The sequence below is a fragment of the Corythoichthys intestinalis genome, chromosome 16, assembly GCF_030265065.1.
Source record: "Corythoichthys intestinalis isolate RoL2023-P3 chromosome 16, ASM3026506v1, whole genome shotgun sequence".
In the NCBI taxonomy this organism is placed as follows: domain Eukaryota; kingdom Metazoa; phylum Chordata; class Actinopteri; order Syngnathiformes; family Syngnathidae; genus Corythoichthys; species Corythoichthys intestinalis.
Genome location: NC_080410.1, coordinates 27,687,550 through 27,827,157, shown reverse-complemented (window position 1 = coordinate 27,827,157; position 139,608 = coordinate 27,687,550). Strand labels below are relative to the sequence as shown.

The 139,608-nt window shown below is 40.0% G+C and overlaps 9 protein-coding genes and 1 non-coding gene across 17 annotated transcripts; 6 read left to right on the top strand and 4 right to left on the bottom strand.

Annotated features, from left to right (window-relative positions):
* Positions 1-20,557: 20,557 nt before the first annotated feature.
* Positions 20,558-26,546, bottom strand: si:ch211-76l23.4 (uncharacterized). Its single transcript, XM_057860878.1, has 4 exons — positions 26,500-26,546; positions 24,822-24,970; positions 23,484-23,613; positions 20,558-20,922 (listed from the first exon to the last, which is right to left on the bottom strand). Exons 2-4 carry the CDS (start codon positions 24,952-24,954, stop codon positions 20,685-20,687), a joined length of 501 nt encoding a protein of 166 aa, XP_057716861.1. The 5' UTR covers positions 24,955-24,970; positions 26,500-26,546; the 3' UTR covers positions 20,558-20,684.
* Positions 26,547-33,920: 7,374 nt separating this feature from the next.
* Positions 33,921-54,232, top strand: ift70 (intraflagellar transport 70). The gene is made up of 19 exons (XM_057860500.1): positions 33,921-34,094; positions 34,343-34,408; positions 34,673-34,882; positions 34,965-35,021; positions 35,142-35,277; positions 35,363-35,467; positions 38,320-38,448; positions 38,520-38,569; positions 38,653-38,805; positions 38,880-38,945; positions 39,041-39,094; positions 39,173-39,238; positions 43,748-43,824; positions 43,903-44,110; positions 47,164-47,235; positions 47,305-47,408; positions 47,484-47,562; positions 53,423-53,552; positions 53,627-54,232. The coding sequence occupies exons 1-19, from the start codon at positions 34,047-34,049 to the stop codon at positions 53,761-53,763; spliced, it is 1,947 nt and encodes a 648-aa protein (XP_057716483.1). The 5' UTR covers positions 33,921-34,046; the 3' UTR covers positions 53,764-54,232.
* Positions 54,233-54,486: 254 nt separating this feature from the next.
* Positions 54,487-66,727, bottom strand: c16h16orf89 (chromosome 16 C16orf89 homolog). The gene is made up of 8 exons (XM_057817328.1): positions 65,980-66,727; positions 64,081-64,233; positions 61,245-61,395; positions 59,631-59,748; positions 59,406-59,568; positions 56,710-56,814; positions 56,546-56,638; positions 54,487-54,942 (listed from the first exon to the last, which is right to left on the bottom strand). The coding sequence occupies exons 1-8, from the start codon at positions 66,158-66,160 to the stop codon at positions 54,839-54,841; spliced, it is 1,068 nt and encodes a 355-aa protein (XP_057673311.1). The 5' UTR covers positions 66,161-66,727; the 3' UTR covers positions 54,487-54,838.
* Positions 66,112-78,864, top strand: alg1 (ALG1 chitobiosyldiphosphodolichol beta-mannosyltransferase). The gene is made up of 13 exons (XM_057817327.1): positions 66,112-66,623; positions 66,696-66,773; positions 68,125-68,228; positions 68,307-68,455; positions 68,538-68,627; positions 70,285-70,398; positions 76,232-76,359; positions 76,482-76,520; positions 76,594-76,653; positions 76,721-76,831; positions 76,896-77,010; positions 78,409-78,484; positions 78,553-78,864. The coding sequence occupies exons 1-13, from the start codon at positions 66,329-66,331 to the stop codon at positions 78,682-78,684; spliced, it is 1,491 nt and encodes a 496-aa protein (XP_057673310.1). The 5' UTR covers positions 66,112-66,328; the 3' UTR covers positions 78,685-78,864.
* Positions 70,961-80,309, bottom strand: eef2kmt (eukaryotic elongation factor 2 lysine methyltransferase). Of its 2 annotated transcripts, none has more exons than XM_057817330.1 (7): positions 80,143-80,309; positions 79,914-79,976; positions 79,774-79,854; positions 79,606-79,707; positions 79,117-79,501; positions 78,906-79,049; positions 70,961-71,108 (listed from the first exon to the last, which is right to left on the bottom strand). In XM_057817330.1, the coding sequence occupies exons 1-7, from the start codon at positions 80,260-80,262 to the stop codon at positions 71,047-71,049; spliced, it is 957 nt and encodes a 318-aa protein (XP_057673313.1). In that variant the 5' UTR covers positions 80,263-80,309; the 3' UTR covers positions 70,961-71,046. The 2 variants fall into 2 exon arrangements, with proteins under 2 accessions (XP_057673313.1, XP_057673312.1); XM_057817329.1 differs by lacking the exon at positions 70,961-71,108 and adding an exon at positions 77,766-78,835.
* Positions 80,310-80,373: 64 nt separating this feature from the next.
* On the top strand, positions 80,374-92,426 carry pigq (phosphatidylinositol glycan anchor biosynthesis, class Q). Of its 6 annotated transcripts, none has more exons than XM_057817322.1 (15): positions 81,839-81,911; positions 82,000-82,098; positions 82,181-82,269; positions 82,428-82,595; positions 86,026-86,376; positions 86,447-86,643; positions 86,720-86,839; positions 86,922-87,042; positions 89,418-89,544; positions 89,620-89,773; positions 90,256-90,367; positions 90,436-90,516; positions 90,840-90,954; positions 91,059-91,120; positions 91,196-92,425. In XM_057817322.1, the coding sequence occupies exons 4-15, from the start codon at positions 82,443-82,445 to the stop codon at positions 91,361-91,363; spliced, it is 1,761 nt and encodes a 586-aa protein (XP_057673305.1). In that variant the 5' UTR covers positions 81,839-81,911; positions 82,000-82,098; positions 82,181-82,269; positions 82,428-82,442; the 3' UTR covers positions 91,364-92,425. The 6 variants fall into 6 exon arrangements, with proteins under 6 accessions (XP_057673308.1, XP_057673307.1, XP_057673303.1 ...); XM_057817321.1 differs by having other exon boundaries at positions 82,181-82,348; XM_057817325.1 differs by lacking the exons at positions 81,839-81,911; positions 82,000-82,098; positions 82,181-82,269 and adding an exon at positions 80,374-80,518.
* Positions 92,427-92,846: 420 nt separating this feature from the next.
* On the top strand, positions 92,847-110,067 carry rab40c (RAB40c, member RAS oncogene family). 2 transcript variants are annotated; one of them, XM_057817513.1, is made up of 7 exons: positions 92,847-93,109; positions 93,952-94,110; positions 103,088-103,148; positions 103,276-103,336; positions 103,411-103,488; positions 105,166-105,388; positions 105,462-110,067. In XM_057817513.1, exon 7 carries the CDS (start codon positions 107,244-107,246, stop codon positions 108,357-108,359), a length of 1,116 nt encoding a protein of 371 aa, XP_057673496.1. In that variant the 5' UTR covers positions 92,847-93,109; positions 93,952-94,110; positions 103,088-103,148; positions 103,276-103,336; positions 103,411-103,488; positions 105,166-105,388; positions 105,462-107,243; the 3' UTR covers positions 108,360-110,067. The 2 variants fall into 2 exon arrangements, with proteins under 2 accessions (XP_057673496.1, XP_057673497.1); XM_057817514.1 differs by lacking the exon at positions 92,847-93,109 and having other exon boundaries at positions 93,957-94,110.
* Positions 110,068-111,785: 1,718 nt separating this feature from the next.
* Positions 111,786-127,626, top strand: eif3d (eukaryotic translation initiation factor 3, subunit D). Its single transcript, XM_057817738.1, has 16 exons — positions 111,786-111,947; positions 112,822-112,950; positions 113,033-113,078; positions 113,147-113,283; positions 113,347-113,432; positions 113,525-113,597; positions 116,020-116,141; positions 116,207-116,339; positions 118,324-118,471; positions 118,546-118,676; positions 118,752-118,837; positions 120,147-120,276; positions 120,348-120,490; positions 127,095-127,287; positions 127,350-127,443; positions 127,531-127,626. Exons 2-16 carry the CDS (start codon positions 112,828-112,830, stop codon positions 127,542-127,544), a joined length of 1,659 nt encoding a protein of 552 aa, XP_057673721.1. The 5' UTR covers positions 111,786-111,947; positions 112,822-112,827; the 3' UTR covers positions 127,545-127,626.
* Positions 112,653-112,748, top strand: LOC130904991 (small Cajal body-specific RNA 18). The gene has a single exon (XR_009060994.1). It is a non-coding gene; the product is annotated as a small Cajal body-specific RNA 18 (non-coding RNA).
* apol (apolipoprotein L) lies at positions 127,172-135,270 on the bottom strand. Its single transcript, XM_057817740.1, has 4 exons — positions 134,994-135,270; positions 130,936-131,481; positions 130,748-130,870; positions 127,172-129,227 (listed from the first exon to the last, which is right to left on the bottom strand). The coding sequence occupies exons 1-4, from the start codon at positions 135,005-135,007 to the stop codon at positions 128,282-128,284; spliced, it is 1,629 nt and encodes a 542-aa protein (XP_057673723.1). The 5' UTR covers positions 135,008-135,270; the 3' UTR covers positions 127,172-128,281.
* Positions 135,271-139,608: the final 4,338 nt, after the last annotated feature.

The window sequence follows — 139,608 nt, the reverse complement described above, 5'->3', positions numbered from 1 at the left end:
CGATTTGCAATTGCAACTAATGTTTAAATCCACACTGAAATCTGTTTCAAGAGAGCTGATCTGATCAAAGTCAGATCTATTTTAGAATCAGTTTTAGAATTATACTTTGAATTATCATCTAAATATTAGATTCGGTATCTAAATTAGTTTTGTAAATACAATTAATGCGAATCATCCTTATTTTTATCTATTTTCGAATACATTATCAGTTTTAGGAACAATTTTGGTGTCTAATTTGCAGAATCAGAATCCAAATTAGTACGCCATTTGGTTTCAGAATCCATTTTAGAATCAGTTCTAGAATCCAAATCAAGTTTCAAATGTTTCTCAAAAATTGATTCCATTTTAGAATTCTGTTTACACTCAGATTGAATTTTACTGCCAGAATTTTTTGTTTTGTTTTGTTTTTTTGGGGGTGGGGGGGTCCATTTACCAATCAGATTTACAATCTAAGTTCAGTTTTCACAATAAAGTATTCCGTTGTATTCTAAAATCAAATTTTCAATTCGCTTCAAAACATCAAAATTTTTAAAAATCAAAATCCTTTTTCTAAACAAATTCCCTTTTAGAATCAGATCCATTTTAGATAGGATTTGACACAGATTCCGAATGAAAGCAGAATTCCAAAGCAGGCCAAATCACACATTTTCCTTGTTTTTCACTGCGCGTCTTTTGTCCTAACGGGAATTCCCGCGGTGTCAGTTTGCCTAAATGCTGACGTGTCTTGGCGTTGCGGTTCATCAACTTTGACGGATGGGTTGCCGGTGTGCCGGCCCGCTAATGAGCCAAAGTCGGCGGGGTCCTCGGAGAGACAAAAATCACTCTGCTGCCGCTTTTCGTTTCACAGCTGCTTCCTCCTGGCTGAAAATGAGCCACCTCTCTGCTGGAGAATGTCGAGCGCACCTGCCTGCTGCGCCTCTTTAGTCATGCCTCAGGGCAGCACCCCCAAAGGACCCCTCAAATGTTGACCTCTCTTTAGATAAAACTGCTTCAATCTCAGTCAGCTCATTTTATCTTAATTTGAAGTCACATTTAGACCTGCAAAGGACTGGTTGCCCAATTCATTGTCATGGTACATATAGACAAATCATGGCTCAATTTGTCCCGGAAAAAAAAAAAAAGAAGCATTATCATTTTACACAGAACTCCAAAAATGGGCCGGACAAAAGTATATGCACCCTTTGAAAAATCATGTGATGCTTCTCTAATTTGTGTAATTAACAGCACCTGTTACTTACCTGTGGCAATAACTAAATCCCACTTGCAGCCAGTTAAAATGGATTAAAGTTGACTCAACCTCTGTCCTGTGTCCTTGTGTGTACTACATTGAGCATGGAGAAAAGAAAGAAGACCAAAGAACTGTCTGAGGATTTAAGAAGAAAAAATTTTGAGGAAGCATGGGCAATCTCAAGGCTACAAGTCCATCTCCAAAGACCTTAATGTTCCTGTGTCTACCGTTTGCAGTGTCATCAATAAGTGTAAAGCCCATGTCACTGTGGCTAACCTCCCTAGATGTGGCCGGAAAAGAAAAGTTGACGAGAGATTTCAACGAAAGATTGTGCGGATGGTGGATAAAAAACCTCGACTAACATCCAGACAAGTTCAAGCTGTCCTGCAGTCCGAGGGTACAACAGTGTCAACCCATCCGTCGGCGTCTGAATGAAAAGGGACTCTATGGTATCATACCCAGGAAGACCCCACTTCTGACCCAGAGACATAAAAAAGCCAGGCTGGAGTTTGCCAAAACTTCCCTGAGAAAGCCAAAAACATTTTGGAAGAATGTTCTCTGGTCAGATGAGACAAAAGTAGAGCTTTTTGGGAAAAGGCACCAACAAAGAGTTTACAGGAAAAAAACGAGGCCTTCAAAGAAAAGAACATGGTCCACACAGTCACACATGGCTGAGGTTCTCTGATGTTTTGGGGTTGCTTTGCTGCCTCTGGCACTGGACTGCTTGACAGTGTGCATGGCATTATGAAGTCTGAAGACTACCAACAAATTTTCCAGCATAATGTAGTTTGAGAAAGCTGGGTCTCCCTCAGAGGTCATGGGTCTTCCAGCAGGACAATGACCCAAAACACACTTCAAAAAGCACTTGAAAATGGTTTGAGAGAAAGCACTGGAGACTTCTAAAGTGGCCAGCAATGAGTCCAGACCTGAATCCTATTGAACACCTGTGGAGAGATCTGAAAACAGCAGTTTGGAGAAAGCACCCTTTAAATCTCAGAGATCTGGGGCAGTTGGCCAAAGAAGAAGGGTCTAAAATTCCAGCAGAGCATTGTAAGAAACTCACTGATGGATGCCGAAAGAGGTTGTTCGCAGTTATTTTGTCTAAAGGTTGTGCTACCAAGTATTAAGCTAAGTGGCCAATACTTTTGTCCGTCCAATTTTTGGAGTTTTGTGTAAAATGATAAGAATTTTTTTTGTCATTCTCTTTTGTGTTTTTTCAGTGCAAGCAAAATAAATGAAGGTATTACTATCAAAGCATTTGTAATTGCAATCATTTTCTGGGAGAAATTGAGCATTATCTGACAGAATTACAGGCGCGCCAATACTTTTGGCCAGCACTGTATACCAACACAAGTGAGTGCAGTGCACGCTTGGATCCGATCCGGTAAATCTGCGCTCTTTTCCATAATGAGTTTGTCTGAGCTGTCCAAACACCTGACAGCCAATTGGTCAATTCCAATTACCGCTTTCTTTCCCTATCAGTCATCTGGGAAGTCCAATCCCTGACCATTGATAGGACAGGAAGTGTTTTCATCTGGAGATAGGAAATGTTTTTTGCCTGAATAATTTTGTGTCCTGTCAGGATTTATGAAGAAAATTGTAGGTGGTGTATAGATTTCTAAATTTTTAATGACAAGCTTGGAAAACAGTACTGACAACTGCTGTCATTTTTTTTTTTTTCCCGCTAAGTGTCCCAATACGTATGTCCGAAATTTATATTTTTCTCAACACTTCACGTCTTGAAGGTGTTTTAATACTTATTTCACTTAACATTATTGATACAGTCCCAATACTTTTGCCCAAAAAGTGAAGACTGAATTTCACTTCCTTTATATTCTAGTACTTTACTCGATCTTCAAAGTTTTCTACTTTCCACTTCATGTAACTCATTGGCCAGCATACTTTTCCCTGCACAAAATCTCCTTTTTTTAATTTTAATTTTTACAAAATAATGCCATTGCAATTTGAGCACCCTTGAGTAGGTCAAGTGTGCCCTTCTCTACTTCTTTCTCTTTCTCCTTCTCTTCCTTCGCTCACCTTGTTTCCAATTATTCCGCCCAAGGCCAGCGGGGGCAAAATTCATCAAATTAGGACAGATCAATGACACACAGACACACACATAGGAATAGCTTGGCGAAGTGTTGACAGAATACAAAAGGCAACATTGACGAACACCTAAAATTGACTGTATTTACTCTTTCAAGTGAGTCACCTTTAGATTTTATTTATGGTGATAGATGCCAATTGTAGCCAAGTACTTTGGGAGTGTCACGAAAATATATGTTTTTTTTGTGCGAATAAGCAATTCCGCATTTGCCAATATGTGGGGGTCCACTATAGAGGATAATTTGGTAAACTGATTTTGATTCCAAAGATGATCGTCAAATAGATTTTTTTTTAAAAAAAGGAAAAAAAAAAAAAAAAAAAAGATTCTGATTCAAAATGTGATCGCAAAACATATAAGATACATTGTAAATCTGTTTTAAAACAATTCTACATCAGATTGAAATGATTCCGTATTCAAATATGATCCTCAGATTCAAAATGTGCTTATAAAACCCACAAAATACATTGTAAATCTTGATTCTTATTTTCAGACTTATCCTGATTGTAACGATTGTGATTTTAAATATCAAAGGAATTCGCCCCCCCGGCCAAGCCGCACGGAAACAGCGACAGCCGAACGGAAATGGTGCTCCACTGCTTACCGCTTCCGTCCGTCAACCGGGAGGGCCGATATTCCGCGCGTTCACCTCTTATGTTAACCCTTTGTACTGACTCCATGTTCCAAAAGTTTGAAGAAGACTCACCGAAAGCAGGTTGACAATTTGTTCGTCGACAATGGTCAAAAAATAAGGCAAAAACAGACGACGGAGGGACAATTCTGGATCCAAAACAAGGCTACATAGAAAGGTTTCCCAGCACCGAATCTGTTTGTTATCTCAGTGTCCAGTGTTTTTGAAGGCTGCTGTGGAGTGGGCCGGGCCGAAGGGTGTTGTTTCGGGATCATCCCTCTGTGGCCGGTTTTGGGCGGTTAGGTTCGTGCATGGATGGGACGTGGTTGCCACAGCGATCGATGCTGGTCTTGATGTCCCAAGCGCCCGCTATCAACTTTGTTATCCTGGCTGGGCAAGACGCGACTTGTTTTAGGACAGACCGCCCTGATCTTTGTCCTTGGAGTGGCCATGAGAACTGATTGTGATAGTTGGTGTGTCAATCTTGCTCGTGACGCACACGTTGGGCTTCTGTGATAAGATGGCGTTGTGTATCTATTCCGCTTCTTTTCATTAAACTATGGTGTGCTATTTATTTAGGTGTTCAAGAGTAGTACAAACTAGAGATGGATCGGACGCCGATATGGGCAAAAAATGCGCATCGGGATTGGATCGGCCAACACGGAAAAATTCCGATCCAGACTTCCGATCCAGTTTTTTTTTAGTCCGGTCCGGGTTTTCCAGCGCACCAATTTACATAATCCATTCCAGTTTTTGCTTCGGTTTCCCTAAAATCCGGTCCGCATTTTACGGCACACCTTCAACACACTACATTTACATTACCGTCTCCCAATTTACCGAGAGACTTCATCGGTAAAAATGTCAGCTGTGTGGGATCATTTCACCTTAAAGGACGACAAAGACGAAGAGGCAGAGTGCAACATATGCCACAATAAAGTCAAGCGTGGTGGTAAAGCTGTAAGAAGTTTTAATACAACCAACTTAATCAAGCATTTAGCGAAATACCACCACAAACAATATAAGGAGTATGTTAAGAAAACCGAAGAAAAAAAGAAAGGTCCCACGCAACTAACACTGGCAGAAACTTTTGCTATGCGTGACAAACTGGCACTCGACAGTCCCAAAGCCCAGGGAATAACAAGAGTCATTGCCGAAGAATTCATTCTGGATGACGAGCCATTATCTCTCCTGAGTAAAGACGCACCATCCAACACTTAGAACCACGGTACAACATGCCTAGCCGTCATTACATCCTTGAGCGATTCGGCCGTGGAAGATTCGAGAACGATTCACAAACATCCAAATTCCGATTGTAAAGCGGAACTAAATAGCGCGGTCTTCGGGACGCAATGAGAAACGGACCGCATTGCGTCCCGAGAGTAAACATCATGCTTGTCATAGACCCGGGTAATGCCAATGCTCGACTCACGGCTTTAGCTCAACTCATGCCGCTGGATAAAAAAACACAAGAATACCTGACTGCTGCTGACAGCCGCTACAAACTACGTCAACATCGTTTTACTGTAGATAATAGATATCATATGTATATAGAACTAGATGCAAAATGACAGACTCGACGGCGTTAGCAACATTGAAGTATGGAAAACTTGATGCGTTAGTAAACAGCCGCCATCTTAAAGCAGGAGACTTCCCTAGTAGGCTGTTGTGAACCTTCCAAGCGAACCTAATTAACTTTTTTATCTAAAATACTCCTAAATTGGCAAAATCTTGACTTGAATCTGTCTTCAAAACAGTTTTAAAACTTTCACATGTCGAAAGTAGACAGAAGGGAAATTATGGAATAACGGGAGCAATTTTAATAACTTTAACAGTTGATTCGCAAAATTAAATGAATTGAATGTAGTTTAAAGCTGCTGATACAGAATGGGGACTTGAGTATATCATTTACTGTTTTAAAATGTTAACTTGATGCTGAAATAGTCGTTTATTTAAACCTGAGAGGCTTTTTATATAATTATTGTAACTAATACACGAAACATTAAAAGCATCTTATAGCTTGAGGGGTTAGTGGGATTTTCCACTGAGGTTGTTTGTGTGTTTTGCTTTTTTAAGACAGTTTACAATATTATTTGCACGTTTTACTGTTTGACTATGCCATTTCTGTTATTTATAATGTTTTGTGTTTGTCACTGAATAAACAGGTCAGTTTCTTGTTACCAACTGTTGTGTGTTATTCAAACTCACCTAATTCAGCTGGCTAGTTGTTATCAAGAGTACTAAAACCCTTTTCAACATGAGTCTGACAACTAAGTAAGGAGGCGAAGTAACTTTAAACTTTAACACATGCCCAGATAGGCCGGTATCGGTATCGGCCAGTATCGGTATCGGATTGGAAGTGCAAAACAATATCGGTATAGGATCGGAAGTGCAAAAACCTGGATCGGGACATCCCTAGTACAAACAATCCTACAGTACATATGACAAATGATATTATTCCCTGATTGATTGTATTACGTGTGTTAGAGTAATGCAAACAGTTAGACGGTGCCTACGATAAACAGTACTATTTTTCCATTTTCCCCTCATGAGCCCCGATAAGGTGATTCACTTTACTGTGTCCACGGGCATGGAGTGAAGTCTGCTTAAACTATAGTTAGATGAATGTGTTAGACTAATGCAAACAATTATAAGGTGTGTGCGAGAACGGTACCTATTCCCTTCAATATGATTCTCAAATAATTTCAAAACAGATTCTGGTTTAACCCCTTCAGACCCTCACTTTTTCTTTCAAAATCTTGGCTGATTTTTACTCAAATACCAGAAGAAAGTGCAAATTTTGTTGGGGATATTTGATGCTTTTATTGGTTATTTTTAATTTTAAAGTTACATTTTTAATGACAAATGAGCACTTACGTTTGCATTTTTGAAGTTGCGTCTTGTGTCAGCCATTTTCAAAGAGCCAAAAATAGCAAAGAGGGCGTGCTCAACCTCATGATTTGATTTCGATAGGTAAAGTTCCGTTCAATCATCTCCCAGAAGTGGCAATAGCAAATCAATAGCGTACCGCACGAATAATATTTTTAGACTGACGTCACCATCTAAACCAGAAAGTGGGTCAACATAGACAGGCCCTCGCATACAACTAATGCTATTACTGCTTGTTTTCTTCCGGTAATCTGTCAAAAAAGAACATGCCGAGTAAACCCTGCTGTATGGAACTAATAGAAACGACTGTAGACATTACGAGATATGAAGGATATTTTCTTCATACGTCATAAGTCAAAAAAGAGGGAAATTGTGAAAAATGGCAACTTTTGCAGACGTCCAAAAGACCAGTTTAACGCCAGAAAGGTGAAGCCATTCATGCAGTAAACATTTTGTTGGGGACCATGTCCTACAGAGGACGAAGAGGTAAGCCATTTTGATACTTTTACTTATATTTTAGCGTGGAATTTTGCCGTGCTGCTTCTGTCTGACAATGAATGACCTGGGAAAGAAATTAAAATGGTGTCTGACTGCCACTGTTGTTACCTTTTCTGTTGTAAAAAAACAACTTTATTAAGGGGGAAGTGTAAATAAATTATAGAATTAAGATTTGCTATTAATGAAAAAATTTAAAGTGTTCGTTGGCTGTCACTGAATAGCATTTGCGATCGCTACACAAAAAATAGCAATGTAAATAACCCCCAAGAACCATCAGAGACGTAAGACAACCAAAGGATATAATATACAGTATAAGAAAGACCAGACATATGGTGGTTGTGAGAGAATTTTATTCATGCTTAAAACACAACCATTATACATCATATTTTGTATGCTTTTGTTATGCTTGCATGAGAAAATTGTAGCATAGAGCATCATTGTTATATTAACCTGTTTGAGTGTGCCTTTCCATAGCCTGTATCACAATATGTCCAAATATGGACTGTTATGTTCCTGTGTTTTCCAATCTGCCCTGAATGAATACAATGGGCGACTGTGGCTTATCAGATTGAGCTCATCATTGTTCTAGCCAGAGCCGGTGTTCAAGGTCATAACTTGAGGTGTTTCCCCCCTACTAGAGATGTTTTTCTGTAACTTGAGATGTTTTTACCAGGATATGCTATAGTAAGTTTCGGTTTTGTTTCTATGATGTCAACCCATAAATAGAGGCATGCCCTGCATTTCTCTTTTGTCCACATGCGGAGAGGACGCTTTGTGCGTGGCTCCGCGTCTGTACCCGAGTGCTCTTGTTCATAAAGCCTTCGAAGCAAAGCAATTCATAGTTGGGGTCTGATTCATTTCTCATCGAGCTATCGAGTTGACACTTGTCTTGGAATTCAAAGTTGAATTTCCCTGACAGTGGTAAAGGAAGTTTGTTGAAACAGGAGAATGTCATTGTCAGTGGCGTAAGGCAATGCACACAGGAAAAAGATGTTGATAAAAAAGCTACCTCTGGATCAGGCTGGCTCTTCTTCAGCCCTCGACACTCAAGCCATCTCTTGAACATTTGTATGTTCTTCCACATCTTTACCAATGAATTTGGCACCAGGGAGTAGGGACATCATTTTCGAACAGAATTGATAGGTTTAGCTCAGTAAACATCTCGTTCGTACACTACTTCCATGCATTTACTATTAGGAACCAACAGGAAGTTGACCCACCTAGCAAGAATTGCTAACGTAATGAATATTAATGAGCAAAAGTGACATGTTGCTTGCGGTACGCCATTCAGTGTATTTAGTGATTTAGAGATGCAAACGTGTCAGGGGTTAAAATGTGAATTAAAATCCTGCCAAATTCGTGTTAAATCAAATTCTATAAATGATTCTAAATCTGACTGTAAGGAGCCTGTTTCCAAATAAGATTCTAAAATGGATTCTAAAACTGATTCTCTTCCTTAATGTATTTCCAAATCAGATTATAAATTTCATCTTGAATCAGACTGTGAATCAGAAAGTGACTCGTAGTCTATCGGTGCGTGTGCCGCATGTAAATTCTGCCCGACTCCGTGCCTGTCCGCCTTGCCAAGAGAGACGTATAGCTTGCTCTTAAAACAAACAAGCCGCCTGCTTGTAAAACTTTTTACGGCTTATTTGCTCCCAGTCCTAATTGCATTTCAACACCGGGCTGCAAAAAGGCCTCCGTCCCGCCAGCGCCCTCGACAACCCGAGCTGTCATCGTCTCGTCTTTCAGGACAGCAGGCATATATTTGAGGAGCTTCTCGCTGACACCGTGATTTACGCTCTTTCCCCCGCGTCAACGTTTTCCTTTAAAGCAAGGACCGACCGCGCCCGTGATGGAAGCGTGCTGACTCGTTCGGGGCAAAAAATAAAGCAAGAGAAATGATGCAATCACCTCAAGCAGGCCAAAATACATCCCCAGTCACCTTGTGTGCAAACGAAAATTCACTTTTTTAGTCAAACCTGCAAGATATACAAATATGATTTATGGGTTTTTCTGTTGGCACAAAAAAAAAAACTAACCGAGTACATGCACCTGTTTAATTCCAAAATGTTACTAGCAAAATGAATGTGAAGCCAAGTCAAGTTAATATGAGTTTCAAATAAGGTTTTAAAAGAGGTTCAGGATTTAAAGTCCAGGGCAGGGTTTAAGATTGGGTCTGTGCATTCAAGAGCTAAAGTCAGACAGGTGGTTCGTGTCACTGGTAGCAGATGATGTCATGTGATCAAAGCTTCTCTTCAAGTTCCCGCTGCCTTCGCAACACGCATCACACCTAACCGAGAGTGTCACATGACCCCATGGAGACCCATTTTATTGAAGCATCTGCTGCCTTCTTCATTCCAGCCACACTAACCAGTCAGCATATCTGCACCAAATATTTTAAAAAATACAAAAACAATCACCATAATTCTCGGACTATGACGCGCACCTGATTATAAGACGCCACCCACCAAATTTGACACGAAAACGACATTTGTTAAGCCACAGCTGTCTTCACTGTTAATGGGATATTTACACCATGAGATATTCACCACTATTATTTGACAGCGGCATCATAATACTGTCATAAGATTGTCATAAGACCAGATGAACCACCATGAAGTTTTCAACCACTTGGCTACAAAGCTTCAATGCTTCAAGATGCTTCGTTTGGCCATCACTGCTCTATTGGAGGAGACAGTCAACCTCTGCTGCCACCTCCACTTGTCGTCCAACATGCCTCCTAGCATGCATTGCATCACCATACCTGTCAAGTTGTACGGTTTCAGTGTAGTTTTTAAAGGTCAAATGTGAAGTAAGGTTGGCCAACCATGTTTTTGAATAATATCAATGGCTAAACAATTATAAGCATATTTTCGTTATTTTTTTTAACGCAACCCTTCCAGATTCTTTGTTTAACCCATAGCAACGCCCTTGACTACGAAAAATCTTTTCTTCGATGTTGAGTTAATTATCGAGGGTTGATTGAATATTTGCTTGATTGATTGAATATTTGCTTGTGCTCATACATACCTAATACATACATAATACATATTGCCATATTTTTTTTTTTTTTTTTTTAAACCTGTCCTGTTCAGCTGTTTGACACAGAGAATGGAAGTCTAAGTGCCCGGATTCTGAACGGTTTTAATGTTTCACATGGAGAGTCTGACATACTCCCATTGTGATCATTCAAAATACCTTTTTATTATGACAAAGCAGCGAACAGGAAGGGATTATGGGGGGACAGAAGAAAAGAAATACAAGAGAAGAAAGAAAAGAAACACATACACAAACAACAACAAGAAATACATTGAACATCTAAACTAGTTACTAATATGCTGGTGCTATCGTCAGCGAGATGTATTTCCGGTTTACACCATGTGGGGGCCAATTGGCCAGTGAACGAGGAGAATGGGGGTGGGGGTGTATATAAGACTATAAGCTAAGTGATTGAAAGGGGTAGAGTGTACACAAATCAGTTCTGTGATCTAGAACCCAGTAATCGTGTGAATCTCTTATGAGTGTAAGCCCGTTGGCGACCAACCCTACGCTGCCGCATCGCCAATCCCGGCACCGGAACCCCCAACCCGAGCATGCCCTACCACATCCAGCAGCACGCAAGCCCCACCGGGCGCGCGACAGCCACGCAGACGGGCGGAGAGACCGCGCGGGCGCCAACCCAGGGCCACGGCCCCCACCCAGCCAGCCCGGGGAGGGAGGGCGGGCGGGGGGGTGGGGGGGCCATGCGCAGCCCATCCCTCCTCCCGCCGCCCAGCAAAGGAGCCACCGTCCCCCCCCCGGGACCCAGGGTGGTCCCCCGGGCCATATTTTTTTCTTATTCGATATAACCAGTAAATGATTTTTGCTTGCTATACTAGGCTGTTTAAGTTAATGTTTAAGTGTTACAAAGTGTTAAAGAGGGTCGGGGTGACAACTGCCTTGCTCCATGGCCGCAACATTGCGTAACTAGACCTTCTAGGACATCTTCAACATCATACGTCTGGACTTTCGTCTAGACTTTCGAGGACAATCTTCCATTCGAGGACATCTTCCATGGCCGCAGCGTTGCATAACTGAAGTGTCTCAGTCATTCTGACCACTTTACCTAGGTGCCCTGGCTTACACACGCCTACATGCTCACACATAGCCAACCAAAATCACATGGGTGTCTCCAGCTTGCTTTCCCCTTCCCTTTAGGGCGGCACCCTTCTGTGTTAGGACAAACCCCTAATAAAATAAAGAGCAAGGAGGTTTTAGATCAATTTTGGTGACTATACAGTGTAATCTAGCATTTCTCTGTCTAGTCCCTCCTTGCTCTCCTTGGCCAAGAAAACTGAGTGTCTTTTCTCCTTATTTTTGGGTAATTTTACAAATGTCTACCTAAGGGTCTATTTTTGAAGTTGACATTCGACAATCTTTGGAAATCTTTGGAATTGACGTCACACCGAGAACTGCGAGGGAAGTCCGCCATACACACAGTATTGTTGCATTGCTTCTCGGTAAAATGCCACGGTGGTGTGTGGCGATGTATTGTTCTCAATCTAAAGAAAAGTATGAATGGCTGAAGGATAGCAGGGCACGTACACCTTTTGTTCGCACTAAGCGAATGAATTTCACGCCAGCATCGAGTAGTGTTCTCTGCTGCAAACACTTCGAAGATGCCTGCTTCCTCAACCTGTCTGCTTATGATCAAGGATTTGCCAAAAAGTAAGTATGATTTTTGGATAGATGACTGATGACTTTGTCAAAGCAGAGCTGCCAACTGTTGTGGAATGAACAGTAGAAGCTAGCGACGTTAGCTGAAAGCTAACTCGTGGCAATCCCCGATCATAGTTGTTGTTGCGTTCGCTAGGTTAAGCGTGTTTAAATTGTGTGTCATCCACGATCTTGTCCGAAAGGGTTAATCCACTGTCAATCGGGAAAGGGGTGTGAATGTGCATATTAGTCACGTTGCCGTAAGAGACACACACCGCCGGTGAGTTTGTTCACATTTATTTGCATTTGTATTATGTATTTCCACCTTCATGCTTCAAGCATTGCATTGCTTTTGGACGGTTCGGCGTTTCTTTCACGGTGATCGTATGAAAGCCTTCTAGTTTGTGTTTTATGAGAGCCGCTGACAGGTGACAGCTGACAACTAGCGTGTTGGTTTAGCGTAGCCATTGAGTCAATCTCGCAGCGAATAAGCGAGCGGCGCAGGTCACGCAGTGAATCATGGGAAATGTTGTCTCGGGACAACACTGAAGTGGTGCTTTGTAATTTGTTCGCTTGTGTGAAAAAACTACTTTTCCCCACCCCATTAGACGCCACTTCTACAGGCTCTAGCTATCGCGCCTCACAGCCTGCCGAGAGCCCCAAGCTGTGTACTGTTAGCTCCATGTGTTGATAAAGAAACAAGGTTGTCAGCACGTCATGTGTTCGATACCTTTGTCAACCAAAAGCTCATAACAAGACACTATGCACGATCCGTTTAAGAGATGCTGGGACTTACCAATCTTGTAATCTCGATGGGTCTTGTCTCCATTCCATGTCGGGTAGTCTAGGTGCATTGTTTGCATCCTGATTAGCGTCTGGCTAATACATGTTAGGTCCAACATAAAATTCCAACCTCCTCTTTTTCCTCCAACTCTTCAAAAATTTGGACCGTCTCCCTTCCGCTCGATCTATCCCTTATATCGCTGTTTGAATCATTGTTTGAAGGGCTTTGTATGGCGGCCGTATGGAGCGTTGCCATCGCTGTTCTCGGTGTGACGTATCACTTCCGGGTTCGTCCCCTTTCAGGCTGGAACTTCGGAAACGCGATTATTTTGTCAAATATACAACATATAAATTATTTTTTTCATGCTTTATTTGTGGACAATGTTTAATTACTTTAATTGTGACCCTATTTGGCATGTTATGAAATTACTTCACATTTGTTCTTTAAAAGTGAGCACTGATTTTTAAATGTGTAAATAAAAGCAAATGTGACACACAGAATGGCTTGCTAAAATTTGCTTAAATATATTGTTTTACGTAAAGGACGTCAGCCAAGGTCGGCCCCCCTAATTTTTACCACACCAAATCTGGCCCCCTTTGCAAAAAGTTTGGACACCCATGCAGAGGTTTGGATGTATAGTTACGGTACTAAGCATTCCAAGAGGAGCAAATGAGATTTCCATTCATCCTCAAGGAGGTTTTGCAGATCTCAGAGGACGTTTGTGTCCTTGAAGCCAGTCGGTCTTTCCTGTTGACATACGGCTCGCGACCGTCGCTAGCGCCGAGGTGTCTGTCAAGGCGTGCGTTAAATGTCACCTGGACAGCCAGCATGACCAGCGCCACACTAATGAGCCCCCTTTTTTGGCACGAGTGCAATGCAAAGACCAAAAAAAAAGTCACATTTACATGAAAAGTTCCAAGATTTTCTGGTTCTTGGTACTTTCACCTGAAGAAACTGGAAGCTTCAAATCATATATGTTCACCAACGAAGCTTGTTGGACCTTTATAAATTTTCACAGTGTTTTAATTTTATATCTAATATGATTTCAAATCTTTTAATGTTATTATTGTTTAACTGTTTTTAAGCTTTTTAGGTGTGAAACTCTAATATAAACTCTTAATTCATAAATTGGACAAGTTTACACAAGCATCTGCTCTTGTTATGAAGCCCCGACTGTGAGCACAGCACTTGAGTGACATGTAGCGCCTGCCTCATAAATAATGTAGGAGTATTACACCAGCCGCGGAGGTGTTTCATTTTCATGACGCGGGTCGGAGACCCCTGACGGTTCCTGTCTGATCTCCAATGTGGCAAAAAGGACGTATGACGGTGTAACATAAAATTTCATCTCACTTCCAAGGAAGAAGGAAGTCCTTTGCACTGACAGATGAGGCGTGAACTCCCAAATCAATAGAAATCGTGACGGCCTCGGACATACGAGGGAGAGCGAGAAGACATATTTGGTGAACAGCGGCGCAGCGTGTCGCTGACACCACAAGGCATGAAATTCATTATTGATCCTACGACACGGCTTACGCTGAAATGTGTGAAATGTGAGCGGTCACTGCTGCCGTAGGCTCGGTTACGGCAGGACCGTGAATCACGGCCGTGGAAGAAAAAGCCGTTTGCCGTGACTCATCCACCTGACATACTTTTCATATGAAGGATCCTCTGTTTGGATCAGCCCGAGTTAAATTTTTTTTATCCCCTTTCACATTCACCTGAACACTGTTTAAAATTATATGTAAAACCAATTTCCTGGGTCGACTGACACGGAGATGACGTGGATATTTACCGAGTCAGATCTTAGTATAATGTCCGGGACTTTCCCAAGAAGCGGTGTGTGTGAAAGCAGGCGTTAAATTCACGGGTCACAGCATGATGGCTGATGACGCAAATATCATGGCGGGCCGATCGTCACTTCCTCTTTCTTAGCAGTAAGACGAAATGCGGAAAACAAACATCAACATTATCAACATAGCAAGCTGAAAATACTATATTAAACTGAAAACATAACGACATTAAATCGCTACTGGATCATAAGGCCGAGGAAGAGAGTCCATCATTCATCTTTGGAAATGTGTGGTTTATTTTGTTGCCGATGTCAGGGTTCTGCAACTGCGGAAACAAGGTTGTAGCTCAAAGAAGAAAACAAGGGATAGAAGTGTTCAAGGGTTTATTAAATGTAAACAAAAATACATACGATCGCGGAAAAGGAGGAATAAAACAATAGGTCCGTGAAAGTAGGTCAACGGTGAAGGGAATAGTTACCTTTCTCGCACACACCATATAACTGTTTGCATTACTCTAACACACGTGATATAATCAATCAGGGAATAGTATCATTTCTCATATTTACTGTAGGACTGTTTATATTACTCTAACACACCTAATATAAAATAAATAGCACTGACACCATAGTTTAATGAAAAGAAGCAGAATAGAGGATACACAACGCCATCTTATCACAGAAGCCCAACGCGTCATGAGCAAGATTGACGCATCAACTCTTGCAATCGGTTCTCCGGGGCACTCCAGGACAAAGAGCAGCGCACTCTGTCCTAAAACAATTAGTATCGCCCAACCAGGATAACAAGTTGATAGCGCGGGCGCCTTGGACGTCAGGACCTGCGTCGGTCGACGTGGCAACCACGTCCCAGCCACAAAGAATGACGCACGAACCTGACCTGACACAGAGGGATGATCCCAAGACAACACCCAGCCACGCCTTCGGCCCAGCCCACTCCACAGCAGCTTTCAAAAAGAACTGAACATTTAGATAACACGGTCGCTGCCCGGGAACATTCCAATGTGTCCGTTGTTTTGCGGACCGTGAATCCGACTCTGCCTCTCCGTCGTCTGTTTTTTACCTAGTTTTTGACCATTGTCGACGAATAATTTGTCAACCTGTTTTCGGTGAGCCTTCTTCAAACTTTTGGAACATGGAGTCAGTACAAAGGATTAACATGGGACTGAACGTGCGGTTGGCTTGTGGGAGCAGTGCCAGCGGAAAAGCATTTCGTTTGGCTGGCGCTATTTCCGCGGCTTGGTGAGGGGAGGGGGGCAAATTCCTTCAACGGGGATATATAATACATACCTAAGCAGTAGGGAGAGAGCCGATAAGACAAAAAAACAAATACACTCAAATACCAGTACAATGTAGGGGATTTCAATACAAGGGCGGCAGACGAACAAGCTAGCAAATGCACGAAATTCAAGAGTGCAAGGTGTCGCATGGCGCCTAGCAAGTTAATATCTCGGCACCATTCTCTTGGATTGCCTTGGCTTAAATACAGTCTTGATGAACTTGAATTGGCTGCAATTACGACGTCGGGAACACTCTCACAACCAGGTCTGTAATATAACATGATCTGACTAATATAATGTGACAGCCGATGCCGACCAAAAATGACGTAATGCCCGGGTTATAAAATCGCGCCAGCAGCCCTCCCCGCACAGTGGGCAACACGGGACAAGTCTGTGAAAGTATCCATTCCACGTCATTCCCAGGATATCTGTCCATGCGTGAAAGCAATGACGTGAGTAAATCCCGCGTCACCTTACGTGGGAATTTACCGGGGTATGTGTGTGAAAGGAGCTTTTGCCAGATTGCCTCTCTAGAGGCAACTCAGTTTATTGTACAAATGCTTGATCATGGGTTGGTCTTAAATTCTCAAAATGTTAGTATCGCCTAAATCTTAAGTCCTTAAAGTATGGATGTTGATGTGGTCTCAAGCTTCAAGTCAAAACCAAGACTTTAAGGATTTGAGACCAATTGAAGAACAAGCCTAAAACCAAGTCCTCAAAGTCTTGGTATCCTCTTAATCTGACATCCTCAAACTGATTTGGTGAGAGGTCCTTGAAGGCTTCAGTCTTGATTTGCAAAGTCTTGATACTATCAAGTCTTATTAGCATGTCCTCGAATTCCTCATCTTTACCTAGATGGAGATCAAGAGAAAGATTTTAAGGACAATTAACCAAATTAAGACCAAGATTCTGAGAAATTGACACGTCCAAGACTTTGAGGACTTAAGAGCAAGTACAGAACAAGACCAAGTCCTCAGACTCTTGGTATTCACTCGATCTGGCATCTTCAAAGTGATTTGATTAGAGGTCCTTTGAGATTTCATCTTGATCCTATCAAGTGCTTGTTTAGTCTCAAGTGCTCAGAGTCTCGGTACTAGGAATTTCTCAAATTCTTCATCGTGATTTGGTCTGAATCTCTAAGATCTACACTTGGACTAATGATTGAGATGAAGACCAAGAGTTTGATGAGAGCTCAAGTCAAGTATGTCATAGTATATTAACTATGAAAATATGGCAAGACTGAGACTGAGGATTTTAGACCAATCCAAACCCAACCACTTGAGGACCTGATATAATCAATCATTTGAGGACTTGAGACCAAAACTCCTTAAACTGTGAAGATTTTTTTATATCTTTTCAAAGTTTGAGAACAAGTAAAGTCCAAGGGTCTTCTCAGAAGAGAGCAACAAGTTTTCACTTTTCACATCCTTCAAGCATCCAAAGCCGAGCAAAAGTGCTCGAAGCTATTTTTAGGTTTTGTTAGCTGTGACCCACTTGGTGTGACATCAGAGTCATGGGGGGGAAACATGAGTAATCCTATTGACACTCGGAACTCTCTGTATCTATGTGTAATCTGCACTTGCTCTCAATCTTACTTTGCGCAGGAGGTGAGCAACAAAAGTCTATGAAGGACAGATACAGTAGATGCAGTTTGTGTGATCATTAGACGTACACCCGTGATTATATTGTGTATTGATCACCTTTCAGCGATCAGTCGATGTGCCTTTCACATTCCACCCCCTCTCCACACAGGGTTTGAATCCTCATTGTCACTGTGGCAGTTGTGCGTGCTGACTACTGCCCCAACAGTGAAGTCTAGTTTGAGCTGCCAGGACGGTCTTTTAAATTCACAGGAGAAGTTTTTCTTCATTACCATACACACAGCACTTCCTCAAATCAGTTTTCAGTAGCTTGTTAGTCGGCAAATTTCACTGCTAAGATGGGGAGATCTGGAAATGTTGGGTTTTTTTCGGTTACAACCAGGGGTGAAAGTGGCTAGAATTTCTTGCCGGAACTCCCCGACGTGAAGGTCGCCACGGAGCCAGAAATGTTTTTTTTTTTTTTTTTTTTTTCGTTTTTTTTTGGGGGGGGGGGGGGGCAAACCTCTTAAACTACTAAAATGCTAAGAAAACTTTTTTAGCACAGTTATTTCTATAACACATACAAAAACTGATTTTCATTCATAATTGTATTTTTCAATTATTTTCAAAATAAAAGTCAACAAAAACAGCCTCTATCTCCTAATTGTTATTTTCCCTCATTTCCTCACACACTAACAGTGTTGTTAATCTTACTGAAAAAAAGTAATTAATTATAGTTACAAATTACTTCTCCCAAAAAGTAATTGCGTTAGTAACTCAATTACCTGAATGTAAGAGTAATTAGTTACTTGGCAAAGTAATTGGTGATAATTACTTTTTTTTATTTTTCCCCCTAAAAAAAAAAAAAAAAAACATTGGCCACACTATGTGAAGTTTTTTGTGAAGGTTTTTGGTACAATTGGCCCGAGCCCAATTCTTTGCCCTAATTTACCCTTTACCCTGAATCAACTGTTAAAAATTGTTAAAATTGCTCCCATTATTGCATTAGTTCCCTTCTCTCTACTTTCGACATATGAAAGTTTTAAAATTGTATCATCATTTAAAGATAGATTGAAGTCAAGATTTTGCCGATTTAGAAGTATTTTAGATAAAAAGTTACTTAGGTTCGCTAGGAAAGTTCTCTGCAACAGAGCCGTCCTAAAAAGTCTACTGCTTTAACATAGCGGCTGTCTACTAACGCATTTAGTGCCATGTCTGTCATTTTGCATCTAGTTATATCTATATACAGTACATGTGATAGCTACCATGTCTACCATATCTACCATAACATGCGGGCGTAGTTTGTAGGCTATCGGCTACAACATGTATTAATGGAGCTACCTAGCATAGCGTTTGCTCCTCGTCACAATTTTCTTGCCTCCTCCCCACTCCTGCTCTGCTCTGTCGTCTCGGTGAGTCGGTCTCCCTCAGACTTTTCGACCAATATAGTAACGCATAGTAACGCATGCCTTTCCGTCCTCAGTAACGGTAACGGCGTTGCCAAGATGAGAAAAGTAATTAATTAGATTACCCACTACTGAAAAAAATAACGCCGTTAGTAACGCCGTTATATTGTAACGCCGTTATTAACAACACTGCACACTAAATGCCAAATCTCAATTTTAACTACTTAAGAACATAGGATGTATATTAAAATTGAAGTTTTTCATCTATTTATTTATTTATTTTTAAAATAATAAACATACAAGTAACATATGTTCAGAAAAATTAGTACAAATGACTTATATTATGCAGAGTGAAATGGAATATATTTTGAAGATCGCGCAAACACTGACTTTTTTTTAAATCATAAGGAAATGAATAAGTAGCCTAACATAAATGAACAAATATAAGTCCAAAGTGCACATTGACAGCTAAGATGTTCTGAACCTCCCCATCAGAGCAAATAAAACTAAATATGACGAATAAGCCTCCTCAATTCTTTCGTTGCTCTTAAAGATTTGATCCATTTAATGTTGCATAGCCCTTTTTTGTCACATCAATTCAACCTTTTTTTTTTGTTGCTGTTCCAGGAAACATGCACATTTGAACCAATATGAGCTAACTATCTCTGCTGATCACATGTCAGTATGTCAGTCAATTGAACCGATAAATTAGTCTAGGCGTTTTGCTTTGATGCGTGCATTCGCACATTGACGTGACTCATCAGATAACTGCCGCAGCTGGGGAAACCTCCATGCCGTCCGTGGACTAAAATAAATAATAAATATCGGTGGAAATGGATTACGCTATATAAGCACTTTATTATGCTTGCTGTTAATATTTGTGTATGTAAATCTGATGTTGGTAGATTGTTTTCTTCTTGGAGATGAAATGCATGTGTGGCAGCTTAGCATTTTTTATTTATTTATTTTTTACATAGCATTTTGACAGCTGCCGTCATATTTTCGGAATCAAAGCACCGTGTACTGAAACAGCATTCCAGCCCTAAATCTTATACCGGAACAGCATTCCGGCCCTGAATCTTATACCGTAACTGCGTTCTGGCCCTGAATCTTATACCGGAACTGCGTTCCTGACCGTTCTGGCCCACTTTCACCCCTGGTTACAACCCACAGCTCATGACCGAGAGAACAACATCTCAGGATCCCTTCGGACAATATCATAGACCACTCTACGGTGGTCACTCGACAAGTCAGTTGTTACATTATGAACCAAAGATTGGCATTGTTCAGTTTACGTCAGTCGTTTAAATGCAGAAAAGTCTGATTACACTATTTCAACTTTTGATAAATGATGTGCTTGGGGATGTTAAAAGTTTGATCATTTCCATTATGACGCAAGAGCCAGGTGTTGATGCAAAAAAAGGACTTTATTTGTTAAGTGGAATGCATGTGTGCGTGTGTTTATGTGTGCGTGCTGAGTAGGAAACAAAACGCAAAGCAGAAGCAAGCACGTCCAAACAATCCCACTTGGATATGATTCAGCGTGTTGGGCCGAGCTCCAGCAGCAAAAGCAAAACCCTCAAAGTGTGACGACTCAAATGTTTCCAGAAGGGGAGAAAATCCTCCTCGGTCACTCGATAGCTTTTGCTTCTCGGTCAGCATCTTTTTTGTACTAGTAACAAACTTTTAACGCACCCAAATAATTTTTGGTGTATTTTTTTCCTATGATTTAGTGGCACAAGCAAAAAGCAGAGCAAGTGTGAAAAAACAATTGCGGTCATTTTAAGAGGTGCTGGCTGGAGGAGGAGCGGTCTTCTTCTTCATCACCCGCCTGCCAGTTTGCCTGGGGCTGGCGGCCAAGGGGGTCTGGTTTTGGGCCTGTCCGCTTCCTCTCCCGGCCTTCACCTCATCCATGAAGGTCTCCATGGCGGTGAACTTCTCCGTCAGCTCACCTAGGTGAGTTTTCAGGGCGTTGAATTCCTTGTAGAGATCATCCAAGGCCTCGGCCAGAGGTTGGATCCTGGATGGAGGAAAGCCACCATCTTTGTTATATTGATGTTGGCGTACCTACTTCCAATTCTTGTTCAAATGCTCCTGGCTTCATTAGACTCTTAAACAGTAGCTTTTTGTGAACTAAAGACTTTAAGGTTCTAAATAATGATTAATTTTGCGATTAGTCGTCTAATTGCTCATATAAAAATGACACTATTCTTTTGTTTTCCAAAGTAAAAACATTGTTTCCAATTGGAAGTTTGCAACTATCTAAATTTATTCAATCACATTGATTTCATCGAAGACTACAGAAATCTGAAAATATTGGATTTTATAAGTAAATTTAAAAAAGAATATTTACTCTTATCTTTTCTTACTCATTTTTTTACATTTTAAAACAATGAAAAAATGTAATATTACAGTTATTTTCCCCATTTAAAAAAAATAATAAATTAGAAATTTGGACATTTCAAAAAAATGAAGATACAGTGAGGAGCAGTATTTGTTCCCCTTGTGATTTTGCAGGTTCACCCACTGAAATATAGGTAGAGGTCTGAAATTTCAATCATAGATGCATTGCCACTCATAGAGACATAATCTAAATAAAAATCCAGAAATCACATTTAATGATTTTTAAATCATTTATCTGTAATTTACCAGGGTTCATATGTATTTCTACTGCTGAGAATCACTCAAAGAGCTGTCAGTCTACCCTAAAAAAAAGTCCACCTCTACCCCATGAGTAACCACCCACACACCAACCGTTTGAGCTCATTATTGTCACCCGTGCTCCCCACAGTCAGTCATAATCCAACTGTTACCATGGGCAAGACCAGAGAAGTTTCGAAAGACACCAGAGAAAAAAATGTTGAGCTCCACAAAGCTGGAAAATGGATATGGGACAATTGGAAAGCAGCTTGGTGAGAATAAATCAACAGTTGCAATTGTTAGAAAATGGAAAAAGCCTAAACATGACTGATAATCTCGAACTGGGGCTCCATGTAAAATCACTTCTCATGGCGAATCACTCATGATGAGAAAAGTGAGGGCTCAGCCTAGAACTACAGGGCAGGAGCTGGTCCGTGACCTGAAAAGAGCTGGACGGACAGTTTCAAAGGCTACTGTCAGTAGAACACTAGGAATGGTTTAAAATCATGCACTGCTCAGAACGTTCCCCTGGCCCGTCTGAAGTTCGTCAGGTAACATCTGAATGATGCTGAGGGGTCATCGGAGAAAGTCATGTGGTCAGATGAGACCAAAGTCTAACTTTTTGGTGTAAATTTGTCGTCTGTGTGGAGTAAAAAGAAGGATGAGTACAATCCCAAGAACACCATCCCCACTGTGAAGTATGGGGTGGAAACCTCATGTTTTGGGGCTGCTTTTCAGCACAGGGGACAGGACGACTGTACTGTATAAAGCAGAGGATGAATGGTAAATGTATCGTCAGATTATGAGCCACAACCTCCTTCCCTCAGTCAGAGACTTGAAGATTAGTCGTGGCTGGATCTTCCAACATAATAATGATCCGAAGCACACAGCCAAGCTGACCAGGCGTGGCTGCGTAAAAAGTATATCAAGATTCTGGAGTGGCCTAGCCACTAAGCCAGTCTCCAGACCTCAAACCAATAGAAAATCTTTGGATGGAGCTGAAACCTCGTGTTTCTCAATGACAGCCCCGAAACCTGACAGATCTGGAGAAGATTTGTGTGGCGGAATCGGCCAAAATCCCTGTTTCGATATGTGAAAACCTGGTGAAGAACTACAGAAAGTGTCTGACCTTTTTAATTGCAAACAAAAAACCCAATTACAAATAAATTATTGAAAAATCTCAAACGTGACTTCCGGATTTTTTAAATATTTTTTTTATTTGAATTATGTCTCCATAAGTGGCATCTATGATTGAAATTTCAATCACAAGAGGGGGCAAATACTTTTGCTCCTACCTGTATATTGGGAAATATTGGAGGATTTTCAGGTCAACAATGTCTCTGAAAAATGAATCGGCCATTAAAATGGTTGTCAGTTCATATGATAATTGAGTAATTCTTGACTAGTCCATCGTGGCAGCCCCACTTTAATGTGTATCTTTTCTGAGTAGCCACCACACAGATTACTACCAGCCTAACCCTAACCCTATGTGCTCCTTTGGTTGGTGTATGAGTTTTGCTTTTGGCATTGGTTTTGGAATTAAAGCATTGACCTTTTATGAATCAATGACTTCGAATAGAATGTTTGAAATTGAGTGGCGTGGCTGCTACATTGCGGAATATTTTGTTTCCATGTTATAGCTACGCAGTATCTGAGGGAAAGAAACTGAAGCAGTAATTTGGGTGAAAAAAGCAGGAAAGGAAGCAACAATGTGTCATTTCAAGTACTGGACCATCATCATGTCTTGCCCTCCAAACCAAACCACGACAGGAAGCAGGAAACACCAGACTTCCTTATGTTTATTCCTTAAACTTCTATTTCCAAACTCCAAATTGCAAACGTTGCTTGCTCTATGTTTATTTCCAGGACCGAGCGAGGAAGGCATTCCTGTGGAGAATCTAGTTTGTACTGGGGTGCGGTTGGGTCAGGTTGCCACGTTACCTGGCGTAGTCTGGCAACAGGGACTGGTGGTCGTTCTCCAAGAGTCCCTTCATCTGGTTGAGGATGTCGAATCGCCAGTTGTCCAGGATCTGAGTCAGGTTAGCCACACCCCTCATGTTCACCCTATCAGCTAGGACCAATCAGAACAGATATTGAAATGAACTTTTTGGTTAGCATTGTCGGATGTCCATTGCTGTTGATTAGGGTTGTTCTGATCATGTTTTTTTGCTCCCGATCCGATCCTGATCGTTTTAGTTTTGAGTATCTGCCGATCCCGATATTTCCCGATCCCATTGCTTTTTTTTGCTCCCGATTCAATTCCAATCATTCCCGATAATTTTTCCCCATCATATACATTTTGGCAATGCATTAAGAAAAAAATGAATAAAACTCGTACGAATATATACATTCAACATACAGTACATTCAATATACAGTACTGTATTTGTTTATTATGACAATAAATCCTCAAGATGGCATTTACATTATTAACATTCTTTCTGTGAGAGGGATCCACGGATAGAAAGACTTGTGACTTTGTATATTGTCACTAAATATTGCCATCTAGTGTATTTGTTGAGCTTTCAGTAAATGATACTGTAGCCATGCCCAAATGCATGATGGGAAGTGGAACCATGACTGTGCGTAGTGCTACCAATGGATTTATCTTCTCTCCGTTGGGAAATAACATAAGGTGTTAAGAAAAAGATCAATTGTTACCTTGCTTCCCCACATTGCTTCTCGTGATATTTCTAATCGTAGGGAGCGAGATTGTAATGCTCTAGCCAATTAAAAAAAGGCTCCAAAGGCTGCCAAAATTCACTCTACTCATTTTACGCTGCCTTTTATCTCTCTATATAGGTAAAACGGCGCCATTACAGATTGAGCGCGACAATGCGTGAGTGGGTTGTGCAGCGCATGCGTTAATTGCATTATTAAGTGATACATTTTTTAAAAAATTAATTACCGTCGTTATCTGGATAAATTTAATAACCCTACCTTAAGCCTAAACTAAAGACTCTGGATTAGTGTAACATATTATGTCTGTAACGTTAAATACAATTAGAAAACGATTTAATTTAAAAAAGTAAAAAAAAGGCATATTTTTTTGCCGATTCCGATACTTTAAAAATGACGTGATCGGACCCGATCGATCGGCACATCTCTACTGTCGATGCCTGCTGACTAGTATTCTAGACGCCGCTGTTCACCCTGACTTTTGAATTCATACAGTTTGCTTTCAGGTTTTGCTGTCCCAAATGGTGCCAGTGTTTATCATCACCCCGGCCTTTGACATCCATACAGATTGAACAGAAGTTAACGAAATGTGTTTGCTCACAGCCGTCCCGGTAGTTCCATTCGTCCGTGTCAGCGGTCTGCGTCTGCTTCTGCGCGCGTCGCCGCTGCGCCGTCACACCTGCAACAGCAACGGCCAGCAAAACCAGCACCGCCAAGCTCACCCTTTGGGCCATCGTCAGCACCGCAAACCTGGACAAACACTCGGTGAGGACACCATCTGCTGGATACATTATCATGTGCACAATAGGAAACTTGTAAAAACTACCCCCACCTCCTTTAAACATTCATGCGTGTAACCCTTATTCAGAAACCTTATCCCATTTTCCTATGATTTTGCGCTTTTTTTTTTTTGTCTGAATCAAAATTGCTTACATTAATAAAATATGTTGAATATATTAGATTAAAAACATGTTAAAATAAAAAAAAATGTCTAAGTATATACTAGTATATACAGCAGGGGTGAAAGTGGTTAGAATCTCTTGCCGGAACTCCCTGACGTGAAGGTCGCCACGGAGCCAGGCATTTTATTTATTTATTTATTTATTTTATTTTTCTTTCTTTTTCTTTTTTTTTTTTTTCAATATTACTGAAATGCAAAGAAAACTGTTTTGGTCAGACTCAGTTATTTATATAGCACATACAAAAACTGATTTTCATTCCAAATTGTTTGTTGTTTTTCAATGATTGCATAAATAAAAGTTAACAAAAACACAATAACCCTAACCTCTATCTCCTAATTTTTATTTTCCCTCATTTCCTCACATACTAAATGCCAAATTTTAACTACTTAAGAACATACGATGTATATTAAAATTGAAATTAATCTAAACATTTACTTTTTGTTATGTTTTTTAATAATAAAGATATAAGTAACATAAATTCAGAAAAATAAGTACAAATGACTTATATTATGCAGAGTAATATGGAATATATTTTGAAGATCGTGCAAACATTGACTTTTTTAAATCATAAGGAAATGAATAAGTAGCCTAACATAAATGAACAAATATAAGTCCAAAGTGCACATTGACAGCTAAGATGTTCTCAACCTCCCCATCAGAGCAAATAAAACGAAATATGATAAATAAGCCTCCTTAAATCTTGCATTGCTCTTACTGCCCTTTTTGTTGTTGCATCAATTCAACACTTTTTTTTTTCCTGCTGTTTCAGAAAACATGCACATTTGAACCAGTCAGAGCTAACTATTTCTGGTGATCACATTTCAGTATGTCAGCCAATTGAACGTATAAATGAGTCCAGGCGTTTTGCTTTGCTGCATCCATTCGCACATTGATGTGACTCGTCATCGTCAGACTCAGATAACTGCAGCAGCTGGGGAAATCTCCATGCTGTCCGTGCGTGGAATAAAATAAATAATAAATATCGGAAGAAACGGATTACGCCCTTTATTATGCTTGTTGTTAACACTTGTGTATGTCAATCGGATGTTGGTAGATTGTTTTCTTCTTGGAGATAAAATGCATGTGTGGCAGCTTTGTATTTATTTATTTATTTATTTTACATAGCGTTTTGACAGTTGCCGTCATATTTTCGGAATCAAAGCACCGTATACCGGAACAGCGTTCCGGCACTGAATTTATACCGGAACTGCGTTCCTGACCGTTCAGGCCCACTTTCACCCCTGATATACAGTATATATATACATATATATGGAAGCTTGCTCCTTGCCCCATTTGAGCACCTAAAAGTGGGGCTACCAGGTTGTCTTTCCAGCTTTGCTTTTGCTCTTGCTCCCACGTGCGGGCAAGCTGTTTTCTCACAGTGACTTGACTGCAGGGTTGCATTGCATTCATGGGCCATTGCGAGAAGTTTAAAAATGATCCCTTCAATTGCCATCCGGAAACACAAAGTGACAGAACAACAAAAAATGATACAGACAGTAAAAAAAAATAATGTCTGTGAACCAATAGCAAATAATATGAACACAATAGCATTTTGAACATGTTTATTACTTTATAGTGGGTCAAGTTAAGCATTTAATTTTGTGTTTAATCTTATTTTATGTTGTATATTGTTGAAATGTCAGTACCAAATAAATATTATCAAACAAATACGGTGTAACTTTAGGCGTTAAGAATCCATATGTCAAAACAATTAATAAATTTAAAAATAAATAAATAAATAAAATCTGAATAATAATTAAAAATATTTTGATTAATAATACGCTTCAGTTTTCAACCTCAGTTTTCTTATATTTGGTTTTCGGTTTCGACTTAGACTTTTCAGTTCAGTGCATCCCTAATAGGGCTGCAGCTATCGAATATTTTAGTAGTCGATTAATCGATGGACTAGTTAGTTCGAATAATCGAGTAATCGGATAAGGAACATGAAAAATTAAAATACCTGAGATGAGCCTCAAACGGTATATATATATATATATTTTTTTGTAATGATCTATGTGCAACAAAAGAACAATTGGCTAACTTACATAGAAAAAGTCCGCTAGCTAAAATGGTATAAAATTTTAAAGTTTTTTTGTTTTTTTTTAACAATGCTCTTAACAAATGGTTCGATACATATTCCCACAAAAAAAAACGGCTAAATATACCAATAAATTAAATTATGAATGCATTAAAAAACATGAGCTCAAACAAAAACTTAGCTGACGTTGGTCTTAACAGGGAGCAGTTGGATTCATCCATGTGAACAGAGGCAGACCAGTCAATAAAACTAAATGCAAACACTTTCAAAATAAACCATTACAACGCCACTTTAATTAAACGAATACTCGAAGCAACAAAATTTAATTCGAATACTTTTTTCTAATCGAATACTCGAGTTAATCGATTAATCGTTGCAGCACTAATCCCTAATATATATATATTATATACTGTATACGCTGTATTTACAAAATTAAAAATAATCTTGTTTTAATGAAAAAAAGAATAATGATAACTCAAGATTGCTCCAATACACTATCCATCTGGCTTGGTTTACCTTTCCTGTAATCCCACATTTGAGTTAAATAAGGGATTTATCCTTTTTTTTCCCACAACATTTGAGACCAATGACACTATTTAAAGACCAGCATGCAAGCGCTGTGCAATGTTCCCATCAAAAGAGGAAGCATTAAAACTCAGCTGTTCTTTGAAGGATTGTTCTTTATAAACAAATGTGTGTGGGGGGGGGGGGGGGTGCACATACCTGCCACCTGAGCGTGTCACCTGAGGTCCTTTCGTCTGTCGTCTGACTCTGATACGTCTGGCACTTTCAGCAATGCTCACCGAAAGAAAGCGAGAACACACCCTTCTGCAGGCTTAATGTCAAAAACACACACATCCACTGCGGTCAAGTTCTGGCCATCGTTTGGGAGGCCCACACTGTGGTTTGGATGTAGACGCCAGGCTCCACATCCTTTGGCTTGCTTATTGGGATTATTTTTCCTATTTATTAAAATGACTCACTTGACTTAAAAAGGAAAATAAAATGAAAAATAAAAAAGCTTGTTACTGTTTTTTTCCCCTCCCGTTATGCTTTTGGACGGAGGATGTAGAATAATTGTCAAAAGGTACATTAGGTCTGTTTTATTCATTTGAACTGCCTAGAAAATAACTTGAGAACAAAAATTACTTTTTCAGGCAAACCTGAGGAGAAAATGTAGTTGACGTAAAGTGGTAAATTTTGGGGGGGGGGGGGGGGGGTTAAAGGTGAGGAAAGAAACAAAATATTTCCTGTTATCATACGTTTTTAGAGGTGTTATTTTGACTGTTAATTAGCAAGGTTAGTTAGCTTATATTACATATATACAGTTGTGGTCAAAAGTTTACATACACTTGTGAAGAACATAATGTCATGGCTCTCTTGAGTTTCCAGTTATTTCTGCAACTCTGATTTTTCTCTGATAGAGTGATTGGAACAGATACTTCTTTGTCACAAAAAACATTCATGAAGTTTGGTTCTTTTATGACTTTATTATGGGTAAACAGAAAAAAGTGATCAAATCTGCTGGGTCAAAAATATACATACATGGATCTGAAAAAGCGAATCATTGACTTGAACAAGTCAGGAAAGTCACTTGGAGCCATTTCAAAGCAGCTGCAGGTCCCAAGAGCAACAGTGCAAACAATTGTTTGTAAGTATAAAGTGCATTGCACTGTTTTGTCACTGCCATGATCAGGGAGAAAACGCAAGCTATCACCTGCTGCTGAGAGAAAATTGGTCAGGAGGGTGAAGATTCAACCGAGAATCACCAAAAAGCGGATCTGCCAAGAATTAGAAGCTGCTGGAACACAGGTGTCAGTGTCCACAGTCAAGCGTGTTTTGCATCTCCATGGACTGAGAGCCTGCCGTGCAAGAAGGAAGCCCTTGCTCCAAAAGCGGCACCTTAAGGCTCAACTGAAGTTTGCTGCTGATCACATGGACAAAGATAAGACCTTCTGGAGGAAAGTTCTGTGGTCAGACGAAACAAAAATCGAGCTTTTTGGCCACAATGCCCAGCAATATGTTTGGAGGAGAAAAGGTGAGGCCTTTAACCCCAAGTACACCATGCCTACCGTCAAGCACGGTGGTGGTAGTATTATGCTGTGGGGCTGTTTTGCTGCCAATGGAACTGGTGCTTTACAGAGAGTAAATGGGATAATGAAGAAGGAGAATTACCTTCAAATTCTTCAAGATAACCTAACGTCATCAGCCCGAAGATTGGGTCTTGGGCGCAGTTGGGTGTTCCAGCAGGACAATGACCCCAAACACACATCAAAAGTGGTAATGGAATGGCTAAATCAGGCTAGAATTAAGGTTTTCGAATGGCCTTCCCAAAGTCCTGACTTAAACCCCATTGAGAACTTGTGGACAATGCTGAAGAAACAAGTCCAAGTCAGAAAGCCATCAAATTTAACTGAAATGCACCAATTCTGTCAAGAGGAGTGGTCAAAGATTCAACCAGAAGCTTGCCAGAAGCTTGTGGATGGCTACCAAAAGCGCCTAATTGAAGTGAAAATGGCCAAGGGACATGTTACCAAATATTAGCGCTGCTGTATGTATATTTTTGACCCAGCAGATTTGATCACTTTTTTCTGTTTACCCATAATAAAGTCATAAAAGAACCAAACTTCATGAATGTTTTTTGTGACAAAGAAGTATCTGTTCCAATCACTCTATCAGAGAAAAATCAGAGTTGCAGAAATAACTGGAAACTCAAGAGAGCCATGACATTATGTTCTTCACAAGTGTATGTAAACTTTTGACCACAACTGTATAGAGTTAGCTTATATTTATTGTCAGTAACGACGTGTGTTTGTAGTACATTATTCATGATAAAACGTACCGATTTAAACCGGAGTTTACGAAGCTAGCAAACGTTAAAAAAATAGATTTTCTGGCACTGGCCAGTTGTTACTAGACATGTGCCGATTATAGGAGTGGGAACCTCTTGGTACCTCACGATACGATGCGATTTGTGATACAAAGCTCACGATAACGATGATCTGACGATATGGTGATACAGTGGTCAGGAAATCATTCTAGGAATTTTTACAAACAACAAATAAACAGAAAAACACAATTTTCATCCTTTGGCTGTGTGTTTATCACTAGTAGACGTCCAATCCATTTGAACTGGGAGGGTGTTCATTCGCTGCCATCCCTTCCATTTCAAACGGATTGAACGTCTATGGCCGTCAGTGGCAACCAATGCTAGGCAATGATGTAATTTTGGGCCTTTTAAGGTCATTTACCTGTTGATTTTCAGTTACTTCCTGTTGATTTGGGGGTATTTTATGGGTCACTTCCTGTTTATTTTGAGTTACCGAACAGGAAGTGACCTGGGAATCACCCAAATAAATAGGCAGTTACTCAAACTCAATAGGAAATGACCTGTAAATGCCCTAAAATGAACAGCAAGTGACCTGTAAATGCCCCGAAAATCGGACCGAATGACTGTGAATGGTTTGGCTTTGAATGAACGAACGTTCCCAGTCTAAATGGATCGAGCGTCGAGCACCGTCAATGGCAGCCTTAAGGCCGAGTTATACTTCCGCGTCACACCTGCGCCTTCAAGGAAGACCCGATTTACGACCCTGCGCCGTAGCCTGACGCGCTCCTCTCGAATTTTCTAACCTTCGCGTCGCGTAGACGCGTATGATGTGGCGAAAACGGACTGTGATTGGTCCGCCCAGACTGTTGTTTCTGGTTCAGCGCGAAATGACCGCCATTGCAGAATAGAATCAAACATTATTTTTCTACACGCAAAAATGGACCAAGCCGACGGGAGTATCATCGAAGAGCAAGTCTCGTCAAGACATTATTATGATTGCCAAATGGCAAGGTCGGCGATTGAAAAAAAAAAAAAAAAATGGAAGAACCACCGAGACGTGTGTGTTCGGAATCGAGTGGCCACACGAAGCGGTGACCCAGTCGGCCAAAAACTGCCAACTTTTTATCACTTTATGTCGTATTTTTGGTTGGTGCACTTCATCATTTATTGTGTACATATGTTTGTTATGAGTCTGTGACTTATTTACGTGTCACACTTCAAGTATATGAAGAATAAAGCACAGATTTGGTGTCAAAAGAGTTGTTTTGATCTTTAATTTTCAATAACAGACAGTTCACACATGATGCATCATCACTGATTGAGAGTGCCTCGGTGCTTTTTATGATAACGTTAACATCAAGGCTCCCAACGCAGCTTGGGAAGTTCCATAGACACCAGAAATCTGGTATGCCTTCCCACTGGCTGGTTGTAGGACACGGCAAACAAATCGGGCTGGAGGGCTTTGCAGACCTTGGACGCAGTGCTCGACGCCAGTTTGAAGCTAGCCGCCACAGCTAGCTCTCTCCACCCGAGTCGAGAACTCTGTGCGGCATCAGAAGTCGTCCAGACCACCTCGAAACTGTCTTCTGCGTCGCCTGCCCCTCAACATTTGTATGTTCAACATTTATTCAATGTTGATGAGCAGAAGATTTACAATCAAGAGTTCCATCTTGCATTGTTTATTTTTTCTCCGTTAAACTAGACTAGCGGAAGTCAACAAGCATGCCCCAAAACCGTACAAACATAACGCGACACCCCTCTAGTGGCTTGGCGGTGAATTACAGAGCAACGCATTCCCTCACCGCAGAACTATCGAATGTCGAATGACGCCGTAGTCGCTGCGCCGTCACCGCAACGCGGGAGCATAACTCAGGCTTTAGAGTTAACTGAGACACAATTATGGTGGAAGATTTTGGTAGCAACTTGATGGTAATTTTTTTTTTTAAACATTAACACCTTTTTAAAATGATATCTCGATTCTTGACAGGAGCATATCGATAAACCTTGTGCGATACAAAGCATCACGATATATCACCATTTCGATATTTTGTCACACCCCTAGCCGATTACCAGTTTCAAGGTATACCATGGTATGAAAACGTCACGGTTTCAAAAACCGCAAAAATTTTCTGTCACGCTGTCCCTAAGGTATTAGCTGGTTTATATGTCCCAAAAATGCAGGGTGAATCCCTCACTTGCAACTGCAAGGCTCAATCCTCCCCCACTGGTTGTTGCTCAGTTTTAGTGAGTCAGCTGTGCTACACGATGACTGGAGGAGGTGAAACTCCTGAACTTTTTCCCCCATCGAAAATGAAATCGCTGGTATGGGAATACTTACGGCAACAGAAAAGTTACAGACGGCCGCGGCTTAGAGAAGGAGGGCCAACCGACATGTAAAACATGCTTGCGGAGGGTGGCTGCCGAGGAGGCAATACCTCCAATATGATTTCGCATTTACACAAAATAAAAGGTTAGTAAACACAATTATGAACGTTTCCCACCAGCTACGAGAATTTAACTGCAGCGTATTTAGTGTGTCTAGTTGTGGTAAAACGTGTTTTTTTCACTCTGACTTCTGTCTGTGTTGAGAAAGAGAGTTTTGTATACTGTAAACTAGGGCTGTCAAAATTATCGCGTTAACGGGCGGTAATTAATTTTTAGACTAATCATGTTAAAATATTTGACGCAATCAACGCACATGCCCCGCTCAAACATTAAAATGACAGCACAGTGAAATGTGTACTTGTTGTGTTTTTCGGAGTTTTGCCGTCCTCTGCTGGCGCTTGAATGCGACTGATTTTATAGGCTTCAGCACCCATGAGCATTGTGTAAGTAATTATTGGCATCAACAATGACGGGCTACTAGTTTATTTTTTGATCGAAAATTTTTACAAATTTTATTAAAACGAAAACATTAGGAGGGGTTTTAATATAAAATTTCTATAACTTGTACTAACATTTATCTTTTAAGAACTACAAGTCTTTCTATTCATGGATCGCTTTAACAGAATGTTAATAATGGTAATGCCATCTTGTTGATTTATTGTTATAATAAACAAATACAGTACTTATGTACCGTATGTTGAATGTATATATCCATCCTGTGTCTCATCTTTCCATTCCAACAATAATTTACAGAAAAATATGGCATATTTTATAGATGGTTTGAATTGCGATTAATTGCGATTAATTACGATTAATTAATTTTTAAGCTGTAATTAACTGGATTAAAAATTTTAATCGTTTGACACCCCTACTGTAAACATGATACGAGTCATACACACTTGCTTTTTCTGGAAAATAATTCAATTATTTTTGTTCTGATGGTAATAATATTGAGCTATGGCTGTGGGTTTACTCTCACGTAAAGGACTGCATCTATTTTAATTAGAACATTTCAGTTATTTTTTGTTATTTTAAAAATGTATTTTAACTTAACATTATACTTATGTTCCAATTAGCTAATATGTTTTGAAAAATAAAAATCCTGTTCAATGATTTTATTTTTAAAACCAGATATCTCAAAGTAACACATTTTAGAGCTGTAATTGCAATACCGTGATACCGTGAAATCGTGATATTTTGGCTTTAGGTTATCATACAGTCAGAATTTCATACTGGTTCATGCCTAGTTGTTACTAGGCAAAACAGATACGGCTGTTTTAAAAATTGCTATAACCATTTTATTTTTTCCCCCACCTTATGGCATTGTTGTTTCATTACTGAAGAAGTTGAAATTCTGTTATTTGAAATGATTCAACTCCACAACAAACGATTTAAAATAGCACTTGCTGTATCCTCATAGATGATTGGTTGTAAAACATGTCCGTCAAAAACGCGGACTTCCGGTGAGGGAGGTTGCTAGGTAACACAAATTCGCTTGCTCTGTGTTATCGCCGCAGCTAGCTAACTGGCTAATTAGCGGTGCTCGTTTTTAATAAATTTGACGGATTTTGGTTCGTTTGAAGCCGTGAAAACGATACGTTTGGCACCATGATGACGATAAAAGACGGGGAGCACACGGCTACAATCTATAAACTGGTAAGGATATGAAGTTTACAGGGCGAAGTTGCTGGTTATTGCTGAGTTTAGCGTAGATCGCTGTCTTGAAAACATACATACGTTAAAACTAAATACGTTTTTTTTTAACCTAGCAAACGCTTGGAACTCAAAATTCCCAGTTTTATTTACAAAGGGAAGTTTATCGGTCAGCTCAAGACCAATTTGTTTCTGGAAAATTAAAATGTATGTGTAGCCTCGAGGAATATTAATACTGATTTGTCTTGCAGATTAAGGACAGCCAGTATGTTGAGGCCATTCACATCCTCAATAGCCAACTTCAAAAGCACACCAGGGTAAGTGTTTGATCACAAGCACGTCTCATCATCCTGCTCACAACTTCAAATATATTGAAGGAAAAAAATGAATGTGACTTTGATGTGAAATGTGAACATTCAAATTCATAAGACGTGTCTGATCAGACTGCTGGAGCACGTTGGTTAAGTGGTAAGGCCGTATGACGCAGATTTTTGAGGTGTAAGTCTCACTTTTGCTGTCCAATATTTCTAAGACATGTACGGATAGTCTTAATATTTCTGGAAATGTCTTGTCTTCCTTAGTCCCGTGCTGCGCTGTCCTTGCTGGGCTTCTGCTACTATCACGTACAGGACTTCAGTAGTGCGGCTGAGTGCTATGAGCAGCTGACGCAGCTACACCCTGAGGTGGAGGACTACCGGGTCTACTATGCCCAGAGTCTGTACAAGGCGGGCTCCTACCCAGAGGCTTACAAGGCTTCCTTCGCCCTGGACACGCCCAATAGCCACACCAAGGTGAGATCCCAATCTCACAAGCTAATCAACAACACAAATGATTAGTTATTTTTGTCAAACACTCTTTTTTTTCCCTTCTCAGATGATCAAACTTCAAGCCTCTATTAAATATTTTGAGGAAAATTACTCTGCTGCAAAGGTAACCTTGATCCTCACCTCATCAGCTCATGTGGAAATTAAACTTGTTACACTTATATTAGTAATTCGATCACTGTAAGTAGCAGTAATAGTTGAGTTGATGCTAATTGCATGTTGGCAGTCTTTGGTGGAGCAGCTTCCCCCTGAAGATTCTGATTACGTGTACAACATGGGCTGCCTGCTGTACCAGGACGGCAAATACGAGGACGCATGCAAAAAATTCTCCTCGGCCATGCAGGTGCTTGGATATGTGCCTGGTAAGAAGCCAACACACTTAAACTTTTGAGAAAGAAAAAAAGAGTTGTACAATATTTCTCTGTTGTTTTTTGTTCCCTGTACTAGCGTTGTCGTACAACATGGCACTTTGCTACTACAGGCTCAGCAACTACGCACAGGCCCTCAAATACATTGGCGAGATCATTGAGCGAGGCATCCGGGAGCATCCAGGTAACCAAAAAAAGATGTATTCTTATGCTTAAAATAACAGTCTTGCTGGAAGTACGTTGGAATTCAAGATGACTATTTGATTAGATTTGTTACATAAAGGCAGAGGCAATGGGGCTGAGCGTTTGGGGCCACAAAATGTGCATTTTGTTATGCGCCCAGGCTCATTTAACCATAAATAAATGATTTACAATGGTATGAAAAAGTATCTGAACTAGTGCTTCAACGGTTAGTCGATTAACTCGAGTATTCGATTAGAAAAAAAGATTTGAATTAAATTTTTCTGCTTCGAGTATTCGTTTAATTAAAGTGGCGTTGTAATGGTTTATTTTGAAAGTGTTTGCATTTAGTTTTATTGATTTGGGTGGATACACTGCCCTCCAGTCTGCCTCATTTTACATGGCTGAATTCAGCTGCTCTATGTTAAGACCAACATAAGCCAAGTTTTTGTTTGAGCTAATTTTTTTAATGCATTCGTAATTTATATTTTTGGTATACTTAGCCGTTTTTTTGTTGTTGTTTTTTTTTAATGTGGGAATATGAGTCTGAACCATTTAAAAAAAAAAAATTAAACAATTGTTTGCATATTATAGCATTTAAGCCAGCGGACTTTAGCCAATTGTTCTTTTGTTGTACATGGATCCTCATTTATTTATTTTTTTATACTGTTGGAAGCTCAGCTCAGGTATTTTAATTTTTTATGTTCCTTATCCGATTACTCGATTATTCGAACTAACTACTTCATCGATTGATCGACTACTAAAATAATGGATAGCTGCAGCCCTTATCTGAACCTTTTGGAATTCCTCACATTTCTGCATGAAATCACCATCAAATGTTATCTTTGTCAAAATCACACAGATGAAAAAAGGGTGTCTGCTTTAACTAAAACGACGCAAAGATATATAGGTTTACATATTTTATTGAGGATAGTATGCGAACAATGACAGAAGGGGGGAAAATAAGTGAACCATCACATTTAATATTTTGTGCCACCCCCCTCTTTGGCAGCAATTACTTCAACCAGACGCTTCCTGTAGCTGCAGTTCAGTCTGGCACATCGATCAGGACTAATCCTGGCCCATTCGTCTCCACAAAACTGCTGTAGTTCAGTCAGTTTCCTGGGATGTCTTGCATGAATCACTGGCTTTAGGTCATGCCACAGCATCACAATGGGGTTCAGGTCTGGACTTTGACTTGGCCACTCAAGAACGTGTATTTTGTTATTCTGAAACCATTCTGAAGTTGATTTACTTCTATGTTTTGGAACTTTGAATAATTATGTTGTTGCAGCATCCATCCTCTTTTTAGCTTCAACTGTCTGACAGACGGCTCCAGGTTTTCCTGCAAAACACCTGATAAACTCTTGAATTCATTCTTCCATTTATGATTGCAAGTTGTCCAGGCCCTGAGGTAGCAAAACAGGCCCAAATCATAATGCTCCCTCCACCATGCTTCACGGTGAGCATGAGGTGTCGATGTTGGTGAGCTGTTCCATTTTTCCTCCGCACATGATGTTGTGTGGTACTCCCAAACAATTCAACGTTTGTTTCATCAGTTCACAAAATATTTTTGCCAAAACTTCTGTGGAGTGTCCAAGTGCCTATTTGCGAACATTAAACAAGCAACAGTGTTTTTTTAGATGGCAGTGGCTTCCTCCGTGGAGTGGAATGAGCACCATTCTTGGCCATAGTTTTACTCTAGGGTTCGTTTTTACCTCTCTGAGTATTCTGCGCTGAACTCTTGCCGTCATCTTTGGTGGACAGCCACTCCTTGGAAGAGAAGCAAAAGTGCCAAATTCTCTCCATTTGTAGACAACTTCTCTGACTTTCGACTGATGAACATCCAGAATTTTAGAGGTGGTTTTGTTGTCTTTCCCAGCTTTATACAAATCAACGATCCTTGATCGCTGGTCTTCAGACAGCTCTTTTGACCGAGCCCTGATGCACATCAGACTATGCTTATTATCAGGACACTTTTTACCAGGTGTGTGGTTTATAGTGGGCAGGGCAACTTTAAATCACTCATCAGTGATTAGGCACACACCTGACTTAGATTGTTTGGTAGAACATTAAAGGAGCAACAATGTTTTTTTTAGACAGCAGTGGCTTTCAATGTGGAGTCCTCCCATGAACACCATTCTTGGCCATAGTTTTACATATAGTTGATGTGTGCACAGATATTGGACTGCGCCAGTGATTTCTGTAAGTCTTTAGCAGACACTCTAGGGTTCTTTTTTACCTCTTTGAGTATTCTGCGCTGAACTCTTAGCGTCATGTTTGGTGGATGGCCACTCCTAGGCAGAGAAGCAACAGTGCCAAACTCTTTCCATTGGTAGACAACTTTTCTGACTGTCGATTGATGAACATCCAGACTTTTAGAGATGTTTTTTTTTTCCTTTCCCAGCTTAATATAAATAAACAATCCTTGGTCGCTGGTCTTCTGACTGCTCTTTTGACCGAGCCATGATGCACATCAGACAATGCTTCTCATCAAGACAATTTTTACCAGGTTTTTGTTTTGTAGTGGGCAGGGCAGCTTTAAACCACTCATTAGTGATTGAGCACACACCTGACTTAAAATGTTTGGTAGAAATTGGTTTAAATTGCACTTTAAGCCTCCTTTGGCAGAGGGTTCACTTACTTTTCCCCCTTCTGTCATTGTTTGCATACTATCCTCATTAAAATATGAACCTATAAATGTTTGGGTGGTTTTAGTAAAAGCAGAGTTTTTTCATCTGTGTGAAGGTTCAGATACGTTTTCATACCACTGTACAGAGGAGCCAATAAGTAACAAAAATAATCGTTGATTAGTCGACTGTCTATGTAATGGTTTGTGGGTGTCCCTGAGTACAGAGCTGAGCGTGGGCCTAACGACTGAGGGCATCGATGTCCGCAGTGTGGGAAACACGTTGGTGCTGCATCAGACGGCATTGGTGGAGGCCTTCAACCTCAAGGCTGCCATCGAGTACCAGCTCAAGAACCGTAAGAGAGAGCCGCAAACTGCACATTTAAAGAATGGCACTTAAAAACAACAACAAAAAAAACTTTTGCAGTGAAAGGAGCTCAGGAGGCTTTGACGGACATGCCGCCCAGAACCGAGGAGGTGTGTCCTTAACTCATTGGCTGCCATTGACTGTGCTAGACATCCAAAATCCATTTCGACTGTGTTGTGTGTGTGTCCCTTAGGAGTTGGACACAGTAACCCTGCACAACCAGGCTCTGCTCAACATGGACAGCAAGCCGTCGCAAGGCTTTGAAAAGTTGGCCTTCCTGCTGCAGCAACCGGCCTTCCCGCCCGTCACTTTTGGGAACTTGCTGCTGCTTTACTGCAAACATGAGGTGTGTACACAAAACATCACCCGAGAATCCAGATTTGGAAGTCGTGATCAAATTTGACGCTAGTTTCTTGGCAGTATTTTGATCTGGCAGCTGACGTCCTGGCGGAAAACGCACACCTCACCTACAAATTGCTCTCCCCTGTGAGTTCGACTCAAATTATCTGTGCCTTTTTTGTGGTCCGTTTCCAAAGAACCTTCGTCAATATGAATGTTTTTCGCTGAATTCTTGTTTTTAGTATGAGTACGAGTTTCTCGACGCCTTGCTGACCTGCCAGACGGCGCCAGAGGAGGTACAATAGCAGTCAGATGCGTTTATTAATGACTAATATGATAAAAGTATAAATGTATCTGTGTTTGTGTGTGTTTAGGCATTCAGAAAATTTGACGACATGATTGGCAAAATGACGGAGAAGCTGCGCAAACTGGCCAAGCAGGTTGCCTAGTAACTTTTTCTCCTGTCCTTTTACCACAGATGTAACCATAACATCTATACCAGAAGCGCCGGTGCGTGTCCTGTTATTCCAGGGATAGGGAAATAAATGATCGTTAAAATTTGATCAGCTGAGACACATTTTATCAAATGTGGTGGAAATGCAGCCGGATTAAAATTTGACAGACAGCAAACAACAGTCCATAGGAACAGTCCTTCAAAAAGAATCCAACATTGCTATTATTTATCAAGTCAAGGTAAACTGTCAAACAAAATAAGCCTAACAGGGAAAATTACATACTCTGAATTCAAATACAAAACACACTTTTCTGAAAACATAGTAATAATAATACATTTTATTTGTAGAGCGCGTTTACCAATGCTCAAAGACGCTTTACAGTAGGAACAAAAACGGAAAACAACATGAACAGAACAAAACAAAGAAAATAAGTTAAAAGCTAGTTTAAAAAGGTGAGTTTTTAACAGTTTTTTTGAATGTGGGAAGGTCTGAACAGGTACGGATGGGTTTAGGGAGTAAGTTCCAAAGGGAGGGGGCAGCAACGGAGAAGGATCTGTCATGTTAGCCCAATGCTAATATACAATAGAAGACGCTATTGATGCGCTATTAGAAATTAGCATAGGGTATTTAACTCTCATAACAATATTCACACACGGAAACATTCAGTGTCAAGAAATGTTCATCGGAACTTCTACTACAACACGTTACTGTCATTATATACTTCTTCGCAAAGCACCTCACTACCTCCCAGTAGCCAAGCCATGGACGCAATCTGGTCAGCGCAGAACTTGAGAGACCGTTCTTTTCATCTTAGTTAATGTACAGGTAGTCCCCTGGTTACGAACTAGTTCGGTTCCTACACTGGCGATGTAACCCAAATTTCCGCGTAGGTTGGAAATTACCCTTTAAGTACCCCTTGGTTTCCCCTAAAATCTCAAAATAACTATCCAAAAACATGTATACATGTATGCCAAAAAGCTCAATCTTGGTCTCATCTGACCAAAGCACACGGTCCCAGGCTTCAACTTGGCAACAAACACTCTAAGTGGGTCTGGCGTGCCACGAAAGATGCGCATGCTGAAAAGCACCTCATACCCACTGTGAAGTATGGGGGTGGGTCAGTGATGCTGTGGGGCTGTTTTGCTTCCAAAAGCCCTGGGAACCTTGTTAGGGTGCATGGCATCATGAATGGTTTGAAATACCAGGACATTTTAAATCAAAATCTGTTGCCCTCTGCCCGAAAGCTGAAGATGGGTCGTCACTGGGTCTTTCAGCAAGACAATGACCCTAAACATATGGCCAAATCTACACAGAAATGGTTCACCAGACACAAAATCAAGCTCCTCCCATGGCCATCTTAGTCCCCAGACCTTGTTTTGTTGGCAAAAGGGGGTTGTACAAAGTATTAACACTAGGGGTGCTAATAATTGTGACACACATTATTTGATGTCAAATAATTATTTCTTTATGTGGGATTTTTTTCCCCACTGAATAAATGCAGTTGTATTGAAGGTTGGATTTTTCTCTTTTTTTCCATTAAGGCCCCATATTATTTGAATAAAAACAAATATTAGAAGCTAAAAAACACATCTTAACCAGGGGTGCCAATAATTATGGAGGGCACTGTATGTATATATACATATAGCCCATTTACAGTGGCAGCAGAGTTGGGGGTGCGCGAAACGTTTGCATCTTCCTGAGGGGGGCGTAAAAGAAAATAATTAAGAAGCACTGATTTAATGGATGCTGTTTCAAATATACACAATTTGGCATGTTGTCTGCTTAAGCGCTGCTAACTTGATGTAATTTAACTCCTCTCAAGTTTTCAGTCCAGATTCCTTAAAAACCATGTAAAAAAAAAAATAATAAAATAATAATAATATATATATATATATATATATATATATATAATGTAAAATAGTTCTGATAACTTAAAGCAGGGGTGTCCAAACTTTTTGCAAAGAGGGCCAGATATGGTGCGGTAAAAATGTGGGGGGCCGACCTTGGCTGACGTCCTTTACGTAGAACAATATATTTAAGCAAATTTTAGCAAGCCATTCAGTGTGTCACATTTGCTTTATTATTTTTTTAAATTGAATAATTTCAACAATCTTACAACTAGCCTTTGTGGCGTTCTCTTTCGACTCTCGGGCTCTTGCGAAATACTACTGCTGTGATATTAAACTAGCTTCAAGTTGCTTCAATTTCTCGCTGCGAATATTCCCTGTAATCTTGCCATACATGTCAGCGTGTCTTGTTTGGTAATATCGGCTAACACTGAAATCTTTAAAAACAGCGACAGTCTCTTTGCAAATGAGGCAGACACAGTTGTTGCGTATTTTAGTGAAGAAATAGTCCAATTTCCACCTATCCTTGAACCTATCCTTGAAGCGTCGGCCGTCACAGTCAACTTTCTTTTTTTTTGTTGATTGTCGCTATTTTAGAAAATGGAAGTAATGGCTCACACAGGGTAATGTTGCTTAGCCCTGGGCCAGGGCATAACAGCCAGCCTGAGCGGGGGAAAGAGGGAAAAGAAAGAGGGGGAAAATGGGAGAGAAAATGAAAAAAATTGGGCGAATGTCCACGAAAACAGCAGAAAAGACGAAAAGAAGTCAATGGGAGGACGGGGGTGGGATGCGTCACCAGCTGGAATCGAACCACCGCTAGCCAGAACAGTGGTGACTTCCTGTCACTTTTTTTTTTTTCAATCAAACTTTATTCCTTCACACATTACGTCAGCGGTGACTTACAGTCACATGTTGTTGTTGTTCTTTTTTAAACAATCAAATCTTTAATTATTAACAATACGTCATCAGATTTTGTTTTGTTTTGTGTGTTTGTTTGGGGCCTAAATGTATGTAGTAGTAAGGAGGAATTTCAATTGCAATTACACACACAAAGAAAACTATGATTGTAAAGTAATGTATTAAAGAAAATGTTCACAATGTTACATTAACGTAAAAATGAGATTTATGTATCTCCACCATTATGTCATTTTAAACACATAACAGTTATTCATGTCCACAAATATAACACTAATAACAACTGGAAATTCTTCAACAACAAAAATAACATCACGTATGTCCAAAAATATGGATTTTACATTGTGAGAAAAAGGTGGGAATTATTCACAACACGAACTATTTACAACATGCAAATTTTAAACACATATTTAAAATATAAAAAGCAAAAAATCACACAAGCAAAATAAACAATATTCAGTTTTGAAGAAATGTCAATGTTTGAATGTTTATTAATTATATTTACATTGTGAGCATGTTCCTCCACTCCTCTATGGTTTTGCCAGAAGCAGGACAGTACCATATTCCCTTTACCTGGCTGTGACCTGTGGTGCGGTTTTTTTGTCTGTTTGTTTTTTTTACACATTTTTGGCATTTGTACTCATGGTTTTCTCTAAACCGCCTTTTCTTTGGGGCTTCCCCCCTTGCCTCTCGCTCCTGGTCTTCAAGCGCGACCCTTTTTAGTCTCCACTAAAGTATGCTGCTCGTCTCCAATGGGGCCACGCTCGTGATTGGCTGCGCCGACTTGGACTTGGTTGGCGCTATTCTTCAGCACTCGCTCGTGACTGGCTGCGCTGACTATGACACACTCGCCGGTCATCTTCGCATTTACTCGTGATTGGCTGTGCTACGTCGACCCGCTCGCTCCATCCGCTCTCTCGATTGGCACTCATGCCTTTCCCCCGCGGAAGTGTTAGCTTTAGTTACGAAAAACATTCGTATATATCGGACAGGCGTTAGGAAACGTTATGATATGTTAGGATTACTTTAGGATACGTCAGGATACGTTAGGTATACGTGGGCAGGCCAATCGCCGCAAGGTGCCCAGCCCTTTAATACCTGCAACATGAAGCAATTATCAGAGAATCCCAAAATTTGAAAAATAAGGTCCTAATGAAACCATTTTTTCAAATTTGTAAAAAGAAAAGTCAAAATGAATGTGTAGTAAGCACTCTAATATCAATAACCCATGCTAAATCATGTTTTTTTTCTCTCATAGAACCTGCAAATGCATGTGTTGACTTGCATCCATCGTTTTTTTTTTTCTCAAAAAGAAATGTCAAAATTCTAAATTAGTCTCAAAATCATGAAATTTTAGGTGTATCAAACGTGATACATTTGGCAATAAAGGGTTAAAGTGCTGCTGCCTTTTAATGGGTAAATGAGGGGCAGCATTTCGTGTGTAAGCTACTTCATATGCTGGTTGCAGTACTTCTGACCAATTTATTAAGTCTGTGTGCGGGCCAGACGTTATTGATTTTATGACAGAGGCTGGGGGCCGGATGAAATTTGACCAGGGGCCGCATTTGGCCCCCGGGCCGGACTTTGGACTGACTTAAAGGATTGATAAACAAAATTGATCTTTTTTTCCCCAGATCAACCAGCTACACTATAACCCAAAAATTTTGAATGATATTACTTGTCTTGGATTCTACATGAGACTTATTTAGCTGGGATTGACGTGTGTTGGCAGTTGCAGGAAGCTAAGACAGCTCTAGACGACGACGGGCAGAAGAAAGCCCTCCAGGAATACGACACCATGCAGGAGAAGTAAGAACACACACACACACGTGTGGATTATACCATACCTAGTCATTGTGTTAACTTCCTCTTAACTCTTGGCCACAGGTACATTGTGGTCCTGATGGCCCAGGCAAAGATCTACTGGAACCGTGAGAATTTTGCCATGGTGGAGAAGATCTTCCACAAGTCCATGGAAGTGTGCAACGAGGACGACACGTGGAAGCTGAACGTAGCCCACGTGCTCTTCATGCAGAACAAGTACAAAGAGGCCATCAGCTTCTACGAGCCCATCGTCAAGAAGCACTACACCAACGTGAGTGGCGCCGATGAAAAACGGAGACAGCTCCAAGAGGTCAGTTGACGTTTGACCTTTGTGCACAGGTGGAGCAGTGTAGCGTGCGGGAGTGCCTGTGCACATCCAAATCGCCGGTAAAAATAGTCAAAGCGGCGTGCCGTGTTTTGTTTTTTTTCTTTGCGTGATGTTCCTTATTTAGGCGTCATTTCATTTTCGGTGCCTCTTTGTTCAAAGTAGGGCTGCCATGGACTATTTTTAGATAGAAATGTGCACTGGAACCAAAAAGGTTGGACCATTAATATTATGTAACAATATAACTACCGTAACTTGTTTTCCAGCACTAAATATCTCATTTGGATTGAATACAAAGATAATCATCTGCTTTCCTCATGGATTATTTTTTTGCCCCCTAGAAATAAAAGAGAAATAAATGAAAACATGTGCTTATTGTTTGTTTCAGTTTTTTAAGTACAATATTTAAAAAAATATATATAAAACATTAATACATTTAAAAAACAAATATTTACTGTCTTAACCTTTTTTATTCTTTTATATTGTAAAAAAAAAAATTATACCCCCTCCCCAAAAAAATACAGTGGTATGAAAAACTATCTGAACCTTTTGGAATTTCTCACATTTCTGCATTAAATCACCATCAAATGGGATTTCATCTTTGTCAAATCACACAGATGAAAAAACAGTGTCTGCTTTAATTAAAACCACCCAAACATTTATACATTTTGATGAGTGTAGTATGCAAAAATGACAAAGGGGGGAAAGAGGCAAGTGAACCATCACATTTAATATTTTGTGCACCATCCCCCTTTTGGCAGCAATAACTTGAACCAGATGCTTCCTGTTGCTGCAGATCAGTCTGGCACATCGATCAGGACTAATCTTGGCCCATTCTTCTTTACGAAACTGCTGTAATTCAGTCAGATTCCTTGGATGTCTAGCATGAATCGCTGTCCTTAGGTCATGCCACAGCATCTCAATGGGGTTCAAGTCTGGACTTTGACTTGGCCACTCCAGAACGTGTATTTTGTTCTTCTGAAACCATTCTGAAGTTGATTTACTTCTGTGTTTTGGATCATTGTCTTGTTGCAGCATCCGTCCTCTTTTTAGCTTCAACTGTCTGACAGACAACCTTAGGTTTTCCTGCAAAACATCCTGATAAACTTTTGGATTCATTCTTCCATTAATGATTGCAAGTTGTCCAGGCCCTGAGTTAGCGAAACAGCCCCAAATCATGATGCTCCCTCTACCATCCTTCACGGTGGGGATGAGGTGTTGATGTTGATGAGCTGTTCCATTTTTCCTCCACACATGACGTTGTTTGTTACTCCCAAACAATTCAAATTTGGTTTCATCAGTCCACAAAATATTTTGCCAAAACGTCTGTGAAGTGTCCAAGAGCTTTTTTGCGAACATTAAACGAGCAACAATGTTTTTTTTTAGATGGCAGTGGCTTCCTCCGTGGAGTGGAATGAGCATCATTCTTGGCCATAGTTTTACTCTAGGGTTCGTTTTTACCTCTCTGAGTATTCTGCGCTGAACTCTTGCTGTCATCTTTGGTGGACAGCCACTCCTTGGGAGAGAAGCAACAGTGCCAAACTCTCTCCATTTGTAGACAACTTCTCTGACTGTCGATTGATGAACATCCAGACTTTTAGAGGTGGTTTTGTTGCCTTTCCCAGCTTTATACAAATCAACGATCCTTGATCGCAGGTCTTCAGACAGCTCTTTTGACCAAGCCCTGATGCAAGTCAGACAATGCTTATAAGTTATTATCAGGACCGTTTTTACCAGGTGTGTAGTTTATAGTGGGCAGGGCAGCTTTAAACCACTCATCAGTGATTGGGCACACACCTGACTTAAATTGTTTGGTAAAAGCTGGTTTCAATTGCTCTTTCATACCCCTTTCCCACTGGCCAAAAAAACCCACGTCAACCCACTAACAATCGTCTTTTGGTGGCAGTGGGAAAGGTGCAGCGACCCGCCTCGACCCGTGTCAATCAACCCGCCAAGCGACCCGCGTTAAAACCACCTTGGCTCTGATCGTCATGCAGTGTGAAAGCAAAACCCCGGGTCGACAGTCAACACCCTAATCTACGTGGTGACGTAGGATCTTACGTGATGCAGCATAACAACGTGCCAGTCGCCAATGTTGATCCTTTGCTGCATTTCGATCATTTTGAGGGCAGTAAAAAGCATGAAAACAGAGAACACAAACGGAAAGGAGGCTTCCATGTTGCTCTGCATTGTTTACTTTCTTGAATTGAATGAATATGGTCGCACTTATCGACGCGCATTTTAGCGTGGTGACGTCACGTGCCCTTAGGCACGGCTGAGGAGGGGTGGGGGGTTAGACGGGTGGAAAAAAAAAAAGACAGCTTTTTTTTTTGTCAATGGGAAAGGTGCCAATTGCTAGTGGGTTGCATTGGCTTGGAAAAAACGCGCTTTGACCCACTAGTTTCAGTGGGAAAGGGGCATCAGTCTCCTTAGGCAGAGGGTTCACTTACTTACCCCCCCCTTCTGTCATTGTTTGCATGCGATCCTCATTAAAATATGAAAACCTTTACATTTTTGAATGGTTTTAGTTAAAGCAGACACTGTTTTTTCATCTGTGTGATTTTGACAAAGATCAGGTCACATTTGATGGTGATTTTATGCAGAAATGTGAGAAATTCCCAAAGGTTCAGATACTTTCATACCACTGTATATATAAAGTATGTACTTTTAAGAGGCTCGAAAAGGTTGATTTGATTTTTTTTAAGCCAACAATGTTTCTAAACAATTAATCGACTATCAAAAATAGTTGTCCATTAGTTGATTAATTGTGACAGACCTTCAAAGTTCAAACCTCTCCAAATAAAGATTTTTGAATGTTTGCAGTGCTTTTTCCTGCGTTCTTTTTAATTCTTTCATTGCCATTGACGACGACAGATGTCCAATCTATGGCCATGAAAGTCAACCTAAAATGGGGCCTGTGGGTGGCTCTGCCATTGTAAAATAAGTTTCAGAAGTACAAATATTCTGTAAATGTTATATCAATTGTTTTGTGGATGCAGATTTTGAACGTCAGCGCTGTGGTCCTGGCAAACCTGTGCGTGTCTTACATCATGATCAGCCAGAATGAAGAGGTAACTCCACTGCAGTGGTATCCCTTCCAAATCACCCACTTGAACCAAAACAATTAAAATGTCTTCCAGGCTGAGGAGCTGATGCGAAAGATCGAAAAGGAGGAGGAGCAGATCTCCTACGATGACCCTGACAAGAAACTATTCCACTTGTGCATCGTCAACCTAGTCATTGGGTGACTTTTAACGCCTATAAACCATTTTCTCCTTCTATTGTTGTTATATCAATTGCATTTTCTTTTTGTTTACAGCACTTTGTACTGCGCCAGGTGCAACTACGATTTTGGCATTTCTCGCGTCATTAAGAGCTTGGAGCCTTACAACAAGAAGGTAAAGACGTGCTTTCACTAAGACTGGATGAGTTCAATGTTAAATGATTTAAAAGCATTCATTTTTAATAGCGTATTAACATGAAGCCACTGAACAAGTTTCATTGTTCTGGTTCTAAATAGGTTCAATTAAGAATAATATGCTTCAAGACAGAGCACAATTCATTAAAATGAATGAATATTTCAAAACAGTTGTCTAAGCATTAACTAAAAATAATTTAGAAATTAATTACAAAATAATAATTATAGAACAACAACAAACAGTATAAAAGTTGTCATTTTTCTTAAAGAGCACACATTTACATTACTAAGGCATTGAAAATAAACATCTATGCAACTTTATATTTGTTTTTTGGATTGGCTGTACAAATATGAGATTAATCGCAATTGAGTATATTTTGTAAAAACGTGTTTAACCCTTCCATAATATGGAGGTAGAATTGTGTCTTTATTATTCAATCAAAAAAAAGTTGCTTCGATCAAATAAAAAGTTGCTTCAATCAAAATATATATTTTCAATGGAAGAAAAAACGTCACTTCAATCAAAAAAAATGTGTTTGAATGCAAAAATAAATTTGAAACTCAAAAAAATATATTTGAAAACTATTTTTCTTTGATTGAATTTTATTTTTTTGATTAAAGTCAAGTTTTTTTTGAATGAAACACCATTTTTGATTGAAGTCATGTAATTTTGCGTTTGGACCACATTTTGGCTAGGACATTTGTGTCTTTATTATTCAATCAAAAAATAAATTGCTTCAAACAAAAAAATATATATTTTCAAAAGAAAAATCACTTCAATCAAATTTTTTTGGAAAAATCAATCGTAGAAAAAAAGGTTTGAATTTGAAAAAATATTTGAGACTCAGAAATTCGCATTTGAACACTTTATTTTTCATTCAAACTGTTTTCTTTGATTGATGCAATCCTTTTTGTGTTTGAGCCATATTAGGGGTAGGACATTTGTGTCAAAATCATTCAATCGCAATAAAAGTTGCTTTAATCAAAAAATTATTTTTAATCAAAGAAAAAAATCATTTGCAAAAACTTTTTTTAAAATATATTTTTAATTTGAAATATATATATTTTTTTATTGAAGTGTCACTTTTTTTGAAAAGCAAAAAGTTTTAAACTTTTTTTTTTTTCAAAGTGGAAAAAGTTTTGAACACACTTTTTTTTAGGTAGAGCGTTGAAGTTGAATCTTTGTGTCAAAATGATTCAATCGAAAAAAAGTGCCTTCAAAACTTTTTCCACTTCAAAAAAAAAAAGTGTGTTCAAAACTTTTTCCACTTTGAAAAAAAAAAGAGTTTAAAACTTTTTGCTTTTCAAAAAAAGTGACACTTCAATAAAAAAAATATATATATTTCAAATAAAAAATATATTTTAAAAAAAAAAAGTTTTTGCAAATGATTTTTTTCTTTGATTAAAAATAGTTTTTTGATTAAAGGAACTTTTATTGCGATTGAATGATTTTGACACAAATGTCATACCCATAATATGGCTGAAACACAAAAAGGATTGCTTCAATCAAAGAAAACAGTTTGAATGAAAAATAAAGTGTTCAAATGCGAATTTCTGAGTCTCAAATATTTTTTCACATTCAAACCTTTTTTTTCTACGATTGTTTTTTTTTTTTTTTAAATTTGATTGAAGTGATTTTTCTTTTGAAAATATATATTTTTTTGTTTGAAGCTATTTATTTTTTGATTGAATAATAAAGACACAAATGTCCTAGCCAAAATGTGGTCCAAACGCAAAATTACATGACTTCAATCGAAAATGGTGTTTCAATCAAAAAAAAAACTTGACTTTAATCAAAAAAAAAATAATTCAATCAAAGAAAAAAAGTTTTCAAATATATTTTTTTGAGTTTCAAATTTATTTTTGCATTCAAACACATTTTATTTGATGGAAGTGACGTTTTCTTCGATTGAAAATATATATTTTGATTGAAGCAACTTTTTATTTGATCGAAGCAACTTTTTTTTTTGATTGAATAATAAAGACACAAATCTACCTCCATATGTTTAACCCTTCACAGGACAAGCGACTATTTTTAATTTAAAAAAAGAAAAATAACCCTATAAAGACCCGACGACAACAAATGTGGACATCACATTTTGGGTCATGTAGACCGCAATATTAACATTTGGTAAACAAGCATGACCTACATTATCTAAAATGTACTGTACACATACAGTATGTGGACACCATGTTTCACTTATAATTATATCATCTTGTTATTACCGTATTTTCCGCACTATAAGGCGCATCTAAAAGTCTTCAATTTTTATCGAAAGCCGACAGTGTAGCTTATAATCCAATGCGCCTTATATATATATATATATGGCGGAAAACATGGACAAGGCGGAAAAAGCTAATTCTGCTCTTGCACCCCTCTATAAGATAAAATATTGTATTTTAAGCCAAAAGAACTGTTGTCTTTGATAGAACAATATGTCTATATGCTGCCATAGCGGTTTCGTGGCACATTAAGCCCCCAAACTATTTTTAATATGTCCGTTTTACACTGGAGACCCACTTTTACAGACACCACGCAACCGCTTTTGTTTCAACTCAGGCATAAATAGAAGGTAAGTAATTATATTTATTATTCATAATGTTTGTCACTTTTAGCTTAGAATCATTAATTGATATCTAATATTTAGTTTAAAAAAAAGACGACTTTAAAAAATTATTCACTTACATATTTTAAACTTTTGACCAAATTACGTCACAATGAAAAAAATAGTGTCTGTAAATAAGTCATGGATATATACATCATAACTATCGCCTAGTTGTATTTTTTTGTTACTGTCGCATTTCCCTCAATATTTCAAGTGATAATCGATCCAAACAAAGAAAAATTGAAGAAAGAAAAAAACGTTTAAAAGGGTAAATATATGAAAAATAAAATCTCGATCACTCCTTCAGGTCTGTGATTTCTGCATCGCGACCTTTGTTATATTACCATGTTTCACCCATAAAATCCCCCAAAAATCCTACTGTGGCCATTCACAGCTGCGTCTTGACACTCAGTGATACATGCTACATGGAGTTTTTGGATCGAAACAAGGTTAGTGCACGATAATATATCGTTAAAATCATGGTGTCTTTAATTATGCCCTCTCATGCTCTCACCTCCAGTTATGGTTTCGCTGTTTAATTTTTTTTTTTTTTTTTTTTTTAAATGCCCTCCTGTTCAAAATTTTTCTTCCCCCAGAAAATTAAGATTTTAAGCGTTCCAATGTTGTGTCACACGTGCATATACAGTGGGGCAAATAAGTATTTAGTCAACCACCAATTGTGCAAGTTCTCCTACTGGAAAAGATTAGCGAAGCCTGTAATTGTCAACATGGGCAAACCTCAACCATGAGAGACAGAATGTGGAAAAAAAAACAGAAAATCACATTGTTTGATTTTTAAAGAATTTATTTCCAAATTAGAGTGGAAAGTAAGTATTTGGTCACTTAAAAACAAGCAAGATTTCTGGCTGTCAAAGAGGTCTAACTTCTTCTAACGAGGTCAAACGAGGCTCCACTCATTACCTGTATTAATGGCACCTGTTTTAAGTCATTATCAGTATAAAAGACATCTGTTATTCAGTCACACTCCAAACTCCACTATGGCCAAGACCAAAGAGCTGTCGAAGGACACCAGAGACAAAATTGTAGACCTGCACCAGGCTGGGAAGACTGAATCTGCAACAGGTAAAACGCTTGGTGTAAAGAAATCAACTGTGGGAGCAATTATTAGAAAATGGAAGACATACAAGACCACTGATAATCTCCCTCGATCTGGGGCTCCATGGAAGATGTCACCCCTTGGCGTCAAAATGATAACAAGAACGGTGAGCAAAAATCCCAGAACCTCACGGGGGGACCTAGTGAATGACCTACAGAGAGCTGGGACCACAGTAACAAAGGCTACTATCAGTAACACAATCCACCGCCAGGGACTCAAATCCTGCACTGCCAGACGTGTCCCCCTGCTGAAGCCAGTACACGTCCAGGGTATGAGGTGCTTTTCAGGATGCGCATCTTTTGTAGCACGCCAGACCCACTTAGAGTGTCCCAGGCTTCAACTGGGACCGTGTGTTTTGGTCAGATGAGACCAAGATTGAGCTTTTTGGCTTCAACTGGGACCGTGTGCTATGGTCAAATGAGACCAAGATTGAGCTTTTTGGCAACAAACACTCTAAGTGGGTCTGGCGTGCCACGAAAGATGCGTGTGCTGAAAAGCACCTCATACCCACTGTGAAGTATGGAGGTGGGTCAGTGATGCTGTGGAGCTGTTTCGCTTCCAAAGGCCCTGGGAACGTTATTAGGGTGCATGGCATCATGAATGCTTTGAAATAACGGACATTTTAAATCAAAATCCGTTGCCCTCTGCACGAAAGCTGAAGATGGGTCGTCACTGGGTCTTTCAGCAAGACAATGACCCTAAACATATGGCTAAAACTACACAGAAATGGTTCACCAGACACAAAATCAAGCTTGTGAAACATTATAGGAGAAGATTAGGTGCTGTTTTGTTGGCAAAAGGGGCGTTGTACAAAGTATTAACACCAGGGGTGCTAATAATTGTGACACACATTATTTGATGTCAAATAAGTATTTCTTTATGTGGGATTTTTTTCCCCACTGAATAAATGCACTTGTATTGAAGGTTGGATTTTTCTCTTTTTTTCCATTAAGGTCCCATATTATTTGAGGTAAAAAAAAAAAAAAAAAGAAGCTAAAAAACACATCTTAACCAGGGGTGCCAATAATTATGGAGGGCACTGTACTTATTTTCCACCATTATTTGCAAGTAAATTATTTAAAAATCAAACAATGTGATTTTCTGTTCTTTTTTTCCACATTGTCTCTCATGGTTGAGGTTTACCCATGTTGACAATTACAGACCTCTCTAATATTTTCAAGTGGGAGAACTTGCACAGTTAGTGGTTGACTAAATACTTATTTGCCCCACTGTAGGACAATTTTGAAATTTGGCCAAATTGGGGGTCTCAGAGCGGAACTTCAAGTCACCTGAGTGTTTTCCGCCATATATATGTACATACACATACGGATCATATCATGGCATGACCATCCTTTTAGCGCAGCTCCGACGAGTAGATGGATACCCTAACGCCAAACACTACTACTACTACTAGTACCACTGCGCCTTATAATTCAGTGCACCCTATATATCAGGGGCGGAGCCTAGGGGGGGTACAGGTCTCTAGGGTGCCTGGTTTTTGGGCATAAAGAGGATGTGGTAAGGTAAGATGATGTACGGAGCCCTAATATTGTGTACAAGTGTTAAAATAATTCTGCTAGCACTCTTAGAGGGCCCGCGAGTCACGCATCTCAACCACCCCTTGGCGTACGAGGGGGGTCCCGTTGCTACCCGATGCACACGGGCCCTTTTTACATTTGTTCCGCCACTGCTATGTATCAATAAAATACGCCATTCACTGAAGATGCGCCTTATAGTGCAGAAAATACGTAAATTGTTATTGTATTTTTAAAAAATATATTTGACTTCATATGTTTTAATGAATAAATAAAATTTTAAATCAATAAAATGTTAATAAATTTTATTAACCAAAGTTAATAAAGTTAAAAATGAATAAAAACAGAAATACACTTGGTCCCCAATAGCACTCTAAATGTAATTTTTTAAATCTATTTATTTATAGTACAGTATGATATATACAAGGATACACATCCAATTCATTTACACTGGAAGGACTGGCTATGAATGCTCCTCTTTCAGTTCCATTTCAGTTTCAGTCCCGAGATGACCGATCCATTTTGACTGGTCAATGACGTTCAAAGAATTACAACACTGAACTCGATGTTTTATTTGCGCAGTTGGGAACGGACACGTGGTTCTACGCCAAGCGCTGTTTCCTGTCCCTGCTGGAGAATATGTCCAAGCACATCATCACGCTCAAGGGCGTGGTAGTCCAGGAGTGCATTCAGTTCTTAGAGAACTGTGAAGGTGACTTTTTTTTCATTCATGATTTTTCCATATATGATCTGAACACAAATAGCTTTTTTTTTCGTGTTTTGAAGAGTACGGACGGGAGGTTCCTGCCATCATTGAGCAGCCGCTAGAGGAGTCTCGGGTCCAAATGGGCAAGAACACTGTCACCTATGAAGCACGACTTCTCAAAGCACTATTCTACAAAGTCACTAGCTGGAATGTGTGACGACCACACACTTTTATTTTGTAGCCATTTTTTTCTTCTCATACTTAATGCTTACACTACACATGACGCTCAAAATATAAGACAAACACTGTTGTTAAATACAGTGTATCACAAAAGTGAGTACACCCCTCGCATTTCTGCAGATATTTAAGTTTATCTTTTCATGGGACAACACTGACAAAATGAAACTTTGACACAATGAAAAGAAGTCTATGTGCAGCTTATATAATAGAGTTAATTTATTTTCCCCTCAAAATGACTCAAAATATAGCCGTTAATATCTAAACACCTGGCAACAAAAGTGAGTACACCCCTATGAAAAAATGCACATCCCTAAATGTCCAAATTCAGTACTGCTTGTCATTTTCCCTCCAAAATGTCATGTGACTCGTTACAGGCGTGCTGTCAGCATTGCTGCAGAGATTGAAAAGGTGGGGGGGTCAGCCTATTCGTGCTCAGACCATAAGCCGTACTCAAAATCACATTGGTGTGCATGGCTGTCACCCCAGGGGGAAGCCTCTTCTAAAGACGGTACACAAGAAAGCCCGCCCGTCTCATCAGACCATAGGACATGGTTCCAGTAATCCATGTGCTTTGTTGGCATGTCTTCGCAAACTGTTTGCGGGCTTTCTTGTGTACCATCTTCAGAAGAGGCTTCCTCCTGGGGTGACAGCCATGCACACCAATTAGATGTCGATTACGGCATATGGTCTCAGCACTAACAGGCTGATCCCCCCCCTCCCACACCTCTTCAATCTTATTGTGTCAAAGTTTCATTTTATCAGTGTTTTCCCATGTGAAGATATACTTAAATATCTGCAGAAATGCGAGGGATTGTACTCAATTTTTGTGACACACTGTACTATATATCACCTTATGTTCATTATTAATATGGTCCACAAAGAACACGTAGATTAAAATTTTGGGGTCTATGGAAAAGGCCTTGGCGTAGTAAATATTTCTGTGATCATCCTTGTGGATTTATAGTCCCACGATGAGAAAAATAGAAAGCAAGCAGGAAAAAGAGTTTCTTTTCCAGAGCCTTGTGGTGGTCCGGCAAGGTCAGGTTTGGGCTTCACGGAAGAGGCCTCTTGGTTATGTCCTGCTCAGTCAGGTAGAAGTTTAAATATCCTCCCAGGGCACCCACTGCCACGGCTGTCATGTGACTCGAGCAGCCATCTTAGGCACAAGATGGAGACAAAAAGCAATCAAAAAACAGTTTGGTTTTCTACTTGTTCTCAGCTGTTCTGGTTTTGTTTACTTTTTTTTCTGTAGACTTTACTATCAGTTGACGGGACACGGGGTTCGAGGTCAATCTGTAGGGGGACTATTTCAAAAACTTAAAATTCTAATATTTTCAAAACCAAAGCCTCTAGTGACCTAAAACCAAAACAGGCCCCACCCTTAGGCATATATGAATCACCATGAGCAGCGACATAAAAAAGTCGTTCCCTGATAAAATCCTGATTATTTTTTTCTATATAACAAAACTTAAAATGGCTGTAAAATGTTCTAATTTTACGCAAGATGCACAAAAAGCACCAAATGCAGAGATAATCACCTATATATTCAGGATTTTTTTTTTTTTTGTATGAGCACCGAAATGTCTAAATGACTAATTTTTTGCCCCAAAAAAATGGGCAGTTGGCCGAAAATTACCTGATCACTTGAATGTAAAGTTACGCTATTGCTAAAACAAAGAGCTTTTTAAGTTGAATATTCTTGTAAATAAATGCGTACATCCTGGAATTTCTATAGATATGACAATAAAACAGTCTAGATTCTTGGTTAAAAGAAAAAAAAAAAAAAAGGGCAGTTATCATTCATTTTACGTAAATACTTCAAGCTAAAGTTACGTCATTGTGTATGGATACAACATGGCGGCCATCAAAAAACTAAGAGCTTTTTAAGTTGAAAGTTCTTGTAAATAAGTGCGTAAATCCCAGAATTTCTTTAGATATGAACATACAACAGTCTAAATTTTTGGCTAAGACAAAAAAAAAACTGAGCAGTTATCTTTCATTTTTACAGCTAAAGCTAAAGTTACGTCATTGTGTATGGATACAACATGGCGGCCATCAAAAAACTAAGAGCTTTTTAAGTTGAAAGTTCTTGTAAATAAGTGCGTAAATCCCAGAATTTCTTTAGATATGAACATACAACAGTCTAAATTTTTGGCTAAGACAAAAAAAAAAAAAAAACGAGCAGTTATCTTTCATTTTACATAAATATTTCAAGCTAAAGCTATGCTAATTTTTTGCCATTCATTTTTTTCACAACGTTTAAAAGTGCATACATGGTGCTATTTTATATATTAACTACCTTGAATCCACGACCAAATCACTCTTTAGACATTCCTGACTGATTGTTTGCAGTAAAACTTTCGTCCTTTTTCGGCGTTTGAACGCAGCGTGTGTTTGAGTTTATAGCAGTGAAAGCTGCACAACGTTCTGCCTGAAGGCGTGGCGCAATGTCTGTAGGAGCTGTCTAGTCAACTGATGGGGAAGTCTATGTTTTGTTCTTACACTAACCACTGTTTAAGTGGATATTTGTTGACTTTATTTACTTGTTTTTTACTGGTTTTTCTGTGTTCTGTTTATAGTTTCATTTTTTACATGGTTCTGCAGTGTTAAATAACTGCAAAACTGATGCCAGTCTAGCGTCGGCTCTTGCTCAGTTGTTCTAAATCCATTGTTTTTTCCAAATAAAACTCAATTGACAGCCTATAGCCGTTTTGTGTGATTAATCTGACATAACTTTTGTTCTCCAGTAACTAACCCACCAGGTAGGATCTTCTCCCTCCTCTTGACGCGGTGATGAGGAGGCTGCAGTTGCTCCAGCAGCTCGTCGCCGATCATCTGCGAAACGACGCTCTCTGAACGAAAAGGACGACCAGAGTCAAAACGTGTCAGCGCTTAACTTTTCGAGCGGTACTCGCAGACTCACGGTCGCGGCCAAAGCAACCCAGCTCGGCGTCCTGCAGTCGGAGGATGTGCTGCAGCCAATCAGATTTGTAGAAGTCGGAGAAGCCGGCCAATCCGCAGATGAGGACTGTCAACACATATCGGAAGGTGAAGGTTTTTGTGCCAAATCTAACTTTATGCCATCAATTGTAATGAAAAAGGAAAACAATTGTAGTTTAATAGGGAAAAAAGTTTGAGTAGAATTTCTTGTTTATTTTCTGATAATTTCCAAATTTACTTGCATGTAATTGCTATGATTTTCGAAGATTAATTTGTAATTTAATTCTAAAATTTTGGTTGAAAAATTTACTCCAAACAAGATAATTTTCAACACAACTATTTTTCAACAATTACAACCAAAAATCACCATCAATTGTAGCACATTAGAAATTGAAAATATACAGTGCCCTCCATAATTATTGGCACCCCTGGTTAAGATGTGTTTTTTAGCTTCTAATTTTTTTGTTTAAATTCAAATAATATGGGACCTTAATGGAAAAAAAGACAAAAATCCAACCTTCAATACAAGTGCATTTACTCAGTGGGGAAAAAAATCCCACATAAAGAAATAATTATTTGACATCAAATAATGTGTGTCACAATTATTAGCACCCCTGGTGTTAATACTTTGTACAACCCCCTTTTGCCAACAAAACAGCACCTAATCTTCTCCTATAATGTTTCACAAGCTTGATTTTGTGTCTGGTGAACCATTTCTGTGTAGATTTGGCCATATGTTCTTATCTTATATCTTTGGGACCGTGTGCTTTGGTCAGATGAGACCAAGATTGAGCTTTTTGGCAACAAACACTCTAAGTGGGTCTGGCGTGCCACGAAAGATGCGCATGCTGAAAAGCACCTCATACCCACTGTGAAGTATGGGGGTGGGTCAGTGATGCTGTGGGGCTGTTTCGCTTCCAAAGGCCCTGGGAACCTTGTTAGGGTGCATGGCATCATGAATGCTTTGAAATACCAGGACATTTTAAATCAAAATCTGTTGCCCTCTGCCCGAAAGCTGAAGATGGGTCGTCACTGGGTCTTTCAGCAAGACAGTGACCCAAAACATATGGCCAAATCTACACAGAAATGGTTCACCAGACACAAAATCAAGCTTGTGAAACATTATAGGAGAAGATTAGGTGCTGTTTTGTTGGCAAAGGGGGGTTGTACAAATTATTAACACCAGGGGAGCCAATAATTATGACACACATTATTTGATGTCAAATAATTTTTTCTTTATGTGGGATTTTTTCCCCCACTGAATAAATGCACTTGTATTGAAGGTTGGATTTTTCTTTTTTTTTTTCCATTAAGGTCCCATATTATTTGAATTAAAAAATATATATATATATTAGAAGCTAAAAAACAGATCTTAACCAGGGGTGCCAATAATTATGGAGGGCACTGTATATATGATGGAAAACAAAGACAAGACTGAAAAGCAGTTTCTGCTCTTGCACTCCTCTTTAAGCCAAAACAACATTTGTGTTTGATGGAACAATATGTCTATATGCTGCCATAGCAGATTCATGGTGCATTAAGCCCCCGGACTATTTTTTGTTTGCCCGTTTTACCCTGGCAGCCTCCGTTTACAGACGTCGCATAACCGTTTTTGTTTCAACACAACGATGAAAACAAGGTAATTTGTTATTCAAAATGTCATTTTTAGCTTAGAATCATTAAATGATGTCTAATATTTTGTTTAAAAAAAAAAAAAAAACGATTTAAAAAAATTATTCACTCGCATATGTTAAACTTTTAAACAAATTACGGCACGATGAAAAAAATGGCGTCTGTAAAACGTCACAGATATCTACCTCATAACTATCGCTAAATTGTATTTTTTTGTTACTGTCGCATTTTCTCCGATATGTTAGATGATAAATAATCGATCCAAACAAAGACAAATTGGAGAAAAAAAAAAAAACGTTTAAAAGGGTAAATATATGAAAAAAAATCTCGACCACTCCTTGATGTCTGCGATTTCTGCATCGCGACCCTTGTTATATTACCATGTTTCACCCATAGAATCCCAAAAAAATCCAGCTGTGGCCATTCACAGCTGTGTCTTGACACTCAGTGATACATTCGACAAGGAGTTTTTGGATCGAAAAGTAAGTACGCGATAATATCTCGTTAAAGTAATGGCGTATGTAATTCTGCTCTCACATGCTCTCACCTCCAGATAGGGTTTTGCTGTTTAAAAAACGTTAAAAAAAAAAAAAAAATGCCCTCCTGTCAAAAATTTTTCTTCCCCCAGAAAATTGAGATTTTAAGCTTTCCAATGATGACACATGCATATCGGACAATTTTGAAATCTGGCCAAATTGGGGGTCTCAGAGGGAAACTTCACGTCACCTGAGTGTTTTCCGCCATATATATATACTTCCACAATGAAATTTCTAATTTTATGAAAGATATTACCTTAAAAAAAAATCAAATTATGACACTTTGAAGAAGTTTAATTTTGTGGTAAAACGTTTGATTTTTAGTGGAATTTCTTGTTTATTTTCTGAGAATTTGTAAATTTACATACTCATAATCTAATATTACAGGGAAGTATTTGTAATTCAACGCTAATAAATTAGTTAAAAAGATCATTTTCAACATGAAAAATTGCCATTTTTAAAAAAGCATTATGCAAAAAGTCCAATTTCGACAAGTTTAAATGTTACTGACTGTTCTCAATGAAGATATCCGCCGTCTGCTCGCTGAGTCCGCCGTTTGCAATCTCCTGGTTGGTCTTCATCATGTTGGAGCAAAAGATCTTCTGGTAGGCGCGCTCCGTCATGTTGGCGCGGGACGCCCGTGTGTCGCCCTTCAGCAGATTGGTGCACCCTTTCTAACAACCACAAAAGCACATGTCATCTGACCCCACAGGAATGTTCCTCAGATGTACCTCACCATCTTTCCGATCATGAAATAGAGCAGCTGGTGGGACAATGAGTAGTGCGGGCAACCGAATTGGGTCATGGTGTCGCGACATGGTTTGGTGACGATGCACGGCGTCCCTTTCTGTTTCCTGCGACCCGAAAAATGAAGACACTGACCGTCAGACATCTACAGTGGGGCAAATAAGTATTTAGTCAACCACTAATTGTGCAAGTTCTCCCACTTGAAAATATTAGAGAGGCCTGTAATTGTCAACATGGGTAAACCTCAACCATGAGAGACACAATGTGGAAAACAAAAACAAAATCACATTGTTTGATTTTTAAAGAATTTATATGCAAATCATGGTGGAAAATAAGTATTTGGTCAATACCAAAAGTTAATCTCAATATTTTGTTATGTACACTTTGTTGGCAATAACGGAGGCCAAACATTTTCTGTAACTCTTCACAAGCTTTTCTCACACTGTTTCTGGTATTTTGGCCCATTCCTCCATGCAGATCTCCTTTAGAGCAGTGATGTTTTTGGGGCTGTCGTTGGGCAACACGGACTTTCAACTCCTTCTATGGGGTTGAGATCTGGAGACTGGCTAGGGCACTCCAGGACCTTGAAATGCTTCTTACGAAGCCTCTCCTTTGTTGCCTTGGCTGTGTGTTTGGGATCATTGTTATGCTGAAAGACCCAGCCACGTCTCATCTTCAATGCCCTTGCTGATGGAAGGAGATTTTCACTCAAAATCTCTCAATACATTGCCCCATTCATTCTTTCCTTTACACAGATCAATCGTCCTGGTCCCTTTGCAGAAAAACAGCCCTAAAGCATGATGTTTCCACCCCCATGCTTCACAGTGGGTATGGTGCAATTCAGTATTCTTTTTCCTCCAAACACGAGAACCTGTGTTTCTACCAAAAAGTTCTATTTTGGTTTCATCTGGCCATAACACATTCTTCCAGTCCTTTTCTGGATCATCCAAATGCTCTCTAGCGAACCGCAGACAGGCCTGGACGTGTACTTTCTTCAGCAAGTGGAAACGTCTGGCAGTGCAGGATTTGAGTCCCTGGCGGCGCATTGTGTTACTGATAGTAGCCTTTGTTACTGTGGTCCCAGCTCTCTGTAGGTTATTCACTAGGTCCTCATGTGTGGTTCTGAGATTTTTGCTCACCGTTCTTGTTATTATTTTGACGCCACGGGGTGAGGAGGGAGTTGAAAGTCCGTGTTGCCCAACGACTGCCCCAAAACGTCACTGCTCAAGAGGAGATCTGCATGGAGGAATGGGCCAAAATACCAGAAACTGTGTCTGGAAAGCTTGTGAAGAGTTACAGAAAACGTTTGGCCTCGGTTATTGCCAACAAAGGGTACATAATAAAGTATTGAGATGAATTTTTGGTATTGTCCAAATACTTATTTTCCACCATGATTTGTAAATAAATTCTTTAAAAATCAAACAATGTGATTTTCTGTTTTTTTTTTTTTTCCCCAAATTCTGTCTCTCGTGGTTGAGGTTTACCCATGTTGACAATTACAGGCCTCTCTAATATTTTCAAGTGGGAGAACTTGCACAATTAGTGGTTGACTAAATACTTATTTGCCCCACTGTAGGTTACTTTTCGATTTTTGGACTTTTACCATGTTCCCAGAAGCAGCGTGAGGCACTTGTCGCTGAGTTGCTCGTCATAGCACTCGCTAGTGGTGGTGGCGGCATACACCAGGCTGGCGTCAGTGCTGCTACGTTCCTGAGGAACCTGCCAGAAGTTCCACGACAGCAGTGGCTCGAACTCTGCGGGATGGGATGCTAGTTAGGCATCATTTGTCCATTTTTCAGGAAACTAGCTAACTTTATGTGGTCAGTGACTTTTTTGGGACACAGCAACGGTTATATTAGTAGATTAAGAAAAGGAAAATGTCAAAGTAGTCGTTGTGTTAGCATTATTCATATTTAAAAGCATAGCCTACTAGATGCTACTTTTTGGTATTGGATTGTGCACATAACAATGTCATTAATGGCAACTGCGTTAAATATTAATATTTCTTGTTCCTTTTTAGCGTCATTGACTTTGGACACAGAAATAATTATATTCATTGATACATTTTTTTCTTAATTTATGTTTTTTCATATTTAAATGCATAGCCAACTGGATTTTACTTTTTTAAATTAGATTGTGCATAAAACAATGTAATTAATGGCAACTGTTTTTTTTTGTTTAATTAATTTGTTAATTAATTATGTTTATTTGTAATCACTGCCCACCCAGTTGGACATTTAACTTTTTTATTCTCAATTGATTGCAGTTAATTCCAATTATTATTATTATCTGATTATTTTTAACCCTTTAACACCTAAGCCTATTTTGGCCGAATTTGCATGCATTTGATGTTGCCTTTATATTTCAAAGAAAAAATTGTTCACAATGGCCAAGTTGGGTCCCTTTTTTCAGGACACCTTGAACTTCATGTCCAAACTGTTGTTTTCTTCACTGACCAATTATAATCCACATTTTGGACCCAAAAAGACAAAAAAAAATTCCAAAATATTTTTTCAAAATTTGTAATGTTGGTGTCCCATTGACATCCAAACATGCTCGACCAACCGTTTTGAAGCTTGATAATATTTATTCAACTTGTTAGGATAAACATTCAATAGAAAAAAATAAGATTGAATAGTTTTATGTTTGACTATTCAACACAAACAGCGGGTATGGTCATAGGCGTTTTTGGCCTTTACACATACTATGGTCAAAACAGGTTATATACAGTGCAAAATAATGAGAAAAAAATTATATATATCTAACACAAAAAGGGTTTGGATTATATCTCTTTGTGAAGTTAGGTATTATACCCATCACCTTATCTAAAGTGTACGTACATGCAATCAAGCTTCTCGAACACACATCTATATAAAAATTGAAAAGATTCATAGTGAAGAAAAATATATATATAACATTGAAAAAAAGTATTTTCAAAAATATTGACAAGTAGTTCAGTTCAATTTTTTCAGGCATGCGACCTGTTAAAGTTTTTTTTTTTTTTTTGCGCACTCAATAAAGTTTGCTTTTGAACAGGTCACTGAGCTGCGTCACATACGTCACACAGCCTACTCTTCTGCCGTTTGAGCGCTGCTGTCACTTCTACTTGCAGAGACGCTGACTAATCAGAGGAAAACAACGACAAGTACAGCTCATCCTATTCCTTGAGTTGATGAAAAAATGCATTAGCTTGCGCTAAATTTAGTTTTCGATTCATTCTGCACGTTTCGATGAAAAAATGCATTAGCTTGCGCTAAATTTAGTTTTCGATTCATTCTGCACGTTTCAAATTCGCTCGCGCAATCCAACCGGTGTTCATGCCTCCTTTTCTTTAGTTGGCGCCTCGCTCGGCAATTTATTAAAAATGTTCACATTCGGTTCGTCCTTCTTGACATCACAACGGATCTTGGGATATGTAGGCTTTTGTGCTGCTTTCGGTTTTGAAAAAGGACAAGAAATGATCGAAATATGGAGATAGATACATGGTACATGCAGCGTTTTAATGCATATTTATGAGTGCAATAAAACTATAAAACTCAAATGGACATTATGTCCCGTTTTTCTTGGTCGATTGACTTCAAATAAAAACTGGTGTGGACATCAACTTCCGCACTTTCAAATGAGACCAACCACCGGCACGTGGGTGACGTAATTACAGCGTGACGAAGCTTCAAAGACAAAATGCGTAAATGTGTCGCTGCCGACACGTTCGGTGTTAAAGGGTTAATCACTGCCTGTCCAAATTTTGAAATGTTGAATTAAATTATCAGATTGTGCATATAACGATTCAATTAATTGTGATTAATCGCCAGCATCTCATTTGGTTAATCGCAATATTAAACCATTTTAATCATTGCCCAGCACTAGTATTTACATCTTATGGTTGTTGTTGTTTTCACGCAGAGGTGTGTAATGTTGTTTTAAGGCTAAATTACTGCCAATTGCAAGTTTTTAGACAAGCTTAACTCATTGGCGTCGTCCACATGACAACACTGAAATAGAGGGGTTGAACAAAATAATGAAAACACCTTTGAAAATCAACAAAAACTATTTTAATATGGTATAGGTCCGCCTTTTGCGGTAATTACAGCCTCAGTTCTCCGAGGTATTGATTCCTACAACTTGTGAATTGTTTCCAAAGGAATTTTAAACCATTCTTCAGTTAGAATACCCTCTAACTCTTTTATAGACTGTGGCTGTGGAAATCGGCATCTTAGTTGAATCCCTATAACTGACCATAAATGCTCAATAATGTTGAGGTATGGGGATTGTCTCGGCCATACGAGATGCTCAACTTCATTAGAATATTCCTCATGCCATTCTTTAACAATTATGTTCAATGATTATGATGCCAAAATGTTAGGTGTTTCCATTCTTTTGTCCAACCCCTGTAACAATCACTATCAGCCTTCCGTCAAGTTCAAATTTCATCTGGCTACCTTGATAGTACTTGGGGTCATTTTGACTCAGGGCAGGGACAGCGTTTTCAAAGCTGCTGTCCAAACGCTTGACCAGCTCCACGGCCGCCGTCCGCTGAGCCCAGCTGACCGGGTCCGAATGAGGCCAAGTCCGCACTGCCTCTTTCAGCTCGGCTGAAGAAAAACACGCACACCAGACTATCATCATTTAACTTTTTTTTTTTCAGTCTATCCATCCATCCATCATCTACCACTAAGTTGATTTTAAACTTTAAGCAACGCTTTCCATGTTGAGAAAAAGTAGTTATATTGACGAGAAACCATTTTTATAAGTGGAAGAAAAACTAAGTTATAACTTCACAGATAGCAGACTGACGTTGAATAAACGTTGATTTTCCATCAAAATCGTCATTATGGTTGACATCGAAATTTTCCACGTCAAGTGCCGTTGAAACAACGTTGTTGAACTTGTGTTGACAAATTTATGACTGACCAGGAAATATGATTAAAAAGTCATTTAATTAAAGACAAGCGGGCGTTTTGGTCGAAAACGTAACATTCATTCAGCGTTGTTCCAATATCATTAATAATTGAAATGACGTTTACGTTTTGTAAGGATTTCAAAGTTGAAACAGCATTAATTGAGGGTGCAAAAGTGGCGCTGATTCAACGATATAAGGTTGACAGTGGAATGTTGATCCAACATCTTTTCAACGTCGGTCTGCTATCTGGGTTGTAATTTGTACAGTAAATCTACTATGTCAAAAAAGTGACCAATTGTACAAGGCTTAAACTTATGCTAGAAAAGGTTTTGTTGTGAGAATTTGTAATATTACAAGAAAAAAAAGTTCTTTCTGCAGGAAATGGTGACAGAGTGAAAATGTTATTTTACAAGGGAAGAAAATCAATGAGGACAGTGTGTCTAATATCTGCACAAAATCTAAGAAGAGTTACTGTATGTGAATAAAGTTTGAATGTATCTGAGAATCAAGGTCATAATATTGTGAGAAGAATGAGTTCCAAGATCTGTAGGGGGGAAAAAAATCCTAAATATCCATGTTGAAGCGGTAGTTTATCATAAAGATATTGTGATGCTCAAGTATACAATTCTAAGATAATGAAGAAAAAAAAAATAGGGCTGTCAAACGATTAAATTTTTTAATCGAGTTAATCACAGCTTAAAATTTGATTAATCGTAATTCATTGCAATTCAAGCCATCTATAAAATATGCCATATTTTTCTGTAAATTATTGTTGGAATGGAAAGATAAGACACAAGACGGATATATACATTCAACATACTGTACATAAGTACTGGATTTGTTTATTATAACAGCAAATCAACAAGATGGCATTAACATTATTAACATTCTCTTAAAGCGATCCATGGATAGAAAGACTTGTAGTTATTAAAAGATAAATGTTAGTACAAGTTATAGAAATGTTATATTAAAACCCCTCTTAATGTTTTCGTTTTAATAAAATTTGTAAAATTTTCAAACAAAAAATAAACTAGTAGCTCGCCATTGTTGATGTCAATAATTACACAATGCTCATGGTGCTGAAACCCATAAAATCAGTCGCACCCAATCGCCAGCAGAGGGCGTCAAAACACCAAAAAACACAAGTAACAAGTGGACATGACTGTGCTGTCATTTTAATCTGTTTGAGCGGGGCATGTGCGTTAAATACGTCAAATATTTTAACGTGATTAATTCAGAAAATTAATTACCACCCGTTGATGCGATAATTTTGACAGCCCTAAAAAAAAAAAAAAAAGTTGTGATTTGACTGAAAAAAAAAATGTCAAGAACTAATGCAAATGTACTGAAGCTGATTGAAATTTTGGTCAGCCAACAAAGATGCAGCATGTAAATGACACTGCGCCACAAGACAGCAAGACGGACGGCCCCCACCCACCCTGCAGCATGAGAAAGCCCACCACGCCGTCCAGATTGATGTGCTCGTGCTGGCGCTCCAGGAAGGCGGTGCCCTTGGACAGGCTGCCTAGCACGTCGTCGATCACCTCCGCCCGCAGGCAGATGCAGCACGCCACTAAAAGCACCGCGAAGGCGGCCAGCCGGATCCTTGAAGTCCGCATGCTGCTCAGAGGTGTAGGAGCTCGCTCCGAGGCCACTTAAACGCGTCCTCGATGCCTGCAAGGGCGGGGCTCGCTTGTGACGTCACTATTAGATTATGCGTGGGCCCTTTAAATATGTAGCCTGGTTTGAGTACTACCGTCTACGTCATCACAAGTCCCAAAACAAACATGGCGCCGTCCGGCTCCAGCCAACCCCTTCCCATTCGGACTGTTTTTGCGTTTATTGCGCTACTCTTGGCGGTGATTTGGGGCGCCGGGTCAGGCGTTTGGTGGCCTCTGGTGTCGGTGACGGTCGTGGGACTCTTGGCCGCGCTGTGTTGGAAATTGCGGCGGCGGGACGGCGACACCGAGCGACGGGTGTGTGTGCTGGTGCTCGGGGACATCGGTCGGAGTCCCCGCATGCAGTATCACTCGCTTTCCCTCAGTAAACATGGATATGAAGTCATACTTGTTGGATATTTAGGTAATAAAAAAACTCATGAATATAAATACTGTACATTACATGTAAATATGATTTTTGGTGGTTTATGTTTAGACAGCAAACCTCATCGAGATGTTTTGGAGGAGGACAGGATTCACATCGTTCCGATTGCGGAAGTAAAAGGCATCACGGGTGAATTGTTTTAATTTTGTGCAATACTAGTCCTTTTCAAAAAATTAGCATATCACAATATCCCACAGATTCTCTATGGGGTTCAGGTCAGGAGAGTTGGAACTTGGCAGGCCAATTGAGCACAGTAATGCCATGGCCCGTCAACCATTTACCAATGGTTTTGGCACTGTTAGCAGGTGCCAGGTCGTGGTGAAAAATGAATTCTTCGAAAGCTTTTCAGCAGATGGAAGCATGAAGTGCCCCAGAATCTGATAGCTAGCTGCATTGACTCTGCCCTTGATAAAAGACAGTAGACCAACACCAGCAGCTGACGTGGCACCCCAGACCATCACTGATTGTGGGTACTTGGCACTGGACTTCAGGCATTTTGGCATTTCCTTCTCCCCAGTCTTCCTCCAAACTGGCACCTTGATTTCCGAATGACATGCAAAATTTGCTTTCATCTGAAAAACGTACTTTGGACTACTGAGCAACAGTCCAGTGCTGTTTCTCTGTAGCCCAGGTCAGGCGCTTCTGCCACTGTTTCAGGTTCAAATGTGCCTTGACATGGGGAATGCGGCACCTGTAGCCCATTTCCAGCACACACCTGTGCACGGTGGCTCTGGATGTTTCTACTCCAGAGTCCAGACTCAGTCCACTGTTTCTGCAGGTCCCCCAAAGTCTGGAATCTGCCCTTCTCCACAATCTTTCTCAGGGTGCGGTCAACTCTTTTGGTTGTGCAGCGTTTTCTGCCACACTTTCCTTCCCACAGACTTTCCACTGTGGTGCCTTGATACAGCACTCTGGGAACAGCCTATTCACTCAGAAATTTCTCTCTGTGTCTTAGCCTCTTGCTTGAGGGTCTCAATGATGGCCTTCTGGACAGCAGTCAGGTCGGCAGTCTTGCCCATGATTGCGGTTTTGAGTAATGAACCAGGCTGGGAGTTTTTAAAACCCTCAGGAATCCTTTGCAGGGGTTTTGAGTTAATTTGTTGATTAAGATGATTAGGTTAGTAGCTTCTTTAGAGTACATTTTCATGATATGCTAATTTTTATAGATAGGGATTTTTGTTTTTTCTTGACTTTTTTGCCAAAATTATCAATATTAAAACATTAAAAGCCTTGAACTACTTCAGTTGTGTGTAATGAATCTAAAATGTATGAAAGTCTAATGTTTATCAGTACATTACAGAAAATAATGAACTTTATCAAAATATGCTAATTTTTTTAGAAGGACCAGTATGTTTGATGTGCATGTGACTGCAAATAATGCCATGAAAGCCTACAAGAACATCTGGACTTTATGAAGTAAATTGGTGTCGCTCAAAATGGTAATTCAGGTCACTAACAAAAGTTTTGGTCTCATTTACAGGTGGCCCCAAAATTTTGACGTACGTGACCAAAGTGACCGTTCAGTTTGCGCAGGTTCTTGCGGTACTTCTGTTGCTCAAACCCCATGCTAACATCCTCATGCAGGTGGGTCACGTGATTGCCCGAGAGCCAATCACAGTGGTCTTTTTTTTTTTCAAGTTGACTTTCAGTTTCTCCTCCTAGAATCCTCCAGGTTTGCCACTGATGGCGTCAGCGTGGCTGGCATGTGTCCTCCGTGGCGCCCGCTTGCTCATCGACTGGCACAACTATGGCTACACCATCATGGCGCTAAGTCTTGGCCACGCCCACCCGCTGGTGCGCATGGCAAAATGGTCGGTGCCTTTTGCTAGCTGTTTCGAAATAACATTTTAACCAATTTGTATAATAATAATGTTTTTGTTCTTCTTGGAACAGTTACGAGCACATATTCGGACCTCTGGCGTCGCAGCACTTGTGTGTGACCAAAGCCATGAAGGAAGATCTGCACCAGAACTGGGGCATCAAGTAAGATTTGAAATTCATGAATCAAAATTGAAAGAATAGACCCCACTCACCAATGTCACACAATGACGTGTCGCTGTATCCGGCCACCATATTGTCAGTCATTGTTTATACGTATTCTCAATGGTTTCAATTTGTCGTGCAATTTATAGTGCAATTCATGGAAGCCCCGGTGCTTTCAGACGCTGTAAACTCATTGGATGCGTTGCATAAAAGGCTTTATGTGGAAAAGCTTCAGTCTATCCATTCGCCAGATCCATATTTGATGCCTAAATCGATATTTTTCGACCCGCTGTCTTCGCCGTCTTTGCCTGACATCTGCTACCCTGATATCTACAACTATCTTGTCCACAGAAACTCAGCCTATTCTCACGAAACTTTGAAAAACTTTAAGAGCAGCACTCTAAGCAACATTACTCCGTGTGACCCTTTACTTTGAATTTTTCTAAAATGGCGACAATCAATAAAAAAAAAAAAGTTGACTGCGATGGCCGCCGCTTCAAGGATAGGTGGATATTGGACTATTTCTTCAATATAATACGCAACAACTGTGTCTGCCTCATTTGCAAAGAGACAGTCGCTGTTTTCAAAGAGTTCGATGTGACGCGATATTACCAAACAAGACACGCTGACATGTACAACAACATTACAAGGAAGATACGCAGCGAGAAATTATAGCAACTTGACGCTAGTTTAATTTCACAGCAGCAGTATTTCGCAAGAGCCCGAGTGTCGAAAGAGAACGCCACAGTGGCGAGATTGTTGAAATTATGAATTTAAAAAAAATAAATAAATAAAGCAAATGTGACACACAGAAGGGCTTGCTAAAAATTGTTTAAATATATTGTTCTACGTAAATCAGCCAAGGTAGCCCCCCACATTTTTACCACACCAAATCTGGCCCCCTTTGCAAAAAGTTTGGACACCCCTGTTTAACTGATGATCTGTAGACGAGGCCAGCTTCTTTCACTTGGTACCAGCTAAATGTTATTCAAAAAATAATGATGGCGGAAGAAATAAACATCTTATATTTGAAACTGTATGTTGTCGGCGATTAGCTTCGCAATGATCTTAATTGTGGTTGTCAGCCCAAAACCCTCTAAATATATATTAAATGCATCTTACCAGGTATAAAATGACTACTACATAGTCTGTGGTGATCGCTTGGTGCCCAGTTTTCTCGTCGAATTGCAGCAGTCCATCTCGCTCTCCTCTCCGGGTCTCTCGGAATACGGTAGAACTTCAAGTCTCTCCGTCTGTTACTACAACCAACCGCCACACACGCCTTCACCATTTTGATTATTAATGTTAACAAGCAGAAAAACACGCCATAATAGGAGGAATTTACGCAGCGGGAATGCGTAAACACGACGGGCTGACGGACAATATGGCGCGGAGGCGTGGTTGTGACGTCATGTTAGTGGGGTCTATAGACTGACTTCTTTCACAAGTTGGATTCTACCTTTTTCTGTACTTTGGTGATGAGGACTACAACATGGGTCGCTTTCACAAAATGCAGTTGTTTCTGCCGGAAAAAGTCTACTCTATACCAAGCTTGAAAATCACAGTCAGTCCAAATCGTTAAGGGTTTGCTGTTAAAGTTAAATCAACAACAAAATGATGAACGAGGTTGTTGATTTGAATCATTTGTTCTCTCCAGGGCGACCACTCTTTACGACAGACCGGCGGCCATCTTCAGGGAGACGCCACTGGAGGCACGCCACAAACTGTTTGGGAGGCTTTCACGAGTGCTTCCCGCTTTTCGACATCACTGGCAAGTTGATGCAACGCTAACTAAATACCTTTACGATATTGTCAACTTTTTTGTTGTCACCACCGATAGGTTCAGTGCCTTGGAGGTTTGCTTCAGTTTTCAATGAAAATGTAGTTGAAGTCCTGGTATTATCTTAGCTCATAGACTTCATTACCTATTGACGTGACAGTTTGTCATTCTTTGCGTAACACCTTATCAGAGGGGGGCCGAGCTTCATTTAGTAATAGCCTAAGACGGCACACGCTCATGTTGGATTTAAGCTTGGATTGTTGAAGAACTACAAAAGCTGTACCGCATACAAACAAAAATGATTGTCTCAGGAGTGATTTGTTCAAGGATTTAAGGTAAATATTTTTCGTACCATGCATGCGTGATTCATTTTAATTCAATTTTATTTGTATAGCCCTATATCACAACAGGTTTGTCTCAGAGGGCTTTACAGAGTCATTTTGATACACAGTCAGATACAGTAGATGAATGAGATGAGTCCATGTGCTGGGCATCCCCGATCCTTAGACCCTCCAGGGCGGCAAGGAAAAACTAAAAAAAAAAACATGGGAAAAGAGAAACCTTGGGGAAAACCACAATCAGGAGAGATCCACTCCCAGGATGGACAGGCTATAGATGCACCAGGACTAATGATGGGTATTAGCAGAAGGAGTTCGAGTTTGTAGAGATGCAGTGAAGTAAGGGAACATGAGGAGGTCCATCTAGGCAAATAAAAGGTAATAAAAGACCCCGTAAAAAAACAAATAGTAAGTACTCGCCGCTTTTACCCGATGAGCGCTTGTGTTGGACGTATCGCTGCGTAGAAGGGAATTGCAGTAACCCGGTAGTATTCGTCGAGTGACAGTGACAATTTACGTCATCATCCTGAGCGTCCATAAAACATGGCTCCCTATATAGGTCAAAACATGTACAGTGCCTTGCAAAAGTATTCGGCCCCCTTGAATCTTGCAACCTTTTGCCACATTTCAGGCTTCAAACATAAAGATATGAAATTTAATTTTTTTGTCAAGAATCAACAACAAGTGGGACACAATCGTGAAGTGGAACAACATTTATTGGATAATTTAAACTTTTTTAACAAATAAAAAACTGAAAAGTGGGGCGTGCAATATTATTCGGCCCCCTTGCGTTAATACTTTGTAGCGCCACCTTTTGCTCCAATTACAGCTGCAAGTCGCTTGGGGTATGTTTCTATCAGTTTTGCACATCGGGAGACTGACATTCTTGCCCATTCTTCCTTGCAAAACAGGTCGAGCTCAGTGAGGTTGGATGGAGAGTGTTTGTGAACAACAGTCTTCAGCTCTTTCCACAGATTCTCGATTGGATTCAGGTCTGGACTTTGACTTGGCCATTCTAACACCTGGATACGTTTATTTTTGAACCATTCCATTGTAGATTTGGCTTTATGTTTTGGATCATTGTCCTGTTGGAAGATAAATCTCCGTCCCAGTCTCAGGTCTTGTGCAGATACCAACAGGTTTTTTTCCAGAATGTTCCTGTATTTGGCTGCATCCATCTTCCCGTCAATTTTAACCATCTTCCCTGTCCCTGCTGAAGAAAAGCAGGCCCAAACCATGATGCTGCCACCACCATGTTTGACAGTGGGGATGGTGTGTTCAGGATGATGAGCTGTGTTGCTTTTACGCCAAACATATCGTTTTGCATTGTGGCCAAAAAGTTCAATTTTGGTTTCATCTGACCAGAGCACCTTCTTCCACATGTTTGGTGTGTCTCCCAGGTAGCTTGTGGCAAACTTTAAACGAGACTTTTTATGGATATCTTTGAGAAATGGCTTTCTTCTTGCCACTCTTCCATAAAGGCCAGATTTGTGCAGTGTACGACTGATTGTTGTCCTATGGACAGACTCTCCCACCTCAGCTGTAGATCTCTGCAGTTCATCCAGAGTGATCATGGGCCTCTTGGCTGCATCTCTGATCAGTTTTCTCCTTGTTTGAGAAGAAAGTTTGGAAGGACGGCCGGGTCTTGGTAGATTTGCAGTGGTCTGATGCTCCTTCCATTTCAATATGATGGCTTGCACAGTGCTCCTTGAGATGTTTAAAGCTTGGGAAATCTTTTTGTATCCAAATCCGGCTTTAAACTTCTTCACAACAGTATCTCGGACCTGCCTGGTGTGTTCCTTGGTTTTCATAATGCTCTCTGCACTTTAAACAGAACCCTGAGACTATCACAGAGCAGGTGCATTTATACGGAGACTTGATTACACACAGGTGGATTCTATTCATTATCATCGTTCATTTAGGACAACATTGGATCATTCAGAGATCCTTACTGAACTTCTGGAGTGAGTTTGCTGCACTGAAAGTAAAGGGGCCGAATAATATTGCACGCCCCACTTTTCAGTTTTTTATTTGTTAAAAAAGTTTAAATTATCCAATAAATGTTGTTCCACTTCACGATTGTGTCCCACTTGTTGTTGATTCTTGACAAAAAAATTAAATTTCATATCTTTATGTTTGAAGCCTGAAACGTGGCGAAAGGTTGCAAGATTCAAGGGGGCCGAATACTTTTGCAAGGCACTGTACAGTGGTACCTCTACATACAAAGTTAATTCATTTCAGGACCTTGTTTGTAAGTCGAAATGGTTGTATGTAAGAGCTTGATTTTCCCCATAAGAATACATAATTCCATTAATTCGTTCCACAGCCCAAAAACCTACACTAAATCCCTAATAGATAGGCTACTGCTGGTACTATTACAAATGGCAATTACACATAGCAAAACAAATACATTATTTTTAAAAATCGGAATAATAATATAATAAATAATAATTCCTGTAATAATGGAACGAATCGGGTTCTCATGTGGCGGACCTTTTTTGCTGTAACTGAACGCAATGTGCGGCTGACGTGACAGAGAGAGGGAGCGGTGAAGTTTCTTTCACTTTCAATGTTTTCTTGAGAACAACTGCAGCGGACAACAGGCGTTTTGTGTTGGATAAGTTCTGAAATAAATGATAAAAACCTGACGAAGCTGGCGATTTCTATGGTGATGTTACGACAATAATAATTGACACCTGAACTTATAAAGACTGGCGAACGGTGGTCTGACGAGGACCGTGGAGATGTATTGTTGAGCCAGATCACGGATGCCCACCCCACGCTCATATTTTTCTATAATTTGCATCATCATTTCAATGGTAAGCGTCACCTTTTTCCTTGTTTAACCACCTGTACCAACCTTTTTGAAACCTGTGTTGATTTCTCTCAAGAAAATCCGCCGTGCGTTCGTCTGCGGTGCTGTCATGTCGTCGTATTTCGAGCATGTCGTCAGATGTAGAAACAAATGGCGAGTCAAATTTTACATCGGATGTGGAAAAGATCGTGTGTCGAAGCGATCGTATGTCGGGGTACCACTGTACTTAATATTCTAGATTTTTAAATCAGTGGAAGAGAACAATTGTGGCTTATTACAGCCTACAAGTCTTAAAGTTCGAGGTTCCCTTTAATGATTTAGAAGAATGTTTGTGTCGTGTGTGTCATCCTACAGAAACCATATTGAAACAAAAAAAAAACATTTCCCTCCCCCCATCTTTTTCCGTTTTCAAACATTTTGGAAAAAGCTCTAGGGAGCCATTAGGGCAGCGCTAAAGAGCTACATGTGGCCCGAGAGCCGCAGGTTGCTAACCCCCGGCTTAGGTTGTAGTACTATTTCCATTATTTGTTTGGTCAAGTTATACCGTATTTTTCGGACTATAAGTCACATTTTTTTTCATAGTTTGGCAGAGGCTGCGTCTTATACTCTGGAGTGACTTATGTGTGATTATTTACGGTCGGGTCGGGCCGACTTCTCTCTCGCTAACTTTTGAAAAATAAATATATAGTCACATATTTATACTAGGGCTGTCAAACAATTAAAATTTTTAATCGAGTTAATTACAGCTTAAAAATTAATTAATCGTAATTAATCGCAATTAACCGCCATCTCGTCGTTCCATCTATAAAATATGCCATATTTTTCTATAAATTATTGTTGTAATGGAAAGATAAGACACAAGATGGATATATACATTCAACATACGGTACATAAGGACTGTATTTGTTTACTATAACAATAAATCAACAGATGGCATTAACATTATTAACATTCTGTTAAAGCAATCCATGGATAGAAAGACTTGTAGTTCTTCAAAGAAAAATGTTAGTACAAGTTATAGAAATTTTATATTAAAACCCCTCTTAATGTTTTCATTTTAATAAAATTTGTAAAATTTTCAATCAATCAATCAAAAAAGCCCGCCATTGTTGATGTCAATAATTACTTACACAATGCTCATGGGTGCTGAAGCCTATAAAATCAGTCGCACCCAAGCGCCAGCAGAGAGCGGCAAAACTCCATAAAACACTATTAACAAGTGAGCGTTTCACTGTACCGTCATTTAAAGCTGTCTGAGCGGGGCATCTGCGTTAATTGCGTCAAATATTTTAACGTGATTAATTTTAAAAATTAATTAACGCCCATTAACGCGATAATTTTGACAGCCCTAATTTATACTAAAACAATGTATGGATGTTAGATCAAATAAATAATTTAGATAAAACAGAGAAGGCGCTGTGCATGCCTGCGCACGTGAACGCAGTGGCTCTCTTTTCAATCTTCCCCTCCCAGCGCCCTCCGCAAGCATCCTGGTATTTCCTTTTCGATATGGAGCAGCTATAGGAGTGAAAAACCAACTAAAGACAGGGGAATTGAAAAGCAAACAAATGCAGGAGGAGTGGGATATGGAAAGGATTCAAATTGATTGTTGAAGGTGCAATACAGAAACCTGTGTCTGTTTCGCTAAATGTAAACGAATGTGGCGCTTTGGTCTCATATGGGAACTAGATTTAACAAACTTTTCCAGCGTTATTTTGTTGTGTAAATGCATTTATAATGATCATAAAAATATGTAGACTATTTAAACATTGAGAAAACTTGCGTTTTTCTTCTTCTGCCAACTCGAGGGGATTAAAATAAATGTCAAATACACTATCCGCCTGTTAGACACGGAAATATAAAAGATATAAATGTTTATTGAATATCCATCTTACAGTCTTGTTTAACTGGGAGAATTCTTTACAAAAGAAAGGCTTTAATTTATTATCATTATGCATATATGCACCTATTCGTCACAATTGTGATCACAAAAAACGCAAGTATACATCGCATCCCCGCATTTCCTCCTTCTCCTGAGTCCTCACAAATAAAACGTAAAATTTCGGCCGGGGGGGTTTCAGGCTCTTGCCTACAAATAAAACATAAAATTTTGTGTTTTTATGGTCTCGGGCAAGCAAATCAAGTTAATTTATCGGGCTCGGGCCGCGTCGGGCTTTAATACCTGCGGGCCGGTCGGGTCGGGCTGGATTTTTTTAAGGCCCGATCTAACTTCTAGCGTCATGTAATGTTAGCATACCATACACCTATTCAGCCTGTTGTTCTCTATTATATTTTAAATTGCCTTTCAAGATGACTTGTCTGTTTTTGGTGCTGGGTTCTATCAAATAAATTTCACCTGAAAAATGCGACTTATACTCCAGTGCGACTTATGTTTTTTTCCTTTTCATTGCGCATTTTTTGGCTGGTGCGATTTATACTCAGGTGCGATGTATTGTCTGAAAAATACGGTAGTTTCATATTCTTTATCCTTAGTCCAGTTCCTGTTGTGGTTCTACTTTGGATCCAAGTTCCTGGTGTAGTTCCAGTTATAGTGCTAGTTCTAGGTCCAGTACTAGATCCAGTTTCAATTCCAGTTCCTTTTTTGGTTGTAGTTTTGTACTTGTTCTCAACCCGGTCTTACTTCTCATCTTCATCCTCCTTCTCTGAGCAGTAATGGTGACGACAACGATGATAAAGCCATAGAGAAGACTGTCTTCTCAGAGCGAGATCTCAAGAACGACACTGTGACTTTGAGGCACGATCGCCCCGCCCTGCTCATCAGCAGCACAAGTTGGACAGGTGCGTAAGCAATGACTTCCTTCTCTCTGGTAGTGCTACCATCTCTCCCACTTCAAATGAATTGGGCATCTATGACCGTTAATGGCAGTCATTTAGTTCATTTGACCTTCTACAATCTGCAGAGGACGAAGACTTCTCCATCCTTCTGCAGGCTCTTCAAGGTACGGTGACAACTTGTCCCCTGAGAACAAGCGAGTCAAGTTTGAGCTTTGGTTGTGGTGTTGTTCCTGACAGAATACGAAGATTTCATCTCAGCGGGGCAAAACCTACCGTCACTCATCTGCGTCATCACGGGTATGCTTGACTTTGACGTCACTTGGCGAGCAACCAGTGACACTTCGGTCTTTGTGCGCGCATGAAGGGAAAGGTCCTCAGAAGGAGCGCTACATGAAAACGATTGGCAGTCTGCATTTGGAGCATGTGAAGATCTGCACACCTTGGTTGGAGGCGGAAGACTATCCTGTTTTGTTAGGTTGGCTTGAATTTTGTGTCTACATCTTTATTCGTTCTTATTCATATAATTTTGTTGTTTTTAGGTTGTGCTGATCTCGGCGTGTGTCTGCACAAGTCCTCCAGTGGTCTGGACCTGCCAATGAAGGTGGTGGACATGTTTGGATGCTGTCTGCCTGTATGCGCGGTTCAGTTTTTGTGGTGAGTATGATGGAAAGTTTTGGAGGACCAGTATTGCCAAAATGAAATGGGTTAAATCAATCAATGTTGAAATTTAAAAAAAAAAAAAAAAAAAAAAAAAAACAATAATTGTATAAAAAAAAGATACAGAATAAAAAAAAATAGAAATCAATAAATGTTACAGAATAAAGACATTTTATTAATAGGTTTTAATAATTTATGTATTTAATAGGGCTGTCAAAATTATCGCGTTAACGGGCGTTAATTATTTTTTAAATTAATCACGTTAAAATATTTGACGCAATTAACGCATGCATTAAATGACCCGCTCGCACATTGCCTCAAACAGATTACAATGAGGCCGTTTATGGACATTAAGAGTGAAGAGAATGCCACCTGCCGCTTGGGGGCAGCGCCGTTCCATACTCATGTTATTTTTTCTAAACGTGGGAGAATTAGTAGTTGTGAGACGTTTATGCTGTATTCACAATGCAATGCAAATTGATATTTGTGCTCCACTCATATTTCGGCAAGTTTTCTTTCTTTTAGTGGCAATTATGTGTCTCTTGTTGTATTTTGGGTAAGATATGTACAGATATATGTTTGGGTAAGATATGTACAGATATATGTTATACAGTAAAGGCGAGTGGACACAGGCGTTCTTTGGACCGCACCGTTTATTGGCATAAGCTTCTCCTTCACAACAAACATAAGTATCGTTTAGTGAAAGCACAACAAAAATAATATTCCTATCTCTCCCCCAAAAAAAGTAATGTTCACAAAAAGAAAAGCACTTCAGTCTATAGTAATGGGGCCCTATTCTGACACACGGTTAAACAACAATGCAAAATGAACTGGCATTCCATATCAAAATAGCTATGCAAAATACACGTAAAACTTAGACTTTGGTCACTCTATTTTAATTATTGTTATTTTTATTCTTATTATATTAACTACTTTTGATTGAATTTTTTTTTTTAATTATTAAAACAAAAACATGAAGAGGGGTTTTAATATAAAATTACTATAACTTGTAACTATAACAATTATCTTTTAAGAACTACAAGTCTTTCTATCCGTGGATCACTTTAACAGAAAGAATGTTAGTAATGGCATTTGTGGATTTATTGTCACAATAAACAAATACAGTACTTATGTACAGTATGTTGTATGTATATATCCGTCGTGTGTCTTATCTTTCCATTTCAACAATAATTTACAGGAAAATATGGCATATTTTAGAGGTTTGAATTGCGATTAATTAATTTTTAAGCTGCAATTAACTCGATTAAAAATTTTAATCGTTTCACAGCCCTAGTATTTGTGATACTCTGTGTCCTTCATAGAAAGTCCTGCGATTAATTTGAAAAGGACGCACAATTTTTAAAATTTCATATACTTTAAATGATTCTCTTTCAGCCTGGAGGAGCTAGTGAAGCACGACCACAACGGTCTGATCTTCTCCGACAGCCGGGAGTTGGCCCGACAGCTCAAGGTGATGCCTCAATCGATATATTGATTCTTCCACTAAATAATCCAAGAGCACTTTGATTGTGTTCCCAGACTCTTCTATCAGACTTTCCCAGCAGTGACAGCAAACTGGCCACGTTCAGGAGGAACCTTCGCGCCAGCAGGGAGCAGCGCTGGGATGACAACTGGGACCAACATGTCCTCCCGCTCTTTAACTCTTATTGAACATTCCCAATGAACGGACACTTTTGTAAATATTAAAATAAACTTTATTGAGACGCAAACAATTGAACAAGCTCTATTTCACATTGTCTGTTGTACTCAAAGACATGATTGATGGCTCCGCGCATCACTTGATGGCCAATCCCGGCGTCACCTGTCAATCATATAAAATCAGACTCCGCCTCTAGCCCATGATTAACCAATAAGTTCAATCAGCTTCTTACCTAGCTTGCGCTTGAAGCCAGCGTACGTCTCCGGGTTCCTCACCGTGGAGCAGATCAGAACCTCTGGTGGAACACTGCCTCGATTCAGGAACTTGGACAGAAGTTCGACCAGAACCATAACCACTTCCGGATCATACACCACGTCTGCACCACACGGACCCATCAGATGACTTTTTTAAGGCATCATTCAACAACCTGTGTGACAACAAACCTGCCGCTATTAGCACGTCCGCGCTGATATCATTAAGACGTTCTTTAGTCACGTCCGTCCAATCCAACTCTTCTACGGTGATTTCCGTCCTGGTGCAATTTGTTTCGTTGAGTCCATTGAGGTTCAGGTTGTCTCGGAGCCTCCGGAGGACGCTCGGGTGACAATCGCTGAAGATGTACGACAATGGTGCACACGAGCGACACAAAGCGATGCCTGTAAGGCCTGCTCCACTGCCTAGCTCCAGAACTTTCCTGCTGTTGAAAGCATGCGGGTGGTCCAAGGCCCACTCAGCCAAGTAGAGGGCAGCCTCCCATGTCACCAGACCCGTTGTCCCCTCGGAGATCAGAGCCACACTCTCCAACAAGCTGACACTGTCGCCACACGGCTATAGGACACATTTTTGATACCATTACCTCATTTCCTGTGATAAGCGTCCCATCTATTTATCACTGTCAATGTCAGTCAATAATCTGTGTGGGCGATTAGTACCAATAAGTAGGTTCTGTATCCCTCTGCAACTTCTGGGGCCACCACAACCTCAGCCAATGCGTCATACAGCTCATCCATAGGTTCACACCCTGCAGCTTCAACCTGCAGATGAGTACTAACATGACAACATCTGGGAAACAGCAGTATGCAAAGAACAAAAACACTGACCCGTCTGATGAGCTCGGACAGAAAGCACTTTCTGTATCGTGGTAGTGGCGGAAATTTTCTGCATAGTGAGTGAAGACACGTCTGGGGGGGGGGGACAACCATTAGAATCAATTTTATACATTTTAATGTGTGTAGTTAACCTGTTTAAGGAGCTCTAAGATGACGTCGGCTGATTTGCTGCGTTCAAGTTCCTTTTCCAAATTCTAAAATTCAGAAATGAGATGAAATACAAATATGTAGCATCAGTATGATTACGCCGATTTAATACATAAAAAAATAGATTATTGAAAATAAAAAGCGTTTACGTTTGCTAAAGCATATCGTTAATGAAAATACTTGCAAACGGGATTTAGCACGCCAAGTACTCACCGTCCAAGGGTACGAAACGAGTCGATTGGTTGCGAAAAAACACGATTGGAATTGCTTTAAAATCTTGGCTTTGTCTTGTGTTCCTGACTCAAAGCGTTCATCTGATGTTGCACACTGCATCTTTCACGTGCCCGCTTGTTTACTTCCGCGTCCATATTAAAAATAAAATATCGCGAGAGTTCCACACGTGAAGTTCTGAGTAATGTCGTTTTGTTTTACACCCCACCCTTATTATCTGGTCTTTGCCTTTTTGGCAAAGCCAGATAATGTTATTCTGCAACTTTATTATTTATTTATTATTATTAATTATCTTATTCTCCGCGTTTTTTCGGCGCGCCGCACAGCCCATACCGCTTCACCGATCGGCACCGTTCAGGTATCGACACATCCGGAATTTTCGTGCGACTGTGGCTTGTTGTCAAACGGCCCCGAAAATGTTTCCGTTTTCACATAAACGCCGATTTTCCGATTTTTAAATTTTTTTTTCCAAAACACTACATGTCCTACAATTTTTGACCAAATCACATAATTTGGACATCAAAAATTCCGGGACGGTGAGGGGCATAAAGATTGTATACAGAATTTGAAAAAAAAAAGGGAATTTGCCAAAAACTTTCCCATTCATTTTTAATGGCAAATGTCCCATTCACTTTCAATGGGATTTCCAATAGAATCTACATTGCATTGTTGGCATTGACGGCCATGTATGTCAAATCTATTGATGCTAATGGACTTGAATTCTATTAACGCCTATGTAACTCAATGCCAATGACGGCCATGGACATCCAAAAATGTTCCCATTCATTTTCAATGTGAAAAACAAAAAATTCCCCAACAGGAAATGACCAGATATCAATAGGACGTGTCCCCCAAACTTCCCCGATTCCATTGACGCTTTTGCAGGGTGATGCCATTGCCGGACATAGACGTCCAAATTTCCCATTCATTTTTAATGGCATTTACTTTGTTTAATGCCATTGACGGGCATGTTTGTCCATTCTATTGATAGCCCTGGGCGGGGGTAAGATCTGTATCTCCACACGGCAACGACCAGAAGTAATTTCTCCAGAAATGGCAGTTTCTAGTTGAAATGTGCAATTGCGTTTTCATTGCTGTATTTATTTGCTATAAACAACAAAATATGCTATATATATACTTAATGAAGACGTAATTAAAACCTCCACATAGTATGACAAAAAATTAAGGAGAATATTTCAGTCAAACTGTTGTCCCGCCTTTTTCTTGCTGTGTCACTGCAAAATAAGATAAGTCGCTTATTTGGACACAGCAGAAGAATAAGCGGCAGCAGACTGGTTTATTGTCATTGTAAGTACAATTAACCTTTTAAAATAAGCCTATTTATAATTTTATTAATTAGTATCGATGATGAGTGGAAAAGTAATTTAGGAATTTTGTTATTTCATTTTTTTCATAAATATATTTTAATGGATGAAGTTATTCAAAACAAATAGTGTTTGTTCATTTTCAAGAAGAAAAAAAATCAACGTTTTTAATGAAGCTTATCCATTTGAATTATATTATGAGGCCAATATAAAAAGCTATTTCCAGCATTCTATGTGCAAAAATATTGGTAATTTCAAGTAAATGTTAACACTAGTAAATCGGATGTTAATGTCGGGGACACACAGGTCCTTACTTTTGTTTCCTGTCGGAATATTTTAACGACTAGGACTGTCAACAAACAAAATGGCCGCCTAGGAAACCGTAATATTTTGGACAGAGGGTAAAGTTTTGGGGTTTATTATAAGGTAAAAAAATATATATATATTCTCGTTATCTGAAACTGACGAACCATATGAACGTTTTTCTTAATGAAACGAAACTCCTGTTTGCCAGTCATATTTTGAACAATGGACCGTGACAGGGCTGCGGAAGCTCGTTTTACTACGATAATCAACTGTTACTTAATCTGGATATTAAACTATTGCAATGACGGTAAATATATAGATACAGTTCAACTTGTTTTGTATTTCTCCGTGTTTTAAACCCGCCTTAACATTTTGTTGTACCGTTTTAGCATGCTAACTAACTGGCAGGAAATCAATGAAAGTTGTGCCTGGGGTGCTCTGCCCTCCATGAAGGACAAAAATGAGGACAGTGGATGATGTTAGTACATAAACATGCAACAGTGTTATACTCAAAACACCACCATTTTCTTTTCGGAATGTCTCGGAATGTGTTCGTGGTGTGTTTGCAATTTTACTGTTCTGCATTCCTCGAATTGAACGATAATATATTTTCAACTCAATGTTTTGTATTGACAGGTTTAACATCAAGCAATGGTTTTGAAGGTGTTCTTCCCTCAATGCTGCAACCGTGCAGCCAGCGGTCTGCTAGTAGGACGATGGCTCCCTCAGCATAACTCGGCCGTTGTGCTGGCTGTCATCCATTATCCTTTTATACCAATCCAAGTCAAAGAGTACATACGGCAGGTGCTAACTACTTCTACTTCCATCTTGATTCTAATGACAGTTTCAGTTTTTATTCCAGTTTAAGCAGGGGTGAAAGTGGTTAGAATTTCTTGCCGGAATTCCCCGACGTGAAGGTCGCCACGGAGCCAGAAATGTTATTTATTTATTTATTTATTTTGGGGTAAAACTACTGAAATGCAAAGAAAACTCTTTTTGGTCAGTTATTTCTATAACACATACAAAAACAGATTTTCATTCAAAATTGTATTTTTTCAATGATTTGCAAAATTAAAGTTAACAAAAAACAGCTATAAGCCCAGCCTCCATCTCCTAATTTTTATTTTCCCTCATTTCCTCACATACTAAATGCCAAATCTCAATTTTAACTACTTAAGAACATAGGATGTATAATAAAATTGAAGATAATTTAAACATTTACTTTTTGTTATGTTTTTTTTAATAATAAAGATATAAGTAACATACATTCAGAAAAATAAGTACAAATGACTTGTATTATGCAGAGTGAAATGGAATATATTTTGAAGATCGCGCAAAAATTGACTTTTTTAAATCAAAAGGAAATGAATAAGTAGCCTAACATATATGAACAAATATGTCCAAAGTGCACATTGACAGCTAAGATGTTCTAAAGCTCCCCATCAGAGCAAATAAAACTAAATATGATAAATGAGCCACCTTAACGCTTTCCTTCCTCTTAAAGATTTGATCCATTTTCTGTTGCATTCCCCCCCCCCCCCTTTTTTTTTTTTTTTTGCTGTTTCAGAAAACATGCACATTTGAACCAATCAGAGCTAACTATCTTTGTTGATCACATGTCAGTATGTCAGCCAATTGAACGGATAAATGAGTGCAGGCGTTTTGCTTAGCTGCGTGCATTCGCACATTAACGTGACTCGTCATAGTCAAACTCAGATAACTGAAGTAGCTGGGGAAACCTCCATCCTGTCTGTGGAATAAAATAAATAATAAATATCGGTAGAAACGGATTACGCTAAATAAGCACTTTATTATGCTTGTTGTTAACACTTGTGTATGTAAATCTGATTGCTGTAGATTGTTTTTTTCTTGGAGATGAAATGCATGTGTAACAGCTTTGTATTTTTTTTTTTTTTACATAGCCTTTTGACAGTTGCCGTCATATTTTCAGAATCAAAGCACCGTATACTGGAACAACGTTCCGGCCCTGAATCTTATACCGGAACTGCGTTCCAGCCCTGAATCTTATACCGGAACTGCGTTCCTGACCGTTTCCGCCCACTTTCACCCCTGAGTTTAAAGTGCCTGTGACACGAAAAAGCATGTTTATTTCATAATACACGCAGTATTTTATGCCCCTGAATGATAAGAGCCGCTTGAATGTGTGTGGAAGCGATCGCTCTTTTTATTTAGTTTTTTTAATCCCGCGCCATGAAAATGAGTGACTTCCGGCTTCGGTCTTGCATTGAGGAGGAGGGCGCTGTGACGTGTACGGTAGAAGACGTCCTCTTCACGCTACAGTGTACTGTTGTGTATGAGGACGAAGGATTCAGCTGATTTTGCGGATTAATACGTTTATTTTTCGCATCACGCCAGCCAAACGGCTGCAGAAAAATCATTCTGTATGAGAAAGAGGCGTATGCGCCTTTTTGGAGTTTCAAAAGGTTCCCATTCACCGTGGATATTTACTGTGGGACCATTGGACTTACGAGGAAGTGAGTAAACATCTTGTTTTGTATTATGTCAAATACGAATACAGCGATTAGAAAGTAAACACTACAAACTTCCTTTAAATGAAGGACTACTTATGTTTGATCATTGATAGGCATGTAAAAAGCTCTCCTAATGCTCATTAGCAGCAGCACGTTAGCTGCACAACAACTCCAGCCACCCTCCTCCGGGGAACGAACTGTAAATTGCTCTCCGCCGGGCGGTTTGCCGATCCGCGAAGACAATCGACAACCGGGTCGTCATGTCAAATAATCCAGGATAGTTATGTGTGATTTTCCGCTTCGAAGACTTTGAAACATCACTCGGTTCGGGTTAGCATGTCGGCTAGCTGTCACGCCTTCTGGTTTGTTTACATTCTCCGAAGCCGGGGAAGGGAAATGACATATGTCCGATTTAGGTGTCATAAAATATCGTTCGGGAGGTGCGACAGTAAAGGTGAAGTCGACAGTTTTGACCATTATGGAGTAATTTTGCCATGTCGTCCTGAATGAATGCATTTTTATTATTTCATATTCCATTCAGCACAAGACTGTTATTTGTCATGACCATGCCATTTATTTAGCAATTGGGGAAAATACTTGGATAAAAAGAATATCCTGTAAAAATATTGAAGTAAAGAGACAGAAACAATGACATTTTGCTGCTCTCTTCGTTGCGTTTTCCTCGTTGTGAATAGTTCCCCCTCGACGGGCTGACTGGTCCTTCTCAAGCCATTTATATAGCTATTGGGGAAAATACTTGGATAAAAAGAATATCCTGTAAAAATATTGGAGTAGAGAGACTGAAACAATGACATTTTGCGGCTCTCTTCGTTGCGTTTTCCTCGTTCTGAGTAATTCCCCCTCAATGGGCTGAATAGTAAAACCGATGAGCCCAGTCTACCGCTGACGTCATCCACCTGTTGGGGACACTAAAGCCCTATAATGGTAGGCGTGGCTAACCGGCAGATTAAAAGACTAATTTCTCGTCATCTGTGCTTTGCTAAATTGTTGTATATAGTCGAATCGTCTCAAAATATGATTCTAATTCACATAATAATGCCATTTAAGACTTTTTTTTCTCGTGTCATATGCTCTTTAAGGCTGCAGCTATTGAATATAGTAGTAGATTAATCGATGGACTAGTTAGTTCGAATAATCAAGTAATCGGATAAGGAACATGAAAAATTCAAATGCATGAGGTGAGCCTCAAACGTTTTTTTTTTTTTTTTTTTAAACAATTGGCTAACTTACGTAGAAAAAGTTTGCTAGCTTGAGTGCTATAAAATGCTAACGTTTTTTTTTTTACAATGCTCTTAACAAATTTTTCAGACACATATTCCCCAAAAAACAGTTAAATATACCTATAAACTAAATTATGAATGCATTAAAAAACATTAGCTCAAACAAAAACTTAGCTTACTTTGGTCTTAACAGGGAGCAGTTGGCTCATTTGTTCAGCCATGTGAAAAGAGGCAGACCAGAGGGCCGTGTATCCACCCTAATCAATAAAACTGAATGCAAACACTTTCAAAATAAACCATTACAGCGCCACTTTAATTTAACGAATACTCAAAGCAACAAAATTTAATTCGAATATTTTTTTCTAATCGAATACTCGAGTTAAATCGATTAATCGTTGCGGCACTATTCCAGTTATAGAGTCACTTTTTTGTTGGTATTGGTTTGAGTTCCAGTTTTCATTTTCAATTCAATTTATTCTTCTTGCTGCATTTTTGTGTCAGATGGGGAAGGAGAGCCACGTGGATCTGTCCATTTTGGGCTCATGGAGTTTGCCACAAGATGGTGAGGAGGACAAGGACAGCTTCCAGGATGGCCTGAGCGCCATCTTTGACATGCAGCGCTGGCTCCAGGTCAGTCGGCGCCTGGGCCACAAGGGCTTCACCTGCCGCGTCCTGGGAGAAACTATGCCAGAAAAGGAGAAGAAGAAGAGTGAAGAGAAGAAGGAAGATGAAGCTGAGGAGAAGGTGATCTTTGTCCACTACGAGCAAAGAAAAGTGATGTTGTCGCAGCTTCATCCTGTCCAGAACGGTGTTCCGGACTCCCGAGATGATTCGCTGTCTGAGTTGAGACAGGTACAGATATGAAAGGAGTCCTCCAGTTTTTCTTTCTGTTCCAAAATAATATGTGTTGTTCTATGTTGAGGTGTTCCACACGGTGTCCAGTAGCGGTCCTCTTTTCTTCCTGGACAAATACGATGACAGCCCCTTAAAGTCTACCCACTGGCAGTCAGATGGCCGTGAGGGTAGCATCATCGTGGAGCTAGTCAAGCAGGCTTCCGTCCCGCTCTGTGCGCTCCTCAGATGGATCTTGGCTGTGTGGACCTGGATCTGCGCCATGCGGTCCGGATCACTCTGTGCCACTAAGCGCAACTAGAGTGAAGAGTCTTAATGTGTTTGTTATTTTTGTCCGGCACAGGATTTTTGGACTTTTTCCGCTGCCCTTCCTGTGGTCCAAGTTGTCATCGTGTGTGCAGTTGAGCTACAGAACCCAACACCTCAAGACGCTAACAGATGGCAGTCAATCGCAATTACTCAGGTTAACTCATTGATGGTGAAACATGATCACGCCGCTTGCTCCAATCACTCTATATTTTCGTTGTATTGCTGTGCACATGCAGAAAGGCCAACGTGTTTGTGTCATTCCTGGTGGACATTGGCCTAGGTCTGTTTCTCGCGTCCTGGCTCTACAGGGACCAGCACATTAGCATGTTAGCCGACAAGCTAGTGCCCGCTGCTGACGTAAGGCATACTTGCTCTTCTTCTAAAATCCAAAAGCAATAACAAAACCAGTTTTAGATCTACTTACAGTGCTGTCCAAAAGTATTGGCACCCTTGCAATTATGTCAGATATTGCTCCCAGAAAATGATAGCAATTACAAATGCTTTGATAGTAATATCTTCGTTTATTTTGCTTGCAATGAAAAAACACAAAAGAGAATGTAGGTACAATTAAATCGTTATCATTTTACACAAAACTCCAAAAATGGGGCAGACAAAAGTACTGGCACCCTTTGAAAAATCATGTGATGCTTCTCTAATTTGCGTAATTAGCAGCACCTGTTACTTACCTGTGGCACATAACAGGTGGTGGTAATAACTAAATCACACTTGCAGCCAGTTAAAATTGATTAAAGTTGATTCAACATATGTCCTGTGTCCTTGTGTGTACCAAATTGTGCATGGAGAAAAGAAAGAAGACCAAAGAACTGTCTGAGGACTTGAGAAGCAAAATTGTGAGCAAGCATGGGCAATCTCAAGGCTACAAGTCCATCTCCAAAGACCTCAATGTTCCTGTTTCTACCATGCGCAGTGTCATCAATAAGTGTAAAGCCCATTGCACTGTGGCTAACCTCCCTAGATGTGGACGGAAAAGAAAAATTGACAAGAGATTTCAACGAAAAATTGTGTGGATGGTGGATAAAGAACCTCTACGAACATCCATACAAGTTCAAGATGTCCTGCAGTGCGAGGGTACAACAGTGTCAACCCGTACTATCCGTCGGCGTCTGAATGAAAAGGGACTCTATGGTAGGATACCCAGGAAGACTCTACTTCTGACCCAGAGACATAAAAAAGTCAGGCTGGAGTTTGCCAAAACTTACCTGAGAAAGCCAAAAATGTTTTGGAAGAATCTTCTCTGGTCAGATGAGACAAAAGTAGAGCTTTTTGGGAAAAGGCATCAACATAGAGTTTACAGGGGAAAAAACGAGGCCTTCAAAGAAAAGAACACGGTCCCCACAGTCAAACATGGCGGAGGTTGCGTGATGTTTTGGGGTTGCTTTCCTCCCTCTGGCAATGGACTGCTTGACCGTGTGCATGGCATTATGAAGTCTGAAGACTACCAACAAATTTTGCAGCATAATTTAGGGCCAAGCTGGGTCTCCCTCAAAGTTAATGGGTCTTCCAGCAGTCTTCCAGCAGGACAATAACCCAAAACACACTTCAAAAAGCACTACAAAATGGTTTGAGAGAAAATACTGGAGACTTCTAAAGTGGCCAGCAATGAGTCCAGACCTGAATCCCATAGAACACCTGTGGAGAGATCTGAAAATGGCAGTTTGAAGAAGGCACCCTTCAAATCTCAGAGACCTGGAGCAGTTGGCCAAAGAAGAAATGTCTAAAATTCCAGCAGAGCAATTTAAGAATCTCATTGATGGATACCGGAAGCGGTTGTTCGCAGTTATTTTGTCTGAAGGTTGTGCTACCAAGTCTTGACTGAGGGTGCCAATACTTTTATCTTGCTCATTTTTTGGAGTTTTGTGAAAAATGATAATGATTTAATTTTTTTTTCATTCTCGTTTGTGTTTTTCATTTCAAGCAAAATAACTGAAGATATTACTACCAAAGCATTTGTAATTGCAATCATTTTCTGGGAGAAATTGAGCATTATCTGACAGAATTGCAGGGGTGCCAATACTTTTGGCTAGCACTGTATGTTTGCTTCTACCATTTCCAGTTCTAGGTTCACTTTTTTTTAATCATCACAGTTGGACACAAAAACTTTTCAAGGCAGCTGTACCACCAGTCTTCTCCTAGTTCGAGTTCCCAACTTCAGTTTTAGTTCTTGTTGTAGTTCCAGTTTCTGTAGACATTTCAGTGCCAATTTTGATTGCATTATTTCATTCAGTTTAGATTTCTTAATAGATCCATGTTACAGTCCATGTCATAGCTTAATTACTTAGACCTAATTTCAGTTGTAGATCAGGTCTTGTAATTGTTCCAAGTCTGGCTTTAGGTCTTGTTCCAGTTTTGCATTTTGGACGGAACCAAATACTGTAATTTCCACACTATTGAACGTACTTGACTATAAGCTACACAGTCCAAATTTCACAAAACCTGACTATAGGCCGCATGTTTCCATGTCCTAACAATTAACATGGGATATTTACATAGAGTGATTTTACATAAAAAACATTTGATTTTTTTTTTTTTAACCATAATTAACATCAACATGCCTTAGTACTTGTCTATAGAGTTCCAGTCCTCGTTACCGTTCCTTTTATATTTGGTTTAAAAAGTAATAGGAGTAGATCAAGTATGTGGTTGAATATTTGCTCCTAGCACACGTCTGATAGAATGCCTGTTGATATTTAAATGTCATTCTTTCTATTTAGCATGTTGCTAAGGAGCTGGAGGAGCTTCTCCAGTGGCTGATGGGTGCCCCTGCCGGGCTTAAGATGAACCGGGCCCTGGACGAGGTGCTGGGACGCTTCTTCCTCTACCACATCCACATGTGGATCAGTGAGTGGATTGCTCGCCATGTACTGTACACGCCGGTACAGTAGTCCCACATGTCAATCTCTTGTCGTCTTTCAGGTTACGTACACCTGCTGTCTCCCTTCGTGGAGTCCATCTTGTGGTACGGTGGCCTGTCAGCGTGCTTGGGTTTGACCTTTGCGCTGTCTCTGCTGTCCGACATGGTGGCGCTGCTCACCTTCCATATCTACTGCTTCTACGTCTACGGAGCCAGGTCAGACACCTTCTATTGTCAGTTTTACAGTTTTGCGTTCCAGTCTTCATATGTTGTTCCATCAAGATAGCTAAAACTAATCCAATAGTAGTTGTAGTTTTGCTAAATTTCATAGCAAGTGTTTTACTGAGCAAATGTGCAGTGGATGCTCCTTTTTTATATCATGAATGACCTGCAGGTGGCAGCCTTTGTCCTTCTATTGGTCTTTGGCTAAAATGTGAGATCAGTGAAATAATCATAAGGACATGGGACGAGAAATCATCCAATTTTTACACGCATATCAATATGACTTATTCATTGAAGTGTTCAGTCCTTCCTTTGGGCACCGCTCGTAATAATGAACACTGAGGCGGAAAAGAGGCTATCGGGAATAATGCATTGACGCTAAAGATAGCCAAAGCCTGCACTGCATTATGAAATATTTTTTGCATATTCATTAGATTCGGGTATAAATGTTGTCAAATAATGCCTGTATGTGGCAGACTGTATTGCTTGAAGATCTACGGCCTCTCTTCTCTGTGGAGGCTCTTCAGAGGCAAGAAGTGGAATGTCCTCAGACAAAGGGTTGACTCGTGCTCCTATGACCTCGACCAGGTAAGCAACTCTTTTTCCTTGTTATATATTTGTATGACACAATGCCAACCTCTTTTGTCTTCTTGTAGCTCTTCATTGGTACTCTGCTCTTTACCATCCTGCTCTTCCTACTGCCTACGACAGCACTCTACTACCTGGTTTTCACACTGGTAAAATAAAAAAGTTGCACTTAGCAACATGAAATTTAGTTATCATGAGTACATGCAGAAAAATTAAGCCTCACGAAGCCATGAAGTCTGCCATTTTAGGGTCAATTTACAACACCTCAAATTTGTGAAATTTCAGTCCCTGGGCTACATTTCATCCAGCATCTTGAAATTTGTTAGACATGTCTATCATGAGTAGTTGCACAAAGTCACAAGAAGCCAGGCTTAACTTGTCACGGAAAATCTGCCATCTACCCTTGGAGCAACTATTTAGGTCTAACTTACAAATTTACAACAAGGCTAAATTACTTGTGTATGTTGTACAGTTGCGTCTCGTGATCGTGCTGTTCCAGGGCGTTATCCACCTTAGTGTGGATTTCATCAACTCCTTCCCACTTTACGCCATGGGTCTTCGCATGTGTCGTCCATACAGACTCGCAGGTACATGGACGTCCAATATTATTCACGTCATCAACAGAATAACGTATAATTTTGTTTTCCGATGTCATCTTGTGTGTGTCCGATGGTTGCCACCTGCTGGTCAGAGGGTGTGAGGTTTAGGGTACTTAGTGAGGAGCCAGGAACGGCTCTTCATTTGCTCATGGAGGTGAGTCCATAAATTGTTTTGAAAATGCAGTTTGTTTTTTTGCCATTCCCAATTAAATTCCATTGCCATTTTTAGATTAACCCGTTGAAAAGCAGCGTGGTGGTCGATACGTACCGCACGCCCACTTACAGCTGCTACCCCAAAGACTCATGGAGCGCCCTTATCAAGAAGCTCTTTGTCGGGGAGCTCATCTACCCGTGGACGTACAAGAGCACCAAGGGCCATGCCGCCAAGGCTGACTGACGGAAGAACATAAAATGAATAAGTCATGAAATGGAAACAGATGGACGCAGGCAAGAGACAGGAAATGGAAAACAAAAGCAAGAGACACTACTACTACTACTACTACTATGGTGACTCCACACAGTTCAGGAATTGGAAAGGGACCAATCGTTTTACCAGCAACACTTACTCCTAATGAAATACTAAGTAGAAACACTCCACACTGACCTCCTAACACGGAAATTTTTTAAAGTTAACTCCTTGACTGCCATTGACAGTGTTTTAATATAAAATGTATTTAACTAAAATGACACATGATCTATGAATACTATACATCGACCTGGACTGGGAGTGAATGAGTTAAATGGACGTCTACCACTGTCTATAGCACTGAACCATCATTAACTGCCAGCCAGTCCAAATATATTCGAAGTCTATTGCCTTCGATGGCAGACAGTGAGTTAAAAATGTATGCTGACATTTAAGGTGAAGATATGCCGTTTCTTAAAGTCTTTTCTAATTTTATTTATCCATATTTTTCATGTTGTAAAGATTATGCAAGTAGTTTAGTGAAATGAGCTGTAGAACAAATATATTATAAAAATAATAATTGTTGATGTGCTAAAGTCTTAAAAGACAATTTGATTTTTTTCTTAGCCACGTTTAATTGTCTATTATTTGACTTTTATACTTTTTTAAAATCATAAATCTAAGTTTATTCTAAATAAACCAAACAAGACACGCTGTGATTTTGTTTGTTTGCTTTTTAGTAATTTAAAAGAGTCGTTCAGGACTTGTGCATCTGAAAATGTTATGTTTAATGCATTGGTAGTGGAGAAATTGTCTTATTTGTGACTGATCTGTACTCTTTTGTGTTGATTTTTCTTGTTCTTATTTTGAGGCTTTGCCATTAAACACGATAAAAATGTGTGCTTCATTATAGCAGTCTTAAGAATGTCATATCCGCCCAATGACAGAATTTTCATCACAGTGATTTGAAGTCATTTTTGTATTGATGTCACTCGTGAGAATTGGTTCTCTTGCCTTTGTTTTGTGCCACAATTTGACCATTGTTGTTTCCCCGCACCATCTGCGTGTTGTTGAGTAGGAGGTTTGAGTGACAACACTCCTCGACCAATGACGTCCTTTGCTTCTGCGAAAGTGAGCGTATTGACCAATCATACGAGTGAAAAGGCTGAAGGGCGGGAGTGGAAGATAGGAGCCCCGCAACGATCTCATTCAATGTTAAAATAAAGGAATATTACATTAGTTTTTTAAATACATGTCATAAATATGAATTCTGTCATCTTTCTGCGCGTATACTTGTTCATCTTTGTTATTTTCCCGCACTATCTGTGTGTTGTTGACAAAAGGGTTGGATTGACCGCTTCATCTGACCTATGGCGATTGCCTTTTACGCCTTCTTGAAACCAACAGCCAATGACACGCGTGAGGAGGCGGGCGCTAAAAGCTGGAAAGAGTATCCGAGAAGCAATCTGTCAGACGCCCGCAGATGCTCACTGTTCTCGGCTTGAATTTACCCATGGCGCGGAGGAATGGCGAAACATGGACGTCTCGGACTGACACGACGGAGGACGAGAAGAGATTCGGAATGGGAGTATAAACCCCCCGCCGCTGCCCTCGCACATAAGGCGGTCCTCTGGATGTGACTGAGGAGGGACGTTCCAGTAATCTTCGTACCCGGACGAGAGGACGACAAGGGGGCCCTCAAATCACGCTGACGTCGCTGGGAGTGGAGCTCGCCAGGTTAGCATCTGCTAACACCGGTCCGTGTGTTTATTTGAAACCGCTGACTCACTCGCAGAACTTGGCATGGATGTGACTGGTGACGGTGTCTTTAAGTGCTCTTTTTTTGTTATTTTAATTTTGTGGCGCCTACTCGCTGACGTTAAGCGGTAAAAATGTTAGCGTGTTAGCTTTCAGTGGTGAGCCAAGCTTGTAGTTGCCTAGTTAATAATAAACAAATATCTTTGTTTCTGTCCGATAAGAAGATTTCATTATATTGCTTTGTTATACACCTCTCCCATCACAAAACACTTGTCATCGTATTAATGGTCGTAGTCAGACTTCTAAAGGCGCATTAATAGTTCTACATTTCATCCCAAGCTGGTGAAAGATAGGGAAATGTTTCAGAAAGCACAAACTGTTGTTTAAATACACTTTACATTACATCACTGACGATAATCAAGTTTGCTTTCTAAATTAACTTTTATTTGTAGTGTACAACATGCCAACCCGTTTATTGTTCTATCTTAAAAGCAACAAAAGTCTAGCGATATTTTAAAAAGTCAAGGTTCACAAAACCAGCTAATTTAAAATGAGGGAAAGAAATAAAAGCTGTACAGTCGTATTGTAAGACACCTTCCCAGGAAATTTTAATTTATTCATTCTAAATAACAGGTCATGGAAAAGTATTTCAAGAAAATTTTTTTTTTTTTTTTTTTTTTTTTTTTTTGTGTCAAGCCCGCATCCCATTGGGGCATTGTTGTTGGTCCACTCTTGCATTTATTTGCAGATGACACATAGGTGTGAAGTCAGCACGGTGTGGCCATCATCAACCTCTTGCTTATCTTTTGTTTGCCCCTCAGGGCTGATGTGAGAGGCCATGGGCAGCCAGGGCAGCCCGGTGAAAAGCTACGACTACCTGCTCAAGTTCCTGCTGGTGGGCGACAGCGACGTGGGCAAGGGCGAGATCCTGGACAGCCTGCAAGACGGCTCGGCCGAGTCGCCCTACGCGTACAGCAGCGGTCAGTCTCCAGTTGTTTTACTACAACCCGACTTAAATAGTTAACGCAAAGTTCGCAATGCGATTGTCGGCTTGTGAGCCGAGGTTTGTTGACCGTGTCTCGGTGTCCGTTTGCGCCTCCAAGCTACTGCTTCTCAAACGGTTAAGTGAGGTGGGCCACTTGAAAGTCAGGAAAAGTGAAGCAAAGTCAACTGTCGCTTGGTTTCCCCGCTGGCTAAGTGCAACAAAAACAAGAACATTGTGTGACCCAAAGTAAATATTTAAACGGCAGGAAATCAGGACAGAAGAAGTACAACATTACGATTGGACCAAAACGTCCTCCGGCGTTTTTTTTTTTAGGCAAGGAGCCCACAAGTGTCTGTGTGTGTGTTGGGGAGGGGGGGGGTTTGCTTGCAAGTGTGTGTGTGTGCGTGCTTGCAAGTGTGTGGGTGTGTGATCCAAGTTTATTTAGATGGCCCACTTTTGTCTTGTTGTCAGAGGTACTTGTATGCAGGACTGGGTGTGCCAAAATGAGAGTATATCCATAACATTTAAATAAAAGTTGAAATTAATATTAAAAAAAAAAAAAAACATAAATAAATATCTACAAATCTTAATACATGATTAAATGGCAACAAAATAAAAATTATAATGTTTAAAATCTAAATAAATGTTGAAATAAATAAAAATAATTTTAAAAAATATATAAAATAATAACATTTAAATACACTTAATGATTATTGATTTAATTTTGGCTCTCGTGGACCTCCATATATATTTTATCCACGTAAAAAAAAAAAAAAAGTTGTCCTCACAAAAAATGGACTCAAAGCAGCACCAAGCAGAGCAAAAGCCTTAATTTTTAGAAAGGCTAATTTATTGGTAACAATACGTAATCTTTAAAAGCTTGCTTATCCACATTTTGAAACATTTGATTTTGAGCCAAAACAACAAGAAAATAAGAACGCAACGTTCTTTTTGACCGAGTCGTCTTCTCCCAAAATAGAAACATTGAGTGCAGAGATCAGAAGAGCCATCGATCATCTCAGGAAGCACTCGCTCCAACTCCGCTATGAAATTAGCGCAGCACTTTAGCTCGGAAGGTTTCAGGATGTTGTTGATGATGATGATCCTAAGCGTCTGCTAACTCTCACCACTCTTCCTCCATTATGTGTAACTAGAGTAGTTTTTCCTGAATAGTCACGTTTTAGGACCACTGACAGCAATAGACGGCCGGTTAGGGCTGGACTATCAGTCTTGAAAAAATTGTCCCGACACCCATCCCCAAATGATCCAATCCCCATTCTTTTCACGTTTTGACTTGATTCTTCTAATATTTTTTTGTAACTGGAATTTTTAAAGAATCTGCAATAAAAACAAACTAGAGAACTGTCAAACTCAAGGCTAACATCAATTAACCTGCCTGTTGCAAACAACACTTCTTATGACACAACAGATCTAAAATTACAAACATAGAAAGTAGGGATGTCCCGATGGCATATTTCTGCATTCGAGTCCGAGGCACCTGATTTTGAGAATCTGCCGATATCAAGTCCCGATCCAATACTGAAAAAAAAAAGTTTTTTTTTTATGGTTTTGCTTTTATTAGAACAAAAGTTCCAAACATGTTACAGTTCTGTACTTTTTACAGTACTTCCTCTTCTGCTATTTCCAGGAGCGTTGCGGGGTATAAAACGTGTATATTTTTGTATTTTTTGGCAATGGAATTGTATTTCTAGGTTTTTTGTTACTTTTAAGCCCATAAAAAGTAAACATATACGAAATATGCCTGAACGATATTGGAAAAAATTAACATTGTGATATACAGTATATTGCCAAGGCTTCACACTTTTGGCACTGGTGCACCTAACTTTTTACTTAAGGTGCACCAGCGCAAAATGTAGGCGCGCCCATATTTTTCATTGCATCACATTTAACGCCATACTTTAATCATTCTCCATAACATCCGTATAATTTATGAGTACACCCAAATTCACTCACGCTGCCGAGAACAGCCTCTCGACAACGAAGACTGACTAAACGATGATTAACACACTTGAGCCTTCACTCGCCAGATCGGAGCTACAAATCTCTCAATCATTGTTAACTGTAAGTAGCTAACGCCAGTCGCACTGGTGATCAAGAAAAGCAGCCGGAGGGAGAACCAGAGCATGTACAAGCATGAAGCAGAAAAACAGAAATATATTTTCATGATTAAAAACCAGATCCTTTTCACCCGATTCCATCCGTCCGTCCATCCATCCATCATCTACTGCTTAATCCGGGGTCAGGTCGTGGGGGCAGTAGCTTTAGCAGGGAAACCCAGACTTCCCTCTCCTCAGCCACTTCAACCAGCTCCTCCGGCAGGTTCCTAAGGCATTCCCAGGCCAGCCGAGAGACATAGCATGTCCCGGGTCCAGGCATGAAAATCTCTCACTTTTCGGCGAAATTCGCCGTTTTGAAGTCAAAATTTTCCGTCATACAGTAGTACGTATTCGTTATTTTTCATGTGTCAAAAATGCAGCCAGTAGTGGCTTGGCCCGGCAGCGCTTACCCCTTCCCCTGTTTAATGCTGCGTGTGTCAGTCACGCTATAGACCCTACTTACGTGACGTCACAGCCACGCCCCCGCGCCATGTTGTCCGTATACTCGTCATGTTAATGCATTAGCGCGTCGTAAATTCCTCCTATTATGGCGTGTTTTTCTGCTCGTTAACATTAATAATCAAAATGGTGAAGTCGTGTGTGGCGGTCGGTTGCAAAAACAGAGACGATAGACGGAGAGACTTGAAGTTTTACCGTATTCCGAGAGACCCGAAGAGGAGACCGAGATTGACTGCTGCAATTCGATGAGAAAACTGGGCTCCAAACGACTACCACAGATTATGTAGTAGTCATTTTATATCTGGTAAGATGCATTTAATATATATTTAGAGGGTTTTGGGCTGACAACCACAATTAAGATCATTGCTAGGCTAATCGCCAACAACATACACTCAGACGTTGTGAATGAACTACCTGAAAATATATAATTATAAGGGGATAATCAGACAGTTGTCATACAATTAATTTACAATTTCACTTTTGAGGTCAAAAGCCAAAAAATAAATTCAACTAGGGACAATCTGGAGTAGTGCTATCGCACTTCATATTTATTACATATTATATATGTATGTAGTGAGAGTTCTATCGCTAAACCATATAAACATTAAAAGCCCTAGCTCCATTGACAAATGACATGAAATACATTAGACTTGACAGTGGATGTTAGCAAGAACAAAAGATTTTCGATTAAAAATTTCGTAACTCACCTTCCGAGCACAAGATTTCTGCCGAATTTTCGTGTACGAGGACCTGTTTCACCCAACCAGCAACGTAGCATTTATAAGCCTCCAAGCTCTTAAAGTTTTTCAAACTTTTGTGAGAATAGGCTGATTTTGTGTGGACAAGATAGTTGTAAATATCAGGGTCAGGCAAAGATGGCGAAGACAGCGGGTCGAAAAACATCGATTTAGGCATCAAATACGGATCTGGCGAATGTATAAACTGAAGCTTTTCCACGTAACGCCTTTTATGCAACGCATCCAATGAGTTTACAGCGTCAGATAACACCGGGGCTTCCATGAATTGCTCTATAACTTGCACGACTAATTGAAAACAATGAGAATAGGTCTAAAAAATACGGACAATATGGCGGCCGAATACAGCGACACGTCATTTTGTGACGTAGGTGAGTTGGGTCTATTCCAGCAAACCCAAAAACAAACACTCCAAAAGCAAGGCGTACTTTTCTTCAATTTATTGATCTCTCAAATCGTGGTAACTGAAATATACCAAATGAATACATTTAAAATGTTGTACAATCGTATTTTTCTACGTGTGAGTAGCTTCAACAGTTTAACACATTTTCCTTTCAAATTCAATACACAAAGTTACTAAAAACTTACAAAGACGAATGATAGGCAAGGCTTAGCTAGGAGAGCAACTTCATTGAGTAATCACAGCCGCTGAGAGGGAAACAAGTTTGAATGCAGGGGAGGAAAAAAGAGAGCGTCAAAGATCGCTAATTGCGACTGATGATCTTGTCCTAAGCACAAATTCACGTTCGCTGGACGAGGAGAGGTCTCACTCCCAATTTTTTTTTAGATGAATGCATTTGCCAGCATATTGAATTTGGTGAGTAATGGTTTCAATCGTTTTCATATTTTGCGGTATGACAAAGTTACTGCCGTTCGTTGCAGCTTGCGTTGAACACTGCCAGAGCTAGCAGAATCTCCTGTGAAAAAAATAGCTCCTGTTAAGTTAGCGTCAAGCTTGTGTATTTAACCCTTTAACACCTAAGCCTATTTTGGCCGAATTTGCATGCATTTGATGTTGCCTTTATATTTCAAAGAAAAAATAGTTCACAATGGCCATGTTGGGTCCATTTTTTCAGGACACCTTGAACTTCATGTCCAAACTGTTGTTTTCTTCACTGACCAATTATAATCCACATTTTGGAACCAAAAAGACAAAAAAATTCCAAAATATTTTTTCAAAATTTGTAATGTTGGTGTCCCATTGACAACCAAACATGCTCGACCAACCGTTTTGAAGCTTGATAATATTTATTCAACTTTTTAGGATAAACTTTCAATACAAAAAAATAAGATTGAACAGTTTTATGTTTGACAATTCAACACAAACAGCAGGTATGGTCATAGGCGTTTTTGGCCTTTACACATACTATGGTCAAAACAGGTTATGTACAGTACAAAATAGTGGGGAAAAAATTATATATATCATCTCACACAAAAAGGGTTTGGAGGATCTCTTTGTGAAGTTAGGTATTATACCCATCACCTTATCTAAAGTATACGTACATGCAATCAAGCTTCTCGAACACACATCTATATAAAAATTGAAAAGATTCATAGTGAAGAAAAAAATATATATTACATTGAAAAAAAAATATTTTCAAAAATATTGACAAGTACTTCAGTTCAATTCAATTTTTTCAGGCATGCGACCCGATAAAGTTTTTTTTTTTTTTTTTTTTTTGCGCACTCAATAAAGTTTGTTTTTGAACAGGTCACTGAGCCGCGTCACATACAACGTCACACAGCCTACTCTTCTGCCGTTTGAGCGCTGCTGTCACTTCTACTCGCTGAGACGCCGACTAATCAGAGGGAAAAAAACGACGAATACAGCTCATCCTATTCCTTGAGTTGATGAAAAAATGCATTAGCTTGCGCTAAAATTAATTTTCGATTTATTCTGCACGTTTCAAAGTCGCTCGCGCAATCCAACCGGTGTTCATGCCTCCTTTTCCTTAGTTGGCGCCTAGCTCGGCAATTTATTAAAAATGTTCACATTCGGTTCGTCCTTCTTGACATCACAACGGATCTTGGGATATGTAGTCTTTTGTGCTGCTTTCGGTTTTGAAAAAGGACAAGAAATGATGGAAATATGGAGATAGATACATGGTACATGCAGCGTTTTAATGCATATTTATGAGTGCAATAAAACTATAAAACTCAAATGACATTATCTCCCGTTTTTCTTGGTCGATTGACTTCAAATAAAAACTGGTGTGGTCATCAACTTCCGCACTTTCAAATGAGACCAACTAGCGGCGCGTGGGTGACATAATTACAGCGTGACGAAGCTTCAAAGACGACGTGCGTAAACGCGTTAAAGGGTTAACGGTAATATAAAAGCAGTGTTGTCAGTAACGCGTTATGTGAGTAATGCGTAACTGTAATCGGATTACTTTCTTTCAGTAAAGAGCAATCTAACACGTTCATTTTTCTAAATCAGTAATTTGATTAAAGTTAATTTCCTTGATGCCTGTGCGTTACTGTTTTGTTATTGCCCCATAATGTATGTAGAATGAAGAATCCTATAGTCATGGGAGTGACATCACGTGTCACATTTTCTAATCGGGGATGGAAAAAAAACAGGTCACGTGTATTACCATAATGCGTGAGCCGTGAGCGCTGGGAGTTTGCGGCCAAAACAACATAGCCTTGCTACGTCGCCAGGATGCAATGAAATAGGCAGGAGATATACTACAAACGGCTGCATTTGCACAATGGAAACACAGCCATTACGTCACATTTTTGTCCAGTAAAGATGAAAAAAATATCTCCGTGTGCTGCGAACTTTAGGCTGGCTCAAAAAGACTGTTGACCGCTAAAAGCATCCAATTCAAGCACCACTTAGAATTACAGCACAACAGGTAACAAGACAGCCAGGACTTTTTGATACTGCTCGTGCTCAATCCTCGGTTCAAGCTCCGTTGTTGTTGAAAGTTTTGAAAGCTTAGGTTTAAAGAAATTCTAAATATCCATCTTGCCTCCTCAGCTGTAGTTTTGGCTAAGCAAAGCCAACGGCTGTCTCTAAGGTGCTATAGTCACATGATCTGTTCGAAAAATAATTTGGACCCATTATGAAATAAATTGAAGGATTCGTGTTCATTTCATTCATTTTTGTTGTTTGTTTTATTGCTCTAAAACTTTTATAGACAACATTTTAATGGCCATATTCAATGGTCTTTATTTTAAAGGGGAAGTTCAGAATTTTTTTACATTAGGCTTAATCTTTGAGTTAGCCGGGGTTTAATTAGTCGTTGGAGTTGATTTGAATAAATTCTGTGCAGTTTGCCAGTTATTTGTTAGTTTCTGGGCTCCTGAGTGGCTAAGCTAGCGTTAGTCAATGGTGGTTGAAATTAACTCGTTCAACTAATTAAACCTCCGCTAACTCGAATATTAGGCCCTATGTGAAAAATTATAATTGTCAAATTCGCCTCATGTAGGACGTTTCGCCGACGGAGGACATTTTGACAGAACACCAGAACATATTTCCTCCACACCCTTCTCACCTTTTTAACCCCTGACCCATTTCCATGCCTGCGGGTCGTCCCTGGGGGCTCCCGCCGGTAGGACATGCCCGGAACACCTCACCAGGAAGGCATCCAGGAGGCATCCGGACGAGATGCCCAAGCCACCTCAACTGGCTCCTCTCAACGCCGAGGAGTAGCAGCTCGACACAGAGTCCCTCCCGGATGGCCGAACTTCTCACCCGATCTCTAAGGGAGATCCTGGATATCCGGCAGAGGAAACTCATTTCGGCTGCTTGTATTTACGATCTTGTTCTTTCAGTCACGATCCAAAGCTCGTGACCATAGGTGAGGGTAGGTACGTACGTTCACCTTTTGGCTCAGCTCCTTCTTCACCACTACAAACCGGTACAGAGTCTGTATAACTGCAGACGCTGCACCGATCTGCCTGTCCATCTCCCACTCCTTCCTACCATCACTCATGAACAAGACCCCACGATACTTAAACTCCTCCACTTGGGGCAGGATCTCATCCCCGACCCGGAGAGGGCACGCCACCATTTTTCCGACTGGGGACCATGGTCTCAGATTTGGAGGTGCTGATCTTCATCGCAACCGCTTCAGACTCGGCTGCGTACTGCTCCAGTGAGAGTTGGAGGTCAGAGCTTGATTAAGCCAACAGCAGCACATCATCTGCAAAAAGTAGAGATGCAATGCTGAGGCTACCAAACTGGACACCCTCATTCTTCGGCTGCACTGAAGAATTCTGTCCATAAAAGTTATGAACAGAATCTGTGACAAAGGGCAACCTTGGCAGAGTCCAACCCTCACTGGCAACGGATTCGACTTACTGCCGGCAGTACGGACCAAACTCTGACACCGGTCGTACATGGACTAAACAGCCCTTACAAAGGAGCTCGGTGCCCCGTACTCTCGAAGCACCCCCACAGGACTCCCCGAGGGACACGGTCGAACGCATTCTCCAAATCCACAAAACGCATGTAGACCGGTTGGGCGAACGCTCATGCAGCCTCAAGGACCCTGCCAAGGGTGTAGAGCTAGTCAACCGTTTTTTGGCCTGGACGAAAACCACACTGCTTCTCCTAAATCCGAGATTCGACTTCCTGACGGAGCTTCCTCTCCAGCACCCCTGAGTAGACTTTACCTGGGAGGCTGAGGAGTGTGATCCTTCAAGAATTGGAACACACCCTCCGGTCCCCCTTCTTAAAAAGGGGGACCCCAACCCTAGTCTGCCAATCCAGAGGCACTGTCCCTGATGTCCACGCGATGTTGGAGAGGCGTGTCAGCCACGACAGCCCCACAACATCTCACCCAATTCCGTCCTCTGAACGCGAATGCTATGCTAATGCTACGAGTTACATTTAGTGTGTGATGATCACTCAGCACACACCTTTAAAGGGTAAAGTAACATTGCATATTCTCTCTGGCCAAGATGAGAAAATAGATCTTACCGTGTGTGCAAGCCTTGAAAGGAGAGGACACAGGTGAGTTGGGGGTGGGCTGGCGCAGCACGTCACACGAGTGACCAAACCAGACACTGTAGCAATGCAGGATAACTACACATAAATGTCACACGTTGTGAACATGTGACGGAAACTATTGCACATTTTCATCTTGTTCTTCTCTCGGCAGACGAAAACTGGTCCTCTACTCGTTATGTTTTAGTCTCCAAAAATACATTTTTAGCTCGTTGTTGTCTCGTCACGGTCATGGAAAAAAAAGTGTTCGTTGACGAAATATTTGCGTTATCATCATCGTTGACGAAAACAACACTTTTTGCAGCGGGTTTTAGAGTATCTCTGAAGTTTTGTCAAATTTTTGGACCCGCTCTTATAGCTGACATTTTGTCAACATCAGCAGACGTCGGGGTGGGAGGCTTTCGCTTGCTGTGAAATCGCTGAGTCCAAGTCATAAAATAGTCAGCCACCTTTCATTCAGGTGTTTGGCCTTAGGTCTTTTCAGGACGACCACATGAAAAACCGCAGGAACCGGTTGAGAAGATCCCGCAGGGGAACGTGTCTGGACACATTGTGGCAGGTGTTAGTCAGACGGGTTTTCGGTTTTGGCCGTTAAACTGACAACTCGGAGAACAATTGAAATCAACCAGTAGTTGATTGTGGTACTGGTAGAGTCAACTATTTTTCTTCTTCTTCAACCAGGCATTGACTATAAGACCACTACAATTCTTCTGGATGGCAGGAGAGTTAAGCTGGAGCTTTGGTGAGTGTGAAATTAAGTATTTTTGTAAAATAAAAATCTTTAAAAAAAAAAAAAAAAAAAAAAACTTATTCAAAAGTACCCAATATTTCAAACTTTGTGATTTTGTTTTTTTCTACTTTTCTTTTAGGGACACGTCAGGACAAGGGCGCTTCTGCACTATTTTCCGCTCGTATTCCCGCGGCGCACAGGTGAGGAACGTACACTTGGAATAACTTGTGGCTCCAAGATAGCTTGATAAAGTATTCTTCTAATTTGCGTGCAGGGCATCCTGCTAGTTTACGACATCACCAACCGCTGGTCCTTCGACGGCATCGACAGGTGGATCAGAGAGATCGACGAGGTGAGGCTCTTTACCTTCAGCTTTTATTTTTCTTTTGTCCGTTATATACAAAGGAAAGAAAAGGTATTCAGGGGCAAGAGGGTTCCAGGCATTTATTGGGTCCTATGGTGTCTTTTCTTTTTTCTCTCTATTTCTCTCTCTCCAATTGAATGTGCAAGAAGGTTCTGGGTGGTACTGGAATCCCGTGACCAGAGGTGTCAAACTCAAGGCCAAGGCCCCGATTTGGCGTGCCACATAATTTTATGTGGCCGATGAATATAAATTATGTGCGTCAACTTAGTGTTGGTTGCTAAAATATAATTGAAACTGTCTGCAACTCCCCCCAACTTTTTTTTTTAATTGAATTTTCACACATTAATGGGATAGGTACAGGCAAAACACAACAAGGGTAAAAACACGTATATGATAGTTGATGCTAGATAAGGTTTTGATGACACAAAGTGAGCTACGCTCTAAAAAGGTAAAGATAAGGGTACCTTTCCGGCACGATCAAGATAGCAGACATTCTCATTCACAACTTGCACACCACACACACATATAAATAAATTAATTAAATAAAAAATAAAGGGAGGGGTGTTAGTAGCTCAATGGTTTTCAGCTTCAATAGGTATGGAAGCTATGTAGAAAAGGCTGCCAAATTCTGTCAAAGGTTTGCAGGGAACCCTTTAGGGAAAATCAAATTTTTTAAGTCTCAGGTTTTGCAGGATTTCTTGGATCCATTTATTGTGCGTAGGTGGGGATGAGTGAGTCCACTTAATGAGAATTAGCCTCCTAGCAAGTAGTGTTGTGAAAGCAATCACTTTTCTTGATAGTTTGGACAAAGCGGGTGAGGGAAATGTTCCTAAAATTGCAGTTAGGGGGTCGGGATTCAGCTTAGTGCAAAGCACTTTTCCTAAAGTGTCAAATACAGTTTGCCAAAAGACAACTAGTTTGGGGCATGACCAAAACATATGTATATGATTGGCTAAACTATCAGCAACTCTTGACAAAAGGTCAGTGATGAGAGAAATCAAAGAATATATAGTGTTTTTTTTTTCTTTTTAAAGATGTAAAATAAATAGTTGAATTAATATTCCTTAGAAATTTAAAAGATTTTTAAAAAAACAACAACTTTTTTTTTAAGTTAAAAACTAAATATTAATTTTTTTTAAAGAGTATGTACGGTTTTCCCCTTTTTGTTTTGATCGATAAAATAAAGAATAAATCAATTTAGAAAAAAATCACATTAACAAGATAAAATGTTTTTTTCCTTTTTATAATTGTTTTATCATGAATAGATTATACTTTTTTTCCTTTTTTAAAATGTTTTAAATAAAAGATCCCCACAACCATCGTGAGGATAAGCAGCTCAAAAAAATGAATGAATGAGTAATTAAAAGATGAAAGTAAATATAAAAGGGAAAAAAAGGAAAAATAAGTGACAACAGTTGCAATTAGGAGGCTCAAAAAAAGAGAGACAATTTTTAGGTCAACAGTGTCTAAACAATTCATTGACCATCAAAATATTTGTTAATTATAGACGCTTCATCGTAGCGGAGCTTGTCGGTAGACAAAGGCACTTTTGAAGAAAACCATAACTAAAAAGATCAGTTTGACTTATGTTCTGTATTTGACTAAAGAAGGTGCGCAATTCTTGAGTGTAATGTCGACGACGTGCTTTCTTTACCCCTTGTACAGCACGCGCCCGGCGTGCCCCGTATCCTGGTGGGCAACCGCCTGCACTTGGCCTTCAAGCGGCAGGTGCCCACAGAGCAAGCGCGGGCCTACGCGGAGAAGAACGGCATGACCTTCTTCGAGGTGAGCCCGTTATGCAACTTCAACGTCATCGAGTCCTTCACGGAGCTGTCGCGCATCGTGCTGATGCGACATGGCATGGAGAAGTTCTGGAAGCCCAACCGAGGTGAGTCCCGTTCAGGTTTTCGCCAAGGAATCGCCAAACTCGGGTGAATTACAACCTCCGTGTCCGCACGCAGTCTTCAGTCTGCAGGACCTGTGCTGCCGGGCCATCGTGTCGTGCACGCCGGTCCACCTGATCGACAAGCTGCCGCTCCCCGTGGCCATCAAGTCGCACCTCAAGTCCTTCTCCATGGCCAACGGGATGAACGCCGTCATGATGCACGGACGCTCGTACTCGCTGGCCAACCCAGCCGGCGGCTCCAAGGGAAATAGCCTGAAGCGCTCCAAGTCCATTCGGCCCCCACAGAGCCCCCCACAGAACTGCACGCGCAGCAACTGCAAGATCTCCTAACTGCCTAACTTTCCCGGCGCCGTCGTTTCCGAGCGTCCTGCTGCTGCTACACGTCACGTGAGACACAAACGAGGAATTTTCTCCACTTGTACAGACACAGACACTCTTTCGGTGTCTCCGAATTTTCCTCTTTTTGCGACAAGTTCTTACGCTTTTTTTAAATGGCCTCACACACAAGCACATTTGCTCGAGATCTTTGGACTGCAGTCTTACACTCTTCACATACAAGCACTTTGCACTCCGATACAGTCTTTACGCTCACATGCACAAAAGTACTCGGTTCCTACACACACTCCATGCACTTGTCACACACTTGGGTACTTACTTTTTACACATTCATTCACTCCAAACACGCTCACGCTGATTCTATTCCTAATTAATCGGTCGGCTGATGTCAAGCCTTTTCTAATTGGGTGGGAAAAATTGGCTTTTTTTCCAGATTACAACAAAGACCTCCAAACAAAACATACTTTTTTAAAATTAGCTGTTGTATAGATTTACAAGTACTTCACGACAATATGTTGCAAAACAGTGTTTTGCTTTTAACTAATTGGCTGTCATTGACGGTTTTCGACAATGTAGAGTTGCTTTAAAAATGAACTGTTTTTACATTGACCACATAGTAACTAGGGCATATTAACACTTTAAACACTCAAACCAAGCAAACACATCAACAACCTTCCTACTGTTCAATTGGTTCTTAAGTTATTTAATGAATTAACTTATTGGCTGCCATTGACAGTGATAGCGTCCAATCCATTTGGACTGAGAATGATTATTTATTGTCAGCCATCCCTGTCAATGACGGCCAGTTAGTTAGGAAACCAAGGATGACTCCAAACGCAGCACAAATCTTGTCATGTCGGTCCTCTGTGTGCCATCCCATGATTCATTGCATGCTGAATAATAGATGCTCCTCGCTTGGATCTCCGGAGGATTTCTCCTCCTCCTCCTTTTTTTCTTCATCAGTTTGCCGCTACACTTTTATCTTCCTCCCCACTTGCTCTCTCCGCCATTTTTTTTGCGCAACAATTCAGCTCAGTGCACTTCCTCTTTTTTTAACGGTTAAGACACCATGCTTATCGCTAGTATTTTTGCTTTATTGGGAGGAGGGTCTGTTGAACACAAGGCCTCGGGGCCAGAACCATTTTTTGCAGTCCACCACAGCAAATCAAATGTCTAATTCTAGTTTCTAACTAAATGGAATCTTTTCCTTGTGGTGGAAATTCTTGGCGGAAATAAAGTGGGGCAAATAAGTATTTGGTCAACCACCAATTGTGCAAGTTCTCCTAATTGAAAAGATTAGAGAGGCCGGTAATTGTCAACATGGGTAAACCTCAACCATGAGAGACAGAATGTGAAGAAAAAAAAAACAACAGAAAATCACATTGTTTTGATTTTTAAAGAATTTGTTTTCAAATTAGAGTGGAAAATAAGTGTTTGGTCACCTACAAACATGCAAGATTTCTGGCTGTCAAAAAGGTCTAACTTCTTCTAACGAGGTTAAATGAGACTCCACTTGTTACCTGTATTAATGGCACCTGTTTTAACTCATTATCGGTATAAAAGACACCTGTCCACAATCTCAGTCAGTCACACTCCCAACTCCACTATGGCAAAGACTAAAGAGCTGTCGAAGGACACCAGAGACAAAATTGTAGACCTGCACCAGGCTGGGAAGACTGAATATGCAATAGGTAAAACGCTTGGCGTAATGAAATCAACTGTGGGAGCATTTATTAGAAAATGGAAGACATACAAGACCACTGATAATCTCCCTCGATCTGGGGCTCCATGCAAGATTTCACCCCATGGCGTCAAAATGATAACAAGAACGGTGAGCAAAAATCCCAGAACCACACAGGGGGACCTAGTGAATGACCTACAGAGAGCTGGGACCACAGTAACAAAGGCTACTATCAGTAACACATTGCGCCGCCAGGGACTCAAATCCTGCACTGCCAGACGTGTCCCCCTGCTGAAGAAAGTAAACGTCCATGCCCGTCTGCGGTTCGCCAGAGAGCATTTGGATGATCCAGAAGAAGACTGGGAGAATATGCTATGGTCAGATGAAACCAGAATAGAACTTTTTGGTAGAAACACAGGTTCTCGTGTTTGGAAGAGAAAGAATACTGAATTGCATCTGAAGAACACCATACCCACTGTGAAGCATGGGGGTGGAAACATCATGCTTTGGGGCTGTTTTTCTGCAAAGGGACCAGGACGACTGATCTGTGTAAAGGAAAGAATAAATGGGACCATGTATCGAGAGATTTTGAGTGAAAATCTCTTTCCATCAGCATGGGCATTGAAGATGAGACGTGGCTGGGTCTTTCAGCATGACAATGATCCCAAACACACAGCCAGGGCAACAAAGGAGTGGCTTCGTAAGAAGCATATTAAGGTCCTGGAGTGGCCTAGCCAGTCTCCAGATCTAAACCCCATAGAAAATCTGTGGAGGGAGTTAAAAGTATATGTTGCCCAACGACAGCCTCAAAACATCACTGCTCTAGAGGAGATCTGCATGGAGGAATGGGCCAAAATACCAGCAACAGTGTGTGAAAAGCTTGTGAAGAGTTACAGAAAACGTTTGGCCTCAGTTATTGCCAACAAAGGTACATAACAAAGTATTGAGATGAACTTTTGGTATTCACCAAATACTTATTTTCCACCATGATTTGCAAATAAATTCTTTAAAAATGAAACAATGTGATTTTCAGTTTTTTTTTTTCCACATTCCGTCTCTCATGGTTGAGGTTTACCCGTGTTGACAATTACAGGCCTCTCTAATATTTTCAAGAGGGAGAACTTGCATAATTAGTAGTTGACTAAATACTTATTTGCCCCACTGTAGCCATTTCTAATCCCCCTTTTTAAATATAGATTTTACAAGCTTTTGTTCCTCCATCAAAATACACTTCTTATCATAATTTTTTTAATTACTCTTTTCCGTGACTCATGATTTGAATCTCACAACTTTTTGTGACAGTGAAGCTGACCCATTGATGTGCACTAAAAGGTCTCATCGTGCCTGAGCACAAAAATGGTTTATTCCAGTAAATAACAAAGGAAAATTTGCCGATTTGGTATTATAGTTAGGGCTCAAACAGTGAAAAGATACATCTTTAAACCAATTTCCCATCGAAACTATCATCTTGTGTCAAAGAGTGTAACTTGAGTTTCGGAACAAATCTGGTAAAAATCTGCAATTTTTTTTTTTTTTTTTTTGTGTCTCTACCCGCAACCGGCTTTGGTGGAGCGGCCTCGGGCTGTAATCCCGCACTGAGAATGTTCCTGGCACAAGTGTCAGGCTTGTGGCGGATTTTCGTGTTTGGAACGACACTCCTGTTGTTGGGAATGCGTTTCCTTCCTTCCTGCCAGCTCCCACTGCTGCTTTTCCACTCCCTTCTAAAAAAGGGGACACGCACAAGATGAAAGAAACCACATATCTTCAGATGCTTAACTTATTGGCTGCCATTGACGGTGATAGATGAACCAGTTCAGCTCTAAAAATGAACTGGGGTTTTATTGACCGCACATGCACGTTACCACTTACAACACTCAAACCTTATAAGGAAACAACACATCAACAACCTTCCTACTGTTGGAACTGTAATCATGCAATTTCGTAAATTAATTCAATGGCACTGAAACAAAATCAATGCAATGCCAACCATCCCAGTTCAAATGGATTTGATTCCATCACTGTCAATGGCAGTGAATGATTTATTTATTTTCTTGATGTTCTTTCTTTACCTGTGACATAAAAGAACCACTTTTCAGGTCCTTTTTGTTGCTATGTAACCCCAATTTCCTCACTTTTGATGAATTGTACGATAAACTAGAGCAGCAAATGGAACAAATGTTTGTGTGCCACTTGAGTTTTTCAAATGGGACTGCGCGGCGTTGCCAAGAATTCCAGAAGAGGTTTTCTCGTCTCTGGTGTTGTGCAGAAAAGGAAAGATGTGTCGTCGTTGCTGACGAAAGGACTAAAGATGTGTTTTTTTTTTTTTTTTTAATTGTTATTTTTTGTGTACGTGTGAATTTCTTTAGTTGCCATTCTAAATTAATTGAGAAAAGTATATACAGGTCCCCTTCAGGGATGCCCTCCGAGTGGCCGATTGGCTTTGTATAAAGGAGTTTGGTTGTTTAAAAGAAAAATATTCAAACACTATTTTTGGGGCTGCTGAATCTGAAGTGTGAATGTGTTTGTGTGTATCTGACAAATAAGCTGAAACATTTTTTTTCTTACTTTAAATTATTGATTGTACAGTTTCAATGCCGCAAGGGTTTGGGGAGATACTTTTTTCACAAATAAACAATTGAATGTTTAAATTGATATATGGACTCATTATTTCAAGGTTTGCATAGGGACGGCAGTGACATAACACTACCAACTTTTCAGAGTGCTCAAACTGTCTCCACCAACTTTAAAGCAACTTTATTTGCATTATATAATGAGTTCAGATAATAGGTAATTCAGATTGTCTTCCCATATGTTGTAAGGATAGGATTCACCCTACCATTATGTAGTGAATTATTTTCATTATGACTTCATATGACTTAAATTTACCCCTTTTCACTTGCTGTAAGTGCCGGTCAATTTTTTTCCGCTCAAACGCATATTTGATTGGCTCATGACTTGCATTTATTTGAAATGTATTAATTCATTTTTTTACATTATTTATTTAAAAAAAATGTTATTTGCAGCCTATGCAGACGTTTTCCGATAATTATACATTAATCATAATCGAGGTAAAAAGTTTTCATTTTTTGTTGAGTTTGGCTGTGCTTGTGGACAAAAGCAATAGTGTTTTACCTTAACGAAGTCTCCATTTTTATGTTTTATATATTTTATGTTTCTGACTTTTTTTTTCAGATATATTTAACTAAATTATTTAGACAATGTTGAGTGGTCTTAAGGCGAAAGTTTATTTTTGCATTCCTGGATAGATATTTGAGATAGAGATTGTTAACAAGTTTGTTTTTATTTCGATGTTAATATAATTTATGTTCAAATATTGCAATTTTGATTTGCAAGTTTTCAAAATGTTTCTTTAGTAGTTTTTGAAAACAAAGGTTTGAATCGAACGGTGTATCGCCTGAACCAATGCACATGAAAGTTAGTCGAAGTCAATACAGATTTATTTTGCACTATCAATTAATTAGGTTCATATTCGTGAGAAATGTAGCCCTGCCCCCTGTTCACCCAATCTGTTTGGTCTTAGTCATGTTCCGTCCCAAACAAAAAGTACATGCAGATTATGCTGTTATATCGTCCCTATCAATGTTGAGACCAAACCTATGCCCTTGCATACAGTACAGTATTTTCCCCTTTCTCCTTGGTTTCATATTATATTCATAGCCATTAACGACGATACACGACCAATTCAAGTTACTGTGTATACAGGAATTATTAATTTAAAAAAAATATATATATATATATATATATCTTCTAAAAATCATTATTATTATTATTATTTTTTAAATCACAAAATTCATTCACCCAAAAATAAAATAATCACCAATCATTCAGCAAATCTTACCTCTTAAAGAGCAAGTGACAATTTTTGGTCATTTAAAAAAAAAAAAAAAAATTACCGTAATTTTCACACTATAAGGCGCACCTTACTATAAGCCGCCACCCACCAAATTTGACACGAATGATAAAAAAAAAAAAAACAATCCTGATTCTGAAGTCGTTGATCTCTGCAGTACTGTAAAAGTATTTACTGCTCCCTTCTGTTCACGGTGCAAAATTGCAGCTACAATTGATAAATGTTCAGAAAGGGAAAAATAGATTCCTAATTATATTATTAATAAATGGCAGCTCACACTTTTTTGACAGGTCTTCCAAAACTAAATTAAAACAACAATAAAGTACAGTAGTTAGCATTTCTGTTCTCGTCAAATTAGTAGAAAATAATTTGGACAATGACAGGCCAGGGCGCCATATTGTTCAAATTAAAAAGAAAAAAATATTTTTGTTTTGAGGAAAGCGGAGAAATTCCGTCTGAAAAAACACAAATTGAAACGAAAATAAGCATCGGGTTTGGCGGTGATGTGACATTTACGACACTTCACGACATTACCAGCAATCTGCTTTATGCTAGCTAGCCACTTCCTTTCACGCCGGCGCCCTGTCTGTGTACGTTTTCCGAAGAACACCGGTACCTTTTTAAACGCTTTTTAGTGTGTCACGTCACCTACGGTAAGAACACGACGACGCATGAGAAGCCGGGAGAAGTGACTTGTTTCCACGCGTGTAATTTTTTGGAAATTAGCTGAGGTTTTGAGGGTGGAAATTACATTTTAGCTGCCATTAGCTTAGCCGACGCAGCCACCTGGCGTGATGACTGGCCTTATAGCGGTTAGCAACATTAGCTCACTCATTGACGGCTTGCTTTTTTCCCTCAACTAACTTTATATGTCACACAATATAACATTGAATCTTATATCTTGGTTGAAACACTGTTTCCTCTGCTAAATCATACACGAGTACTCGTAGTGTTAAAATAATAGTTTGGTCTTTAGCGCGAATGAAAAGTTCTTTTAAACTTTATGGTTGGATACTCGCTGCAAACTCTGCCAGTCCAAATGGATTAGACGTCTATCTCAGTCAATAGCAGCTAATACGTGGTCATGTAAGAATAGTTAATTTTTTAAGCAACTCTGGTGCGTCCATTACCGTCAATGGCAGCTAATGGCTACTAACGCCGTTAGTAGTTGTGATGGCACTTTAGGATTCCTCATCTCACCTTTGCCTCTCTTTAACAAAAAATTAACTGCACTTGTTGTTGAAAATTCAAATTAAGTGGTGGTCTATTGTTTTCAGCTATAAACCCCCATATCGTAGGATAAGTAAATTAAAACTTTTGATGAAAGTTAGTGACTGTGTAAATATGAAGTTGCCCTGGGGTCCATGATGACTAGCCCACTGCGCAAACTGAGCAGTGCCTCTCTGTGGGAGCGCCCTGCTGGAGACAAACGTGCTGAGAAAAGCCTGAGACCCACAGATGTATTAAGCGGGCGTTTGCGCCACAGGTGACTTGTTGCTATTTGAACCAGTGCAATCTGGCTCGCAGGTCATCATGGCCAAGTTCCACGCGCCTGTGATCCAGGACAACCCGTCGGGATGGGGTCCCTGCGCCGTGCCGGAAAAGTTCAAGGACATGCCTTACCAACCGTTCAGCAAAGGGGACCGCCTGGGAAAGGTCTGTTTCCTCCACTATCGTCACTCTTGTTCCCGACTGCTTTCACTAGACGTCTTTTTTCCCCCCGTTTTGCGGTTGCCAGGTCGCTGACTGGACCGGAGCCACATACCAGGACAAAAGATACACCAGTGAGTGGCTTGAAATGGATCTTTTCCAAGTTTTCATGCAGATCCTTGACATAGCACTCTGTTTGCAGACAAGTACTCCTCTCAGTTCGGAGGTGGCAGTCAGTATGCTTACTTTCACGAGGAGGATGAGACCAGCTTCCAGTTGGTGGACACGGCCAAGATGCAGAAGACTGCCTACCAGAGGAATCGCATGCGATTTGCTCAGGTAAGGACCTCGCGACTGCATTTCCGGAGCCCTTCTCACTTGTAAATGCTGTGTTCCCAACAGAGGAACCTGCGCCGGGACAAGGACCGCCGCAACCTTACACAGTTCAACATGCAGACGCTGCCTAAGAGCGCCAAGCAAAAGGAGAGGTCAGTTGTTGAATATTCATGATAGTAATAAAAAAAGGAGGCGTTCAATCTTGTATATTGATTAATGATAGTCGGAACTGTGTCGTTTGCAGGGATCGAATGCGTCTGCAGAAGAAGTTCCAGAAACAGTTTGGCGTTAGGCAGAAGTGGGATCAGAAGTCTCAGGTAGCGCTGCAGTTTAATATTCCACTTGGAATGTTTAATAAATATTTTGGATTTTTAAAAATATTCTTTATTAAGGAATTGCAGAATTTAGTTTTAAAAATATATATATATATATTTTTTTTTTTAAAGTTTTCACATTTCATCTAATGGTTAATTTTACTTGCATTTTTTTTTTTTTTTTTAATCTATTAAATGACTTAAAATGTATTATTCATAAATACACCCTTTTATTCTATATATTTTTTTCATTTTATTTTCTATAAATTTTATTTATTAAATTAGGTTTTGAATTGATTTTTTAAAAGACTTAACCCTTTAAGGTCTGGGCCTATTTTGTCTTATTTTGCATGCCTTTGAAGTTGCCTTTATATTTCAAAGAAAGAATTGTTTACGATGGCCTGGTTTGGTCCCTTTTTTTGTGACACCTTGAACTTCATGTCCAAACTGTTGTTTCCTTCACTGACCAATTATAAATCATCATTTTGGGCCCAAAAAGACCAAAAATTCCAAAATCGTTTTGTCAAAATTTTTAATATTGATGTCCAATTGACAACCAAACATGCGTAACGAACCGTTTTGAAACTTTGTAATATTTATTCAACATGTTAGGATGAACATTCAACCAAAAAAACTTAGAATAAATAGTCTTATATTTAACAATTCAACATAAACAACAGGTATAGCCATAGGCGTTTTTTGCCCTTATACATGCTCTAGTCAAAACAGGTTATATACAGCAGACCAAACAGTGAAGAACAGTGAAAAAATATACCATCTAACACAAAAAGTGTTTAGACGCCATCTCTATATGAGTTTAGGTATTGCGGCCCATCACCTGATGAAAACTATGTACACACAATCAAGCTTCTTGAACACACATTTATATACACAAATTGAGAAGACTGATTGTGGGGGGAAAAAAATATATAACATTGGGGAAAAAAGTATTTTCAAAAATATTTACAATAAATAAGTTACAATTTTTTCAGGCATGCCACTCCGAAAAGCAGTTTCGTCCTGGAATTAGACACAGGGCTACATCACACAGCCCACACTTCCATGGGGTGTCGGTCCTCTTTCCACCCTTCCATTTTCATTTCACTTTACTTTCATTGTCACTATAAATGTACATGAAACAAAAGTCAGTATTTATGAAAATAATAAAGTATAAAATAAAATATATATCCAGAAATAAATAATAATGGAAATCTATATGTATGACAATAGAAAGAATACCATAGCTGAATATGTACTACATTCCTAATCTTCATATAGAAAGAAGACCACAAATTATACTTTGATCCGATATGCACATTTTATTATTATATACACAAACATATATATATATGCATTATTATAAACATATTTATATTGCATCAAAATTAACTTTGTCTTGCAATATCAAAAGAAACTTTTTCAGCAGCATTAAAAAAAAAAAAGTGGGTTGGCTTACCTCTGCTCGTCGATGGCGTCACCCACGTGTTCAAATCCGTCACTATCTTCACTTGAGGACTCTTCCGAAGAAGACGATGACGAATTTGGACCATCCTCTTCCTCACGTTGATCAAAAAGCACAATTGCTTGCGCAAAATTTAGTTATCCGTTCATTCTCAAAGTCACACAAAGTCGCTCGCTCGCTCGATTCAAACGGCCGTCGGTCGCCGCCTCGCTGCTTCAGAACACTCCTCCCTCTCGTTCGGTGGAACCTCGCACGGCAGTTATATTTATTTTTAAAAAAAAACGCATGTTGTGCTTCCACTGTGACTTCGAAAGGGTTCGTTTGATTTGTGTTTTTTTCATGGAGCTTCCGTTTTGAAAAAGGACAAGAAATGATGGAAATATAGACATAAACAAATGATCCATGCAGCGTTTTAAATTTTTTTTGAGAGGACAATAAAACTATAAAACTTAAATGACAATATCTCACGTTTTAGTTGGTCGATTGACTTCAAATAACAACGAGAGTAAACCGCAACTTCCGCACTTTAAAACAAGACCAACCAACGGCATGTGGGTGACGTAATTAAAACGCGAGGGCGCTTCAAAGACGACGTGCGCTGAGGACGCGCCGGCGCGTCCTTCGACTCTCAAGGGTTAAACCTGTCATTTTTTCAAAATGTTCCAAATAGTTTTTAAATGACTCTTTGAATTGATTTTTTAAAGATGCATTTAAATTTTTTTGTATTTTTTATTACCTTTTACAGTTTTTTAATTTAATGTTTTAATTTTTTTTTTTTTTTAATTGATTTGATTACTTTTTTAATGTATTTTTTAAAGATACATTTAGTACATATAATCATCAAGAATTTGTCCCAGATTTAATCGCTGCCATCCCTCCCGGTCCAAATGCATTGGATGTCCGTCGCTGTCAACTGCAGTGAAACATGACGACTGACTGTCGGGCCCGTTTTTGTATCCCAAGGCTCAACTGAAACCTCGCGATTCTTCAGTAGAGGTCCGCAGCGACTGGGAGGTGAAGGAGGAAATGGACTTCCCGCGCCTCATGAAGATGCGTTACATGGAAGTGGCAGACCCTGTGGATATGTAAGGCCCATCCTGATCCCTTGGTCTCTCGCCCGCCTTTCACGCGGCTGTTTTTCTTCCTCCAGCGAGTGCTGCGGCGCTTTGGAGTACTACGACAAGGCCTTCGATCGTATTACCACGCGTAACGAGAAGTCTCTGAAGAGCATCAAGAGGATCTTCCACACAGTCACCACCACTGATGACCCCGTCATCCGCAAGGTGCCTTTACTAGGGAGGAACAACAATGCGAAAATTAAATTAGTAAATACATAATTAACTCATTCACTGCCATTGATTAATTGGCTGTGTTAGATGTCCAATCTGGACATCTAGCACTGTCAATGGCACTGAAACATGAGCACGCGTAGCCAGTTGTCCTACTTTAAAGGATGTGGACGTCTGCCGTTGTCGATGGCGAACAATGAGTTAATAGCGATAAACATCTTAAAGGTGCTTTGAAATGCTACCGCAAGTGACTTTGTAATGATAGCAAACCATATTTTTGGCACAAATCCATCAAAAAACAGTTACATAAGGCGTAGTAATGAAAGTAGATCCGAATAGTGTACTGCACGGAACACGTCACCTTTGCTCATTAATATTCATGACGTTAGCAACTGTTGCTAGAGGGGTCAAACTTTCGTTTGTCCCTCATGCTAGATGCACGTAACTAGTGTACGAACGAGATGTTTACTGAGATAAACCTACCAATTCTGTCCGAAACCGATGTCGCTGGTGCCAAACTCACTGGGAAAGATGTGGAAGAACATACAAATGTTCAGTTAAAGAGATGGCTTGAGTGTCGAGGGCTGGAAAAGACGGGGAAAAAGAGCCGACCTGATCCAGAGGTAGCTTTTTTTATCGACACCTTTTTTTTGTGTGTATTGCCTTACGACACTCACGATGACATTCTCCTGTTTTAACAAGCTATCCTTTACCACCATATGCCCTGCCTTTCTTATGTATTATATCCTCTGCTTGTCTTATGTTTCTGACCGTTCTTGGGGGTCATTTATGTTGCTATTTTTGTGTAGCGATCGCAAATGCTACTCAGTGATAGCCAACGAACACTTTTAATTTTTTTCATTATTAACAAATCTTAATTCTATTAATTTATTTTTCACTTCCCCCTTACTAAGGTTGTTTTCTTTACAACAGAAAAGGTAAAGCTGTTAAATCTAGAGCATTCCTGCAGGCATTAAAAGGCTTATAACAAAAAGACTAAGGCCAAACATGGCTAATTTGTTTAAATATCAGTATTTTAGAAAAATAGGCCTTTATGCCTGTTGTGATATATAAATAAAAAAAATTTCAGGTAATTTGTTGTCAGATAGAAGCAGCACGGCAAAATGCCACGCTAAAAAATAAGTAAAAGTATCAAAATGGATTACCTCTTCGGGGCTGGATTGTTGATCTGTAGGACCATGGCCCCCGACAAAATGTTTGATACATATGAAGGTGAATGGCTTCACCTTGTCGGCGTTAAACTGGTCTTTTGGACGTCCGCACAAGTTAATCCATTGTTTACATTTTTGTATGAAGAAAACATCCTTCATACACGGACGGTTGTAATGTCTAGAGTCGTTTCTACAAGTTCCATAGCAGCAGTGTTTAATTGGCATGTTCTTTTCTTTTTTTTTTAAAGATTACCAGCAGAAAACAAGCAGTACTAGCATTGGTTGTATGCGAGCGTGCTTCTATGTTGACCCCTTACCAGTTTACGATGGTGACGTCATGAAGCCTTGCGGTCTAAAAATGGTATTCGTGCGGTACACTATTAGTCTTCCTTTCTCAGTTGTCTTCGCCCCGCCCACTAAAAAAACTTCAAACAGAAGTTGATGTCACAACTGCAGATTTTTGCAGTCTGCTAGCATGCTATCCATAGACTTTCTATTCTGTTGGTGCTGTGTGACCGTTCTGTCATTTTGTCAACATTTATTAGGTAGCGCACCATCAAAAAGCTAGGCATGATCATCATTTATGGTTGTGATGTCACAACCCGTGTCGCTGATAAATTGTCCCATCCCTGATGCATTGTTTTGGATGGAATCACGACAAAATGGTAAAAGACAGTGAGATTTGAGCACCAAATTCGTTTTCAATATATAAAATTACATTAGTGCTGTCATTTTCATTTTTTGACATGCTCATCATTGACAAGCATTCATAAGTGACTGGTGTGTGAATTTGTGGGTGCATGCAGCTGGCTAAGACCCAAGGCAACGTATTCGCCACGGACGCCATCCTTGCCACACTGATGTGCTGCACGCGATCAGTCAACTCGTGGGACATCATCGTGCAGCGAGTCGGCAACAAGCTCTTCTTCGACAAGCGAGACAACTCGGACTTCGGTAAGGGCCGTGATACCGCCGCCGCCTTTTTTCCTGTTGTTTCTTGACACTGCCCAACGCCTCCACGTCCTCAGATCTACTGACCGTCAGCGAGACGGCCAACGAGCCGCCACAGGACGAGGGCAACTCCTTCAACTCGCCGCGTAACTTGGCCATGGAGGCCACCTACATCAACCATAACTTCAGCCAGCAGTGCTTGCGTATGGTGAGTCTGCGGCACGCCTTCGCGGCTGCAAATGATATCGTGAACATGTAAAAGACTTCTTTGTTTTGGTGCCAGGGTGGAGAGCGTTACAAGTTTCCTGCCAGCAACCCCTTTGTGGAGGAGGACATGGACAAGAGCGAGGTGGCATCTGTCGCTTACAGGTCAGGGCAACTTGTTTTGAGACTTATTTATAGAATAAAAGGATACATTTCACTAACGATTTGTCCTTAAAAGTAATTAAAAAAAAAATATTTATTTACACTTTGTGCCTGATAGGTAATAAGTCTTTTTTTTTTTCAATTAAAATAATAGTAACAATAAATAATTGAAAAAGAAATGACTTCTTATGAACAATTTGTCTCTGTAAGGTAATTAGTCTCGTTTTAAAAGTACCTATTAAATAGAGGTGCACGATAATTATCGGTCCAATAATAGGAATTATGACGTCATCCCAATAAATCCAATAACATTATTTATCGGTCCGATAATGTACTGTATAATGTTTTTGCCACGGTGTCGGTGGATTGGGATGTGTGCGTTTGTTTCCACTCCTGTTTTGCCAGTATGCAAAGTTTTTTTTACTGTTCTAGAGGCCGTATTTTTCCATCACTGAGTGATTAACCTTACTATATCAATTAGCAAATGTTTGCATTTTACAGTGTTAGTTATAAGTTAGTAAGTTATTGAGAGACCTTTTGGTTATTGTTAGGCTTGCTGTCCTATAATTGCCAGGCTAAAAAAGTTGTTTCATGGGCCAAGACCACAAAAGTCTCCTGTCCTGTTGCACCAAATGTTTTATCTGCTGACAAAGCACAATACCTGTTTGGTTTATGTTTGTTTTAGTTCAGCGCTCATTGTTCAGGGGAACGCATAGTCAATGGTATTGACAGATTGTGATTGACTCAAATTATATTTATTTTAAAAAAATAAATATGGGCACTTTATTTGAAGTCAAAACTGTTCTTGTCTTTGTATAATCTTCATTTCATCATGAAAATTCTGGTTCGGTCAAAGGCAAATCTATGCTGAATCCACCAGTAGTAGTATTTTTGACTTACATGTGTTCAAAAACTCGGGTGAATATACATTTAAAAATTATATATATATTATCGGTTATCGTATTGGTATCGGCCTTGAGGAGCAGGAAGTTATCGATATCGGTTTCAAAAAATGGATATCGTGCACCCCTACTATCAAAATAATAAACTGAATTCTCAAAAACTTAAATATAAACTTAAATATATTTATAGAAAAAATTAATTGGTGCCACATAACTCATTGGCTGCCATTACTGGCGATAGATCCAGTTCATTTTGACTGAAAAATTCTTAGCCAGGCCTTCCAGTTCAATTATATTAGACTTACGATTTTTGTTTTTAGTTATTGTTTTATTTTTTTTCATGAAAATCTCACCAATTATAGTGAATTTGTTTACAATAACCGCGCCATGAAATGATCATACACTGGCAGGTACCGTCACTGGAAGCTGGGTGAAGATATCGACCTAATCGTCCGCTGTGAGCACGATGGCGTGATGACCGGCGCCAACGGGGAAGTGTCCTTCATTAATATCAAGACCCTCAACGAGTGGGACTCTAGGGTAAGACCGCCAAGTTTACATTTAGGTGTTTTACCGAGTGATTTTTAACAACGCGGCATCTTTCCTGGCAGCATTGCAACGGCGTCGACTGGCGCCAGAAGCTGGATTCGCAGCGCGGTGCCGTCTTGGCCACCGAACTGAAGAACAACAGTTACAAGTTGGCCCGCTGGACCTGCTGCGCCATGCTGGCCGGCTCAGAGTACCTCAAGCTGGGGTAAATTCTTAGCGGAAGGTTGCAAGTCCTTTTTACCAGTTATTACAATCAATTCTGCACTATATAATGTACTGTACCTAACTATATGCTGCACGACCCAAATTTATTCAAATTTGAGAAAAAATACATTTAAGCTGCATTTGACTATCACCCTCAATATTCACATTGGAGGATGTTGCACAGAAAATCTTTTTCATTAATCAAGTTAAACATCAACACGCTGACTTTACATCGTCGTCATTCAAATGATTAATGCGTTCTAGAATACATTTTTAGGCCATGTAAAACAAAGGCTTGTTAAGATTGCACTTTCAAAAGAGCATTGAATATGAATACAAAATACCCTAGTGTTTATCCAAACTATGCAGAATTGCACATTTATTTAAATTAAAATACTTGAGCTTAGCTTCAAGCGGTATAAATAAATGAGGACCTAAGTACAACAAACGAACAATTTCCATAGCAAACGTCCGCTAGCTTCGTTCGTCAGTTTTCTTTTTTCTAACAATGCTATTAAATCGTTCAAACACATAATCCCACAAAATACGGCTAAATATCCCTATCAACTAAATTACGAGTGCATGAAAAAACATTAGCTCAAACAAAAACTTACCTCAAGTTGGTCTAAACAGGGAGCAGTTAGATTCAGCAATGTTAAATGACTTATGTCACATTCACTGTTGCCACTAGAGGGCAGTCTATCCACCCAAATCAATAAAACTAATTGCAAACACTTTCAAAACAAATCATTACAACGACACTAATTAAACGAATACTGGAGGGAGCAAAATTTGATTCGAAACTTTTTTCAAATCGAATTACTCTTGGAAATCGATTAATCCTTGCAGCACTATAATCGTTTAATCGGATGAATGTCATCTTTTTTTATTATCTTCACAATTTAACTTGAAGTTGTTTTAGGCATGTTGTAAGTAACAATGAGGCCAAAATGGATGACTATTCAAAAATAATATTTTATTACAACTTCCTAATTTAACTGTAGTCTACAACTATACTGTTTTAAGTAAAGATGCACCGATACCGATACTAGTATCGGCAGGGGGCGCCGATCCGGCCCGAAATGGTGGTATCGGTATCGGCAAGTACCAACAAATACCGATACCATTTACCGGTCCATTATTATAACATTTGACCACAGCCTTTTTCTCCTCCTGGCGCTCACTACACTCTGTCTCTGTTTTGTGTGATGACACGTGAACACCAAGCAGCTATCGCTATTGGCCTGCTCCAGACCAATGAGAGCGGGCCAATAGCCACTCCTGACCAATCAAAAGGGGCTTTTTCATATGGACGAAAAACAAACCAGGAAATATGGCGGCGCCGCGGCAGTCGGGAAATATTTCCAAATAGAAATCCCGTCGATTAAAATCAATGGCTGCATGCAAGATTTGCGGCCTGAAAGTTTGGAGATGTGGAGTTAAATCGGCCAGTTTCAATACCTCGAACTTGATAAAACATTTGAAGACGAAACGTGAACGAACACAACGAGTTTGAGCCTGCAAGAGCAGGACTGCTATCCAGAGGAAGAAGGCCGCTGGACCGGAGCCACAATCTCTGGTCAGTTCACTTTGTCTACTTTACTTTTATTGTCTTTTACTGAAAGAAATGCCGCAGTAATTTGGGAAGTGTTTCCAAAGTATTGTTGCCACCTTTCAGAAATAGAAATAAGGGACTCCCACCTCCCGAAAAAAAGGAGAGACGGGATGCTGTGGTCCTTTATTATTACTTATAATTGTTAGCGTCCGCAAATGCGGAAACAAGGTTGAACCTCGAAGCAGACAACAAGCGGGGGATACATAAAAGGGTTTAATGATTGCAAACAAAAAATAACACGCGATCACGGGACAGTAGAAATAACAAAAGGAGTCCGTGACAGCAGGTCGACGGACAAACTAAGCCGATAGGCAGCGGTTACAAACGAGAGCAGCACACTAACAGAAAAACCCAATGCAGGGGCATAACAAGCAAATGTAGCGAGATCATTGTGCCAGATGTCAAATAGCGATCAGCAAGGCAAATATCTCGGCAGCCTTCTCAGAGATCACCCATGCTTAAATGCTGCGTTGATCAGCCTGCATTGGATTCAAGTGCCACGCCCAGCAACAAAACACAATCTAACCAGCAGCAGAATGTGACAATAATTTCATGAAAGTTGCACTGTTTGGACTTTGAGAGGTTTAAAAAAGTTTATTCAGTTCATTCAGAGTTTATTATTATGAATTTATTTTTACTTTCTTACTGTTGGGCTAGTATTATACATGTTTTATTAATTTCACAAATTTAGCACTATTTTGGCTTTTGAGAGCGGAAGGTTTATTCAACTATTGTCTACTAGGGTTTAGTGTACTTTTTCCTATTTTGCAAAGGTAAGCAACAGCCTGACAAAGCCTTGATAGCAATGATTTCACATCCAATTATGTAACTCTTTGGAGGGGGGGGAATTAAGAAAGAAAAAAAAAAATATATATATATATATAAAATCGGGGTGGTATCGGTATGGTATCGGTATCGGCCGATACTGCACAGTAGAGCAGGGCGGTAAACCGAAAATTTACCGTCACCGAAATTCTTAACGATGACCGACGTAATTTTGACCATGTCGGTAAATTCGGTAAATTAATAAAACAAGAAAAGTCTTTTCATCCCGCTTTGATTCTGTGTTGTTCGTCTATGTTCATTCCCCTTTAAGAAAGCCGTGAATGTGCTTACGTAGGGAGTCACGTGATCATCAGGAAGCCAATCAAACAAAAGCCCGGTAAGCTAACGCTAGCAGCTAACGCTACAAGCAAAACGTGATGGAGTGTGGCTTAAGGGAGGTTCACCAAACTTTCAACCGACATTTAGTAGACTCTTGGTGGCATCCAGACGGGCTTTCACCCGCTGTCCTCCTTTGTTCTCACGATTTCCGGAGATGGTGCTTTCAGTGCTTTCTACTGGTAGCCAGGCTAACGCTAGCTAGCGGCTAACGCTACAAATGAACGTTATGGAGTCGGATAGAGGCTCTAACTTTGTCGAAACGGCTGAACTTAATGAGTGGATTGGGCACGGACTGCATCTAGCAATTACTATGTGGCGTTATTTTGTATCTGTCTGTGTGTGTGATTCCTCTGATAGCTTTTGTGATGGTAAAGAATTCTGCATAAAGTACAATCCAACGGCGAAACTTAAAATGACCGAGAAATGGCCCCAGCTATTTTTATTGTGCGTGCATTTATGAAAAAATGCACTGGGGGGGAAAAAAACCCTTAAACCATAAAGTAAACACTTGTATTTAATAATTATATCACAGCAGCCATTAACAATAAGTTGTCTTTTTGAAGTGTACTGTTCAAGCTGCAAGTCATTTGTGTTACAATTACATGTTTGCACAGGCATATTGATTTTGACAATGTACATTGTTCAAGTCATACACGCTGTTATAAATGTTCATACTTGAATTCTTATTGCTTACAAAACATTTTTATTAGGGCTGTCAAACGATTAAAATTTTTAATCGAGTTAATTACAGCTTAAAAATTAATTAATCGTAATTAATCGCAATTCAAACCATCTATATAATATGCCATATTTTTCTCTAAATTATTGTTGGAATGGAAAGATAAGACGCAAGATGGATATATATTTTCAACATGCGGTACATAAGGACTGTATTTGTTTATTATAACAATAAATCAGTTCTAAATCAGTTATAGAAATTTTATATTAAAACCCCTCTTAATGTTTTCGTTTTAATAAAATTTGTTAAATTTTCAATCAAAAAATAAACTAGTAGCCCGCCATTGTTGATGGCAATAATTACTTACACTATAAAATCAGTCGCACCCAAACGCCAGCAGAGGGCAGCAAAACTCCGCAAAACACAATTAACAGGTGGGCCTTTCACTCTAGTGACATTTAAATATGTCTGAGCTGGGCAAGTGCGTTAATTGCGTCAAATATTTTAACGTGATTAATTAAAAAAATTAATTAACGCCAGTTAACGCGATAATTTTGACAGCCCTAATTTTTATAAATTTAATGTTTAGACTGCATGTACAATTGTTAAATACAGTATATCAAATTGAATGCTGGTAAATAAATCAACAAGAAATAGTTAATCTGTATTTCATGCATTGATTCAGATTTTCAAATTATATAACAGTCCGCTTGGGCGAATTTATCGTCATTTATCGTTATCGAGATAAATCTGCTCAATTTATCGTGATACATGTTTAAGGCCATATCGCCCAGCCCTACTGCACAGCCAGGTATCGGTATCGGGGCCAAAAAATGGTATCTGTGCAACACTAGTTTTAAGTACATAAAACTTGTTAGAAAACATAAAAATTTCAGAAAAAAATCCTGTTCATTCAATTTCAAATTAAAAAAAGGGCTGCTTATTGACATTTTTTTTCTTTTGGCCATAGTGCTGTTATAAACTGTCAAAGACTCATTTATTTTCTTTAAAAAAAAAAAAAAAACGCAAAATTAAACGAGGAGGAGGCAGGTTGTAATGAATCAGTTTTCTTTGTCAAACAGTTGTTCATAAATCCAAATCCAATTTCAGAGCACACCCTCGTATGACAATTTACTGTGTCAATAGGAGTTTGTGTTGAAAGGAGACTTTAAAGCGTATGTAAACACCTGGGGAAATGCTAATATTCCATCATTTATCTATAAACGCATGCCTTTTGGATTCATATCATGCCACACAAGAAAATGATAGAAGTTTGGATCGATTGTCAAGCTAAAACGACCGGCGCCCGAGATCCCGGAAATCTAGCATATTGTGTGCGTGACGTCACAACTAGGAAACACCCGGCTCAGTGCTTAGGACTGAATGGCAGCGATGATGGGGGACAATTTTGTTTCTAGTTGCAGCGACGAATCTGACGTAACGAACATTCTTCTAATGGTGACGAGGAGAGTTATTAACCTTTCTTTGGTTTTTTGGGTTATCAATTTGAGCCCAAACGGAAGCCAAAGCAGCCTAATGAAAGGATCATTGAGGGGAGCAATCACACTGATGAAACACAGGCAACAGATCGTGTGGGAAACACCGAATGGTTTGTTTTGCATTTCTTTTTGTGAAGCTGATACACCGTGACCGCAAAATAATGTATAGAAAAATTATCATTTATTTTGCTATCATAGGTTTTCGCTCTGCCAACAGACACAAATATGAATGGGATTAGAGGATTTGTTGTATATATTTTACGAGCGATAATTTATACATGTGTCCAGTCCTATATCCAATGCGTGATATGGTTTTTATTATAAAAAAATACTCACTCTGGCCATTTCGTGCTTGGCTTCTTCCCTTCCTTTGCTTAGCCTGGGGTAGTGGTGTGGTCTCATCAGTGTCAGTCATCGTCTTCTTTCTTGATATCTCGGGACATTTAGGTGGCTGCGCGTGTATGGTGGGCACCGCATCTTTCAGCAGCAATTTCTTAGCAAAACCTGATTTCATTTGTCCATAGTTCGAATAGCTTTCAGGTGTAAAATGCACATCACACAAAACCGTGCCGGAGGCTGGGTCTGCAAAATTACCCTCTTTGCACGGACGAACTTTACTCATTGTCTGCGTAGTCCAGCTCTTTTTCTCGCGTTCGGGACCTCATGGGTGCAACATTGCGACAAATAGCTATTTGTACACCACATGGCATGACAGGTTTGAACCATTTTAGCAATTCTTTGGATAAAACACGAACGCAACTCTCTCGTCGATAAACAACGATGGCACCTTCCTCGACCTTTTGTTTCCTGGCTGTGACGTCAAAGCCCCATTCGGCTGTTACTTTTGGAAATGTTTGTAATTTTCGATCTATCTTCGATAATTGCTCATGAATGTGATTTATTTTTTTGTTAACTTTATTAATATTTGTTATCCTGCCACATAACGGTTCTATTGATATCTCACAGCCCCTTAGTATTATCATTCTCTTTAAGCTGTTATACAAATGGGTTTATGTATGTGAGTACTTTATAAAAAGAAGTTAGGCAGCTTTACTATCTTAACATTAACTTAAGTGCTAATATGCTTCTCTAAAACATACAAACGGACACTAAACACCCTGATTAGTATAAGGCTAACTAGCTTAGAAGCAGTAGTAACGTCTCATCAACAAAACGCAAACAATAAGAGGTGAGCTTCATTTACTCACCTCTGATGGAGGCACACTGGATCTGACAACAGACATGACTCCAGATAATCTAACTCTCGACACGGCATAATATCATTGATTCACCAATTAAACCTGAGTGTAATATTCAACTCACTCTCACACTTGCTCAAATCACAGGCGCGTCCGCAGCCTCACATTACACACAAACGGGACTGCTCATAGCTGCCGGCAAAAATCGATTATCTAATTCGTTGGCTACTAATTTATTCGATTTTATCGAGTAGTTGTTGCTGCCTTACACTTTACCTTGTTTAAACAGTGCATGTGAATTTTTTTTCTTAATCTCTCAAAATACCCATGGTTGTGTCTTGAATTTAAATAACTGGGCTTTGCACAAATTCGCCACTTCATTTCGTCGGAAAAATACGGGAGGATGTATGGCAAAAGTAAAGCCAACCTGCCAAAATTTGTCCTCGCAGCTACGTGTCCCGCTACCATGTGAAGGACTCTGCCCGCCACGTTGTTCTGGGCACCCAACAGTTCAAGCCCAATGAGTTTGCCAGCCAGATCAACCTGAGCATGGAGAACGCCTGGGGCATCCTGCGCTGCGTCATCGACATTTGCCGCAAGCTGGAAGAGGGCAAGTACCTCATCCTCAAGGACCCCAACAAGGTAAGGCAGACACACAGGAGTTTGAACCAAGCCGGCCTCTGATTGGCTTTTCCCCCTCGCAGCAAGTCATCCGCGTCTACAGCCTGCCCGATGGAACCTTTAGCTCTGATGAAGAGGAGGAGGAAGAGGATGAAGAAGAGGACGAGGAGGAAGAAGGTGAGATGCCGAAGATACTAAGTTATCAGCAAAGGAGACAAAATCGGAAGATGTTTTATTTTTCCTTTTTTTTAAATTTTATTACAGATGAAGAGAACTAAAACGGGACATCCGGTGACCAAAACAACCCACCAAACACAAATTCGAATTCTTTATCAATAAAAAAAATCCAATTGGCCCAAACGTTTTTTGTTTGTTTTTTTTAAATAATGAACGACGAGTCTCTGGTGAACTGTCACGACCAAATAAACCCCTGTGGTTACAACAGCTCAAAAGAGCAAAAAAGTCAATATTATTTTTCATAATTGAGTGCTCTGACAGGAAAGTCTTCCTGTGCCCCCATGCTTTGCTAGCACTCGTTCGCTAGTCACGAGTCTTATTTTAGTAGTGTTGAATATTACAGGTACATTTATCCCTGTAGTTCCATTAGAGAAATCAGCTTCCATATTTTTTCAGTGCTAGCACCTTGCAGGCTCTATTTCTCCCACTAAGGACCACATTAATAAATATCCCTTGGAGTCCTACCACCATCATAAATAATATTGCCTCGTTGACTGTCATTGATGGCTACAGAACTGGGAGGATGGCAGCCGATTGCCATCAATGGAACTAAAAAGCTGGTCACTTAGCAAATATTTTCACTGTTTAAAACTGCATTTTATGTTTGCATAGGTTTGTCCAAATAGATCTTAAGTCTTTCAGTGTCAATACCATTGAAACATGATCATTCGCTGCCTGCTTTGAGGCAAAAGTAGGACTAAGGCTCAAGTAATGCATCACCTATCCAGTAGATGATGCTGTGTCCCCTTTCTAATCTGAAAGCTCCAATTTCGAGTTGCTACTGAGTAACACAACGTTGCCGTTCATTCCTCTTGTTAGCATGGTAAAATGGTGCCTCGAGGACGGCCCGTTTCTCTTCAAAAGTTGCCAATCCCCGCACCAACGACTCTGACATCCTCTGCCACGATTCCATCTCCGCTCGCCACAGGGCACTCCTGGCTCTGAGAAAGTTCGACACTCTGGTTTCGCAGCCTCTGGCTAGAGACACACTGTTCGTACAGATGATGCCAATATCGATACCAATGAAGAGTCCGTTGAGCGGGATGAGTCCAGCCTTGGCGGCGCGAGATGCGGCCATCGAGCCCTTGAGGGCGGCTTGGCCCATGCTCCGAGCGTCCGCCACCACCTTGTGGACGTTGCGTAGCGCTTTCCCGCCCACGACAACCACCTTGCCCACCCTAGTGGCCACCTCCTTGCTGCGTTTGGGGGTCTTCAAAGCAGCTGTGGCGTCTGGGACCAATCCGACTCTTCGGACGGCATGCACCTCGCAGAGTACTTCGCTGACAGCAGCGTTCAGTTGCCCGGTTTTGCTGGCAACGTCATCCAGACACTGCGCGTCCTCCATGAAGTTCTCTATCAGCTCACTGGTCTTTTTCAAAGACTTCTGCTCCAGTTTGTAATCCACGATGGTGGCTACTGCAGAGTTGGCCCAGCTGACTAGACCGAGACCTAGTCCGGTCATACTCAGAGCTAGCGACGTACCAGCCGTGATAGGGATAAGCGCTAGCCCGGCAATGGACAGCGCGCCGCTGACCACGCCCAACGAGCTGTTTGCCACGTTGGAGATCCTCACAGCCTTGTTCTTTCTGACCTGATCCTCGGCACTCTGATCCAGCTGGTCTAGAAACTCTTGCATCCTGGGCTGACGCTGTCTGAATTCAGCCAGAAAGCGGTGACATGCATCTTCCTGGAGCAGGAACACAAGCTGGAAGTCTGTGTCCTTTCTGGAGAAGATGCAGAGATGTGAGAAATTAGAAGTAAAGTTTAGGGTGCTAGTGTTGAACACTCAAGACTGGATTTGGTTCAAAACATATTTTGAACATCTTTGTTCTCAGATTTGATCCCCACAAGACTATCTTGGTCTCCACTTTCAAAAGTTTGACTTGACTTAATCTCACGGATTCCTGATTCCAGGCAAGTTTTGGATTGATCTGAGTTGTGGTTATGTGGTTAAAACTAACTAAACAAAAAAGTTAAATTTACGGTACAATGGTAGCTGCGGTCGCCAGAATATTACCATTAAAAACAGGAAAACCGTAAAATAAATGCAAAAAAAGCATAGGCACTTCCGTATCTGTAAATTTTTCAGATTTTTTAAAAAACTGAAAATAATGGTTGAAAAATAGTTTGATTTCCTAATTATGCCATGACCCATATGTACTGTATTGGCCCGAATATGACTGCCCTGAATATAAGACGACCCCCTCTTTTTCAAGACTCAAGTTTGAAAAAAGACTTTTTGAACACCAAATTATTTTTTATACAGAAAATAATTACAGTACATCTGAAACAAATGATAATAACAGGGAAAATGCATGTTATTTTGCCTCATTCAAATCTTAATATCTGAACATTTAAATATGTAAACTAAAGTGCAATTACATTCGTAAAATAATGGCTTCTGGTTTTTGAAATGCAAATAAACCAATCTATTGTGATAAAACAACAAATTGCAACAACTGCATTAACCATCAAAGTGAAATCTAACTAGTCTTGAAACAAATCTGAAAAAGGATGTTGCATTGCATTGCAATAATGCAAACTGGTTAAACTTGAGAGTACCTGAGTCATGACAGAACATCGCTTCAATGATATATGGCGCCATCTAGCGTCGTGGATAGGGAGAGTAGCTGAGATCTGTCATGACAGAACATCAGTTCAATGATATCTGGCATCATCTAGCGTCGTGAATGGGTATAATGTCTAGAACGCGAATATGACGACCCCCTCTTTTTCAGTATTATTTCAATGCAAAAAAAAAAACAGTCTTCGGGCCAATACGGTAATTTGTCATGATGGGGACATCCCTGCGCGCCTTTTCTGATTCTCCCTGCCTTCCGAATGCATTTCGAACCCACACCGTCATTTTGCCAGTTGAGTGGGTCGACTACCAATCTACTGAAGACTGGAGGAAGTGCTGTGCGTATTGAAGGTTAGGAAAACCTTATTCCCTGAGAAAATAAGAGCATAGTCACTGGTGAAATAAGACTGGACTGATGGCTCTGTAGTCGGCATGCTCAACTGCCACAGTGAAAATGCAGATTCCTATCCTAGTTGGAGAGAGAGGAGAATGACAAATACATTGCCGAAAACTTTTTATAAACGTTTGGTTCAAAACAATTACAATGTAGTTATTTTTATGGTAGTTCATGCAACCGCAGTTGCCAGTATTTTACCATAAATTCTACAGGGCACTTTAGATCTACCTCAGAGTGAAAGATTCTACGTTTGGGTCCGGACTCACCTGAGTTGCTCGCAGTGGCAAACGTGACGAAGCATATTCTGCATTTCGTCTAAAGATAATTCCTCAGGGAGCTCCACACTGATGTCCAAACTGTGTTTGTAGACCGCATCGAGGGAGAGCTTGCTTTAAGAAAAGCATGTGTACATGTCAAAGCAGACTTTCCCACTCAAAGGTTTTGGGCAATTTACCTTTTGTCCATCAGGAGGCACATTTGCAGCGCAGTTTGCACATATTTGTCAAGGAGGTACACCAACACATCTGCGTTGTCCAGAGTAGGCGTGAAGAAGATGTCGGCATCTTGCTTCAACTCAGCGGCAAGGTGTCCGGCCTGACGCGCTGCAGCCACAGTGACTGCCACATCCCACCACTGGACGCCTTGTGGCGGTTTGACCACCTCATTCCGGAAAATGAACTGCGAAGTAGCAGCCAGTCTTTCCAGCGCCTCCACAAAGACCTCCAGTTCCCCGATACCAAGCGGGACATCCTTTAGCGCTGCCGCCAGCTCCGCCTCCAGCGCGGCTCGCCTGTGCTCCGCTGTTATCTTATTCTTTACGTAAACGAGGATGTTCTTGCCCAGCTTCAGTTCCACTCGCTCCGTGATGTCCATTATGGTTTTGATCTCGTTTACACGCCGCAGCTGCCAATCGGACATACCTTCACAAAAGCGATTCACCGTACACATGTCGAGCAGGGTGGCCGAGACGTACTGGATTAAGACTTCAGTCAGGGCATCCCTGGAAAAAGAAAATCTTGTTATTCTGTTTTGCCGGAATGCCACAGGGATATATCCTGGGTCCTCGTAATTACTATCAGGACTTAAAAATACGACAATGAGGATTTGTTACTTCCCTGACAAATGAAAACTGAACAACGCTATTACTTTCTTACAGAGGAGTGCTACAAGGAAATGTCTGGGTCCTTTTAGGGTTGGTGAGCAGGCTCCCTTAATGTTCTTCACATGGACTGGATTGTTTCATACAGCCATTCTTGCGAAATAGTCCAGATGTTGCAGAGGTAAATTTTGCATAATGGGTAAAAATAGATAAGCTTTTATGTAATCGTGTCACAAAGATATATATTATATATATATTCGAGCTGATTTTTCTAGCACCAAAGACACTAGCTTTTGCTTTGCTAAGCCAAAAATACACCTGTGGAGGCAAGATGGGTATTTAGAATTTCTGTAAAACTAAGCTTTCAAACGCAACCAACAAGAACTGATCTTGAACAGTTTCATACTGTATTGGCCAAAAGTTTGGGGACACCTCAAAGGTGGACACTTTGAAGAATGTAGAATATAAAACCTGTTTTCAGTTATTTCACTTTTTTTGCCATTCAGCATGTTCGTTCAGTTTTGATGTATTCAGAGAGGATTTACAATAGTAGGGAAAATATATAAAACGTAAAAATGTTTAGGTGTGTCCAAACTTTTGACTTTTGTTTCAGTTATCAACATGCTTTGCCCCCAGCCCCACAAAAGTAAAACTCCGCCTATGGTTACAAACACTGACAATAAAATGTGCATAAAGGCCGGTTACAAACTGTAGAAGTGCGTGCTATCTTGTTACCTCTAGGCTTTTTCAAGTTTTGTCGCGTTGTCCTTTAATTCCAAGTGCTTCCTTGTTGAATTGGATGTAGAGTTTTTAGCGGTTGACAGTCTTTTTCAGCCAGCGTAAAGTTTGCAACGCACGGAGATATTTTTGTCATCTTTACTGGACAGAAATGTGAAGTAATGGCTGTATTTCCAGAGAGCAAATGCATCCATTTGCGGCATATAACCCGCCTTTCACTGTTAGCCTCGCTGCCTCGTCAGAATGCTATGTTGTTGAGCGCCGTAGCAGCCAGCCTCAAACAGCATCGTAAAACATGTGACCCGGGTTTTTTTCCTCCGCGATGAGAAATGCTCTTCGTACATGACTACAGTATTCTTCTTTCAACATACATTATGAGGCAAAAACAAAATAGTAACGCACAGGCACTCGGGAAACTAACTTTAATCGGATTACAGGCTTGGAAAAATGAACGCGTTAGATTACTCGTTACTGAAGAAAGTAATCCGATTATAGTAACGCGTTACAGACAACACTGGCCGTTGCAAACGCGATGCCACAATGCTGGGTGGCTCCAATAATACCTGACCGTAGCCGATAGCCTACAAACTACGCCCACATGATGCTTCGGTAGATATCACATATATACAGAACTAGATGCAAATGACAGACACGGCTGCATTAGCAACATGAAAAATAAAGAACTAGATGCGTTAGTAAACAGCCGCCATCTTAAAGCAGAAGACCTCTCAGGAAGGCTATGCTGTAGAGAACCTTCCTAGCGAACCTAAGTAACTTTTTATCTAAAATGCTCCTAAATCGGCAAAATATTGACTTAAATCTATCTTTAAATGATGAAATAGTTTTAAAACTTACACATATCAAAAGTAGACAGAAGGGAACTAATGCAATAACTGGAGCAATTTTAACAACTTTAACGGTTGATTCACAACATTAAATGACTTCCACACATAGCAAAGGTTACTATCTAGTTATCGCAATATCCGCAATATCCCTGTGTGTAGTTAAATTTAGGGTAAATAATTGGGCTAGGGCCAATTGTCCCAAAAAAAACCCCTTTACATTTCACATTGTGTGACCTGTTTTTTTTTTTTTTTTTTTTTTTTTTTTTTGAGAATAAAAGAATAAAAAATATATATATATCACCAGTTACTTTGCCAAGTAACTAATTACTCTTACATTCAGGTAACTGAGTTACTAATGTGATTACTTTTTGGGAGAAGTAACTTGTAAGTGTCATTAATTACTTTTTTAAAGTAAGATTAACAACACTGCACCTGACTATAAGCTGCCACCCAACAAATTTGACATGAAAACAGCATTTGTTCATAGATAAGCTATACAGGAATATAAACCACAGCTGTCCTCACTGTATTATGGGATATTTACACCAAAAGATATTAACCGGTAATGCTTTATTTGACAGCGGCATCATAAAACTGTCATAAGACCAAATGAACCACCATGAAGCTGTGAAACAATTGGCTTCAAAGCTTCAATATTTAAAGAAACTTTATTTGGCCATCACTGTTCTCTTGGGGTAGACAATCAACCTCTGCTGCTCCCTGCTGTCATCACTGTTGTCGTCCAACATGCCTCCTAGCATGCACTGCAGCACAACAGATGTAAAAAAAAAAAATGCTTTCTGCAAATTATTTCTTCAGTTACTGTTCTAGTTGTTTCATTATTTGCTAGTTATGGTATTTAGTAAGACTATCATAATCATGACATGACACTGCCATGAGCAAGAATGAATGATCTGTCTTTTGAATGGATGTCAAAGATCCGAGCTGGACATAAATGGGGTTAGTGACATAATTTGCCAGATGACACTTAATGACATCTGTCATAAGGATTCATTAATGTCCTTGATAATGTCATTTCATAATTACGACGGTGTTATGGCAAGCTTATGACCCCGCTGTCAAATAAAGTGTTAGCCCAATAAATCAACAAATAAGCCGCACTGGACTATAAGCCGCAGGATTGAAAATGAGGGGAAAAAACTAGCAGCATATAGTCCGAAAATGACGGTCAATGGAAATTGTCGACGAGCGCCTGATAAGACCTTTTGCAAAAACCGCGACTCCAGTCACCTCAAATAGAAAAAATAAAAACAAGTATAAATGAGGACAGCCAAAATCCTCCCACAGAGTTCCTTTCAGGACGATTTGCCATTGTCATCTTGGTTCACAAGACAATTTATTTTGTTGAGTCATCAAATAGGTTTTGCAGAACTGATTTTTAAAATCATTTATTTCAGTCAAGCCTAAGTCTTGAAAGCAAACTCGACATGGTTGATTATGTTTGTGGCGGGTCCAAATCCAGGCCAGAAATTCTTTTAATTTGCTTCCTTCTTCCAAACATCACGAAGGCTGAAGTCTTCTGTCTTCTTGAGGATGCCCTGAAACATGGTGGCTCACACGAAGTGAAGGCTCTGCAACTTGTAACAAAATAAACTGGAATTGCTGCCTTTAAGAGTGTAACCAAGACTGAAAAATCCCAAGTTTCATTGAGAGGAAAGACATGAAAAAATTTGGACTACCACACCTAAAGAGAGGACAAAGTTAACATTTGTTCATTTCTGGATAGTGCCACAGGGTAGTGTTGCAGATCCTTTCTTGTTTTCTTCTTATGACTTTACAAAGCACGTGAACAAATGAAAGAGGCTTTACCTGGACGGGTCCATGTCCTTGTCGAGTCAAGTCTTCTGCTTCCAAACGAAATAAAACCTGCAACTCTGGTTTAATGATCCTGACAGGCAGGTGTAGCCACGCCCACTGGTCACGGTCAGTAACCATTTTGTTTCCCATCACCTTGTCTTCCCTTGCACTAAGTGTTATTTGATTATTTTTTCTTCGACATTTGTCTTTTGTTGTCTCTTTCACAGGGTTCATCGTGACTGTCAAACAATCCTTGTGTCAATTCCATTGGTTCATCATGTTGACTCATTTCTGCGAGTTTGTTTTGCCGAAAGCGTTTTTTTTCTTCCCCAAGGAAACAAGACAAACATGTACTTCATTACTCCAAAGATATGACTTCCAATTTCTTGTAGGCATGATCTAATGTGACCATGTAATGTGCTTTCGCCACTCTCCAGTTTATGAGTGTAAGCACTTTTTCCACAACGGAAGCACTTTTCGACACTTGACAGCAAAACACGAGCGTTGACGCACGTTTGGAAGCGTTGCATCCGGTTCAGGCCTTTTCAGGCGGCGTGCAAGCATGGTGGAGGACTGCAGGCTGCTGCTGAACAAACAGTCAGTCAGTCAGCACACTTGTGGCCTGGAGGCTCGGCAACTACGCGACGATCACTTTTCACCCTCGTCATCACCAGCAAATCAACAAACAAACAAATCCCCGCTGACGCCGACACAAACATCACAAAGTGACGTTTTGGTGTCGCGTGAAGGGAAAGGTCAGCACACACCGAGGGAAAAGCTCATTAGGACACTTAACTCAATGGCTGCAATTGACGGTGATGGATTTTGAACAGTCTCTCAAAAAAAAAAATTTGATGGTTTTCAGGCAGCTTTTACATTCTGTAAACAGTAAAGCCAAACTAAATTAGAAATTTGCACAGGAACACATTTTTTTTTTTTAAATGCCCCGCTAGTTTAATGCTAACATACAATGGTAGACACCATAGTATGAAACCTACCAGTTTTCGGAGAAAAAAAAAAAAAAATAGTTTAAGAAATTGGGGGGGGGGGAATTGTGATCTTTTTTGGCCAGATCTTCCAGCCAATTTGTAGTACACTTAAGGCGAAATAAAGCATACTGTCCCAGTGCGATTTTTCAACTTTGAACCTTGATCGGGCACTCACTGAGGCTGCCACTGATGGCACTGTACATCCAAACCATTTTGACGGAGTGACACCAGGTCTTCATGAGGTTAATTTTTTTTTTAAATGACCAAAAATAGTCACTTGTTCTTGAAGGGTAAGATTATCTAAATGATTGGTGATTATTTTACTTTCTTGGTGAACAATTTTTGTGATTTAAAAAAATTGATTTTTAGAAGATTGTTGTTCCTTTCATTAATAATCCCTGTATACACAGTAACTTGAATTGGACGTGTATCGTAGTCAGTGGCTATGAATATACACTCCTGGCCAAAAATATTGGCACCTCTGCAATTCTGTCAGATAACGCTCAATATCTCCTAGAAAATGATTTCCATTACAAATGATTTGGTAGTAATATCTTCATTTATTTTGCTTGCAATGAAAAAACACAAAAGAGAATGGGTGAAAAAAAGAAAATCATGATCATTTTACACAACACTCCAAAAATGGGCTGGACCAAAGTATTGGTACCCTATGAAAAATCATGTGATCCTTCTCTGATTTGTGCAATCAAGATCACCTGTTACTTATCTGTGGCACATATAATGGGACAAATAAGTATTTAGTCAACCACCAATTGTTCAAGTTCTCCTACTTGAAAAGATTAGAGAGGCCTGTAATTCTCAACATGGGTAAACCTCAACCATGAGAGACAGAATGTGGGGGGGGGGGGGGGGGGGGAATCACATTGTTTGATTTTTAAAGAATTTATTTCCAAATTAGAGTGGAAAATAAGTATTTGGTCACCTACAGACAAGCAAGATTTCAGGCTTTCAAAGAGGTCTAACTAGGCTCCACTCATGACCTGTATTAATGGCACCTTTTCTAACTCATTATTGGTATAAAAGACACCTGTCCACAACTCTGTCAGTCACACTCCAAACTCCACTATGCCCAAGACCAAAAAGCTATCGAAGGACACCAGAGACAAAATTGTAGACCTGCACCAGGCTGAGAAGACTGAATATGCAATAGGTTAAACGCTTGGTGTAAAGAAATCAACTGTGGGAGCAATTATTAGAAAATTGAAGACATACAAGACCACTGATAATCTCCCTTGATCTGGGGCTCCATGCAAGGTCTCACCCTGTGGCGTCAAAATGATAACAAGAACGGTGAGCAAAAATCCCAGAACCACACGGGGGTACCTAGTGAATGACCTACAGACAGCTGGGACCACAGTAACAAAGGCTACTATCAGTAACACAATGCGCCGCCAGGGACTCAAATCCTGCACTGCCAGATGTGTCCCCCTGCCGAAGAAAGTACACGTCCAGGCCCGTCTGCAGTTCGCTAGAGAGCATTTGGATGATCCAGAAGAGGACTGGGAGAATGTGTTATGATCAGATGAAATCAAAATAGAACTTTTTGGTAGAAATACAGGTTCTCGTGTTTGGAGGAGAAAGAATACTGAATTGCATCCGAAGAACACCATACCCACTGTGAAGCATGGGGATGGAAACATCATGCTTTAGAGCTGTTTTTCTGCAAAGGTACCAGGACGACTGATCTGTGTAAAAGAAAGAATGAATGGGGCCATGTATTGAGAGATTTTGAGTGAAAATCTCCTTCCATCAGTAAGGGCATTGAAGATGAGAGGTGGCTGGGTCTTTCAGCATGACAATGATCCCAAACACACAGCCAGGGCAACAAAGCAAAGCATTTCAAGGTCCCGGAGTGGCCTAGCCAGTCTCCAGATCTCAACCCCATAGAAAATCTGTGGAGGGAGTTAAAAGTATATGTTGCCCAACGACAGCCTCAAAACATCATTGCTCTAGAGGAGATCTGCATGGAGGAATGGGCCAAAATACCAGCAACAGTGTGTGAAAATCTTGTGAAGACTTACAGAAAACGTTTGGCCTCCGTTATTGCCAACAAAGGGTACATAACAAAGTATTGAGAGGAACTTTTGATATTGACCAAATACTTATTTTCCACCATGATTTGCAAATAAATTCTTTAAAAATCAAATTATGTGATTTTCTGTTTTTTTTATTTTCCACATTCTGTCTCAGACAGGTTTACCCATGTTGACAATTACAGGCCTCTCTAATATTTTCAAGTGGGAGAACTTGCACAATTAGTGGTTGACTAAATGCTTATTTGCCGCACTGTAATAGGTGGTGGCAATAACTAAATCATATTTGCAGCCAGTTAAAATGGACTACAGTTGACTCAACCTTTGTCCTGTGTCCTTGTGTGTACCACATTGAACATGGAGAAAAGAAAGAAGACCAAAGAACTGTGTGAGACTTGAGAAGCAAAATTGTGAGGAAGCATGGGCAATCTCAAGACTACAAGTCCATCTCCAAAGACCTGAATGTTCCTGTGTCCACCGTGTGCAGTGTCGTCAATAAGTGTAAAGCCCATGAAAGATTGTGCTGATGGTGCATAAAGAACCTTGACTAACATCCAAACAAGTTCAAGCTGTCCTGCAGTCCGAGGGTACAACAGTGCTATCCGTCACCGTCTGAATGAAAAGGGACTCTATGGTGGGATACCCCGGAAGACCCCACTTCTGACCCAAAAACATAAAAAACCCAGGGTGGAGTTTGCCAAAACTTATCTGAGAGAACCAAAAACGTTTTGTAAGAACGTTCTTAGATCAGAAGAGACCAAAGTAAAGCTTTTTGAGAAAAGGCATAGAATAGAGTTTAAAGGGAAAAAAATAGAATAAAATACAGTTTACAGGGGGAAAAAACGAGGCCTTCAAAGAAAAGAACACGGTCCCCACAGTCAAATATGACGGAGGTTCTCTGATGTTTAGGGGTTGCTTTGATGCCTCTGGCACTGGAGTGCTTGACCGTATGCGTGGCATTATGAAGTCTGAAGTCTACCAACAAATTTGGCAGCATAATGTAAGGCCCAGTGTGAGAAAGCTGTGTTTCCCTTAGAGGGCAGGGGTCTTTCAGCAGGACAATGACCTAAAAACACACTTCAAAAAGCACTAGAAAACTGTTTGAGAGAAAGCACTGGAGACCTCTAAAGTGGCCAGCAATAGGTCCAGACCTGAATCCCATAGAACACCTGTGGAGAAATCTGAAAATGGCAGTTTGGAGAAGGCACCCTTCTCATCTCAGAGATGTGGAGCAGTTGGCCAAAAAATGGTCTAAATATCCACCAGAGCATTGCAAGAAACTCATTGATGGATACCGGAAGCAGTAGTTCGCAGTTATTTTGTCTAAAGGTTGTGCTACTGTGCACTGTTCTAACCTCAAACTGCAGGACATCTTGAACTTGTTTGGATGCTAGTAGAGGTTCTTTATCCGCCATCCGCACAATCTTTTGTTGAAATCTCTCGTCAATTTTTCTTTTCCATCCACATCTAAGGAGGTTAGCCACAGTGCCATGGGCTTTACACATTGATGACACTGCACACGATAGACACAGGAACATTCAGGTCTTTGGAGATAGACATGTAGTCTTGAGATTGCCCATGCTT

Coding starts and splice junctions, on each gene's coding strand:
- si:ch211-76l23.4 (XM_057860878.1), bottom strand. CDS start 24,954: ATGGCCCAAAGGGTGAGCTTGGCGGTGCTGGTTTTGCTGGCCGTTGCT. Junction 23,614..24,821: donor ATGGAACTACCGGGACGGCT/GTGAGCAAACAC, acceptor GATTGGTCCTAG/CTGATAGGGTGAACATGAGG. Junction 20,923..23,483: donor CTGTTGCCAGACTACGCCAG/GTAACGTGGCAA, acceptor TCCTCCATCCAG/GATCCAACCTCTGGCCGAGG.
- ift70 (XM_057860500.1), top strand. CDS start 34,047: ATGATGACGATAAAAGACGGGGAGCACACGGCTACAATCTATAAACTG. Junction 43,825..43,902: donor TACGACACCATGCAGGAGAA/GTAAGAACACAC, acceptor TCTTGGCCACAG/GTACATTGTGGTCCTGATGG. Junction 47,563..53,422: donor TGGAGCCTTACAACAAGAAG/GTAAAGACGTGC, acceptor TTATTTGCGCAG/TTGGGAACGGACACGTGGTT.
- c16h16orf89 (XM_057817328.1), bottom strand. CDS start 66,160: ATGCGGACTTCAAGGATCCGGCTGGCCGCCTTCGCGGTGCTTTTAGTG. Junction 59,749..61,244: donor ACGCTGCTTCTGGGAACATG/GTAAAAGTCCAA, acceptor TTCGGGTCGCAG/GAAACAGAAAGGGACGCCGT. Junction 54,943..56,545: donor GAGGGAGAAGATCCTACCTG/GTGGGTTAGTTA, acceptor CTTGTGCCTAAG/ATGGCTGCTCGAGTCACATG.
- alg1 (XM_057817327.1), top strand. CDS start 66,329: ATGGCGCCGTCCGGCTCCAGCCAACCCCTTCCCATTCGGACTGTTTTT. Junction 76,521..76,593: donor CCTTCTGCAGGCTCTTCAAG/GTACGGTGACAA, acceptor TGTTCCTGACAG/AATACGAAGATTTCATCTCA. Junction 76,832..76,895: donor AGACTATCCTGTTTTGTTAG/GTTGGCTTGAAT, acceptor TGTTGTTTTTAG/GTTGTGCTGATCTCGGCGTG.
- eef2kmt (XM_057817329.1), bottom strand. CDS start 80,262: ATGCAGTGTGCAACATCAGATGAACGCTTTGAGTCAGGAACACAAGAC. Junction 79,050..79,116: donor GGACGTGCTAATAGCGGCAG/GTTTGTTGTCAC, acceptor CGTGTGGTGCAG/ACGTGGTGTATGATCCGGAA. Junction 78,836..78,905: donor TGGCTTCAAGCGCAAGCTAG/GTAAGAAGCTGA, acceptor TATGATTGACAG/GTGACGCCGGGATTGGCCAT.
- pigq (XM_057817325.1), top strand. CDS start 82,443: ATGGTTTTGAAGGTGTTCTTCCCTCAATGCTGCAACCGTGCAGCCAGC. Junction 82,596..86,025: donor TCAAAGAGTACATACGGCAG/GTGCTAACTACT, acceptor TTTTTGTGTCAG/ATGGGGAAGGAGAGCCACGT. Junction 89,545..89,619: donor CCACATCCACATGTGGATCA/GTGAGTGGATTG, acceptor GTCGTCTTTCAG/GTTACGTACACCTGCTGTCT.
- rab40c (XM_057817513.1), top strand. CDS start 107,244: ATGAGACTCCACTTGTTACCTGTATTAATGGCACCTGTTTTAACTCAT.
- eif3d (XM_057817738.1), top strand. CDS start 112,828: ATGGCCAAGTTCCACGCGCCTGTGATCCAGGACAACCCGTCGGGATGG. Junction 113,433..113,524: donor AGCGCCAAGCAAAAGGAGAG/GTCAGTTGTTGA, acceptor TGTCGTTTGCAG/GGATCGAATGCGTCTGCAGA. Junction 118,472..118,545: donor GCGAGACAACTCGGACTTCG/GTAAGGGCCGTG, acceptor CCACGTCCTCAG/ATCTACTGACCGTCAGCGAG.
- apol (XM_057817740.1), bottom strand. Junction 130,871..130,935: donor TGCCTCCTGATGGACAAAAG/GTAAATTGCCCA, acceptor CTTTTCTTAAAG/CAAGCTCTCCCTCGATGCGG. Junction 129,228..130,747: donor TGCCACTGCGAGCAACTCAG/GTGAGTCCGGAC, acceptor CATCTTCTCCAG/AAAGGACACAGACTTCCAGC.